Source organism: Dasypus novemcinctus, chromosome 13, assembly GCF_030445035.2.
Source record: "Dasypus novemcinctus isolate mDasNov1 chromosome 13, mDasNov1.1.hap2, whole genome shotgun sequence".
In the NCBI taxonomy this organism is placed as follows: Eukaryota; Metazoa; Chordata; class Mammalia; order Cingulata; family Dasypodidae; genus Dasypus; species Dasypus novemcinctus.
The window spans coordinates 88993997-89130697 of NC_080685.1; the positions used below are offsets into that span (position 1 = coordinate 88993997).

At 46.1% G+C, this 136701-nt stretch overlaps 2 protein-coding genes, 1 long non-coding RNA gene and 1 pseudogene across 9 annotated transcripts; 3 read left to right on the plus strand and 1 right to left on the minus strand.

Annotated features, from left to right (window-relative positions):
- The first annotated feature begins 1737 nt into the window (after positions 1-1737).
- Positions 1738-92013, plus strand: ATP2B4 (ATPase plasma membrane Ca2+ transporting 4). Of its 3 annotated transcripts, XM_004459052.5 has the most exons (22): positions 1738-2355; positions 42444-43115; positions 55639-55836; positions 56473-56727; positions 57223-57348; positions 59083-59205; positions 60379-60414; positions 61949-62110; positions 65016-65230; positions 65575-65817; positions 66370-66611; positions 67578-67809; positions 68715-68894; positions 69660-69747; positions 70360-70466; positions 74202-74393; positions 74855-75068; positions 75638-75849; positions 76775-76882; positions 78732-78908; positions 82294-82471; positions 87463-92013. In XM_004459052.5, the coding sequence occupies exons 2-22, from the start codon at positions 42923-42925 to the stop codon at positions 87486-87488; spliced, it is 3507 nt and encodes a 1168-aa protein (XP_004459109.1). In that variant the 5' UTR covers positions 1738-2355; positions 42444-42922; the 3' UTR covers positions 87489-92013. The 3 variants fall into 3 exon arrangements, with proteins under 3 accessions (XP_004459109.1, XP_004459107.1, XP_058130975.1); XM_004459050.5 differs by lacking the exon at positions 82294-82471 and having other exon boundaries at positions 1935-2355; XM_058274992.2 differs by lacking the exon at positions 87463-92013 and having other exon boundaries at positions 1935-2355; positions 82294-82479.
- Positions 92014-96581: 4568 nt separating this feature from the next.
- LOC131280815 (motile sperm domain-containing protein 1 pseudogene) lies at positions 96582-100299 on the plus strand (annotated as a pseudogene).
- Positions 100300-105668: 5369 nt separating this feature from the next.
- LAX1 (lymphocyte transmembrane adaptor 1) lies at positions 105669-113617 on the plus strand. 5 transcript variants are annotated; one of them, XM_004459053.2, is made up of 7 exons: positions 105694-105890; positions 106130-106352; positions 108627-108866; positions 109263-109390; positions 109797-109907; positions 110410-110495; positions 112294-113617. In XM_004459053.2, the coding sequence occupies exons 2-7, from the start codon at positions 106264-106266 to the stop codon at positions 113086-113088; spliced, it is 1449 nt and encodes a 482-aa protein (XP_004459110.2). In that variant the 5' UTR covers positions 105694-105890; positions 106130-106263; the 3' UTR covers positions 113089-113617. The 5 variants fall into 5 exon arrangements, with proteins under 5 accessions (XP_058130976.1, XP_004459110.2, XP_004459111.2 ...); XM_004459054.2 differs by having other exon boundaries at positions 106178-106352; XM_058274993.1 differs by lacking the exon at positions 108627-108866 and having other exon boundaries at positions 105669-105890; positions 106178-106352.
- On the minus strand, positions 107255-110434 carry LOC131273076 (uncharacterized). The gene is made up of 3 exons (XR_011645534.1): positions 110356-110434; positions 109229-109370; positions 107255-107364 (listed from the first exon to the last, which is right to left on the minus strand). It is a non-coding gene; the product is annotated as an uncharacterized lncRNA (long non-coding RNA).
- Positions 113618-136701: the final 23084 nt, after the last annotated feature.

Here is a 136701-nt window from a genome sequence, read left to right on the forward strand (position 1 = left end):
TTCCAGTGCCTTCCCCAACAATTGATTTTGGTTCCTGAAGCTGATATTTTGGTAGGACCTACGAAAATCTAGCAAGGTACCCTCTCTTTCTGGGTTGTCAGTGAGATGGGGACAACTCCCACGGCCAGTGCCCAAGATTTTTCACTAAAATGCCTGGGGGACAGGACCAAAGAATTTTAGAGGGGTGTGAGGCACAAATGAGAAAGAACCTCACCTTTCTTGTCTTCAAAGTGCCAGGGAGGTTGAGAACTTCAAACCCTAGGAAGAAAGGACTGCCTGGAGGACAATCTGTGGATAAATTCCCACCCCCACCTCCCCTTCCTCTGCTGGACTTGGTGGAGGAAGAGAGGTACAAGCCCAAGTAAGGGTTACCTTAGATTTGCTTCCCAAGGTAGATGGATTCAGACAATCTCCAGTACCACGCGGGAAACTCAGTTCTGAATCCAGCCCAATCAAGCTAATTTTTTTTTTCTTCTTTAGTTACTGAGATATAGGAGGATAGAAAAATGAAGAGAGGAAAGAAAGGGCTCCAATGTTACGAAATTAGGAAGGCTGCTAATGGGCATATACTGACAGCTCTTTCCCCAAGAGCAAAATGAAACTCCCAGAATGTTCCATGCTCTGGGGAAGGGAGGGCAGCAAAGGACAGGTGTGGTGTGAGGTGTTGCGTTAGGAGCAAAAAGGCTTTTACCCAAAGCCCTATTACAGAGGTTGGGAAAAAGTGGCTGGTCTCCTTCAGAATTTGCAGCTATAAGTTACAACATGCATGTCAACCTGCCTTCCATGTAAAGAAGAGCGGGTGTGTGCTGAGGTAGGTGTGGGAATATATCAGTCAATGAAGACGTGTTGTGTGAACCAGCTGATAGTGCATGTTTATGCTGGAAAGCTGTAAGGTTCTATGCAAAATCTATGGGTGGCACTGTTGCACAATGCTGGTGGGTGTGTGGGTGCGGGGTGTGATTAACAGCTAATAGGCTGTGTAGAAGTGTGTGCGGATGTCTGCAAATTAAAGTATATATACGTGTGCATGGAGTGTGTGCAAATTAAAAAAGAAGTGCGTGCCAGAGTACAAGTGCAAGAAAGCACACGGGCTTTGGAGGCAGCCCCGATTTGGCCTCGGATTCTGGCTCTGTAGATAACCAGATGTGTAACCTTGGGCAAGTCACTCGATCCTCAATTTCCTCACCTATGAATGAGGATAATAATAAGTACCTTTCAAGATCGCCATGAGGATTAGGAATAATACCTTTAATACAAAGCTTCTGGTGTCAGAGCCGAGCAGAGCCGGCACACAGCAGGATTCAAGAATAGGCAGCTATCGGTACTGTGGAAGCTTCTCTGCTAGTAGGTACAGAGGCAAGAGGGAGCAACATCACCCAGGAATGTGTGTGAAACCTCGGTGAGGAGGTGCATACCAAAAGTGGGCGTGGGCATACAAAGCTGTTATTTGTGTGTGCATCCAAAGCAATTCCTTCTCCTTTTCCAATGAGCCCCCTACCCTGACAGGGGCAGCAGAGTGGAAGGGGCTGGTACAAGTCTCCACAAACCCCTTGGTTTCTGAGTTTCTTGTGCTGGGTCTAAGCAAGTAAGAGGTTGAGAAGCCGGTAGGAGTAGCAGGAAGCCGACAGCCTGCAGAAGCTTCCTTTTCTCCCCTCCACCCAGCAACGGTTAAATACCGCCACCCACATCCACTCCCCTTCCCCATCCCCATCTCCCGCCCCCTGCTTTCCTTTCAACAATAAGAGCACGGGCGGGCGGGAGGACACCCTAGCGAGGAGAGGATTCTGCCCTTCCTTTCCCCGTTCCCCCTTAAGACAAACCAGGAAGCAGCCGCAGCTCGGAACCAGGCCACCTTAACAGTGGAGTAATGGTCTGGCCTCTCGCCAAGTCCCACCTCGGCTCCAGCTCCGGCTCCTCCCCTGAATTCTCCTCCCGCTCTGCTCCAGGAGAGCTGGTGAGCAAGAGTCTGGCCGGAGTTGGCAGGAGCTGTTGCCATGACAAGCATTTTCTTAAGAAAGCTCTGCTGTTGAGACCTTCCAAAGCTGGGGGTGGTAGGGGGGCACGAACTTCCTGGGGAGCCATCCCTCGAGGAGAGCAAGATCAGACACCCGCCCAGCTCCTCTGCACCCATTTTCTTCCAGGAATCTGAGAGGTCCTTCCCCTAGGAAGGGCCGGGGAAGGAGACCCAGCCCACTCCCCAGCTCTAATAGGAAAGGCCAGAAAGCAAAGCAGCATCTCTAGCGCGGTTGCCACATTGGGGAGGCCAGTGGGTGGTCACCCCCATCGTACCCCGTCCATGGAAACCTGGAGGGAGAGTCTCGCTTGGAGAAACCCGGATCCTTGCTAGAAAGAGAGGTAGGCTTGCAGAGAATGAATCGACTGGTGATTTGCAAACTTTGTTTCTTTCTTTCCTCTCAATCCTTCTAAAACTCCCTGAATTTCCTCTTCATAACGTATTTTACCTGACTGGGTTTGGAGGTCTCGTAGTATTTTTTTAATATGTGTGTGCCCAGATTTGCCAAATATTTGTTGACTAGACTCGATTCTGAGAAACCATATAATCAAACAAGTGATATCTTTTTCTAGTTCTCGTTATTCCTGGGCTGTGGGGGGAGGGAAATGGAGGGAACGTCTTTTCACACCCAAATTGAGCCCTTGGAAAAAGCATTTACACCCCCCCCCCCCTTCCATTCCTGCCTTCCCCCTCCCCCTTGGCTTGGGAATGAGACGCAGAATGGAAAACTGTTGCAAAAATATTTTCCGTGTCTGTTCCCTTTCTCGAAAGCCCCAAAGAGAGATGGAAAAAAAAAAAAAAAGCAAGAGATTTTCAGCAAGAAGGAGGAGCTGCAGTGGGGACAGGAGAAGGGGCATACTTGGGGGTGGGTGGTGGTAGGAGCTAGGAGAAGTTGGGGTGAGGGGAGTAGACAAGTTAAATTTCTTTGGCTTTGCAGAGAAACCTCAGCAGTTTCTCTCTGCCTCTTGAAAAACATCCTCAGACTTTCAGTCTATAATTAGCTGTGGAAAAAGCTGGGAGTTCCCTAGCACCGCTGTTGTCTGAGTGTGTGTGAGCTTCAAGAACCAACTGTATGAGTGTCTCGAAAGGGCACCACCCTACACATCTCTGATCCCAAAGGGGAACGAGGCGGAAGGGCCGGAGTTGGAAAGTTTGCAATTTCGAGGCGGGTGAATGTTCGGTGGTTGGGGGTTGGCAGCATCGTTCCCTGGGAGGGTCCGTGAAGGATCCTGGGTCACTGTGCTGTCTTGCTGAAGAGCTGGAAATGTAGACTGGCGTTCTTCTTACTGCTCTGCCTTCGCACACACGCACACGCACTCCCACACTCGGCTCACTCTCGCTGGGGGGCCGCTGGCGTGGTCCCCAAGGTGAGCGCCGCCTCCTGCAGAGGGACCCCCTAGGCGTGGAGGCCGCGGGAGGGGCTGCGGCCGAGTCCTAGCGGTGGAGAGGGCACTCTGCTCGCCGGGGACGCTGCCCTCCTGGGCATGCCTGAAGGACTTACAATAACTTGCAGACGTGATGCCGACGCCTGCTGGCCTGGGCCGGGGACTGTCGGATGAAGAAATTAGGCGGGCACTCAAGTGACGGTGCTGGGGTGGGGGTGGGGGGCACCGGGGGTGCGGGGCAAGGGGGAATAAAATCCCATTCCACAGGTCCTCTCCTCCTCAGGGTGGGGTGTCTGGCAGGGAGTCTCCAGATCCACCCCTCCCTCCTTGAGCCCCCCTCAAAGCTGCTCCTTCTCCTCGCCCTTCCTCACCTTCAGCCTCCTCACCCCCTAGCCCTGGTTCTGGGAAGGAAGGGAAGGTGTGAGGACGCATTCCAGCCTGGGGGTAAGGAGGGACTAGGTGGCGAGGCCTTCGGAGGAGGGGGCTGAAGGGGCTGCGGCTTGGCCGACGTGAGCCGGCGTCCCATCCTGGGCCGAAGGTGGTGGCATCAGGGAGCTGGCTGTGGTGGGGTGGGAGGCACGGTGGCGACGTGGTAAAAGGGTGCTTTGCGGCCTGGGTCCAGGACCTGAAGCAGGCAAATCTGTGGGAGGCAATGGAAGGGGTGGGGGATGGCGGGGTAGGAAACACCTGCCCTCAGCCCCAGCCAGAGAAACTGGGGAGGGAGGAAGCAAAAGACTTTGAGGCCTGGGAGAGCAACAGGAGCCAGTTTTCATTTTGAGGCGTTGGATGATTGATCTCCCTGCACCCCAGGGCTAATCAAAAAGGGAATGAGGCCTTCCTTTGGGGAGGGGGGGAGCCAAGACAGAATCAACGCCCTTCTTCTTAGGAAGTGGGTGCGGAATCCGTTCTTTGCTCCTCCTAGGGAGTCCCATCCTTCTGCCACCATCTTGCTAAGGCACAATCCTGAAGGCACGCTGTTTACCCACCCCTCCTTCCTGCCCTCCAGTCTTGGGGGTCCAGAATTCCCCCAGTCAGCGGCCGGCCTTCCTATTTTCAGTATTCTGTCTTGGGGGGTGGGGGCTTCTGCCTGAACCCAGCCCTGCAGAGCAGTCCCTGGGTTAGCTCGCTGAGGCTCCAGCTCCCGTGGCTTTTGTCCTGGGTGGGGGGCTGCGGCGGAGCCTGCTCTCTGCAGCCCCGGCCCTCCCCGCCGGTGTCTCCCGGGTCGGGATCGATACTGCAGCAGAGCCGCGTCCCCTCCGCTCTCCGCCGCCTCCCGGCCCCGCCCCCGCCCCGACGCCGGCTTCTCCCGCAGCTGGGCGCCACCCGCCCGCCTTCTGCCGGAATCTAGAGACTCGCGGGAGAAGACGCCGGGGCGCTGCGGGAGCTAAAATGTCCTGCCTCCCAGGTGGTGCTAAACCCACTCAGTTCCACTTCCATTTACCACCTCGGGCCCTGGATTCAAGGTCCAGCAGGAGGAAAACCAGGTGGTCTTAGTCCTTCTCAGGCTCCCAGCGCCTAGCGCAGGGCCCCAGAGGCGCCCCAGACGTTGCACTGGTCCGTGTTTGTTGAAAGAAGGAAGCGGCAGTTTGGAGGAGACAGTTTGGAGGAGACAGTCGGTAGACCTAGGGCCTCGTCCCTGCCGGTTCCTGACTTGCTCTCTTGTCTTCAGTTTCCCCTTTGCACAATGGGAAGCCTGTTGGTGGGAAGGAGTGGCTGAGTTAGATTTGTCACATTTCTAGTCTTTGATGATGGAAGAAAGTCAAAATGGGAGGGCTCAGCTAGCAGGCAGAGGAATTTGTCCAACGTGTGGGTGCTGGAAGAATTAAGGTGGTATGCGTGTGTGAGGTGAGGGCTGGCGAGTCAAGTGGAGGCTCCTGAGCCCGGATGTGGAGAAGCATCTTCCGCACTTGCACTGAGGACTGAGGGGGAAAGAGAGGATGGATGGCCTTTGGCTGCTCGGCTCAGCAGTGACCCAGCCATCACTTGCCCCGGAAGTCAGCTTTCCTTGGGAAACTGCCTCTATTCAAGAATTTAGCCTTTCTCAGCAACCCCCATCCTGGGCCCTTTTCCCTTTCTGCAGTGTTTCTGGCCTTGGACCCAACACCCAAAGACAAGGGTCAGCCCTGTCCATCCAGGGCAGAACCTTCCAGACCCGCCAAGCTATGGCGGGAGGAAGGAAGATGTCCATTCTTGCTCCCAAGGACCCTAAGAAGCATGTTTGACCTACCAGGTGTGTGGTTTGACTTTAAAGAGTTATGCCCACCCTGGACCTAACTCTCCTTCCCTGGAGGAATTCTTCAGACCATCCGAACTCTTCCCCAGCCTGCCCCTCAGACGGGGCTCTCTACCCAGCCCAGTTGCCTGCTCCTAGGACAAACGTTGATTCCCGCCATTCAGGCTTTTGGTGGAGAAGGTTGAGAAGGAGAGAGGGCTGAGAAAGGCAGTGTCTCTGGGAAACAAGGAAGCAGGACACCTGGGCCGGGGCAAACTGTGGTGACCCCCTTTCCCATGCATTTTTCCTTTCCTGCAGGACAAGCCATAGGACTAGAACAGGCCCCGGGGCTGATGTCCAAAAGGCCTATTGTGGAATGTTGTACTCAGCTTCCTCTTCCAGCATATCTCTTTGTCTCCTCTTTCCGCTTTCCCTCATAATGAACCATTCTTGTTCCACTGACTTATTTCCTCTGCACGTGTTTAACCAGTAATGACAGGGATTTTCTACTTCTGACTCCACCTGAAGCCAGTCTTCGGGAACCAGAGCCAGCTGCTCCTGCCAGGGAAGGAGCAGTTTGTTTGTGGGGTGGGGTGGGGGGTGGTGGCGAGGCCACAGGAGAGCAAAGGGGGATGGGAAATGGCACCAGGGGCCAGGCATCGTCCTCTCTTCCAGCTCTCCTTCTCTGTTCCTCTCTGGCTGGGGTCTTCAGCCTCAGCCCTTTCTCTCCACCTCAGCCCTTTCTTTCTGCTCGGTTTTGCCAGGTTTTGAACACAAATACCTTGGGCAGATCAGAGAAGGTAAACTGGAATGGAGACAAGCCCCCCCTGGACGGTGCCTTCCTGCCCGTTTCTGAGGGGAGTAGAGTTATTGGTGGGAGGGTAAGGCCTCTCAGCTAGCCTAGGGAAACTCTTGGCTCGGGACATTTCATAGTGAGGTTGCAAATGTAATGCCAGGAGTGTAAAACAGTGCAGACCGTGTGGAGGAAAGTTAGCAGTATCTAACGAAACTACACATGCATTTACTCAGCCATCCTACTTCTAGGAATTGATCCAGAAGGTACACATTTACAAATATGAAAAGATATTTGTACAAAGCTATTCTTTAAGGCATATTTGTAATAGAAAATCTTTGGAAACTACCCAAATGCCCATCCTTAAGAGTCTGGTTGAAGGAACAGTGATATAGTCACTCAATAGAGTATTATACAGTCAAAAAAAAAAAAAGAAAGAATAAGTAGGAGCCCTACAAACTGATATGAAGTTATTTCCAGGATATGCTTTTAAGTGAAAAAAGCACAATGTAAAAGAGGGTGTATGCCATCTTTGGGAGTGAGAAAGCAGAAGAAATAAAAATAGATTTTACAAACTTGTACATCCACAGGAAGGATAAGCCAGAAATTAATTAAATTGGTTACCTACATGGGATGAGTAGAAACAGAGTGAAGGAGACAGGGATGGGAATAAGACTTTTTTTATTGTACCTTTTCAGACAGTTTTAAACCATGTAAGTATTTTACACATTCAAAAATTAAATTAGATCCAAAAGAAAGAAAAAAGCAAACCCTAAAGCTGACCACAACAGTTCAATTAACCCAAGTAACAATTATTAACTCTACAAAGAAAATAACTAATTCACAAATTTTTTTAACTCAGTACTCTGACTATACATCCTTAGGGGAATATATATATTCTAAGGATAAAAAGAACTGTGAGAAAACCTTGAACTTTCCTCTGGAGGTTTGATATTGTCATGGTATTGGTTCCATCACTTGGAAACTATTTTTGTTTGTTGTAGGGTAGAACAAATGAGTAACTTTATTGATGTCTCTGGGAATCAAGGTTTCACTATGGAAGAAGAGAGCTATGAGTTTGGAATGGGTGGTCTTTAGATATCTCCTAGGTCTGTCCACTGAAAGAGCCTAGAAGCAATGCTACCCTAGTGGCACTAAACACACCTACTGCCCCAATGTTTATTTCTAAATACCACTAAAAGAAACCAGTGCTTCTTAGAGAAATGGCTGGTTCCAAGCCTGAGACTGGAAAAGTACAAAAAAGCTGGAATGTGGGGAGCGGGTATAGCCCAAGTGGTTGTTTCCCACATATGAAGTCCCGGGTTCAATCCCCAGTACCTCCTTTGAAAAAAAAGAAAGCTAGAGTGTGCTTATGTCAAAAGAATACCGTAGTCAGCTTAAAGGGGCTCCCACTGGGCAAATCTGGGACATATTGAGCATCAGAAAGAATAACAGGAATGGATTATAACACAATGAATAAAAAAGATCCCATGAGTCTATACTGATGGTTAAAGGGGGGACAGGGAGGTGCAGAGAGAGAAAAACTCTTCTTTATATAGAAATGCCAGCTAGTAAAATGTAGAGGTCATGACCAAACTTTAAATCCACCATTTTGCAGCCCCCAATGTAATAACTGATTCAGCCTAGGCTTACTAATGGATGCTAAAGCCATTGGGTGAAAAAGGTTGGTCTCAGGATATCACCCCATAGATTACTTACTCCTTATAAAAGGAAAAATCTGTGTCTGCAGTGGGCAGTGGAGCACTCAATGCCTTAATGAAGGAATCAAACACCAGCAGTAGTGGGGCCACCTGACAGTAGTGTTTCCTGATGAGCTGCAGTAAGAACCCCGTTACCTATGTTCTCATCAAAAAGTTCATCCTGAATCTAATAATTGGGGACGCAAAAGGCAAATCTAGACTGTGGGACCTAATACATGGAACCAACTGAAATTCTTCAAAAAGGTCAATGTCATAAAAAACATAAAAAGTATTTGTGCTGGGGGGGGGTGGAGGGGAGTGGAAACCAATATAGCTGAAAAGAAACTGAAGAGATATTAAAACCAAATGCAGTGCATAAGCCTTAATTGGATGCTGGAAACGAAAATTTTTAAAAAGACTGTAAAAACTATCTTGGGACCGATGAGAAATTTTTTTTTTTAAGGGAAGGAGGCAATTATTTATTTATTTATTTATTTAGGTACAGGAATTGAACCTGGCACCTCATATGTGAGAAGCTGGCACTCAACCACTGAGCCACATGGGCTTCCCTGAGTTGTTTTTGCTTTTTAAAGATTTATTTCTTTCTCTTCCCTTCCCTGCCCCAGTTGTCTGCTCTCTGTGTCCATTTGCTGTGTGTTCTTCTGTGACTGCTTCTATCCTTATCAGCAGCAACCGGAATCTGTGTCTCTTTTTGTTGCATCATCTTGTGTCAGCCTTCCGTGTGTACAGCGCCACTCCTGGGCAGTCTGAACTTTCCTTCGCTGGGCGGCTCTCCTTACAAGGTGTACTTCTTGCGCGTGGGGCTCCCCTACATGGGGGACACCCCTGTGAGGCAGGGCACTCCTTGCATGCATCAGCACTGTGTGTGGGCCAGCTCCACACGGGTCAAGGAGGCCTTGGGTTTGAACCTTGGACCCCCCATGTGGTAGGCGGACGCTCTAACCATTGAGCCAAGTCCACTTCTCCCTGAATTGGTTTTTATTGTTTGTTTTGCTTGTTTTTTATTTTGTTTTTTCAGGAGACACCAGGAACTGAACCTAGGACCTCCCGTGTGGGAAGCAGGTGCTCAACAGCTTGAGTCACATCTGCTCCTGAGAAATTCTTAATAAAATCTTTTTAGGTGTGATAATGGTGATAAGGTCTTATAAGCAAATGTCTTTATTCTTAGGAGATTCATGCTCGAGTATTTTGGGCAATGTCTCTGCAAGTTATTTTTGAATGGTTCAACAAAAAAGTGTGTGTGTATCCACGTAAATAGTTGGTGCACCTAAGGGCACTGTGTTTTTCAATGTTTTGGGTTTGAAATTTTTCAAAATAATAGGTTGGGGAGAAAAGCCAGTGTCAGGAGCTGCTGGATTCTTGCTCTGCACTCCTCACCCATCTCCCCACTGAGCCTGACCCATAGGAGCTCTTCATTCCAAGGAACCCATCGACCCCGAGCTCCAGGAGGCCCTGCCCTGAGTCCCCGTGGGGCACACAGAGGGGGCCTTCCTGACAAGTGATTTCCTTCCCACCCTACTGCTGCCAACACCAGTCTCTGCCTTCTGTGGAGGAACGGCTGGGGCACAAGGGGCCAGGAGACAGCAGTGCTGGGCAGCTGGGGAAGCCCAGGCACAAGAGGGCCTGCAGAATCACCCCTACCTTTCCAAGAGCGGCCCTAGATGGTCAGAGGGGGGATTGCCAATGGCCCAGACATGGCCAACCTTTCCTGTTCTGTTTGAATTCTATAATTAGGTGATTCTGAGGAAACCCGCCATGGCTGCCCTGAATCTCCATGCCCCCAACCCAGTCCCACACCCCACACCTTGTCAGGGGACGCCTGGCTGGCTGCACTGTCAGTGACCCAGGTGGCTGTGCTGTCCCCGCCCCCCTCCAGCCTCCCTGGTCCCAGCTCTGGAGGGGGATCTTCTCCCTCTCTTTTCTCCCTGGAAACCCTGGGGCTAAGCCAGGGTTCTTTTCTCATGTTTGATCCTCCAGTCAATCCCCCTTCTGTCTTGCTGGAAAACTTGAAAGAACTGGGAGCCAGGAGATAGGAAGGGGGTGGACCGGGAGGAGTTTTCCCCCAGGGTGCTGCCTGGCTGCCAGGAGAGCACGGGGCTGGGAGTCAGAAAACTGGTGATCTGGGCTCTTGCTTCTTGTGTGACCTTGACCAAGGCTAGTGATGTCTCTGGGCTTTCATCTCCCCTTCTGTAAAATAAAGCCAAATTGGGGAAAACCGGCTTTTAAAAAAAAAAAAAAAAAGCGGTTATACATTTATAGAAAAATCATGCCAAAAGTATAGGGTTCCCATATACCCTCCCACACACATAGAGTTTTCCCAATTATTGACATATTGCATAAGTGCAGTACATTTGTTATGCTTGATGAGACGTTATTATTATAATTATACTATTAACTACAGCCCATAGTTTACATAAGGGTTCACTTTATGTGTTGTACAGTTCTCTGGGTTTGTTGGTTTGTTTCTGATAACTTATATACAACCTAAAATTTCCCATTTTATCCACTTTCTTAAATATACAATTCACAAAATTGTGCCTCTGTCACCAAACAGGCATTTTTTCATTCCAGACCCTCTTCTGTGGAAGACTCATTGCCCAAACCAGACTCTTTATCTTGGAATCTAGCACAATGCAGCAACCCGTAGCAAAGCTCTCTCCTTCTGCCCAGAATGATCAGAGGGAAGGAGGGCAAAGAGGATTTGCCTTATGGACAGCCACCCTTGAAGTGTGGGAGTAGCACTGGTTCTAAGATTTCACACCTCTACCAGCCTAGAACTTCAGTTAAGAAGTATTCGCTCAACACCTCCACAGGTCATATTCTGCTGTCCTAAGCAGGAAACTATGAATGTAGGGAGTTGACTGTCTCATGGGGAACATGAGCTACCAAAGTTATTGGACTAAACCATAGGAAATTTAATATGCAACCACTTTTGACCTATCAGAAGGCAATTTCCAAGAATTCAACCTAATATTAATATTACTAAACCTTGGATATCAGAGGCTGTAGTCAATACCGTGGGCTGAAGAGATTAGGTTTTCATCTTTTTTTTTTCCTTTCCCTCCCCTGCCCCCCCCTCCACCCCTGTGCCCCTGCCCTACTGTTTTTGCAGTCTGTGTCCATTCGCTGTGGAACAGATCTTCTTTATCTATTTCTTCTTGTTTCTCTTCTTGTCTTTCTCCTCTAGAATTCACTGGGATTTGATCCTAGGGACCTCTGATGTGGAGAGAGATTCCCTGTCAATTGTGCCACCTCAGTCCCTGCTGCACTTCACCTTGACTCTTCCCTTCATCTCTCTTTTTGTTGCGTTGTCATCTTGCTGCATGACTCACTTGCACGGGTATTGGCTCTCCTGCGCGGGCTCTCGGCTCGCCGCGCAGGCACTGGCCTCACCACGTGGGCACTCACGTGGGCACTTTGCTCGCCATGCGGGCACTCAGTGTACCATGCAGGCACTCAGTTCGCCACGCAGGCACTGGCTCGCTACACAGGCACACTTTCTCTTCTTTTTCACCAGGAGTCCCCAGGGATCGAACCCAGGTCCTCCCATATGGAAGGCGGATGCCCTATTACTTGAGCCACATCTGCTTGCCTGAGTTTTCATCTTAACGATGGAGAGGGTTAGGAGAAATTCAGGTAAAACCACCAGCTACTGGTGGTCCTGGAGGTAGACTCACTGGCCAAACCCTTGTCCAGACTCTGGCTGAAATTCCAGCCTTATCCTTCTTGGTAATTGGGAGGCAGTGCCTGTGATTAGAGAGGAAAGGGCTGTCCACGTACAGTCTGTTATTCCTGTGTCCTGAGTGCCCTGCTCCCTATCTTGGGAGCTGAGGATAGAGGAAGCTTTAAGTAAGGGGGAGATACCTACCCTATTCTTATCCTCATTTAGAGGTGGACAAGAGCAGGACACACACTTGAAGCCTCATCTGGCATGGGGACAGACGACCTAGTGATGGTGGGTAGCTGTGAGATGGAATGGCAGAGAGCTGAAAAGGTGCTTGTGGGAATGGGGAGATCAGAACTTGGCAAGGTTCACCTGAAAATTACTCTGGGAGGGGATGCTTGCCTATCAAGATGTGAAGGAGGAAAGAGGGGAGATCTGATGGAGTAGAGGATGGGGAGATGGGGTTGGGAAGAAGGGCGATGCTGCTAATCCCGACCAAGGACGCTGAGCATCATGGAGTCAGCTGCTCGGGGTGGTGACGGGGCCGCCTGCCCCCGCTGGAATACCTCCGCCCTTTGTCTGAGCCAGCACTGATAGCGCGGGCACGGTGGCATCTGGCCTCAGCAGCGCCTGCTGCCTGCCTGCTCCCTTGGCACTCGTGGACCATGAGGGTCATTTTTCCTTGTTTCCCCCCTGCCGTCAATGCAACAGCATTCTTAGTGGGGAACACTCATAGGACATCTGTTAGGATGCTAGGACAGGCACAGGTGGCACCCAGACTTCCAGGAGATTCCTGACCTTGGTACAGAGGAGGTCGCCAAGCTTTGGGCAGGTGGGGGACAGCTCACTTCTTTGAGCCTTAGAGCATTTGAGATGGATAGAGTTAGACAAATGGTCTGATGTCCCCCCCTTCACAAGTGAGAAAACTGAAATCTAGAGACTTCTCCACGGACAGAGGACTCGTGTGAGGCAGACCCAGGCCTACTGCCCCTCCCAGTCTGTGCCTGGGCCCTCGGCCCCTCGCTGCATCACTGTGTGAGCCAGGGCAGCCCCAGCCTCCTCGTGGCCAATCTCTCTATCGACAGAACAGGGGGAGGAGCCAGTCCAGCCCCTCCTGGGATGGTGTGCCTGGTGAGATCACATTCCAGGAGCACACCGGAAGCAAGAGGCTGCGTATGGTGAAGGCGCAGTCCTGGGAGGTGATTGCTGTTGCTATTATTAACAATTAGGGTCATTAGTCCTAGGGAAATGCAAAGTAGCAGCTTCTTGGCACGGCCCTCATCACTCTGCAGCTCTTAACGGAGCTAGGCTTCTCTCTTTCCTTCCACAACTCCTCACCAGACAGGAGGCCGGTGCTGGGAGCAGCAGGGTAATGAGAGGGGACCCTGAGGTCTGGGAAAGGTGTGAGTAGAAACTTCCTCCTGCCTGGGTTTACCTGGCCGTGCCCTTTCCTCGGCCCGAAAGGTCAGAGGGAGTGCAGTGGAGAGAAGCTCGATCGTCTCCACCTCTTTCTCCTTAGCTGACAAAGTCAGGCCGGCTGCTGGGCTCTGATGTGGGGGCTAAAAGTCAGCAGAGGGGGCCACTGGAATGTGACAGTGCAGGCCATTTTTATTGCCAGAGCTCATCTTTCGTTTGCTTGTTCCTTTATTCATTCATGAGACATTAAGTGAGCACAGGCCATATGCCAGGCACTGTGTTAGGGTTTGAGTAGATGTGTCCAGGAGGTGGGGAGTTGTTAAGAATCGCTCAGGGACAAGCCTTCTAAACCTGAGAACCACATTCCAGAGAACTTGCTTTGTCCCCCTGGAGAGCCCCTTCACCCCTCGACTTGAGGAAGGGAAGGCCTAGATTCCATACAATTCTGAGCTGGGGGAGACCTTGGAGTCCATCGAAAGCAGCCCCTTGTGTCGCCAGTGGAGAGGTGAAGCAAGGCTCGATGAGAGCGCTTGTCCTTTGAAGGAGGCAGCTTTCTCCTGGTCCTGAAGCTGGGTGTTCACCCGGTCTACTGGCCTCCCAGTGTTGTCCGCTCACCTTCCAATCCCCTGCTTTAATTCTGCAGCCTCTGAGCCTGGCGGGGCAGAGGTGTCCCATGGTCAGGATGCCCAGGTGGGATCCAAATGGTATCCCACAAAAATAATCTTCCAGTGCAACCCCCAGTTTCTCCTCCAATCCTTACTTCTCATTTTTTTCCCCCTCTACCCTACTTGACAGAGGCAATGTGGTATAAAGAAGTGGATTTAGCTTTGGTGGGTACCAATGGCAGGCATTTTTACTGAACCTAGTTTTCCTGTCTAAAAAGTGTACGTAACACCACTTTTCATATCTGCCCTAAAGACTGTTGTGGCAGACAAATGAGATATTATAGATGAAAGCATTGCTTAAACAATAAAGTCTTCATTTTACCGGTTAATAAAGATGATCATAAAATAGGCTGAAATCCAACCCTAGTCTCTACGCCCATTTATGGATTTCCCCTTTCCATTGCTGAATGAGCGCTTGACAAGAACACTGAGAGGTTCGACGGCATTTATTGAATGTCGACAAAATGCCAGCCACTTTCATATTATGTCACAACAACCACCTTCTGAGACAGGTACAGGATTTGTCTTCACGATCATCTGGTTGCAAGAACAGAAACCCATTCAAAGAAGCAAAAGTAAAAGTGGGCTTGGTGAGAAGGTTGCAGGAACACCTCGCAGAACTTGGCTGCGGCCTGTGCTCTCTCCCCGGCTCCCCTCCGCAGAGGGGCTCCTTTGCTCCCTCGTCCACTGTCCAGGACACACTGCTGTTCACCAAGCAGTAGGCTCAGTCTCCAGGGTGATAGGACCTTCTGCTCAGCTCTCCAAAGTACATTAACAAACGCCAAGAGAGGCGGATTCCAGCTCAGGTCTGCTCCCCTGCTCCCATCCTCTGGGACCTCAGAGGGGGTGGGGTCTCACCGAACATGGCTACCCAGGCCTGTCTCTTCAACAGGGGCTATGGGTGGCAGCAGATGTTTCTAGAAGGGGAACTCCTTGCTCTTAGGTAGATTCAGACCCAGATGTGCTGGACTCGGACACTCGTGCTTTTCTCCACACTGAGCTGTCTCTAAGACAGGATGGAGATGGATGGTGCCCCTGTCGGAGCTCCTAAATAAGAGAGCATGGACGTCATCCCATTATCTGTGTGTTCAGGTGGGGCTGGAAAAATATCAGTATTTTTTAAACCTGCTATGTGACACGTTTTCACATAGATTATCTTTAATTCTTTATGGCATCCCTAAAACATGTTATTATCCCCATTTTACAGATAAGAAAGCTGATGTTCATGAGTCAAGTAGCTCGCTCAGAGGTCATCTGGCTGGTTAGGGTTGGGGCTGATATATGATACCAAGGCCCATGCCCTATATACTATGCCAAACTGTCTCCCTCCAAAAGATTGTTTTATGTCCAGTCTGTTAGAATGTATACTCCATGAGGGTAAGGATTGTGGTCTTTTTGTTCACTGATGTCTCCCACACACCTAGAATACCTGGCACGTAGTAAATGCTCAATAAAAAATTGTTAAATGGCTTTTGCTTTGGTACCTTCTGCAGTCCTGAGCTTCCCAAGGCTGGAGGAAACGGGTAATATTCTGAGCTTTGGAGGATAGGCTGGGGTATATCTATTCCAGTCTGGGTGAGCCTCCAGTCCCTGCTCAACCCCCACAGTCTACTCTGGTGGAGAATGAGAGGGGAAGTCCCTGATAGAGGCTTCTAAAGGGAATTATGCCCCAGGTCCCTTTGCATTTCCTGTCCTGTATCTCCTAGCTAAGATACTCGGCCCTGGCATGCGGATGTAGCTCAAGTGGTTGAATGCCTGCTTCCCATATATGAGGATCCGGGTTTGATCTCTGGTACCTCCAACAAACAAACTACAACAAAAAAAAACCAACTCTCATTGAGGAGTAGATGTAGCTCAGTGGTTGAGCGCCTGCCTGCCACATACAAGGTCCTGAGTTCAATCTCTAGTACCTCCTAAAAAAATTTTTTTTTAAAAAATACTCAGCCCTGGGAGGGAAGCAGGTGAAGGAAGAGTTCCCTAACTGGAAAATCCATTTACTGGGGCTAGGAAATAGGACACCAGATTCCCATGTTGCTAGAGAAAAGAATGCTAACTTTTTGGTCGAATTTTCAGCCCCAGAGTTAGAGGCTACCGAATCGTGGGTCCTTCCTGTGACTTTCTCTGCAGGGAGGCCCTGTGCCCTAATCACAAAATCGGCCGTTCCACTCCCAGCAGCCTGGTCTTCCGTAAGAACACAGGGTTGGGAAAGTCAGATGGAACTGGGTTCACATATCTGCCTGGCCCGTGGCATGACTGTGGGCAATTATTTAACCTCCCAGATTGTCCATTTTCCCTGGAAATATAAAAATAAAGAGTGCTGTGTATGTTCTAAGAGCCTGGCTCATAGTAGGTGCTAACTGAGTTTCAGTTTTTCCTTTTCCCTTCATTTCCCCCTTCTCCCCCCCGAGTCCTGGCAGCAGTCTGCCCACCCACTCCCTGCCAGCCTTTGGGCTCAGTGCATTTCTAAAGGGTCACAGCCCATCATCTCCCCAGGCTCCTGCAGCTCTCACCGGAGGACCTGTGGGGGCTGATCCAGCGCCTCCTCATTTCCACATGACAGGTTACCGTCTCAGTGCCAGTTCCAGGGGTTTGCTTGATGATTGAGCAATAAGAGTCCTGTCAAAATAAGGCAGCGGAGGGTGCAGCGCTGCAAGCACCTCACCTTGTTTGCTCTTGCTGTGCATTCCTCCCCAGGGAGTAGACTGTGAGAGCCAGCGCCCGATGCTGGGAAATCTCTTGGAGGGAGTCGAACCGGTTGGCAATGCTCTACTTACTTGTAGAAGCAGTGGCCCCAGGGTGCCATCACTATCTTGTCACCCAGACCAAATGCCAGCTGCCAGTGGAATTGAGCACTTGATAAACAGGCAGGAGACTCCCAGCCTGGGAACTCCACAACTCACCCCTCCACATAGAATGTAGCTGGCTCCAAGTGGCAGCTCAGCCAAGACAGTGCAGGAAACCAGATCAGCTCGTGCCCCACCCCCCACTGAACTGGAAGGGGGTGGTGTTTGGTGGCTGAGTTTGGTCCCAGTTTCTGCTCCGGCATCCTATGGATCACTTCAGTTCTCCAGGCTCTCTTGGGGTGGTGGAAATTCTCCAGTCCCTCCCAGTTTCTCTCACTGAAGAATGAATGGGAGATGCTCCCAGAGGAAGTGAGCTGAGCCTTATAAACCCAGGTGTGGGTATTAGAGAGTTCATGTGACCAGGCCTCTGGCAGCATGGTTTCTGGGATACAGTGACTTGTTTTTGGCTGCAGCCGTAGCGGAGCCCACACACCAGCCTGTGAACTCCTTGAAAGGAAGGGTGCCTTAGTCATCTCTGTATAACCAGCATTTAGTACAGACCTCGATTCATCGAAGGATGATCAGTAAAGATTGGATGAATAAATGAATAAACAAATAGAATTTTTCCTTTAAACTAGAGGCGAGACCACAGTAAAGTCTGCCTTCTCCCCTCCCACAGCCTCCACCCCTAGGTGGAGCATCTAATCATCCCATGCCTGAATAAAACTGCAAATAACAGGCGAGGTGGTCTAGAGGAATAAGCTCTAGCCTAGAGGGGAGACCTGGGATTTCAGCCGTTAAGTTGCTCTGTCACTTACGGGAAATCACAGAAACTTTCTGGGCTTCAGTTTGTTCATGTGTAAAATGAAGTTTGGACCAAATGTTCTTCAAGGACATTTCAAGTCTAAAATTCTCTGCCTCCTCCTACCCAAACAACTCTGCAGATTAATTATATTCGGTTGCCAAATTTTAAAAAGATTTAAAAGAAGATTCACATGGAAATCCACATTTCTTGCTTCTTTTGAAAAAAAAGCCAGAAGCTCTGACAATATTAGGCATACCCTTTTTCCATGGCAATGGTCTGCAGTAACTGCTGCCCCATTCAGACAGTGCGTGCTTTCTAGTTTGCCACAGTCTCCACCTCTCCCTGTCGCCTAATGCTCAATCTGTTTCACTCACATCTGTGACCTGGCCAAGCCCTATAGGCATTTGAATTTGTAAACCTAGAATGGGGAAAACAAAACTTCTGAAATCTGAAGAAAGGCACCCAGTATGGAATGACAGACCTGGAAAACAGCTGTCCTGCCCAGCAGGGCCTGGGTGGCAGGGCCTGGGGGAGTCTCCAGGGAAGTCAGGACTGGGTATGAGAAGAAACAATGAACAGTACCCCAGGACACCTGGCTTAGGGACTTGGCCTCCCAGAATTGTGCTGCCCCGGTCTGAGGGAGCTTCCCCCCTCCTTCACCTACCCTCCCTCCCCAGTTGTGGCCCCTATCCATGGCTGGGGCTGGATTTCAAAGGTGTGGCAATGGAGGTAGTTCCCTCTTCACTTCTTGCTGGTGTTCAACCTACAGGAGCGTCTTTGGCACAAAGCAGGCCAGTCGATAGGAAGGTCAAATTGCTAAGTAGAATTTGAGGAGAACCAGGATCCCAGCCATATTCAGATCCGTTAAAGAACATGTTGCTATTAACAAGTTGCATTTCAGAGCTCCCGGGGCTGGCCCCATTCCCAAACCCCAATCCCAAAGTCCCTTGACTAACTTGGGGATTGCTTTTGCCCCAGTGTAAGCCAGGACTGTTTCTCATTCAGCTCCTTAGTCACTGAGGAGGCAAAGGTCACCCTGTCTGCGCCCTGGGGCTACACTTTGTTGCGAGGTAGCCCTTCCTCTATTACTTCAACCGGTAGTCCCCTGCTTACCCACTCACAGAATCTTTCAGTTTGATCAATGACTCTGTGGTCTTATCTAACACCCACCCCCCCACCCCCTTAAAAAAAACATCTACATTTCCTCTCACCACCATGCATTGCTCACGCGGTCCTTTCTCCTAACCTGACACACTGCCCTCCTATCATTTCCCTTTTCCTGTGAACCATATGTCTAAATTCCACCTTTCATTATGATTAGTCTTGTACAGTCACTTTTAGAGACACCTACATTTTCAGGAGGGCTTGTGTTATTTTCCCAGTGTCTTATAATCCAAAAGGCACATTTTGGGCATGGAGTGTTTTTTAAAAAAATTTAGGGTATTTACAACTCCCCTCCCAATTATAAAGTAATACATAGAAATATCTAACATTATTGAGCACTTGGTATGTATCAGGCATGATGTCAAAAGCTGTAATTACTTGGCCTCGTTTCTTCTTCATGACATCCCTATAAGGAAGGTGCTATTACTAGTCTCCTTTTCCAAAGAGGAAACTGAGGCTCAGAGAGAGAATATTTTTATCCAAGAACCCACATATACTAACTTGTGGTTCTGGGATTCAACCCACGCATCTCCAACTCCTGAGTCTAAGCTCCGTACTGCTTCCATACAAGATCATTCTAGAATGATCTGAATTTGGAATTAATTCAGAAAAGCATAAAGAAAAAGAAAATTTTCCCTAAGTCCAGAGGTAACTTAGCATTTTGGCGTGTTTCCTTTTTTTTTTTTTTTAAAGATTTATTTTTATTTATTCCTCTCCCCTTCCCCCCTGTTGTCTGCTGTGTCCATTAGCTGTGTGTTCTTCTGTGTCCGCTTGCATTATCCTGTGGCACTGCATCTCTTTTTGTTGCATCATCTTGCTGCGTGAGCTCTCTGTGTGTGCGGTGCCACTCCTGGGTGGGCTGTGCTTTTTTCACGCAGGGCGCCCCTCCTTGCAGGGCACACTCCTTGCGCTTGGGGAACCCCTATGCGGGGGCACCCCTGCATGGCACAGCACTCCTTGCGTGCACAGCAGCACTGCAGGTAGGCCAGCTCCACACAGGTCAGGAGGCCCTGGGGATTGAACTCTAGACCCTCCATATGGTAGACAGACACTCTATCAATTGAGCCACGTCCACTTCCTAGCATGTTTTCTTTTATTCTTTCATATTTGTGAGGAAGTATTTGCATTTTTCAAAACAAATTTAGGGACACATTGCACATTGAGTTTTGGATTCTGTTTTTTCTACCCAGTACTATGTCATGAGCATTCAACTACATCATAAGGAGTTGGTCCAGTGGACTTTGTAGTAGTGAAAGGTAGGTGTGATTTTAGAAGGGAATAAAGATGCTGATGCCTTCAGCCTTTGAATTGCAAGTTGACAGTCTGGAGCCAGCCCAGGGCAGGGTGCTGAGGTCTAAACCCTGGACAAAGAGATCAAAGAGGAGAGAAAGCTTGGGACACTTGGGTTGCCTTTGAGAAGTGCCTTCCCTCCCTCTGTGTCTGGACCCACATGAAGGTGGGAGATGATGAGCAGGCCAGCTTGTGTTTGATGTGAGAGTTAAAACATGCAAAGTGACTTTTACACAGGCCAGCCAAAGGCCAGGCTTTCTGGAAGGAGACGTGGAACACCCTAAACAAAGCCCTCTATAAGGCTGTGTGTGGGCTTACTTGTTCACAGCAGAGACTGGATCCTCCTGCTGGGTTTGCGTTCACCACTGAACTGTGTGAGGCTTGCCTGCCTTAGTTCTCTTAAATGCCTATTATGAAAGAGAAGCTGAGTATATTTTGTCTGCAGCAATATATATATATTTTTAGGAGGTACCAGAGAATGAACCATACATGGGAAGCAGGTGCTCAACCACTTGAGCTGTATCTGCTCCCCAGCAATATTTTCAAAGAAAATAAATTTTTTTATTTTAAGTCATCCCAGAATAGAGCAAGGAGGGGCAGAGAGAAAGGAGCTAATGGGGGGAGGGGGGAGAAGAGGAGTTAGCAGTTGCAGGGCTGGAGCAAAGAAAATGGTGTGTGCGGATGGGGGACATGGTGTGTGCCGATGGGGGACAGAGAGCCTTTGCTCGGGGCAGATGACTCACCACCCCTCAGCAGTAAGGATGCTTTGGAATGACAGCCCGAGGTGCTCTTAAAGGTTGCTCAAATCAGCTGTTGTAAAATCGAGAGTGACAAAGAGTCCTCCACAACAGACACAGGCTTGTCCAAGGAATGTTGGCACATGTGCAGGGCCGAGGGCTGAGACATGAAGTCTTGGGTTCAACCAAGACCTGGTTTCACTTTGCTGTGTGGCTCTGGGGAAGCCTGTGACCACTTTGTGCCCATAGTCTGTCCACTAGCCCACAGGGAGATTTCACCCTCCACCATCGTCCTCCCCAGGCATCTTGGGGAGATATTTGAGAAAAATGGAGGGAGAGGCTTTGGGTTTCTATTATGACTATAGACGAGTCTTCATTTTACAGTGACTACCTCAAAGCCTCCTGTAACAACACAGCAAGAGAAGGTCACTTAACTGCTAACCTTCAGCCTTTTGCCCTCCTTAAAATATCAGATAATATAATCCTGAACACCTTACAGCGTTATTAGAATATTGTGTGATAATGGCTATGAAAGTGCTTTGTACACCATAGAGGACCTACAAATTTATAGGTGGTTATTTAGGAAGGTTCTTGAATGGGGATGCCCCTCCTCACACCCCTTACTCCCCTGAGGTTCAGAAGGCCATTTCTCCAGCTCATACAAAACTTGAGGCCTCTTTCTTAGGTGGGGTGGGTTCTCTCCGTGCTGTAAATTGGAGACGGATTCCCATCAAAGTATTAATAATTAGCTCAAGGTGGGGGAAAAAACTAGGAGTCCTGGTACTCTAAGAGTCCCTTAGTTGAGTTCCACTCTTGACCGTGCCACTAGCTATCAGCGGGAAGTTGATCAAGTCCCTTTATCTCTGAACCTCAGTTTCCTCATTTGTCACTTGTTTCCTAACCACAAATGCTTATTAAAATAATCTATAAAAAGAACTGCTTTCAGAAGTAGAAAGCGTGATACACGGGTAAAGGGATATTGTTAGAACGCAGAGATGTTCCGGAGGTCACTGAAAGGAGCCATTGTTCAAGACTAGAAGTCCTAGAATCCTTTTCTTTCAGAACTGGAAGGCACCATATCTCAAACCCCTCAATTTTACAGACCAGAAAAATTTAGGCACATGGTCCCCATTTGTACACAGACCAGGCAGGTCACAATCCATTTTGTGGCTCAGGTGCCCCATATGCCCAGGGGGGTGCTCTCTCCCCCTCAACCGGCTGGGTTGCTGAGTGAGTGCTGGTGAGCTCATCCAGTCCGTATCTACTGTCATATCCTGTGTGAAGCATCTCAGATTTACCACACGTTCCTCCCTGCCATCATGCTGTCTTCAGATCTTTCATGAACATCCTAGTGACCCGTTTTTGCCCCTCTCCTCCCCATCATTCGTCCACCGATGAATCAGCGTCCACCCAGCATGCACGCTGTGCAAGCAGCGGTCATGGAACCCCGGGGAGAGGGGCTCTCCAAAGGAAACGGCGCTCACAAGTGTGTGAGCCACTGAAACCACAGGTTCTTTCTCTTCACAAGTGTTGAAGGGAGGCCAGGTGTAGGGCGTGGTGAGAACGGGAAGGGTTTCCAGGGTGGCTTCCCCAGGCTTAAGGGTGGAGATTCCTCCCCGGGGTGTGGTGCGTAGAGGACGAGGGTCCCGGGGGCGGGCGAAGGGCTGCTTGGTTGGCTGGGCCGCGGTGAGTCACTGGCCCCCTCCGAGAGCAGTCGCGGGCTGCAGCGCCGCCTTCTTCGGGGCTTCCGCGCCGAGCCGGGCTCCCAAGGGCTAAGGCAGCTGTTTCCCCAGCTGCTCCCGCGGCCGGGGCCGGGGCCGGGGCCGGGGCGGCTGGCGGCGGAGCTGCGCGGGGCGCCGGCGGCCGAGGCGCGCCAAGGGCGGGGAGCAGCAGGTCAGAACCCGGCCGGCCCGGGGCGGGGGCGGGCGCGCGGGGAGCGGCGCCCAGGTGCGCTGGCGGCCGCCACCCCCGGAGCCCGGGACCCGCGGCCGGGCGCGGCTGGCGCGAGGCTGCGCGCGGGCGCACGGAGGCCACGGCCGGGGCGGCGGCGCGGGGGGGCGGCCGCTGCCAGGCCCCAGGCCGCCCCTGCCTCCCACGCGCGGAGCCGCGCTCGCTGTCCTCTGTCCGCAGGAGGCTGGTGTTGGCTTTGGGACTCAGAAGTCTGGTGCGGGCAGGGCCTCGGGGTCCCTCCCCGCGTGTTCTACTTTGGATCCAAGAGGCGCGCTTAGGCGTTAGCGCTCCGTGGCGACTCCTTTGTGACAGGAAGTCACTCACCTCGACCTCTCCCCACCCAAAGGGGGAGAATAGACCTTTGCCGGCTTCTCGCCACCTCCTGGCTCTCTGGTCCCTAGAGAAATAAGGTAGACCAGCACCGCCACCCTGCTTCCTTGTGTGTCCATCTCAAAAAAAAAAAAAAGAGCGAGCATGAACAGAAAAGAAAATCGAAATTTCTAAGTTGATGTTTTCTTACTGTCAAGTACTATGTTATTAAGTAACAGTATTAGACCATGAGACTGATAACAGAAGTTCTCATTTAAGAGAGAACCTTGCGACCTTTTTCAGGCTCCGTGGCTATCTCTGATCATGCAGGGTAAAAACATGTTCCTGGCAGTAGGGAAACCTATTTTTCTTTCTTTTGTTCTCTTTCTCATTCTCTCCTTTCTTCTTTATCTCTTTTTTCCTTTTTCTTTCTCTGTTTTTCCTTACTTCTCAAGTGTATAAAATTGGATAAACCAAAACCCCTGGATACGTTTTCTTCATTGGTTTATTAATGTATTTTAAAAATCTGGTGAACACACCTGAACCCACCATCCAAGCCAAATGCGCAGTCACCACTGATAGCTTGCATCCCCGTGTGCTCCCCTTTTATTCCCTTACCTTGCCCCCCCTCCAATCCACTATCCTGAATTTCACATTCACCCTTCTCTTGATAAACAAATGTATGTCTAAACAAATATATTATTTTGTTCTGCTTTATATTATCTATTTAAAAAGACGTCATACTGTGAACGGTCTTCTGGGTTTTGATTATTTCTCTTCCATATTGTAGTACCAAGATCCATCCATGTTAAGCACGGCTGTAGTTCATTCTTTTGCACCCTTTTTTCACCACTGTGAACAGTACTGCTACAAATGTTCTTGTCCCCCAGTGCACATGGGCAGGTTACTTCTGGGTATAGATGTTGGAGGGAAATGACCAGGTCCTGGTATGTGACTGTTCAGCTTTCTGTGATGATGACTGGTTCTTTCCCTGTGCATTTGTAATGGGGTTTTGCCCCTACCAGAGATAGGCCAGAGATTCAGTTGATCGATGCCCTCTTAAAACTTGGTATCCTTAAACTTCTTACTTTTTGCCAAAAGAATGGTTAAATAGTATCTTTTGTTGCTCTTGATTTGCATTTCCCTAGTTACCAGTGAAGTTGAGCAACAGAAATAACACTCCATACATCAGACCCACAAAAAGGTCAGGTATTGGAGTTATCAGAGACCACATATATATATTTAATATCTTAAAAAGAAATAAGAGGGTATTGAAAGAATGATGAAGGGACAGGAAACTCAAAATTGACCCAGAAGATATAACAAAGAACCGAAAAGAACTTCTAGAAATTAAAATATAGAGTAAAGGAAATCAAAGTCTTAGTGAACAGGTTAAACCAAATATTAGTAAATGAAGACATTTCAAAGAAATTGTACAGAAATTTATGAAGAAATTTTGAAGGCAGCTTAGAAATACAATGGAAAATATGGAAGAAACAAACAAGCATAGAGAATAGAGTAGAAATTGGCAATTTTTTTTTCTGTAAAGGGCCAGATAATATTTCAGATTTTGTGGGCCAAATGGTTTCTGCCACAACCAAACGAATCTGCTCTTTTAGTGCTAAAGCAGCTATAGGCAATCCATAAGCAAATGGTGTGGTATGCTCCAATAAAAGTTTATTTACAAAAACATACATTGGGCCAGATTTGGCCCACAGGCCAAATAGAATAAAATGATTTCAACATATATTTAATTAAATCTGGAAAGAGATATAGTGAGACTAGAAGTGTGACAATATTTGAAGAAGTAATGGTCAAGAATTGATATAATAAGATTATGTTATGAGGCCTAATGAATCTCAAGAGGAATTAAGAAAACTCACCCCTAGACACATCATAATGAATCTGCAAAACACCAAGGATAAATAATTTGAAAGTGAACCCAAAAGATAGATTACTTCAAGGGAATGACAGGCTGACAGCTTACTTCTCAATAGCAACAATAAAAGATAGTAGAATAATATCTTCAAAGTGCTGAGAAAATAACTGCTAACAAAATTCTATCATTAGGGAAAATCTTCCAAGAATCAGAGCCAAATAAAGCCCTTTGCAGACAAACAAACAAAAAGAAGAGATTTCTACCAAAGAATCCCCACTAAAGCAACTCTTGAAGACAGTAGTTCAAGGAGAAGAAAAATTACTTAAAAGGAAGAGCTAAGATTCGAGGAGGAATGATGAGCCAAGGAAATGGTAAACATGGAGTTAAAGTTAAATATTGATAGCAAAGAAAATAAAGGTAACAATGTAATTTATAAAGATAAAATGAAACTATTGCTAAAATCCTAGGTAACAATAGTATCTAAATTAGAATGTAAGTAATTAGCATTCAAGAATTGTAAGGTCCATGTATTGTTTGGGAATTGGTTAAAGAGTTTGATTATCAGACGTCTTTTAAGTCAGATATTCATGTTAAGATTTCTAACCTGATACAAAAAGACTAGACATAATGTAATTTTCAAACTAGTAGAAGGGAAGAAAATGGAATGAAAGAAAAAACACAAAAAGAATAGAATATAGGATAATTTAAAATTCTTTTTACGGCTGTGAGAAAAAAAAGTGAAATTGTTATCATTTTTTTAGTACCTGCTGAGTTAGTCACTTTGAGTCATTTATCCTCCTAATTTTACATAATATATATGAGAGTGTCAAACACACAAAGCAGCACCAAATATTATACTTTCTAATCTTACTCTATCACCATGACTAAAGCAAGGTCTGTCACACAGTAGCATTAATATTTATTAAAGACAGCATTAAATGGGGGTGAATAGTGATTCCAATCTAAAGATGAGCAAACTGAGATTTTGAGAGAGAGCATGGTAAAAGGAAAAGAGCCAGGCCGTCTTGAGTATGAAACTCACTTCTCCTTAGGAACTTTGTGGACTTAAGCATATGCCCCTCAGTTTTCTTACCAGTAAGAAGAAATCAAATGGTGCTTGGCACATAATGCTTATAAATGATAAATGTTACTGTCATTGTCATTATCACTGTTGCTACTTGACTATGCTTTGAGAGATGACTAGTCTCAGAGAAAAAGAGCCCCCATGTCTGGAAAGCACCTTAAAGACAATATTATGGGAAAATAACACAGCTTTTACCAATTTCAGGTTTGGATTCTGGCTCTGCTTCTCACTGTCTGATCCTAGTGATCCTAGACAAGGTGTTTAACCAGTTTCTTCTTTGTGAAATGGGGGTAGTAATAGCCATTTCCCAAGGTTCTTTGAAAGATAAATGAGATGATGTATGTAGGTGCTCAAAAAACACTAGAGACCCCGATCTTCATCTTGGGTCGAGAAGGACTTAGCTGTCCCTACTTTAAGCTGACACCTGTGTATTAGGAGCTGATGATGGCGTTTGGGAGAGTGGGTAGATGAAAGCTGATTTTCTTTTTGCCTCCTTGGAAAGATGATTTGCCCACCATCTGTCCATGACTCCCAACACATTTCCAACGCTCTACCCCACCCCCAACAGAGCCTGGCATTCAGAAAGCTGGCCCTGTCTCTCCTCCCCTTTGCCCTGTCGCTCAGCCTTGCCAGGGCACCTGTTGAGTTGCTCGGTACGGCGCCATGCCCTCTGTGGGCTCCCAGCCTGGGCATGTCAGAGGCCACCATCTGGGATAACTGGCCTCCCCTCATTACAAAATGGAGCTCCTGGTGACAGCTGCAGCGGGGCTTAACACATCCTGCTGCTTGGTTCTGCCCCTCCCTGCTGCACTCTTCTCCCCAGCCTGTCTCTTCCAGAAAGTCTCTTCCATTTGCTCTCCTTTCTTTAATCAAACTCTTTGGACATAACACTAATTTGCAGTTGCAGGGAGAGAATAGCTACTCTTACCTCTAAGAGGAAGCTGAGGAGGCTCTCTGTCCCTGTGTGCAGGAGGGTGTGCCCGACCCTGCTGTTTTTAAACTGCTCTGAGGCCTCTTCTAGGGTGTCCTCGTCTCAGCAGATATTTAATGCACATGACATCATCGCCTGACCCCAGAAATTCTAGTGGGAAAGGGGAGCTAAGATCCTCTGGGCTTGATGACCTTGCCTTGCCTGCCTTCCAGCTGAGAATCTGCTATTGCCCCAGGGATTATAGCCAAGGGCTTAGAGAAGTACTTTTTCCCCTCTGTTTATATTTTGGGTGGTTTTTTTTTGTTCGTGTGTTTTCGTTTTGTTTTGTTTTTTTTTTTTAAGGATGTTTTCATTATTTAAATCTCTTCCCGTCCTCAATCTTTGTCTCTTCTGGTCTCCTGTTTGACTCCTCTGCACTTAAATATTTCTGTATGCACTGTACAGTAGTGGCTGCCTTTCTCGATGTGTTGTGTCCCATCCCTTTATTTAGGTGTCTGTGGATGAGGGGTTCCCTAAGGGAACCTTCCTTGCTCTGAATCTTCCTCCCTGCTGTTTTGCCCTCCCTTTTCTGTTTCTCTCCCTTGTACACCCCCTCAACGCACCGGGAGCCTCCTCGCAGCCTCTATCTAGACCACAATCTGTACCCTAAAGGTGTTGACAGCCGAGGAGGATGACACACACTGACATCACACATCCAGCCAGTGTGTCTCACAGTCACTGCTGGGAGGAAGTAAGAGAACCTATGTTAGTCCTCTGAGCTCATCGGGACAGGAATCCCCCAGCTCCAGTGTCCTGGGCTGGGCCTAAAATGATTGGACTTTTTTTTAATCCAGGCCACTCCCTGGTTCTCTTATTATTGTTTCTTTCCACTCTTTTTATAGGACCTTGCAACCATGTTGTATATTTTAGTTTTTTTAGGCTCTTCCTGTGGTTGCATAGGCTAAACTGAGTCACTTCACTTTTAAGACCAAGTGTTATAAAATCCGTCAAAGGCATCGTCTCGTCAGTCCTAACTACCTTACGGGGTTGTCGCAAGGAGCAAACATCAGAGTGCTTAGAAAACTGAAGCAGTACCTAGATGCCGTCTCTCACCACAACCCTCTTTTACTCTCATGAGCTTTTTCTCTTTCTGCTAGTCTTGCTGACACCACTTAACAGGAAACCTCAGGCAGATTTCCCAGGCATAGCAGCAAAAGATGGAAAGATTCTGAGAAGCCTGTGAGGTGGGAGCACCAGACTCTTGCTGGTCCAGAGAGCCTGGGACTCAGGACTGGAATGTGTAGGAACGAGGTAGCCGGCGGCACCCGGAAGCCTCTGAGAGAGGGGCCGACGCTTTTGCCTGGTTGTTTAACAGCTGCTTAATGCAACTGATCTCTATCCGGGGACAACGGGCCTTTGTATACTGAAGAAGTAATCATCTTCTCAACCTTTATATGAGGCAGATCACTTTTATTATCTTCATTTTCAGACGAGGAAACTAAGGCTGGGGAAGAATGGATTTGGAGAGGGGTTGGTGCTGAGGAGAAGGCAAGCCTCGTGCTGTGCGGGGTCAGCTGTTATGGGAGAGCCTGCGAAGGATGGAGCCTGGCCAGGGAGAGGCAGCTCTGGCCTCCCAGACAGCTCTCAGAGGGTCTGGGCCCCCAGGGCTGGCTGGTGCATCCTGCAGTCAAACTGGACACTTCTGGTTTTCTTCCTTGGATCTTTCTTAGTCACCCAAAGAAAGGTATGTGCCGGGTTGAGATTCAAGGCAGCGGCTAGCCCATCAAGTACCTTTGTAAAGAGTTCAGAAGAGGCTCCTTTTAATTGAATGGAGTCCCCGGTGCATGGCTTAGTAAGCAAACCTATGACTGGGTTTCTCCACCAACCACTTCCTTACCTGCGCCGGCGTTCAGGACACATCCGCCCAGCTCTGGCTGGCCCTAGGAAAGCTCTCCTTGGCTTATGATGTGCGGCTGAGCCCATTAAAAGGAGGCCCATGCGTTGGTGAGCTCCCTCCAGCAGCCGCTTGGGGGCCACGAGTTGGCTTGTAGAGAGACCCCAGAGGTGTTGGATACACACATCAGAATGAGTACGGGAGAGATTTCTGCCCTTCCCTTGTCACCCAACACAGATTACTTTGCATCATTTGCTCTCCCTACATCCTACTTGCCCATCTAAATCATTTGCCCCTTTTGTTCCAGTGTCCAGCACAGGTGCTTATATATAAAAACAGAGCATTTGTGTCAGATGCTCCCCTCAGTCCCCTGCATGGCTGTGATTCTGGGACCCTTTGAGATGTTTGATGTATTGGTGGGAAAAAAAAGAAAAGGCCAGGAACTTATTGGCTTGAGCAGTTACTAGTGATGAAATTGTGATTAGGTCTGACCTATCTCCTAGTTGTGGTCAACTGACCCCTGGCCCCTCTCTGCTATGAGAAGGTGGCAGGGCATAAGCGGTCCTTAACTTACAAAGATGCTGCAGTCGCTGCTTCTGGGTGTAGCAGAGTCCTGAACAGCTCTGTCTCCTTCCCATCTCTCCAGGGAGAGCCAAGCTGGCACCAGCTCAGTAAGCAACATCCACGGGGGTTCTCTTAAACTGCAGAGAGCAGCCCATGAGTCTGAAAGGGAATTCCTTGGCCAGGTGGCCACATTCAGTTGACAGCTCCGGCGAGGAGGACCTGGTAGCATTTTGGCACTTGACAAAGTTCTGCCCCATCTGGCTCCTTTGGAAAGAGTGTAACTGAGTACTGATCAAGGGCCTGGGAAGGCGGTATGCTAATGGCAGTGTGTGGAGTGGCCAGCGGGGTGGGCCTCGGTTCTGAAGAGCTCCTCCACCCATCACTTCTGGGGATCGTCTTGTCACCTCCCTTCTTGCAGGCAAACCTCAGAGCCTTTGGAGGGCCTTGCTTTTCCCAAAGCAGCTCAGTTTTAGCCTCTGTTCTAGGTTTGGTTGGAAGAACACTTATTATGTTAGAGAGGTTGCACATTTCCTATTAACTTCCTAGGTTTATGTCAATCCCTGAAAAGGGCCTCGTCGTCCTGTAACTTGTCAAGCCCGTCCATTTTCCTTCCCCTGCACTTTAGCCTTCTCTTTGTTTTTCCCTACCCTGCCCCCCTCCTGTCTTGGCTATTATAACTCTTCTCATAGGAAGAGAATGGCAGTTCACCCTCCTACCCCTCTTTAGGCCCAAACTTCTGTTTGTTCTCTTTGAAACCATGGCAACCTGGCCTAAGAGGCCACTTCTACCGTCTTGAAAGTTAATGCTCCAAGCCTCATACTCACAGCTGTGAGCTCTCTAGCATTTTTGCTTTTTTCATTTTCCCGTTGTTGAAGAGGACAGTAGCCTTTGATTTTTCAGATCTGCTAAAAGGAGAAAGTTTCAAACAAACCAGCCCCTAGATAATCCTTGTTAATAGTTAGGACCGGGAGCGGTGTTCTCCGGAGAGTCTGGAATAGGGCATGGGCAACGTCAGCTGGGAACCCAGAAGAATATTCTGGAGTGTGTTCTGCGCTCACTTTTCTTATGCTCTTTTCTTTCTTCCCCTTCTCACAATTACTCGGAAGACTAGAGTTAGAGATGGTTATCTTTTCGCTTACACTAACTGTTTTTTCTTCTTTTCTTCTTCTTGACATGTTTGTCATTCTTGCTCTGGTGCTACCTTTTAAAGTCCCAAGCTGGGAATCCAGGGAGCTGGGATGATTAACTGCAGGAGCCCAGAAGAATTCCACAGCCTTAGACGGCAAAGTTTCCAGAGCCTTCCAGCCGTGGGACTTCCCCCATGAAGGAAAATCCTCTCTTGGACTGGCTATTGGAGGAGGGTGGGGTGAGAGCAGGCTGGCATATAGCCTCGGCTTCTCTTTACACTTGGCTGATCGCAGAGGGAGGGTTCAGTGGCTGAAACCCTGAAGGGAAGATACCGACCCTTCCCCCCACTCTAGAAAAGATTGTTCTGTGATGATGGAGATCTTGCTCATTTGGAACAGCTGGCCAGGGTGTAGGAGAAGCTGGGGGAAACTTGCTCTGGCAACCTTCTGCAGAAGCAAATGTGAAATGTGAGCTGCCTAGGAAAGGCTGGCTCTGCTGAGTTTGTATGCCTTTCACTGCGCCTCCTCTGGTCCCTTCTATGAATCCTTGCGTAGTGGCAGGGAAAGCAAGAAAGCAGCTCTAGTAACCAGGGCATTGGATTTTAGCTTCTGTTTGTCCATTTCCTACCCAAGTTTTGTAGCCTCAGAGTGGAACTAAGGTAGGATAGTGGAGCCATCTGGCAGCTTGTAGTTGGAGAGGACCAGTGTATCATGTTCAGCTCTCGAATTTTCATCTTTCTTGGGATCATTAAAAGGAGCTGGGGAGAGAGGATGTAGCTCAGTGATTGAGCATGTGCTTCCCACGTTCATGGTCCTGGGTTCAATCCTCATTGCCTCCTTAAAAAAAATTGGGGAATGGATATAGCTCAATGATTGAGCACCTGATTCCCATGTATGAGGTCCCAGGCTAAATCCCCAGTACCTTGGGGGCAGGGGGCAGGTTCAGATGGCAGCTCTGAATGCCTTTTACATCTAACTAGGTGACCAGTCCCTTCCACCACCAGGCCACTTCCCTATTTATGCTAGATTGGGAACTTGACTTAGTACATTAAATACTGACTTTTATTTTTAATCCATAGGAATATTCTCATATCCTTCCTCTTCCCTTGTCTGTTAGGCTTTCTCACTACTGAGTCCTCAGTGTCAGCAATTTGTCTCTGCTTCAAGCTAAGTTAAATGCTGCATATTTGACTTACGAAGCAAGCTCCAGATGGATTTGAGGGGTGAAGACTGGCCCATAGCGTGCAGTCCTGCATGACTTTGACCTACCATCTGTGACCCCAGGGACTTTGGCCCTGGGTTGGTTCTAGCTATCATGGGGTAGCCCTACAAGCACCTCACTTGCTTCTCACCACATCCCTACTCCTTCCACTTTCTCAACCAATGTGGATTAGGAAAGGGATGGTTGGTTTCAGAAATTACCCAGGAAAGAGAATGGAATTCTCTCTGAATAGGATATTCCTGCAGAGGTAGAAAGAGGCAGAGGGAAGGGAGAAAGAGAGGTGGAAAAGGGGATATACATAGATACAAAAGTATAAAGCAAGAAGATTGGGAATGAAGTAGAGAGAGAAAAATGAGGCGGTGAAGAATTTGGTAATGGTATTTTTCCCATGACTTCTGGCAGCTCTGTGCTTCAGAAATAAAATAATCCAGAAAACATCCTTTTTTGCCACTTCCTACAGACCTCCCCACCTACCACCATTACCATAGTTCTCCAGCTTTTCCTTGGAGCTACTGCAGTGGCGTTTAAAACGCAGTGTGTAGGAGTTTACGAATGGGTATTGGGAGAATTTAATCCTTTGTGTTTACCCCCTTTGCCTCTCTCTAGATAGTGGATAGTCTCTGCAATGATGGTTTGTCCCCTTTCTACCTGCACCAGAAAAGTCCCTTGACTCTGTGTCCTGAAGGACAAGGGAGATATGCTCCCAATCCATTCAGTCTACCAACTTCAGGGCCCCAGAGGAGTAGAGGAGATGGGGCGAGTGCTGAATGAGTGGTCCCCAGGACTTAGAGGGAACTGATTCTCTCTAGAGATTGGGTCCCCTTCTGGGGCTTCCATACTTATCCTTCCCTTGGAAATGGAAAACCCTGGAATGGAGAAGGTTGGTTCACTCATTATTCCACAGGTTGGGCCAGGCCCTGGGGCTGAGGTTTCTGCTCACTTGGAAAAAGAATACACAGTACCCTTCACTTTCTCTCCCTTGGGACACTTCCATCAACAATGACCAGCTGGAGCTGAGTCACCTCTTGACCTGCCCTTTGTCTCAACAATGGACCCTGTGTCTGCCACCCTGGATCTGAGCCCTTTTGAATAGGGGTTCTTTCTAACCTATGATTTTTAGAAACTTACTCTACCTTGGGGTTCTGCGGTATGCCTGCGGCTCTCTTTGTCTTTTTAAATATTTACAAGTAAGGCTCCGTTTGATTTAATACTCTTTGACTTAGGAACTGAAATGCCAGTTGTCTGGAACACTGGCTCATACTTGGTGCCTTTCTATTATCCCATTACCAACTGTCCAAGACAATGTCCCATGACCCTTATGGGCCTTTTCCTCACCTCCTTCCATCTCCCAGCCTACTCTGCAGGAATAAGGGGATGCTGCAGATCATTGGTTCCACAGGCTTAGATAAGATGCCTGTTCTGCTCTTTTGAGTTCAAGGTGCAGCCAAGACTGATTGCTGTCCCAAGTTCTCATCTTCCCAACAAGACTTTATCAGCCAACCCGGGCTGTCAGTCAGGACTTTGACGTCTCCTGAGGCAGCAGAGGGGGCTTCCCTTATGGAATCATCAGCATCTTCCAAGAATTCTCCTGCCCTCTCTCCTCCCTTTGGGGGTTGTTCCCATCTATGTCCTTTCTGAGCCATGGTGGCACCTGGGAGACATTCAGTTATAATATGAGCTGGAAGGAAGCAGAACCATTTATGGGCTTTTTCCTTTTTAACAACTGTCTTAACTTTATTTTTATCTGGTTAATATGCCTATCGGCAGGGGAGTTTTTTCCTCCTAATAAGTGTATACCAAACCAAAAGTAGCTGGAACAAGTGGGAAAAGAGGGCTGATAAAATCCTTGAGCATCTTTTATGTTCCCACCAGCTATTTCTGGAAGATAACTGTCTTTCGTCACTTGGATGTCATTCAGTGACTGGCAGCCTATAGCATATTTATCAAAGTCAAAACACTCTTTTAACTTAGTTGTGAGAGTATGTGTATGTATGAGTACCCTATGGGCTGGTTTTTTCCACTCTCTTGTCTCTCTAGAGCACCTATGACCCATAGCCCACTTCATTTTTCTTATTTTTACTTTCTTTCTGGTTGGGAAAATAGAGAAGGCAGTGGGCCATGGCACCCCCACCCAGGGGCTGGAGACTGACCTCTGATCACTCCTGACCTGCACTGCTAATAACCTTTCCCACATCCCTAGTGCCCTGGGAAAGGTGTGTCTGAAGAGGACTCGCCTTCACTTTTGATCCCCTTCAGCAGCTGAACCTCAAATGCTGGCTCCTGGGGGCTGACGAGGTGTCCTCACCACCCTGCCTAAGCTTGGTCTGCAGGAGTAGCACTTCACCCCAAATCTCCAAGCAGAGAGTTGGCTGGAAGTTCTCTCTGTAAAAGTGGAGGAAGCAGGTATCCCTTCAGAGGCTCTTCCCTGCAAACCATGGGCCAGGAGTAGCCAGGCTGTAGGCGAGGGTGGCACTGGAACCATGGAAGGAGTGGGTGTGTGAGGCTCTCTTCCCAGAACCTCTGGTAGAAGCAGAGGATGACGAGGATGGGGAGGAGAGGATGTGAGGGACGCTGCTGACTGGAGTCTGGCTTTGGCAGGAAGGAAGATGACCAAGTGGCTGTGTCTCCTTTAGTAATGTAAGTGGTACAGAGAGGAGCCCACCCTGGGTTTGGGGCTCTCTTCTCGAGTTGTTGAGGCAGGACTTCCGTTCCTAAGTGATCAGGTATGTTTGTGGCAGGAAGCCCTACATGTCCCCTACTTCAAAGGAACTTACCCGTATTCCTTACATCAATTTCCCCTCCCCGACTCAAGTCATCAGCTCTATTTTCTGGCTTTTCGTTCCTGAGAAAATTGTGGTGGCCTTTTCTTTTTCTTTAAACTGTTTTAGGGGGTTGGGAAAGGAAAACTTTAAAAGTAAAATAATAAAAAACAGACCACTCTGCCATTACAGGCACATAAATAGCTTCACCATAGCCAGGCTGCACACTCACTTTGCCATAGCAACCTAAAACGAATGTTTATAACAGCCTGTCAACCGGACTGGAAAACAGCAGCTGCTGCTGCTCCGCCAGCCACGCTGGTACCGGCCACTGTGGCCCTAGGAGCAGAGGGCAGCCACTCCCTGGGGGGCGTGCGGAGCCGGTGGGCCCCGTCCTGCAGCAGAAGGCAGCCTGGGTTCCAGATGTGACAGGGGGAGCAGTATCTTAGGAGCCGACGGGGTGATGGATGTCTTTTGATTGAGTGTAATGCCCCCATCCCTTTCTGTTCCCCTGGGAGGTAGAAAACAGGAGTGGGGAGGGAGCTTAGCTCCCTCTGCATCTGAAAGGGCTCCGGGTGTCCCTCTGAACCTCGTTTAACTTTCTGAATAAATCTTGGCTTCTATTGCAGCCTGTTGGGTGAAGTCTTCTCAAGTCTATTTTCTCGAGAACTCCAAGGAGAGGGGCTTTCCTCCGGGAAGATCAGAGGACTCTGAGAAAGGGGCCTACTCTAAGACAAATGGAGGCAGAGGCCAGCGTCCTGGAAGGGAAGGGACAAGGCAGGAGGAGATGTCGTGTGACGAGGCACAGTTGTGCCTTCCCCTCTCAACCTGCATCTGAGGACCCTGTTCTCACCGGGCCCCAGTTTAAGGCCCTCAGAGTGCTTTAATCTGGCATTGCAGGCGCTTCTGATGAGGTGGTTCACAGAAATGCTTGGTGACCTCTGTGTGGTTCTGGAAGTGTGGTCCCCAGACCAGCAGCCCCAGCATCACTTGTTAGGGAGCTCGTTAGAAATGCAAAATCTCAGGCTCCTCCCCGGGCTTCGGGGAGGGGCATCGGCACTGAGTTATTAATAGGCCCTCCAGGGTCTCTGGTGAGAACTAAAGCACCGCACAAGTGCCCGGCCATTCTCAGGCCCTGGGCCGGCTAGAGGCTCCTGTCTGTGCAGTGCGTGAGAGGGAAGGTGAAACGGGCGAAAGGGCAGATTCCTTAGGGAGTGCTGCCCCCTCTCCTTCCTAAGAAACTCCGTGAGAAGGGAGCCCTCACTCCTTTGCTGTCACTTCCCGGAAGCGGGCGGGCGGAGGGGAGGTCTGCATCGGCGAGGCAGGGCGCTGCTCTGCACTGTGTGGACAAGCCCACCGTGCAGCGGAGGGAGGTAATGAGGGTGTTGTCCAGTGTGTGGCGTGCCAACCAGCGTCCGAGGGGCATGGGAACGTTACTTTGCTTCCTCTTCTCTCGGGCCCCTGGGGACAATGCAGCTGCCTGGGCACCCCCGTTTGGCGGCTGAGGTGTGGCCTCTCAGTCTGCACGCCCCCAGCTTTCCCCTCATTCCGAGGGCTCCCCCAGAACCTGAGGCCTGGGAGCGGCCGCGTCCTGACTCCAGTAGCCAAGGGAGACCGACCCCCTGTCCCTCTCCATGACATGGCATGATTCTGATGAAATTTGCGTCTAAAAATAACCCAGGATCCAATCCAGCTGCTAAAAAGCCCCTTTGTTCCCTTGGAACCAAAACACAGAGAAACCACAGCAGTCCCAAGACAGGCAATCTGTATTGTCCAAGAGAGTGCACACATGCACACGCAGACTTTACTGCCCGAGGTCTCGGCCCCATCCGCTGGCCTCGGAGCTGCCGGCCCCAGTTCTGAGGAGCTGTATCCCTAGTATTTCCCACAATCAAGTGGTCGGCCTAGGGGCAGGCTGCCAGCACCCCTGTCATTGAACAATGGACCGTCTTTACAGGCCCTGCCACTCCCTGAAATTGGCCCCTGTCCTCCTTAAACAACCAAAGGAAATAGCAATCCTGTTTCATCCTCTAAGTGCTTGCTGTGACCTTCCCCCCATACCTGCCTTCGAGTCCCAGGAGGCCACAGAGGTGATCCCTGCTAGTAGGGCTCAGATTATTTGGAAGAGGGTGTCTTCCCCATGACTCTGCACCTGAGGGACTCACCTTTAACTTCTTGATAATTTTTGTGCTATTTTATGATGGAGCCAGGAGAGAGACATGGCCCCCTCTCTGGCACATTCCTGCTTCCTCTTCTGTGCTCAGTTTCCCTACCCATGCCAAGGAGCTGCCTGTCTTCATCTTGGTGGTTTCTGGGGTCTCTGATATTGGCTGGATTTCAAACGGCCAAATGAACAGAAGCGCTGTCAACCTTGGGTCAAGTTCTTGGTATCACTGTTTGCAGAAAGCTTGTGCTATCTATGGGCCCTACCTTCTCCCTGCCCTTGACGGCATCTGACCAGAACTGATAAGCTTTGCCATCATTGTCATGTCATATCCTGTACAATACAGCCACTCCAGGACTGGGAGGCTTCAGCATCACCATGAGCTTTGTTTTTATTTTGTGGGACCTCAGGTGCAGAGAGTTGAGTTGGTCATAATGTGGTTTCACGGTCCATTATTGTCATTGTTCACCCTTTCCCTATATCCCATTTCTATTCCCTTCCCTGCCCATGGGCAATATTTTTAATATGTTATAATCTATCATTTTATTTAAATATGTCCCTTAAAATGTATATTAGTGCTTTGGATGCATGTGCTTTCAATTTTTGTGAAAGGTTTTAAATCATCCTTTTTCCCCCACTAGGCATTGTGTTTTTCCTCCACTGAGCTACACTCACTCCTAGGCATTGTGTTGTTGTTGTTGTTGTTTTTAAGATTTATTTGTTTTACTTATTTCTCTTCCCCCCCCCCCCCCGTTGTCTGTTTTCTGTGTCTATTTGCTGCTTGTTCTTCTTTGTCTGCTACTGTTGTTGTCAGCGGGAATCTGTGTTTCTTTTTGTTGCGTCATCTTGTTGTGTCAGCTCTCTATGTATGTGGCGCCATTCCTGGGCAGGCTGCACTTTCTTTTGCGCTGGGCGGCTCTCCTTACGGGGCACACTCCTTGTGTGTGGGGCTCCCCTACGCGGGGACACCCCTGCGTGGCACGGCACTCCTTGCGCGCATCAGCACTGCGCATGGGCCAGCTCCACACGGGTCAAGGAGGCCCAGGGTGTGAACCGCGGACCTCCCATGTGGTAGATGGACACCCTAACCACTGGGCCAAATCCGCTTCCCGGCATTGTGTTTTTAAGGTTACCAATATTGTCTTGAGTAGCTCCAATCCATGTTTCTAACTGCTGCCTGATAGTCCTTGGTTTCGAGCTGGCATATTTTGCCTGTCTGTCACTGGGAGAATGGATCCCAGGTTGCCTCCAACTCCCTATCCCAGTCCCCAATATTGCTCCAGTACGTCCTTGTACATGTCACCTTCTGAAACCTGTGTGAGGATTTCTTTGGAAGATGCACCCAGGAGTAGATGACTGGGTTGCAAGATATGCAGATGCTGAATTTGACTATGAAGTACCAGAGAGCTTTTCAGAAGAGAGATGGCTCTGAGGAGGAAGGATGAATTCTCAATCCTTGAGACCCAGAGGTTAAGGATGACACATTTTCTCCAGACAGAGGCTTTGGTGCTAGCACTACATTTCTGCTGTTGCATTGAAGAAGATCCTTCAGGGACACAGACTTGAGAAGGGGGAGGGTAAGCGAGGGAACCACATGGATTCTGTCCCTGGGGAATGGAGGATCCTCCAGAACCAAGTTATGGGGCTGGCTGGGAATTGGTGCCAGGTTCCAGGACCAGGACAACAGGCTACTGATTGCCATCCTGTGGTCAGTATATAGGTCTGGTTTTGTACCCCAGCCCTCACTTGGCTTCCTGTCCTGGCATAGGATATAGTTAATTGTGAAAGAGAAAAAAATAAGCATTCCTTCTAAATGGAAAGGCTGTACCCTAGAGATGCTTACATTTTAAAGGAGTACTTAGATGTTCATCAGATAATGAGGAGGTCCAGACCGGAAAGGAGAAAGGTGTAATAAAAGAAACACCAGGGAGTCAAGGTCACTGACTCCAAAGACTATAGCAGTTCTTTCCTGGGGCCTCAGTCTCATCTGTAAGGTCACAGCTGTCTCATATAGAATTGATATGAAATGCTGTCACATGTCACCTACGAATGATAGAGCAGATGTTTCAAGATTTCAGGGGGGAAATTAAAATTATTTAATGCTCATGTGAAATAATATCATTTCTTGTCCCAGGAGGAAGGGATGAGAAAGTTTACTCTTCTCTCCTACCACCTGCAGGCTAACAAAATGCTAGAAATGGAGAGTAAGAGAATACCTTACCCAGAATGCCCCAAGCAGAATGACTAATCCTGACCTCACAAGGTGGTACCTCCCAGGCGTCTGAGCTCTGCCTCTGTGGCTGAGGTGGTGTGAGCACTTACAGACTGTTCTTTGGCAGTTGCCTAATAAGGTTAGGGGCCAAGCAAGCTCAGGAGTTGCAGAGAGCTCATTCCAGAGAGTGCGGAGTTAAGAGAGAAGTGTGGGCACCTGCTACTCTTTCTAATTACCGAAGCACCTTTATAAAGATTCCACCTTAAACCCAGGGCCCCACCTAAGCCCCGCCCCTATGCCTCTGTGCCAGCAGCTTAGTGATTAACCTACTCTGATGTGTCTGTGGATCCACCTGAGGCAGACAAACTTTTTCATTCTTTTCCACATGCCCCACGTATTCTAATATTTTTTACCGCATTATTGAGACATAATTCACATACCGTACAAGCTACCCATCTGAAGTGTACAACTCACTGGATTTTAGTATATTCACAGATAAATATTTAGTACATTTAGCATCTATCACCACAGCCAAATCTAGAACATTTCTGTCATCTCAAAAAGAACCCTGTAGCTATCACCCCCTCCCCATTATCCCGCATAACCCCCACCCCCACCCCCAGGCCTAAGCAACCACTAAATCTCCTTTCTGTCCCCATACAATTCTGGACATCTCATAAAAATGAAATCTTATCATATGTGGTCTTTTGTGACTTACTTCTTTTAGCATAATATTTTATGTGTGTTCTAACCTTACATGACCATTTCTCATCTGCTCCTATGTGAGTAGAAAAGTCTCTCCCCTCGTACTCTGAGGAGAGATTCAAAGTAAGGAATTCCAACTCATACCGTCCCCTCTCCCCAGGGAAGCTACTCTTTAGAGACCCAAGACTATACATTCTAGTGGTTATTGCTAATGAGGCTACCTTGGAATTTTCCATTCTTTTTGGGAGGAAGGGAGCTTCCTCTGGCAGAGAAAGATAGAAGGGCACATGGAGCAAATTACCTCTGCTTAAAGGGCTAGATAACAAAAGTCCATGAAGATCAAATTAAGCTTTCTCCCATCACTGCGTGTCCCATATTGGACTCTGAATACCTTTTCTCTAAGATTTCTAAGAGTCCACCTACAATCCCATTCCTTTACCATCTTAGGATGGTATGAAAAGGTAGGGCTGAGTCTTTTCCCAATTAAAAGTGAGAGGAACTGAGCCCTAAGAAGGTTGTGACTTGCCCAAAGGGTGCCTAGGAAGACAGCAAAACAGGATCTGAACCTGCCACTGGTAATTCAAGTTTTAAAATCTTACTTAAATAAAGCCCACTGCGTGCAGGTCCTCATTTAGACACTGGGATAAAGCAGTGAACAAAACAGATTTTAAAAACAAAAGCAAAAAACCTGCCTTTGTGTAGGGAACATTGTAGTGAGTGAAGACAGAAGTAAAATCTTCTGGTTCCTAGTTTCGCACTCTCTCAGCACCGTTCCCAACATGCTCTTGAAAGGTTAAGGAGTTCTACTTAAGGGTCAACATGGGCCTGTTGTTGCTGATAGATCCCTCCTGTTCCTCCCAGGCTGGGAGGAAAACCTGCACTGGACAGAAAACCCTCTGGTGCCGCCTATTCCCATGCCCGTCTGAAGGAAGGAAGTTTGACATACAGTCTCAGGTTCTTTACAGACCTCCTTCTTCCCCAGGATCCCCTAATGACATTTAAAACAAGGGAAGTATAATGTTAAACAAAAACAAAAAACAAAAATCTGAGTACTTAATCCTCCAGAAGTCAGAATCGTGCTAAAAATCTATGGTAAAAGGAGGCGGCAGAGGGTGTTTTGGAAGTGGGAGGGGTATAACCTCCATCACAGTGCAGGAAACAGGATTGATTGGCGACAGCAGCGACTTTGGGCACAGGTGACTTTTGGAAAAGTAATTGAGGAAAGAGTCCAAGCCCTTAATCTGATGGTTCTCGTGCTTCATTGTTCACCTTCCAGAAGTGAGTATGCCCTCTATTTACTAGAGAGGCTGAACCAGGGCTCCTTGGCACCCTGTGGCACCTGCACTCAAGTCAGTGGGGGCTCTTTAATTGGGGCTGGACCCCCCAAGTTCTGGTGCTGCGTCCAGGGAGAGCCCCTTCACATTTAAATGGCTGACGTGTGGCAGCAGCTCCTGTACGTTACACAGCAAGCCCAGCTCTGAAGCTGAGAACAGAGCTCGGGGTCAGTCTCCTTGCCACCTTCAGCCCTCTACACCCTCATCTACACCCAGTACCTCCACCACCAGCCCCACCTTAATCAGCATGTTGTGAGAAGTAACAGTACATACTTTTCTGAGGGGAGAAATGTTTGCCTCTCAGATGCATTTATTGAGCGGATTTAAGAGTCCTCTGGTGCTCACTCACACCCGACTTGCTTGTCCCTCCTGCTGACCTTTCTGTGTCCCTCTGTTGTGTCTGAATTGATAACCATCTTATTCCTACAGCCACAGAGAAACTTTAACACTCACAGGCTTCAAACTCATATCTTTCCTCCTCAGAGGTCCTCTGTCTCCTTCGTAAAAAAAAAAAAAGGTTCCACCCTGTATCTACAACTGCCAGAGCATTTTACTGTCTCCATCCCCCCAAAAGCCTTAGAAAGGTGTGGGGCTTTGCCCTAAGACTTGAACTTAGTGCCTCACTGGTTGACAACCGCAGCAGGCTGTAGACTTACCATGCAGCTGGAGGCTGAGTATTCTGGGCCTCTGGAGGATTTGGGCTTCTTTCAGGTTGCTCTCCTTGCTGTGGGTTTTAGGAGTAGAGGAGGGTGTTTGGGTGGGGGAGGGTGTGGGGAGCGGGGAGCAGTGGCCCACTCACAGGCCAGTCCCCAGCTCACTCGGGTCTGGACTCCTTTTCTGACCTCTTCTTTCCTCTTACAGGTGAGGTCAGACTCTAAGATCTTATATCACTTGCACCAGTTCCTCAAATAGGCAGATAGGGAGAGCTTTATTTGTCGTTAGATGTTGTTGCCTTTTATTTCCAAGTTTCCGAAATGGTGGGATTTACGTTGCTTGGTTTGTGAAGGGTGAGACGTGAAGACTGAGGTGTAGCCAAAATTACATCTCTACATTGGAGCTTTTTTTCTTTTAAAGGTTTATTTTATTTATTTCTCTCCCCTTCCCCCCTCCCATTGTCTGCTCTCTTGTGTCCATTCGCTGTGTGTTCTGTGTCCGCTTGCATTCTCGGCAGCACCGGGAATCTGTGTCTCTTTTTGTTGCATCATTTTGCCGCATCAGCTCTCTGTGTGCAGAGCCACTCCTGGGCGGGCTGCACTTTTTTCACATGGGGCAGCTCTCCTTGCGGGGTGTACTCCTTGCACGTGGGGCTCCCCTATGCGGGGAACACCTCGCGTGGCATGGCATTCCTTGTGTGCGGCAACACTGCCTGTGGGCCAGCTCACCACAAGGGCCAGGAGGCCCTGGGTTTGAACCCATGACCTCCTATATGGTAGGCGAACGCTCTACCAGTTGAGCCACATCCTCTTCCTTCTGCTTTAGAGTTTACAGGCTGCTGAGCTTTTGAGGGAAGAAAAAGCCTCTGCAAAGTCTGTACACTGAGCTCAGGCCCAAGCTACCAGTTCAGTTTAGGCATGAACTGTCAGCTAAACCCTTGTGCTAGGATGGGTGCCTCTTGCCCTAACACTCTGGGTCCCCATGGGCTGCTCTAATTATTTCTTTTTGTCTGTCTTTTAATCCTTAGCCAGAGATCCAGCTGTCATCGGTATCCAGGGAGCTTTCCTCTTCCTCCTCCTCTTCCTGCCGCCTCTCTACCACCGCAGTTGCTGGTTGTTGCTACGGTTGCCTCCATGGTAACATGCACATCCTGTTTATACTTCAATCTGGACAAGTTGGTCTGAGCTAGGAACCTACCTACCCTGGATAACCACATCCATTACCAGCTGGGGACGCCAATCATCGTGACACGTGGTCCGGCTTCCACTCGGTTCCCCCATCCTCTTCCTCCTCCTGCTGCCAGGCTCCATACACAAGAAGATCTTAGCTTGGGACTGCTACTCCAAAGGTTATTGCACAAGATATAGTCAATTTATTTCCTTACTGGGCCCCCAGAGAAGCAAGAAGTAGAAAGAAGTGGGGACAGAGAAGCAAGAGACCTTGATCAATTAAAGGGAAACTCCAGGATCTTCTCTAGTTGAGGGGCTTGGTAACAAAAGGGAAAAAATGACGAACCCAACAGAACATGTTTCCTCAACCAACTCGATGGTTGAGAGCCGTGAAGGGGACTTTGGCTGCACGGTAATGGACCTGCGGAAACTCATGGAACTGCGTTCAACTGATGCATTAAACCAGATCAATGACCACTATGGAGGTGTACTGAATCTCTGCAGTAGACTGAAAACCTCTCCCGTCGAAGGTAAAGGCCATGTGAGGGTTGGGGGCTTGGAGGAAGGTAACTAGTGTTTCAAAATGTTGTTTTCCTAGCTGCTAGAGGAGGCACATTTCTGGGGACCCTACTTGAACATTTGTGTCTAGTGGGAAAAGTATGACATCTGAAGCACTGAAAGGTGAGGCCATGTCTTTCCCAGAGATGATATTTAGGAACTCTGGTACTCTCTGAAGATCATTTTCTTCCTTTTTCTGTACCAATATACAGAAAGAAGGATATTTACCTAGTTTGCACATGTTTATGGCAGAAATGCTTTTATCAGTAAATAATCAAGTTCTTTATTCTGCACCACTCTTTCATTATAAAAGAATATGACATAACTCTTCCTAACAATGACCTTAGAGTATAATTGGGTGGGGAAGGAGATACAAAAAAAAAATGTGACTAAGTCTATCTAACCAATTTAGCATTTTGTTATTGTATACAGTTAGAATTGGAATGGAAAATCATATGGTATATAGTTGTACATACCACATCTTTGGATCACTCCCTCTGTTCTCTGTCACAGAATTATTGATGACCTTTTCAACTCTGCTGGTGCTGGTTTAATGTCATTAATAGTTTTTCTTAATCTAGTCCTAAAAGGAATGAAAAATGCAGCTTCATGCTTACCTGGCTTAGCCCAATTGACCAGTGAGCCATGGTAATATGAAATTTTGCCTTTCCAGAATGGGAAAAGAACAAAAGGAACCTAGCATTCTCACTCCACCTGGTTTCAGCATCTCTGTTACAGGTTCTCGCTTGGCCCTATAGATCAGGCAGTCCAGGGTTGAGTAGCATGAGATGAAGCAAAAATCCCATATTTTAGAGGCCTTTAGTCTCTTGAGATATCCTGTTCCTAAGCCTTTGTTGGAGGCTACATCACATTTCTTACCAATTCTAAGAGGTTTGACCCTTAGCCCATACTATATCAGGAATTAGTAAATGAGAGTCCAGACTCTTTAGAATAAAAAGAGAGAGAGGGAGATTTTGACATGGATATCTGTACATTGTCCATGTCTTGTTTTCTCTGCAGCCTAAGGGAGCTGCCCTACATGTCTGCTTTTACTTTTAGAATTCAGTTTCCTATCTCATGGGCGTTGAGTTCAAATACTGACTCTATTACTTACTATATGATAAACATGAACAGTTCACTCAATCTCCCTGAGCATGTTTCTTCTTTGAAAACAGTGTTGATAATTCCTAGCTCATAGGGTTATGGGGATTAAATAATATAATGTATATACAATGCCCAAACTCATAATAGGTGTTCAATAAATTAGTTGCCTCTGATTAAAACAGAGCCCATCTATGTGAGGGTATTTGCCAGAATCTGAGTGCCTATGGCATATGATGTGTTTTTATATGGGGAGAGGTTACTGCATGCATAACTGCAACCACTGTTCATTTCTCCCACTCACCTCTTGATCTCAAAAAGTTAAGATGACAAGGCTCAGTTAACTTACATGTAAATTTCAGGTAGCTCAGTCTTGGCCCTCTGACTAATGGCTGCTCTTTAGGCCCTGCTTACCTCTGACCAACTAGGTTTCTCTATTCTGCCATTTTCATCACAGTATTCATCTTAAAGAGAGATGATTTAATTATGTTTGTATTGAGATAATGCAGTACTTGAGAAACACCCATCAGAATTGAAGCAGGATCTATCTTTTTTGCTTTCTATGCCATTCTTGAGCTCTTTGGTCACTTGTTTCTCTCACAAAGTGAAACTCAAGATAAGCTGGAGCTTTGAGAGTACCTGACAGAAGATCCAGACTTTTCCCCCAAATCTACATCCTTCCCCATAGCTGCTACTGTTTCCTTTTTGATTCCCGGAGTGCTTCCATCCCCAAAAGCCAATGTATACTCTACTTTTCCCTCAACATTGGATATCAAATGTTTTAGACCTGAAATTATTTCCCAGTTCTGTTTTCAGACCTAAAGTTGAAAGCCACTCCTTGCCAGTAATGCTCCAGGCGTTGGCCTTGCCTATATCCCAGTACCACTGGCACAGTTGTCTACTGTCATTCCCCCACTTCCTTAGATCACAAATAGGTATCTTGGTTTCTTATAAAGTAAGACCACAGGGTTGGTCCTAGAGCTGAGGAAGCTAGGTCTTATAAAGCAACTTTTCCATTAGTAATTCTTAGCCCTCAATGCCAACAATGACCTCCTCGTGTGTGGGCGGAATAGGAAAAGGACACCCACAATAACTAAGAGGGAAGCTGATGTAGCTCATGTGGTTGAGTGTCTGCTTCCATGTACAAGGTCCTGGGTTCCATCCCCAATAACCCCTAAAAACAAAACAAACAAACAAGAAAACCGTCTTTCATTGGGGACCAGATGTAGCTCAGTGGCTGAGCACCCACTTCCCATGTATGAGGTGGGTTCAATCCCTGGTACCTCCTACAAAAAATAATAATAATAACTAAGAAAACAGGAGTCTCTACCCAGACAAGGGCGATGCTGAGCTGTTTAGTTTGGCAGTTAGAGTGAAGAGCATCAATATCCAGGTCCCCTGATGAGCTTATGCTATAAAAAGCCAGTATGACTGCAGAAGACCACACTGAGGTGCTTGACAGCCAGCAGAGTTTTGTCACCTGGGGTAGGTCCCTGAAGACTAATGATAAGAATTAAGAAATTTATCTGGTGCTTAAATTCTACAGTTGGAAGTAATGTTGGAGAGATTGGTCTTTAGCATGTGTAAATCTATTTTTCCCTCTTTCAGACTGAATCCCCATAGTAGAACCCCTCTGCATTATTTTCTGTGGATTGATGAACATCTTCGATATAGATTGACAGAATTTATTATTTTTCACAACAGTTGCCTAAGGGTTTATAACATTTATGACACAAACATTATTTTATTATCCTAGATTCACAAATTCCATGCATGGAGGACTCAATTGTAGTGTAGTCTATCTGTCCTGTCTGTCTCTCTCTTTCTCTTGATAGGTCAAAGGAGTTCAATGATTTGCCTGTGGTCTTACCACCAGGTAGAACACAATGGGATATGCCATGTTTTCTCACTCACAGTCCTTAAAGCTCTGCTGCCTCTTAATGCTAGAGCAGCAGTGTAGAGAATCTCAGAAGCATAGATCATTTAAAACTTTGTTTTGCCTTTGGAGTGCCTGATAAAATGTCCGTTGTGACTCAAAACTAGTGTTAGTATTGGCCTGTCCTCCTTGAGTATACATTGGCTAGCTGGAGTAAGAGGAGTTGTCTCAGTGGCTAAGAGTTTGTGAGACTCAAGAAGACTTGGAGGTGCTCAGCACTTGGCAACAGCCAGGAACAAGGCTGAGAGTGTGAGCAAAAAAATGAGAGGGAAAGGCAGGGGGGACTCAAAAGACAACACACGTTTAAATCTAAGTGAATAAAGATTTCAGCCTTTGTGACTGTGCAGAAACAAAAGCAAAGAAGCAGGGGTAAGGATCTAGCTTCTGAGTGAGCTGTGTTGCTTTGTGGTTTTTCACCAGTAGGGAAAATCTGAGCATTTTGCACCAGTAGAACCCAGTTAGTTTGCTTGCTTCTTCCCCCGCCCCCCCTTCCAATTTCTTCATCCTCTGCCTTTTATTGTCTCTCTTCTCTCCCTGCCCCATCCCCACCCTAAACAATTTCTCCATCCCCAAAGAGCAGAGCAGTTTGGATGACAGACTAGAGAACTGAGCCTTTTTTCTTCTAAGAGGTTTTCCATAGTATCTCATGGCCTCAGTGAACAGGGCAAACCTTAGGAGAATGTGGAATGAGGCTTACTTATAGCCTAAGAAGAAGAAAGAGAGGGATTTTCCTTAGTCTCAGTTGTGTATAGGAAGAAGGGATGATCCTAAATGAGAGCTTTATTGGTCTGGAGAGAAGGTTATATGTGTTCTTCCTTCCCCACCCAACTTTTCTACTTGATCCTTAGCTCTTTCTATGCTACCTTTTTAGGAGGAAGGAGGATATTTTCTGAAGAATTAGGCCAGCACCTCGGGGAAAGTTATGAAAGCACGGAGAAGGGGAGCCTTGAATACAGAGTAAATCATTAACTGTTGGGATTCTTTCAGAAGGCACAGACTATTTCTATTGAATTTGGATCTGGAAGAATGTTGGTGGGACTTTCTATTTCATATTCCCTCTTCCACTTATTTTCTCCTTTGGAGAGTTGAGGGTGTGACAGTGGGATACAGAGTGCTTCTGGGTTCTTTTCAACAATATTCGACATATAATTAATGCCTACCAGGTGCTGGGGACACAATGTTGAACATGACCAGCACTGTCCCACCTTCCAAAGAGCTTTCAGGCTAACAGGATGCACACAAATTAAGACAGCTTCAGCAATATTGCTTTAGAGCTATGAAGAAGAACTGGGTATCACGAGAGTACACAAACTAGGACCTAAATTGAAGGGACTGCAGGGGAGGGGAAGGAGGCTTAGAAATTGGAGACAGGACTCCTGTATCATCTGATTACCTAGGGAAGCTCCATCATGGCGTCATGGCGTGCTGTATGGTAATTGCTACCATTTACTGAATGTTCCTGGCATAAGATCCAAGTTTCTTTGCCTTCCATAATTACTGAGTAACTACTGGGCTTGAGGAGCTGAGATTCTTTAGGGAGTAAATGGCAGAAGGGAAAAGAATCTGTTTTAAGACAGGCAAACCCAAATTACGATTTTAGTTCATTAACTTCAGGATTTGGGGTAACATCTCCTGTCACCTTAAGACCTCCAGGGTTTAGCTGTGTTCCATTTTGCCCCAGGTTGGTATACACTGGGATTAGGTTCTTTCTCAATGTGGCAGATTGAAATTTCTAGTATCCTTGTCTATCTGGAAAAAGAAATTGAGTACATATCTCCAATACATGTTCACCTACGACACTACTGTGCAACTATTAATACTTGTAACACTAATATTATTTACATGAGAAGACATGCAGGCATAGAAATGGATGAGGTGATTAAAAGTTGTAATATTTTTCCTATACTTCAATAGATGCATGTTTGTCCTCCCACTGCTCTAGAGAACACTAGTGTTTGGAGGATGTGGAGGACTAAGTGAGTGAATATGTGATGGAACAGGTGCGGGAGAAGATGAGCATCTGACTTCTTGTGGATTTTTCTCCCTTTCTTTAGGGATTAAAATCTCTTTTTGGAATATCAATTTTTAAGAGCTCATCAATTTGAAGATAGAAACAGAGCCCAGCCACCTCTCTTTCCTCATGCCCTCTGCCCTGTAGCCATCACTTTGATCTCTTGCCCCAACTTCACTAAGGATTACTAATTAGTGATCCTAAAACAATTTAGAACAATTCTTCCTTTACCTCTGTTCTCCATTGCCAGTGATGGAGGAAGAGCAGTGATGAGCAGAGTGGACTTGGTTGCAGAAATTAACAATCTGTGGATGACTCTGTCTATCACACTTTGCTTAGATGTATTAGCCCAAAAGATGGGAGGGAGACTCAAAGCAAAATAATACTTGAGAGGAAGGGGAAAGGGTACAGGTGGACAGGTCAGCTCAAATAGAGCTAGAAAGAGGATATGCTGTGGTGTGTGGTAGAGGCAAATCCGGTAAGCCTGCAGCTTCATCAGAGAAATACTTAGTACTAGAGGCAGGGGTGGGAAAGGTTTTCACAGAACTTGGGGGAAGCAGCATTGGCAGCTGAATGGTAGATGATTGGGAAAGACAGATGAGTGAAAACGCCCTCCCCCCGCCCCTCCTCTCTCTGGAGGGAATTCCACATTGCATCCTGGGAGTTCCCTGTCTGGGTTGAGTTACATGCCCAGGGCTGAATTAGGCGGTCAGCAGCACCTGACAGCTGTGGGCCTTCTTTTCCCAGCCAAAATTCACAGGGAGTTTTTTTTCCTATCCAGTCCCCCCTTGCCCTTTGGGGTTAGCTGGTATGATGCTGCCTAGTATAAGCAAAGATCTTGGGGGGGAGAGCTGTAGTTAAGTCTTTTTGAACCTTCTCCCCTTTCACCAGGCCTGGAACCCTTTATGCTGCATTCCTTTGGTAGCTCAGCAGAAATCCTTACAAGTGTTTTGTTTTTTTGGTGGTGGTTTTTTTAACCTTCTTGTTGTTGCCTTGCATTTAACCATCAGTCGGGCGTGGGAGGAAAGATGGCATTCCCTCCTTGGCTGATGCAGGTAGTGCGTGTACCCTTGGAAGTAGGGCCTTCACTCTTTTTATTTAGCTCCGAGGTGTGAGCACTGGGGCATGTGACAGTGGAGCAAGAACATGCAGGCAGTGTCCGCGAAGGTGGCTGAGCAGAGGGCTGAGGGAGGTGTTCTGAGGAGCTCACTTGTCCATTCCCGAGTTTGAAGTTTCCAAAAAAAGGCATAGAGCAAGGGGCCAGATCAAGGGAGACATGCCCTCTGCGAGCTGCCCACCTTGGGCAGGGCCTTTTTGTGCAGAGAATGAGGAAAGGGGCATTCTTCTCTAAGTACGTCATCCTGTGGCTGTGACCTTGAGTAGATTGCTTTATCTCATGGGGCTGGAAGTCTAGCACATCTCCAAGCCGTGGGTGTTTGAAACTGGAGATCCTGAAGTAGGGAAATTGCATTAAGCTCCTTGGAGAAGTAGCATTTGGTTGACAGCAGGAGCTGTCTAAATCCTGTCGGTCTCTCTATTGATTTCAAGTAAGTCTTCTTCCTCAGCCCCCATCCAGGGTTTTTAAGGTGGGACTTGAAAGGTGTTCTGATGTCTCTTATTTCTCATGTACCAAACCCTACGTTCAAATTAACCCCAGGAAAACTTCTCCCTTGTACCATCTCTTTGGGAGGAGATTCTTCTGCCTTCTTTGGCAAGGTATCATAACTCGGATAGCTGGGAAGTCCCTTATAAAGTCTAACCTCACACCACCCTTTCTAGGGCTGAGCTGGTTCTGATAAGGGTGCCCCTGCTGACTGTCCTGGGCATCATAGGAAAGCTGGCTCTGGTCCTTCTTTGCTGGAGCCAGGCCACTGAGGCCTGGACTCCAACTTCTCCTTCCAGTCCCCGGGTCCTGCATAGGCTCGTAGCAGGCGCACATTTTCCACTGCTGCTCATTCCACCTCCCGCCCAGCCTGGGTAGGGGCCCTTCAACTCCCCAGCATTGGGTGGGGGTGGTGACTTCACAGCCTAAGATTCTTTTTGTCTCTCCCAGCTCGTGTGTTCAGTCTGCTTCTCAGAATCAGAAGTACTCCCATTTCATTGAGGGCCAGTGGAACCCTCTCTCCCAGGTTCTTGGGGACAAGGTGTCCTCTCATTTTCCTCCTGAATTTCCAGGGAAATCCCTTTTCCAGGGTTTCAGCATTCTCTTCCTGCCAATCTTTTTCTCCTCTCCAGTAGGCTGCATGAGCATTTAGGCTGTAACTATAGAGATCAGAGACTAAAATCTGTTCCTGGGCTGGGCAAGTATTTTTGTGAAATTACAGCTGCTGAGATCAGAGCCTGAAAGCCTTTCTGGGGCAAGAAGAGTTGGAATGGAAAGCCCCAAACTGGGGATTGGCTGAGCGCCCAGTCCCACATGGCTTTCCCTGCCACTGTATCAGAGCAAGGATTCCCTAGATTACTACAGCTAACAGCCCCCACCTGCTCCTCTTGCCTAAGGGCCTGCTGAGAGCAGGGATGGCTACCTGACTTCTTAAGGTGGCTATTGTACCAGCTTAGGGCAGTTTAAGGTGGAGCAGATAGATGAATCGAAAAATGGCAAAATGGCTATGGTGAATGAAGCGGGTTACCTACCGTCCTGGTTTGCCCAGGACTGAGGGTGGATCCTGGGAGGCAGGAACTTCAGTGCCAAAACCAGGGAAGTCTTAGGCAAAGCAGGGCAACTTAGTCACCCTAAAACAAAGTCTCACTGAGCACAGTCATCTCCACATCCCAGGCTCCTCTGTGGGTAGGTTGGCATCCAGCCGCCAGCATGGACCCTGGCATGGCTAGATTTCAGTGACAAGGGGAATGGTATAGGCTCTGCTGCTTATTAACTTGAAGAAGGTATACCGCCTCTGCAGGCCTCATTCACTTATAGGTAAAATGGAGTTAATACTGGCTACTGCATAGGGGTCTGTGATATCTGAAAATTTATTTTGTCTGGTGAAGCATCTGGCACCTAGCAATAGCTTCAGTGTTAGCAATCGTATTTATTACTCCTTCATTCCATTAATTCCATACATTTGTGTGTGTACTATGTGCCAGGCACTGTTAGAAGCCAGAAGAACAAACAAAAATCCTGCCCTTGTGAAAGGAGATAGACAAGTGTTACAAAGGACTAAATCACATAATATATTGGGCAGGAAGACCTAAGGAAGGAAACAAGTGAGCAGGGTAAGGAGGATTGAGAGTACCGGAGCCGAGAAGTTGGGATTTTAAATAAAGTGGTTAGGATAGACCTCACTAAGAAGGTAACGTTTGTACAGAGACTTGAAGGAGGTAAGGGAAGGGGCCCTCTCTGGTGAAGAGGAATCGGGCAGAGGGAGCCCCCTGTGCAGATGCCCTGAGGCAGATGTGAGTTCGGTGACCAGCAGGGGGGCTGCAGGGCTAGATCTCAGTGAACAAGGGGGAGGATGGTAGGAGATGAGATCAGGGAGGTAGGAGGCGTCTCTGGGGGGCAGTGGGGAGGGACGGTGCTCCTAAAAGGCCTTATCTACCATTATAAAAGGCCTTCAGTGCCCATCTTGCTCCAAGTAAAAGCCATGAGAGTTTTGAGCAGGTGAGCGATGTGTGCTGCCCAGCGCTTTAAAAAAGATCATTCTGGTTGCTTTGTTGAGACAGATTATAGTAGAAGCAGGGAAAGCAGTTAGAAGACTGCAGTAATCCAGGTGAGAGGTAAAGATGGCTTAGACTAGAGAGAGAGCAGTCGAAAATGAGAAGTAACTACATTCTGATATATTTTGAAGGAAGAGCTGACAGGATTTCCTGATTAAATGGATGTGGGGGATGAGAAAGGAGGAGTCAAAGGTGATTAGAGGATATTAGTAGGAGAGCAGGGAAGCGGACTTGGCCCAATGGATGGGGCGTCCACGTACCACGTGAGAAGTCCACGGTTCAAACCCCAGGCCTCCTTGACCTGTGTGGAGCTGGCCCATGTGCAGTGCTGATGCGTGCAAGGAGTGCCCTGCCACGCAGGGGTGTCCCCGCATGGGGGAGCTCCACACGTCCTGTAAGGAGAGCCATCCAACGCAAAAGAAAGTGCAGCCTGCCCAGGAATGGTGCCACTCACACGGAGAGCTGACACAGCAAGATGACGCAACAAAAAGAAACACAGATTCCTGGTGCTGCTGATAAGGATAGAAGCGGTCACAGAAGAGCATACAGCAAATGGCCATAGAGAGCAGACAACTGGGGGAGGGGGTTGGGGAGAGAAATAAATAAATAAATAAATCTTAAAAAAAAAAATAGGAGAGCAGTGAGGAAGAGTTGGTCCTATCTCCTGCTCCTCAGATGGGGTACAAAAGTAGACCTTTTTTGGGGGGGGGGGGGTTCTTTATTAGACTATTGGGATTCCCTTATGATGTTTTCTAATATCTGATGTCCTGGTTTGCTCTCATAATCATCACTAACCCTTGTTAAGGTGGGAGGAGCTCCTCCCTTTACCTGTGAATCCTGCTTCCTTGAGGAACATCCCAGGTAGATAAACAAATTACCAGAACTCCTCTTTCCTCCAGCTCAGCAGCCCCAAGTTGGCCCAGCCTTGCCATCATGGGTCACTGGGGAGAGAAAACCAGCCAGGCCCTGCCTCCTGGCAACTCTGCCTCTGCTTGCCTGGGGATCAAGATGCCCTGCCCCCAGGAGCACGCCTTTCCCAGGCCCCTGCTTTCCTGGGAACCTGACTTCTCGTGCTGATGGAGGCCAGGAGCCTCTGGGAACAACTCAGCTTGCCTGTAGTACTTTGGCCAAACCCCACTCCTCAGCTGTGCCACTCGGTGGGAGGCCAGGGTGGTGCACTCGGGCACTGGGAAGCAGGCGGCCCTGGAGAAGAGCCTCAGGCACGACCGGCTCGTTGTTTCTCTCTTCTAAGCAATGAACATCATCTCAAATAAGGGCCCTCAAACCCCCCGTTCCTCACAGATGTGAATTCCCGTACATCCACCCCCTTTATTTCGAGGTAGGGTCCTGCATCTTACCTTCTCAGCCAGACAACTCCACCACCTTTCCTGATGGCTTTTGTTTTTAGGGTGGGGAAGTGGGGGCCAAATCAGGCCCTGCAAATAATTCTCAAACTCTTTTGCTGTCCACATGTCTTTCTTGGGTGTAACCCAAATCTCTTGCCATGAGGATAACATTCTTGGGCTCTATTCAGAGGAGATGGAGAGTAGGTGTTCACCCTCCCACTGCACCCCTATTCTCCCCCAGGGGAATAGCGCTTCAGATTGACTTGAGGTGAAGTCCTTTGGCATCAGTGTCTTCCTTTTCCTGAAGCTTCCAGTTATCTGCTTTCCCTTGAGGCCTGTGCGAAGCTCATTGAGTGCCCCCTTCCTTCGATTCTGACCCTCCCCAGCTGCTGACCTGTTTTTAGGACAAAGTTACCCCACCCTGCCTATGGGGAACCCATCAAGCAACACAGCCAATAGCTTCAAGTACAAAAATCAAGTGCAAGGGCTAATTTACTGCAGTGTGTAAACAACTTAATGAATATCAACTGGTATTAATTGCCACGTTAGACTTTTCCCCCCTTCTCTTAAAGTATAACTTCCCTGGGGCCCAGCACAGGGCCTAAATGTGCGGAAGGCACTGGAAATCATTCTGCCTATCTCGTTTCCCTCTGGAACTGGGAACATGCTTAGGGTGTGTATGTGAGTGTGTTTGTGTGTATGTGCAGGGAGGATGATGGTAGTCAAAGACTGTGTACTATCTGAAGACTTTGTGACCTCAACTTCTTTTTTATTTTTTTAACCTGAATAGCTGTACTTTTTGGCCCTCTTGGTGTTTTGCTTATCTGCGTGTGTGTGTGTGTGTGTGTATGCATATAATAGAAAAGTAGGGTCAGGTGTGCTTAAAGGAGATGTCCAAAAGTCATAGTATTAAAGCCTCTGGGAGGCGGCGGACTTGGCCCAGTGGTTAGGGCGTCCGTCTACCACATGGGAGGTCCACAGTTCAAACCCCGGGCCTCCTTGACCCGTGTGGAGCTGGCCCACGCACAGTGCTGATGCGCGCAAGGAGTGCCATGCCACACAGGGGTGTCCCCCGCGTAGGGGAGCCCCATGCGCAAGGAGTGCATCCAGTAAGGAGAGCCGCCCAGCACAAAAGAAAGTGCATCCTGCCCAGGAATGGTGCCGCACACACAGAGAGCTAACACAGCAAGATGACACAACAAAAAGAAACAGATTCCCGTGCTGCTAACAACAACAGAAGCGGACAAAGAAGAAGATGCAGCAAATAGACACAGAGAACAGACAACTAGGGTGGAGGGTGAGGGGAGAGAAATAAATAAATAAGTCTTAAAAAAAAAAGCCTCTGCTCTGATGATCTCCTAAAGCTACTGGGGCTTGGAATCAGTACCCCTGGGTGGGTTCTGACTCGCCTGGTATGACCTTAGGAAGATAACTTCTTCTTTTGGCCTTTGTGTGTGAGCTGGTGGATGGACGTTAACTTTGTATACAACTCATCACCATCATTCACATATTAATATGAGAGAAAAGTTCTGTGTGAATCCCAGGAAACATTTTAATATTCTAGAGCTGTAGCCTTGAGCCTACCCATTAAGGAGTGGATGAAATTGTTAGGTTTGAGCTAGTTTACCTGTTTACTAAGAGGAGTGAGTGGCTCTTGTGACTAACTCATTCCTGTTTGCTCACTTTAGCACTCAAAGTCCTGCACCCCCTCAGTCTTGGGCAATTTGGGATGGTTGGTACCCTAACTGGATCTCGTATATGGGCAGATCAGGAGAGAAAAGTAAGGGGTCTTTAAAAAAAAAAATGTGTCTTTCAAAACTGCCTTAGGACGTGAATGTGGCTCAAGTGATTGGGCTCCCATCTACCATATGGGAGGACCTGGGTTCAAGTCCTGGGGCCTCCTGGTGAGGGCAAAAGCTGACCTGCACCATGGAGAGCTGGCGGCCCATGCTGCAGAGAGCTGGCGGTAGCTGATGACAACTGGCGCAGCAAGATGATGCAAGAAAGGGGGACACAGAGGAGAGACAGTGAGAAACGCAGCAGACCAGGGAGATGAGGTGGCTCAAGTAATTGAGTGCCTCTCTCCCACACCAGAGGTCCCAGGATCAGTTCCCAGTGCCTCCTAAAAGTAATTAAGTGCCTCTCTCCCACACCAGAGGTCCCAGGATCAGTTCCCAGTGCCTCCTAAAAGTAATTAAGTGCCTCTCTCCCACACCAGAGGTCCCAGGATCAGTTCCCAGTGCCTCCTAAAAAGAAAGATGAGAAGAAAAGACAAGCAGACCCAGAAAGAACACACAGCGAATGAACACAGAGAGCTGACAGCAAGTGCAAACAACAACTAGGGGAAAGAACTAAAACTAATAATAATAAAACTGCATTCATTTATCATTCATTTCTTCTCCTGTGCTTTCTCATTCATTCTCCTACTCCTATCTCCTTTTCAGGTCTATCTGGGAATCCCGCAGATCTGGAGAAACGTAGGCAAGTGTTTGGGCAGAACTTGATCCCCCCAAAAAGGTCCAAGACCTTCTTAGAATTAGTATGGGAAGCTCTTCAAGATGTCACACTCATCATCCTGGAGATCGCAGCCATCATCTCCCTGGTCCTGTCTTTCTATCGCCCCCCTGGTGGAGACCATGAACGTGAGTATCCTGAACAGCTCAGCATGAATCTGTTTTGAATTCTTCCCACAACCATCAAAAAGCACTTAGCATTAATGGTTGCTGAGATAGAGCCTAACACTTTTCTCCCATTTTCCAAGATGTGTTCTCTGAAGGAAACAAACTATTAATAGTAACTAGTACGCTATTCTTGCAACCCATCCTTTTCTCCCCTTTTCTCCCCTTTTCCCATCAAGTCCTCATTTAGAGTATTTCAAATCCTATCCCCCAACGCAACTAACAAAGCTCTGCTTGTCAAAGTGCCCCCCCCCCACCAATTGTCTGGCATTACAGGAAATAGCAGTGAAAGCCTGACCATGTTGGAAACATAAGTTCTTTTCATGTGACTTGCCTATAATTTGTATTGACATACTTTGTTCTATTTAATCATTTTGTTTCTTTTGCATGAACATAAATAGTTATTGGAGATGAGAAGATGCCCAACCCTGCTGGCCTGATGTCCTCAAAGGCTAGCTCTCTTACCCAAGAGTTTTATTTTCTATTGTTCTCTTTTGCTGACTTTCCATCCTCACGGGATGATGGAAACACTTTCCCCATTTCTTCCTATCAACAAAAATCCCCAAGTAATCCTTTATTTCTCTCCCTTCTCTGGGATAGAGTGTGGTCAAGTCGCAAGCTCAGATGATGAGGAGGAGGCAGAAACTGGCTGGATTGAGGGGGCAGCCATCCTCTTCTCAGTGATCATTGTGGTGCTGGTGACTGCCTTCAATGATTGGAGCAAAGAGAAGCAATTCCGGGGGCTGCAGAGCCGCATTGAACAGGAGCAGAAATTTTCCGTCATCCGAAACGGCCAGATTATCCAGCTCCCCGTGGCAGAGATCGTGGTGGGGGACATCGCCCAAATCAAATATGGTGAGAGTTCTGTGTTCTTGCACTTCTGCCACTCTCCGTGTTTTGGGGGTAGGTCTTTTGACATGAGGGGTTTGAGGGTTGCTTGCTGAGACTCCAAAAAGATAATGATCCAGGCGGTGTTAGCTTCTATGTTAGAGTTTAAGGAGGATGGGCGGGGGGAGGAATTTCTAAGAAAGAAGTAGCAAAACTCTCCCAGAAGGTTGTCAGACTTGGACCCTGTGTCTTACGGATAAAAGTATGTAATATTCAGGTCATGGGAAGGTGCCTGGGGATCAATAATAGCTTGAATTATAAAACCTGAGAGATATCTTGTCCCAGGTTATATAAAACTGCAGCTGTCCCCTAAAGGCTCTTCAGCTACTCCCTGGGCCAGTGTGCTATAGGCAGGGCCACCGGGGGCAGCCCTGAGATGGCACTGAAGAAGTTGGATATGTCCCTTCCCTCCACCAGGCTTTTACCCTCCTTCTCTGTCCTGCCTTCCCTTTTGCACACTAGGTGACCTGCTGCCTGCAGATGGGGTCCTGATCCAGGGGAATGACCTAAAGATTGATGAGAGCTCTCTGACCGGGGAGTCGGACCATGTCAAGAAGTCCTTGGACAAAGACCCCATGCTGCTCTCAGGTAGAGCCTCTGGCTACCCAAGTTCCCATTCTGCCTCTCTCCAGATAGCCAGACCACAGAGAACTGATCCAGACCCTGCCCTCCCTTCCAGCCCTGGCCTACACATCCCTCTGGGTTCAACTGGGACAAAACCTATTGTTGGGAGGTTGAATACAAGTATATCAAGCAACGTAAAAGAGACTTTCTGTGAAGCAGCTGCTATGGAGCCCTGGGAAGGGCTTTGGGTGGGCGTGGGGTCCTAACCCTCAGTTTGCTTGGACTATTGTAAATGGGCCCAACGCTTGACCTTCCCCTACTATCTGCCAAGTAAATCACTATCCGTGGGGAAGGAGGGAAGGAAGACCATTTTCTTTTTCTAATTTTGTATTTCATTCCAAAACATGACTAGGTATTTAAAAAATTTTAAAAGCTACTTGCAGAGTTTCTGTTTGAAGTGATAACGTTTGGATAATAGGTATTGGTGATGGTAGCACAATAATGTGAATGCCATTAATACCACTAAATTGTACGCTTGAAGGTGGTTAAAATGGAAATTTTTATTCTCCCTGATACTTATGGCCATTTTGTTTTGTGTTGTTTTGCTTCGTTTCTATTTTTTATTTTTTTCTCTAAAGATACTTAGATTATACAGATGTCACATTAAAAATATAGGGGATTTGGGAAGTGGCTGTGGCTCAATCAGTTGGGCTCCCATCTACCATATGGGAGGCCCTTGGTTTGCGTCGCAGGCCCTCTTTGTGAAGGCAGGCTCACCCGCACGCTGCGGAGAGCCACCAGCCTGCAAGTGCCGCGGAAAGCCGACTCAGCAAGGTAATGCAACAAAAAAAAGGGAGGGGGGGAGAGAAGCAAAAAATCCACAGAAGAGCACAGCGAATGTACACACAGAACAGACAGCAAGCAAGCCGCAAAAAGGGGAGGGGAAACAAATAAAAATAATAAATACAGACACAGAAGAACGCACAGCAAATGGACACAGAACAGACAGTGTGCAAAAAGCCACAAGGGAGGAGGGTAAAAAAAATATATATATATATAGGGGATTCCCATATGCCCCGCTCCCCACACCTCCTGCATTTTCCTATATCAACAACATCCTTAATTAGTGACATACATTCATTGCAATTGATGAACACATTTTGGTGCATTACCACCAAGCGTGGATTAAAGTTTACATTATAGTTTATACTCTCTCCCACCCAATTCTGTAGGTTATGGCAAGATATATAATGGCCTGCATTTGTCGTTGCAATGTTGTTTTCATTCAGGACAATCACCGAGTCCCGAAAATGCCCCGTATTACACCGCTTTTTCCCTCTCCCTGCCCTCAGAACCTCCAGTGGCCACTGCCTCCACATCAATGATAAAATTTCTTCCATTGCTAGAATCACAGTAAGTCTGTAGTAGAATACCACTAAGTCTACTTTAGTCCACAGTTCATTCCCCAATCCTGAGGATTCTGGGATGGTAATGCCAGTCCACCTCTATTTGAAAGGGAGCTGTGATTCCATAGGACTGATGGTTGGGACTGTCTTGGTTCCTTGGTATGGTAGTTGTCCATCATCACCTTGTTGGTTATCCTGGGTAAGAACAATGAACCTAAAGAGTAGGTATTGCAACTCTGTTGAGATTCAGAGTAAAATGGGAAATTTTTAGTTATTACAATATGTTACTTCAATAAAATGTTTTTAAAAAACAACAGCACTGCTCCTTCTCATCTTATCCCTTCCTATATAGGGACCCATGTCATGGAAGGATCTGGCCGGATGGTAGTGACTGCTGTGGGTATCAACTCCCAGACCGGAATCATCTTTACCCTCTTGGGGGCCAGTGAGGGAGATGAGGAGAAGAAGAAGAAAGGTAAGGGGCACTCACAATGAGATTCACTCTCCTCTCCTCCTCCTGGACAAACTAGGAAGCAAGGAAGCAGATCTGGATGAAATACCTGGTTGGAAGAATCTGCTGGAAGGAAGGAATCAGGTATCCAAACCCCTGGCCAAGACAAAGATGTGAACCCTGGCTCCCTAGGGTGCTCTGATGAAAACCAGATCCTTGCTCTAAGCTGGCAAATGAGGTTGCACTGGAGCCTTAATGGCTGTGTCTATCGATGGGTTGTAAAGGGTGAGTTATAAAGCCTGCCCAAAATGAGCTGCCTGGGTGCTCTGGCCCCATATGCCCTCTGGATCCTCCTCTTCCTCCTGCCACATTCTTCTTCAAGCATGGGGGATTAAAGGAAGCATCCAGGCCAAAGGAAAACTGGCCAGGAGAAGAAACTGGCTGCCTGCTTAAACTGCGGGCTGTCAGTGCCAGAGACAGCAGAGGTAACACCTACCCTGACGTTAGTCCTGATTTTGCCTTTACTTGTTCCCAAAGGAAGGAAAAACAGTGGGTGAAAGAGAAAAAGATACTTAAACCAAATGCACACCTTTCCCTAAACTGTCCTTCTTCCCTTGGGGGAGAGGAGGATTTCCACCAGTTGACTGGAGGATCTTCTTGGGCTATTACCAGGATTAGAGGAGGGCCATTTATGAAAAGGATACAAAAAGCACATGCTCTTGGGAACTAGACTGTTCGTTTCTATGGCTACTGCAGATGAACAGAGAGGAAGCTAATGTATGCCTGGTGCTGTAGAACCAGCACAGAGACACCTTTCAGGGCCTTTGTCATCAAGAGGAAAGGGTTCAGACCTCTTGCTCCCTACTCCCCACCCTATCATCACAAGTGATGTGCCTCGGGCCAGGAGCCACTCACCAGTAGCAACGAGCTCCAGAAGGAAGCAGCTCAGACGGGACTGTGCCCACCTGTGCAAGACCTGCATGCACATTTGGGTCCATGTCCCGAGGCCTCCTGAGTGCCCCTAGTAACACGGATGTATGCACAGGATGCGAGCATCCTCTACATTCCCCTTCCCTGCAATCCAAGTCCTTTGCTGCTGCCCTTCTGGGCTCTGAGCAGGACCAGCAAATTGGATATCTGATCTCTTAGGAGTCACTTTGGGTCTCCACCCCATTTTTTTCTTTCTTGTTCAAACAGGTAAAAAACAAGGAGTCCCTGAAAATCGCAACAAAGGTAACCTGTCCACCCACTCCTTCACCATCTCTACCTGCCTACCCTCAAACCAGACCTTTCCAGGCCATCTGCCTTCTCCCCTTTCCTCTCCATAAATCTGTTATCTGCTGCTGTGGCCCAGATGCCTCATCCCGAGGAAGGTGCAGAGATTTGGGGGTGGGCTCAAGGTGCCAATCCCTATCTAGCATGGGATGCAAACACCCTCTGCTGGTGGCTCACAGAACCTCATGTCTAGGCTTCTCTTGGGGTGTGTATAGGATTGATCTACTCTTCCCTTTGCTTCACTGGCCCTCGGCTGGGTTTAAAGGCCAGTGGTCCAGAACCTGACCCCATCAGTTTCTGGGTTGGAAGACCTTAGGGTCCCTCTGGTGGAGGGAGCTGGGTTGGGCAGTCCCTGCACCCTCCTCTTGCTAGCTTCCTCATCGGTGTCCTCTTCTGGTCTGGTTCCTTCTCCGCCAGTCTTCTCAGGGGTGCTTGGAGAGAGCCCTTTCTCTGTACCTCTCTCCCCACCTCTTTCGTTGTTCTCTTCACACTCTGTTTTCTTCCTCCTGATCTGGTGTGTGTTTCTTTTTTGGTGGCTGTGCTTACATCCCGTCTCTGTCTTGTTTGTGAGTCTGACAGCAGAGACAGTATCTCAGGAAGGGCATCCGAAGCATAGGGATGAGCTCTGCAGGGGTAAAATCGGAGGGATGCTGGGGACCAACAAGAATTGCTCTCTTGAGACAGTTCCTAGAGAGGTGTTTTCACTTTCTAACCCACATCTTGGTAGTCTTTAGAAATCAAGTCATCACATCGGAGAACCAGGAATAAACAGAATTCTTTAATTTTAGGTCTCTTTATCTTTTCTTTTAAAAAGCAAAATGGACTTATATGTCTGTCTTTATCCTTGCTTTCTCTTATTCCAGGGTGTTCCTCACACTAGCTTCTTCCCTTTCCCTCAAAAAGACTTAACCCCAGGTCCCACTGGGTACTTCCCCACCTTGGTCAGGCAGGGGGAAAGGGGATTTCCTTCCCTATCCTTCAACTACTATAAGAAGGAGCTGGAAAATACCCTGTGTCTGAGGATCTGGGCTCTTCCTAACAGTCTATAATATGGAGAGAGATGAATCTTTTAACAAAGCAGACTAGGACCCTTATGCTCTTGGAACATTGCCCCTTTCTGCAGTGAAGATTCACTGTCTTAAGCACTGATGGTTATTGGTAATATTGCTTAGTAGCATGAGTAATTCCCTTGCCGGAATAAACCTGGCTTGGGGCTCTCAGGTGGTACCAGGAAGCTGCCACTGAAGAGAAAATCCACACCCTAAAAGCACCCTGTTCCATCTCCAATCGTTAGAACACCATTTAAGGGGTCCTAATCAGGTTGAAGGCAAGTTCCATGTCTGGCATGGAGTGGGGAGTTCAGAACGGATGTCAGGGGCCCAGTGTGTGTTCCAGGAAGAAGACAGAAGCGTTTTTTTTGGTTTCCACCTGCCTGGCACTCAGTGCTACCACCCTGCCTGCTCACCTCTTCTTATTTGTGTGCACACCCTAGCAAAGACCCAGGATGGAGTGGCCCTGGAGATCCAACCACTGAACAGCCAAGAGGGGCTCGAAGGTGAGGAAAAGGAGAAGAAGGCAGTCAAGCTACCCAAGAAGGAGAAGTCGGTGCTGCAGGGCAAGCTGACACGTTTGGCTGTACAGATTGGGAAAGCTGGTGAGTAGGGTAGAGCTGCCTTGTTGAGTTCTCAAGGGTATTCTGGATCCTCACCACCTTGACTCCCTTCTTTCTACACCATCCAGGACCGGCAGGGCAAGGAGGCTGAAGCATCTGAATGGCTAATGGGGCGTAGGCAGCTGTGTCCCTATCTATGCTACCCTTTGGCCACTCCCTAGACTTTTCACCTTCTCCCCTTTCAGTTGGCAGTCCTTTACAGAGAGAAATGTTTTCTAAACCCTCTACTGGAAAATGATACCTATATATGTATCAGTTGAACGCCCTGAGGTCTCTTTCATCCAAACAAGACTGTATCACAGCAGGGGTGAATTACCCTAGTAAGAAGGAAGACTTTAGTTACCTTTCTCCTCTGGCCTTGTAAATTCCTGAAGGAAAGAGAGGTTTGCAGTTTTCTGGAGCAGTTTCCTAGCACAATCGTAGCATCTAGCCAAGCACAGGGCAGTAAGTTTTTGTAAAGAAATGTGAAACTTTTATTTTTAATAATGCCTTCATTTCAAAATTAAAAATCAGGGAATCTCCTTTTCCCCCCACCTGAATTTATAAACATGGTCTCAGAGCAAATTCACTTAAAGCTATTATTTAAAAGATAAAAAGATATCTAAAGGCATTAGTCCAACTTCTAAGAGATGGAGGAAAAAGGAAAAGGTGGTTGGAGAGGCTCTTTCTAGATGACAGTTATTAAATGCACTCTTGTGTAGTGTGAGGAAGTGGCTTCTCCATCACTTACCTCCACATTTTCTTCTCCTACCACCCTCAGCCAATGGTGGTGCAGGAAACAAAAGAAAGCTTGCTCCTTCAGTGCAGTGACCCCTAAATATACAATCTTATACCACTTCTTAATTATTATTATTTTTGAGGTACTGGGGGCCAGGGATTGAACCCGAGGCCTTGTATGTGGAAAGCTGGTGTTCAATCACTGAGCCATATTGGCTCCTCTGAGTTGGTTTTTTCATTTATTTTTGCTTGTTGTTTTTGTTTTTTTTCAGGAGGCACCGGAAACCAAACCCAGGACCTCCCATGTGGGAGGCAGGCACTTAACTGCTTGAGCCACATTCACTTCCTTTCTAATTATTTTTTTAACCCAACCCTCTGTTTATCACAATCATGATCTGGCCCTGTGTGTACAAGTCACCAGGGCATCTCCTTAAAGTGCAGATTCAGATTCAGGAGGCCGGGGATGGGGCCTGAGAGTCTGCATTTCTAACCAGCTCCAGGTGATGCCAATGTTGTGTTGGGTCTGTGCCTGCCACTACCCTAGCCATTAGCCACATGTGGCTATTTAAATTTAAATTAATTAAATAAATTCAGATTTAAAATTCAGTTCCTCTGTCACATTAGCCACATTTAAAATGCTCAATAGCCACATGTACCTGGTCACTGTCACCGGAGAACACTTCCAGGCTGGCAGAAAATTCTATTGGCCAGCATTGGTCTAGCCTACTCATTCAGTTCTAGTACCCAGCTAATTTTGACTACAATGAAATCACCTGTGTATTAACAATGCAAGGATGCAATAAATAGCAGGTGCAAAATCAAGGTATTGAGTCAGGCACACAGGTTTGAAACATTAAACAAACCACCCAACCCTGCCATTATTCCCCTAATCCCTGCCTTGTTCTCTGTAGAGGGTGCTGCCTACCTGAAGGTTGGCCACTAGTCTCCTTTTTGTTTCATTTTAAATATTGAGCTAGGCCCAGGACTAGGGTGAAGCCAGCAAGGCACCTTGCACAACCCTGAGAGTGAGTCCATCCTTCTACTTGCACCCCCAGAGCCCTGCTTGCCTCACCTTAGCCCTGGCCCCATCAAGCAAAGCCCAAAAGAGTATGCCTTCCTTGATGTCATAGCCTTTAGCCTTCCTCTGATCCCCCTGAATCATCAGAACTTCAGCGACAACAAAGACCAAGACCCGATTATGATTTTGCGCTTCCCAAATATTTGCTATACACAGTTTACAGGTGTGTCCAGATAGCAATCCCTTCAGCCCCCAGAGTGGCCAGGCAGCATGAGGAGCTGTTTGGCCAGTTGATATTTTTCACTTAAAGCAGATTTTTCCATTTACATCAGTGTGAAGAGTAACTAACTGTCCCAGTTTGCCCGGGACTTTCTCGGTTAACACTGAAAGTCCCTCATCCCAGAAAACCTTTTAGGTCCAGGCAAACCACAGTGGTTGACTGCCCTACCAAAACGCCATAATCAAAACCTCACTGTGCCTTCGTTTCCTCGTCTTTCAAACAGAGACGACAATAGTAGCCTATCTCAGGGTTGTGTGGATTAAATGAGTTAGTATATACGAAGTGCTTGTCTGGTAGTAGGCACTGTAGAGTGCTTGCTATTATTGTCATCTACTAGGTGTGCCATGACAGGAGAAAGGTTCGGAAGCACTGTTCTGAATGTTAGTCGCATAGGTTGTGTGCTCGCACCTTAGGGGCTTCGCTCTTAACAAGTTGAGACTTGCCAGACATTCACAGACTAGCAGAGGAGAAGTCCAAATTAATAAACTCCTAGGACATAGACCAATACAGTCACTACAAATAGGCACTGTGGGTAGGTGTGGGATAGAATCCTAGAATGTTCTTTCAGAAAACTAGACCAACCCCAATATTTGTAAATCAGGAATTTAGTCCAGGCAACAGACCCAGAGAGTCCACAACTAGTCTGAAGTCAGGATTAAGTTAGGGCTCCGCTGAGGGTAGCTGTAGCTTCAGAAAATGAAACCAGTGCCCTTCCCCCTACACAATAATGTCGATTTAAGAGAGAATGGGTAGGGTGACTTTATGATGACTTCCTGGAGATGGTGGTTTTAGAAGTTGGTAGCAAAGGCTACTTTGTGGCCCACCTAGGAATGCCCTCTAGCCTGGGTTCATGGACTTGTTTCCCTGAACAGGTCTGATCATGTCTGCTTTCACCGTTTTGATCCTGATTCTGTACTTTGTGATTGACAACTTCGTGATACAGCGCAGACCATGGCTCACCGAGTGTACGCCCATCTACATCCAGTACCTTGTCAAGTTCTTCATCATCGGCGTCACTGTGCTGGTGGTGGCTGTGCCAGAGGGTCTGCCACTGGCCGTCACCATCTCATTGGCCTACTCTGTGAAGGTGACACTGGAACCACATTGTCTCTTCCTTTCAGACAGACATGGGAGGAGAGGGTGCCATGTAGCCTTTGGTGAAAGGAAAGGCCCTTCTGTCCTCTGTAAACCCTGGATGGCATCTCAGGTGCAGGAGCCCCTGACACTATGGAGGGATCGTTTTCATCCGTTGCATTGATGTTTAAATAACCCAGTAGAATCTTAGGAGTCACAAAAATAGCATCTTACATTTTGGCCTGGAACAGAAGAATGAGATGTGGAGAGGTGTTGGTTAGGAAACGCCTTTAGCTTACATTTGGGAGAGTCCAGTTGGCCCCCCTCTAGTCAAGTCTTTTCTCTTTTCCTTTGTAGAAAATGATGAAAGACAATAACCTGGTGCGGCATTTGGATGCTTGTGAAACAATGGGCAACGCCACCGCCATTTGCTCTGATAAGACAGGCACATTGACAATGAACCGCATGACTGTGGTCCAGGCCTATATTGGGGACACCCATTACCGTGAGATCCCAAGCCCTGACGTCCTGGCGCCCAAGGTCCTGGACCTTATTGTCAATGGCATTTCTATCAACAGTGCCTATACCTCCAAGATTCTGGTAAGCTCTTCCTTGGCCTAGATGCTTAGAGTGGGTGGTTGGAGGAAAACATTACTGTTCTCTGAGAAAAACCCCTGTTGTTGATTCTCACTGATTTTCTATCCCACATCCCATTCCTCACTCCTGAGTGAACACTTTCAGGGATTTGGGGGAAGGAAGAGGAGTCTATGGTCAAGCAGCGCCCTCCAAACCATGCAAAGGCAGGGTCTCCAAGGAGGATCCTCGCACTGGTAGCAGAGTTGGGCTTATTAGATGGAAAGTCTCACCTTCCAGAAATTAAAAGAGGTTGTTAAAATAAAGTCCACATAGACTGGGATACCACCACTGAGATAAACAAAACAAAACAAAAAAAAGCTATAGGTCCTGGATGGCTCAGGAACCAAGGTCACCTCTGATCACTCTCTTTCTACCCTTGAGAAAACAAATGCCACCCCCCCCCCCCCCCAGGGGCTCTGGGGGCATGTGTGAAAGTTTTGTAAGGGGGCCCTGTTCTCCCTGTCCTCTCCCTGGCTGAGGTATCTCATTCGATCTTGCCATGTGTGTTTCCCTCAGCCTCCCGAGAAGGAGGGGGGCCTGCCTCGGCAGGTGGGCAACAAGACCGAGTGCGCTCTGCTGGGCTTCGTCACGGACCTGAAACAGGATTACCAGGCGGTGCGCAGCGAGGTGCCCGAGGAGAAGCTCTACAAGGTGTACACCTTCAACTCGGTGCGCAAGTCCATGAGCACGGTCATCAGGGGGCCCGATGGCGGCTTCCGCATGTACAGCAAGGGCGCCTCTGAGATAATGTTGCGCAAGTGAGCAGCCCCTTCCTTCCTCCTCTCCTCCCCTTGAAGACCCTCCTGGGAAGGTCCGGGTGGCACGTCGCATGCTGAACCCATCTGAATGATAAGTGTGCCTTCCCTGCCAAGTGCCACCACAGCAACTAATATTTGAGCAGTTTCTCAGGCCAAGCGTTGTTCTTAAGTGCTTTATATGGCTTACTCTATTTCATCCTCCCAACAACTCGGGGATGTAGGTACTGTTGTTATGGCTCTTTACAGATGAGAAAACAGAGCTACAGGGAAGGTAAATAAGTTGCTCGAGGTTATACAGCTCATTGTGGCACAGCCAGGATCTAGACCCAGGCAATCCAAGCCTCTGTTTCCTAATCTGCAAGCAGAACTAGCAACACCCATCTATCTCACAGAGTTACTGTAATGATTAAATGGTTCCATGTACATGGTAAGTACTAGAAATGTTAGTTTTGCATTCCCTTCTCCCTCCCATTCTCAATTCTCATATCAGAGAAATTGCATAACTTAAAATGACCAGACAACCCACAGGTCATTAAAAGCTGACCCTACTTGCCTGTAGGGCCAGTCTGGCTGAATTCACCAGTGGCCCAGCTTGGCTTCAGCCACCTTCTCTCCATCAACACATCTCTGTTGAGCACTTCCAGTGCACTGACCACTATTCTAGGCACTAGGGATAAAACAAGTTGCTCTACCTTTGAGAAGTTCAAAAGAGTAGGCGATTCACAAATGACTCTTGGCATTGCATTCATGTATGGGTAGGAGTAGATGGCGTGGGAGAAGCACAAGCTCCATCTCCGGGCCTCCCCTCCATGGACAGAGGAGCTCAGCTGGGTGGTGAAGAGGGGAGAGAGCTGGCCCTGGAGCAGTATCTCTAGAAGTAATGCGAAGTGGGCCAAAGGCCTGTCGAGGGCTATGGAGCCATCCTGAATGGGAGGGGTGCTGCTTTCTGAGTCTGTGCCTCCCCAGGTGTAATCGAATCCTGGACAAGAAAGGCGAAGCAGTGCCATTCAGGAGTAAGGACCGAGACGAGATGGTGCGCACTGTCATTGAGCCCATGGCCTGTGAGGGACTCCGGACAATTTGCATCGCATACCGGGAATTCAGTGACGCAGAGCCCGTGTGGGACAATGAGGCTGAAATCCTCACCGAATTGACCTGCATCGCGGTGGTGGGCATTGAGGACCCCGTGCGCCCAGAGGTGAGGCTCTGGCTTGGAGACAGGCTGGAAGGGCTTTCCCTAGCCCAGGCCCAGGTCCAGTGGGGCCTAATGGAAAGCCTCCCAGGAATCATAGACCAGATTCCTGTGCCGTTTCCAGCTGTGACCCCAGGCAATTATGCAACTGCTTCTCCCCTACAGGGATAGGTGTTTCTGTGCTCCCATCTTCACAGATCTGCTGTGGAGTACTGAACTAATAGAAGGTGGTATTCCTAGGGTTAATGCTGTCTGAATGGTGAAAAGCATAGCTTTTATTGGGCTTTTTATTTGGTGTTTTGGAAGAGTCAGGAAGCTGGATTAACCAGCACATCAACTTCATCTTCGGCCATTTTCTTTTGATCAATTTGTTTTGGGCACCTCCTGTGAAATGAGCACTATTCTAGACATGAGGGGGTTGAAAAAGTCCATGCCTCCAAGAAGTTCAGATGGATAGACTTTCAACTGTCAATGCCAAGAGGCATGAGAGGGTGCCTTGCACTTGGGAAACTACAAATAAGTGATACAGTTGGAGCATGAACTGGGTAGGTGGAGAATAGCTAAAGCTTGTGCTAGAAAGGAAGGCAATGGCTACATCTCAAAAGGCCATGCATGGCTTAGTGAGGAGTTGGGATAGTAAGTGGGAAAGGAAGCTTCCATACCTGGATCCCAAAGTAAATATCCTCTTCAACTCATGGTACAATAAGGCAAATTCAAATGTGAGTATTGTGGGATGGACAGAAGTGAGGTGGCACTAAGCAGTAGGAAAATGACCAGACTTACCCCTTCCCATGGCACTGCCTCTAGGATGCCTGTCTCCTGTGCACAGTGAACGGACAGCTGAACAGGGACAGTTCACCAGGCACCAACACCCCCACCTCCTTCCTCCCTCTTTCTTTCCCTGTCCACAGGTACCAGATGCTATTGCCAAATGCAAAAGAGCTGGCATTACTGTCAGAATGGTGACAGGTGACAACATAAACACCGCCCGGGCCATCGCCACCAAATGTGGCATCCTGACCCCTGGGGATGACTTCCTGTGCTTAGAAGGCAAAGAATTTAACCGACTCATCCGCAACGAGAAGGGCGAGGTGGGTCCTGGGGGAAGGGGTAACCAGGACCCCCTTTTTTGTTTTCTGTTTGTTTGTTTTTCTCACCAAGGCCCCTTTTGACCAGGGAAGGACAGGTTCTGGTGAGAGGCATCTGGGGCATGTGGGAGAAGGTGGGTGGGTGGTTTATAAACTAAAAGCTATTTATGGTGCAACTTTCCTTTCTACCTTTCTATCAAAGCTACTCGGGTGGTAAAATTGGAGTATTTTCTCTCTTCTCATTATCTTCATTCACAAGGCATCCTTTGAGACAGTGACACTAAGTTTTCACATTTTTCCTGTTTTTCAGTCACAGTATGATATTGTACCTATTTCCTTCTACCTCGCCCCCTCCTTATGTCACTGCCCTTGTGACTGACAGTGGCACAGGTTTGTAATATATCATGGACTGTGTGTGGAATAGAGCAAAGCTTCATGATCTCCTTAGAAATCAAAGGCACCATTTGAGCTATCTGAACCAACAATCAACCCCAGCCTGCCTCCTGCCAAGGGTCTGAGAAATGGGGTTGATTGCCAGAGAGGGGATTGGGAGGAAAAGAAGACAAACAAGGCCTGTATGGTCACCATCAATGAATCCACCCTTGGAGATTGAGGCTGCATTTCCTGTGCACTGGAGACCAGGAAAATGCTTCCCCATGGACTGTGGAGTACCACATCTCCCAGGAGCTTGGAGTGTGTGCAGAAGTAAGATTTTCCTGGATGGCTGTTCTGAGCTTGACTGATCCAGGTGTGGTCTGGTGTTGGCAGGTAGAGCAAGAAAAACTGGACAAGGTCTGGCCCAAGCTTCGAGTCCTGGCGCGATCTTCCCCTACCGACAAGCACACACTGGTGAAAGGTGAGGTCAGCTCCTGAGCAGGTGCCTGGGATAGATGAAGGCAGACGGGTGAGGACACCGAAGGGCCATCAGCCAAAGGAGCTCTCCTGTGCTGAATAGGGAGGCTCTGGGAGAGCTCCCCGGCTCCAGGGGAGATCATAGACACTTTAGTATACATCTGAGTTCTCCTGAGTGTAAGACATGATAAAGTTGTTGCTTTTTAAAAATATTACCATATTTTGTTTGCCAATAGTTCTGTGAACTAGGCAGGGCAGGTGAAACTATTCCTATTTCATAAACAAAGAAGCTCCAGGCTGCGAAGATAAGTAACTTACCAAATTGCCCAACCGGCAAGTGGAAGGAGTACAGTTAGAACCCCAGGTCTCTCTGCCGTCAGATGCATCTAACGTTTTCCACTCCATAGTAGCTGCCTTATGGCACCAGCCTGGGTATCTGACAAGGACAAACTATCTTAGCCCAGAGCACTATCTATAAAACCATTTACAGGGGGTAGATTACAGGGGTGGGGGAGAGGGACCTAAAAAGCCCTTTTGGTGGGGAGCATAGTGCTTGCCCAATGACCTCAGGTGGCACATGTGGGCTTACTGTGGTGTGTGTGTCTGTATTTCCCAGGAATCATTGACAGCACTGTGGGGGAACAGCGGCAGGTAGTGGCTGTCACTGGTGATGGTACAAATGATGGACCAGCTCTGAAGAAAGCGGACGTTGGTTTTGCCATGGTAAGCAGCTCAGCACAGTGACTCTCTCTGAGAGTCTCCTCCTGCACCTTCCCATTCCACCTTGTGTTCTCTTCTCTAATCGCCTCTTCTACTTACCTTGCCAGTAATATATTTGCATAACGGGGGACATATCAAATCTGAAGAATTGATGACATAGGCAGGGAAATCATTAAGTGAAGGAAGCAAGGCCCAATTAAACTTGGCCAAGAACGTGACAAAATTGGCTGCTTAGGCAAACTATAGGCAAATTCATGTTCCATATGGACTGTGACTGTGTGGCCAGCACTGTTCAACATTCTGCTTCTCACTTGTGAGGCCATGAGTATCAGAATCACTTGGTGAGCTCATTTAAAATCATATTCCCAGGGAGTGCATGTAGCTCAAGTGATTGAACGCCTGCTTCCCATGTATGAGATCCTGGGTTCAATCCCTGGTACCTCCTTTTAAAAAAAAAAAAAAAGCACATATTCCAAGGCTTGACATTTGGTCATTGGGATACCTTGATTCAGTAGGTCTGGGATGTATTGCAGGAATCTTTTTTTTCCCTCAGATGATCCCATCAGAGAACAAGCCCTTTCCAGTGGGTGTGTGTGTGTGACCCTGATGGCCCAGCCAGCATCCATGTTTTCAAAATTTAGGGCCCCACAGACCAGGGCCGTAAAGCTACCAGTCCCTGAGTCTGAGTTCTGCTCACTAAACCTGTGTCTGCTTTCAGTTCACACAGCACATAGCTTGGCACTGTGTGAATATATTACGGAAATTTTGCTCTTCTTTTCCTCTTTTTAGCCAGCATGGCAAATAAGCCAGGGCTGGATCCATCGTTTTCAAATTTTATGGCTAACTTCTACCTCTCACCACAGACAGCAGCTCAGCTACTGTTTCATACCGTGGGTAATTCCATAGTGAGCCAGGCACCAGGACCACATGATCCCTACCCCTCTTTTTCCCAAATAGCACTGTTGCCAGGCCTCAGTGAGTTGGGATTGTTCTAGCAAATCCCACCCCTGTCGCCACTGTGTTGGAGGTCCCAACTTGAAGGACTCAGGACTAAGCATAGATTACAACTAAGATTTATTACAGTCACCTGGTCATCATACAGAGTCAGCTCACTAGGGAAGAAGACCCAGGCAGAGTGTGGAAGAGTCCATGTGAGGCTCCCTTATGCTCTGTCCTTCCCCTGAGAGCTCACACTCTTCCTCCAGCAAAAGAAGAAGAAAAAAAGGCAGCAACATGTGTGTGAGTGTGATATTTCTGTCCAAGCAAACCCACTAGAAACTTGGCACCCAAAGGTTTTATTGGGCTGGTCTACATAGGCACAGACCAAAATTCCAGACTCCCAGAAGGAAGGCAGGAGTTCTGCATAAACCATGTTGCTTGCAGAAATAGCCACGGCAGCGTGAACTCCCCTTATCAGCTAGCAGTTGTCCGGGAGCACTCTGAGAGGCACGTGTTCAAGTGCCAGCCACAGGCCCAGCCCACAAGCAGGCCTTTCTAAGGATAGCAGTCTCAGGCCTGCTACGATAACTCCTTTCCGCAAAATCCCTCTTAGATTTCCTTTCCTGTTGCGATTACATTTTGAAGAAATTGGGTTGTTTGTTGTATAGTGTATCCCACAGTATGGATTTTGCTGATTGCATCCTTGCAGTGTCCTTGAGCATATTCTTGTGTCTTGGATTTCCTATAAACTTGCAGTTATTTCTAAAAGCCAAAAGATTCTAGATCCCTTATTTCATCAGGAGCTGCAAAATGATGATATTCTAATTATTTACTAACTTGAGCATAAATATCATTGCCAACGTATGGATTTAAGTATTATACAGGATGTGTTTCAAACCATTGCACTTACTGTTTTGGTGCTCAGACTGTCCTATCTTCAGCCAGTAGAGGCCTCTTCAAGACTGCAGAGCCCTTTGACACAGCCCTGCGTGTCTAATAGCTTTCTTCATTTCTTGCATGATGAAATGTCTAGAGTCATCACATATACTTTTTGTCATAGATCTGGAATCACCCATTTCTCAAAGGAGTCCTCCTCCATTTTAGTGAGAACACAAGTTGAGCACTAGGGCATTCCTTGCTCTACAGAGTACATTGTTTCTAGGCCTTTTCAGAGGACAAAACTAGGAATTATGTCTCTTTTTTGTTGGTTATAAAGATGAACTACGTTGTGAACTTATTTCGATTTTTCCAATTCAATTTAGAATTAAGTTTTTTTCCAGTAGTTTTTCTAGTCTGTGTATATTCTACCAAGAGTGTACCATCAAATTACTATGTTGTAAAATCATTTGAAACATTTTTTCTTCATGTGGTTATGTCACCAACTGGATATACCAGTTCATTTGTACCATGTTGCTTTTAATTTTAGGGATTGCTTTTTAATTTAATTATATTTTATATTCACATAAAATAGTTACATGACTCTAAACTAAAATATACAAAACAAGGGCTATTCATAAAAATCCAGTTTCTATCGCTGTTGTCTCCACCCTATTGCCTCCCTCTTAATCCCACAGGTGGCTTTTTTCCTTAGTTTTTGGCTTATCCTTCAATCTGCTTCCTTAAAACATAATCAAATGTGTTATATCGCTCTCCCTTAGATAAGTGATACCATACTATACACTCTTTTTTTCCACCTTGCTTTTTCACTTGACAACATAACCTGGAGATTATTCCATGATTTAGTATAGAGAGAGAGAGTCCCATGTCCAATTTTCTTTTTACCGTACGTGGTATGGCATTGTGTGGATGAATTAGGGAACTTTTTGGTAGGGAAACTAAATTTATAGTCTAACTGATATTCGTTTATTGCAATCTGGATAGGAAAATAATACTACTAGGTAAAGGTAATCTACTGGTTCAAGCCAAATTAAAAAATAAGTTCCTCTGCAGAAGTCTGACGATGTGGAAGGCAAGTATGGGTTGGGGGTGTCAGGGCCGACTGTGCAGAATAAGTAGTGGTTAATGGGATGGGACCTCAAAGATCAGTAGCATTTAAAGAAATGAGAAAAGCAAATGTTCCAGGCTTGGGAAAATGGTGTGAGTAGAACTCTAGATTCTCCAAGTAAGTAAGAGATTCAGGGGTTTGTGAATAAACCAGGAAGTTTAAGTAGAAAGGTTATATAAAAGCAAGTTGGAAAATAATCAGGATTCACTTGTTGAGGGCACTGCCTGCCAGGCTAAAGCCTTTCAACCGTTAACATCTGTTTTGAAACCTTTAGTGGCTCCCCAGTGACAGGATATTGAACAAGAATAAGACACCTGAACTGTGCTGCCAGACTATCCTTCCTAGAACAAAAGTTACTTAAAGAGTATGGAAGAGACAAGTACTTACATGAGACACTGAGAGTGATAAAAGAAATTTAAGAATTTGGAGACAGAATAGACAGTATTAGTGCCCTACCTTTCAGTTGGTTTCCAAGGTAGCAGGAGTAGCAGAGGAGGGTGGAGGGATATCAAAGATGACTGGGTTCAGGAGTAAGGGGGTGGGAGCAGGCCCCCGCCTTCTTTTCCATAGCCTGACAGTGACTCATTTTCCCCTCATCTTTGGGGTGGGGAAAGAAGAGAACTCAATACAGTAGGTTTGTCTTAGAGTATGCGTGTGGCTAGGGTGCCCTCTAGTGGTTATGCCTGGTGCGGAAGCTTCCTGGCGGTCAGGAAATGGGAGTCTGGGCTCAGAACTGTGGATCAACACTGCTCTATCCAGTTCCTCACTGTTTTTCTACTCCCTTCTTACCTCAGGGAATTGCCGGCACAGATGTTGCCAAGGAGGCATCAGACATCATCCTAACAGATGACAACTTCACGAGCATTGTAAAGGCAGTGATGTGGGGACGAAACGTCTATGACAGCATCTCTAAGTTCCTGCAGTTCCAGCTCACTGTCAATGTGGTGGCTGTGATTGTGGCCTTCACTGGAGCCTGTATCACTCAGGTGAAGGGGGCAAACGGTAGGCTGAGATGGGAGGGATGAGGCAGAGGCTGAAGAACATGGCTATGGAGGACAGTGCCTGTTGAGAAGCAAGGGCAAAGGATTTCCCCACTTGTGTTGGTGCAGGAGTTAGCTGTAACGTCCACTGTCTCCATCTGCTTGTATGATAATTTATGATCATTTATTTAGCATTTCTATATCAGCCACTATGATGAGCACTTATTCTCCATTCTTCAAAAACAACCTTGCAAGGTAGGTATTATCCCCATTTACAGCTGAGGAACCTGAGGCTCAAAGAGATCTAGGAACTTTCTCAAAGTTATCAGCTAGTAAGTGGCAGGGCCAGATTCAAAGTCTAGGTGGGTTGCAGGAGCGAGGACATCTCCAGGATAAAGGTGGGGCTGGTAAGTGAGATGGGGGTATTATCTGAGCAAAGCTAAAGAACAGGTTCTCCTTCCTACCAGGATTCTCCACTGAAAGCCGTGCAGATGTTGTGGGTTAATCTAATCATGGACACCTTTGCCTCATTGGCCCTGGCCACCGAGCCCCCCACAGATTCTCTGTTGAACCGTCGCCCTTACGGTCGAAATAAGCCTCTGATCTCACGTACCATGATGAAGAACATCTTGGGCCATGGAGTCTATCAACTCACTATCATCTTTTTGCTTGTCTTTGCCGGTGAGCCAGAGGAGGGGGTGGTAGCAGGGTGGGGTGCTAGATGAAGGTGGGACAGAAGGTGACAACCCAGGGAAAGGTGGCATCATGGGAGCAAGCAGAGCACAAAGCTAGGGGTAATAGCAGCTTCAATTACAGAGTGTTTCCTCTGTTCCAAGCACATGGTACAATATGTTACTTCATATACTTCTCACAATGAGGTACACTAAAGCTAAGAATCTCACAGCCTTAGCTTTGGTGTACCTTATTGATAGATGGAAAACTGAAGCGTCAGTCCCATAGTGAGGAAATCTTTAAATAAGATTTAAACCTATGCCCGCCTAACCCTAGTGCACATAATCTTACCACACACTGCCACAAGGTAAATAGCAGTGGGGCAAACTGAGAGGGAGTTGGATCATTTGAGAACAAAGGTAAATTATAAAATACTTGACAACCAGTATAGCTCAGAGACTGACTAATTAGAATGGACACTATTCATAAGCAACAATATGGCCATACCGTGTTCTGGCTCAACCTGCGCCCTAGTTCAAACCATACTTATCCTCTAACCCTTCCCTTCTGCCCACTAGGTGAGAAATTCTTTGACATTGATAGTGGGAGGAAAGCACCTCTGCACTCACCACCCAGCCAGCACTACACCATTGTTTTCAACGCCTTTGTGCTGATGCAGCTCTTCAATGAAATCAACGCCCGCAAGATCCACGGAGAGAGGAATGTTTTTTCAGGCATCTTCCGCAATGTCATCTTCTGCACTGTGGTCCTGGGCACATTCATCTGCCAGGTGCGATTCTAGCTGGGGTTGGGATAGTGGATTGGGGGTGATAAAGGCCAGAAGCTGGGAGCCAGGATTCCCTACCCAGGAGGAGGAGGGAGGGAGCAATGGGGCCTGAGGCTGGGGGTCAAACACGTTTGGGGTTTCCACTTTGCTTCCATTTGCACATTGTTTCAGAATTGGAGCCCACTTGCGTCAACTGTTCCAGTGTAAGGCAGAATGTTGATAGCAAATGAAAAGTGAAAGGACTTGTAGAAATCCTTTCATTATATTTCTAAAACACAGAAATGACGCAAAGTGACCAAGAGGTGGGTCACTCTCTTCTAGCCCTTTTCCATAGCCCCTGCCCCTCCCCCTTTGTTCTAAAATGGCTCATCTTAGAAAATGTGTGAAATTCCCAAGAGAGAAGAGTGATGGACTGGCTCACTGTAGTTGACAGGCTCCTCCTGTGAGCCCTGGGATAAAGGTCACAGCAGCCCTGTGGTAAAAGGATCCCTTCCCTCTTACACTTGGGGTGGTATGCTAAAACAGCAGTGAATACAGAGCTTAGAGGCTCACCTGTCACAAAAGAGTGCCTGCCTCCTCCTGAGCAGGAACCTCTCTCTCGTTTGCCCCACCCTCACTCTTCTCCATCACTATGACTTCTCTTGGCTTTAGTCCCAAGAAGCCTCCAACTCCCCCAGCTCTTGTGTTAATAATGGTCATTTAACTGCATCTTCTCCCCTACTAGAGTGTTGAAAAAAGACTGTCCATGTCTGTCAACCCTTCCTCCCTTCTAGAGATCTCCTCTCCCCTTCCCTGAGAAGCAACTCAGGACTGGCACCCCAGGAATCCCTGGGGCAAAGAGTCGCTGTGGTGTGGCCATGCCTGGGCTGGAGGCTACCTACCTAGTACTCACCTCCCTGATGGTGGGCCGCCCCTTTCTCTGTTACAGATTCTCATTGTGGAATTTGGAGGTAAACCCTTCAGCTGTACAAAGCTTACCCTGTCCCAGTGGTTTTGGTGTCTCTTCATCGGGATCGGAGAGCTGCTGTGGGGCCAGGTGAGTGCTGACACCCCCCTCTCCATGGCTTCACACAGCCACACACCTCCTCTCTAGATGAGGTAAACAAGCAACCGTGGAGGCTCCCAACTCCTCACCTTCATCCTCTCCTCCTGGCTCCACCCCTGCAAGTTTTAAGTTCTTTGCATCTCACAGGATCCCAAGGTGAAATGATCGATGCCTGCCACTTAACACGCTTTGGATCTCTTCTCAACCATGCCTGGAGGCAGGCCAGTCTCTCGGCTTCTCTCAAATGGAGAATTTTGCTGAGAAATTAAGGAGACTTACAAGTAGAAGAGTTTACAACGCGTATGTCTTTATTCTAATGGGTTGGACACCTGACTCTGCAACTTGAGAAAAATCTGTACTTAACAAGCTCTATAGAGAAGCAATAGAGTATATAGTTTAGAGAGAGGCCTCGGGGGCCAACCAACTGCCTTGGTTTAAGTCCCTGCTCTCCTTTATACATGTCTAATTACTTTGGGTAAGCATTCTGTGTCTTAGTTTCCTCAACTGAGAATAGCAAGGTCATTGTTGATCACGAAATAAGTTACTATGTGGAAAGACTTAAAATAGTGTCTAGTACTTTGTAAGCACTCAGTAAATGTTAGCTATTCATAAGATTATAATATCACCTGGAGCCTCATTCGTTCCCTAATACCACTTTGCAAGCCCTCTTTGTCCTCAGCTCTGCCATGGGCTATGCTTCTACCTTGCAGACGCCAAGTCTCAGCCGATCATCCATTGGTACCCGTCTGGGTAACCAAGGCTTTGTTCTAACTGGACCCAAAGATCCCTACTTGGGGCTGCAGGCCTTCCCCCGTAGATCTGCTAGTTGATTCTTTCACACCTCCTCAAGGCTTCCCTGATTAATTTCTATCCCAACTCTTGACCTGAATCCCTCCACCCTATTTCCGTTTTATTTACAGTGAGTCTGTAAGGCAATTCTATACTTGATTGAAGCTTGGCTGTCTCACCTATTCTCTGGAAGTGCCACTTGGGTCTAATCTCTCACATGTGGCCATGTGGCCTTGATGCCAGATGACAGCCTTCCTTCTGTATTGCAGCAGCTCCTTCCAACATCCAAAATCAGAACTTTGACACTCTTCTTATTTCAAAACACTTGACTCTACTGGACTGGCCATACAGTCCTTCTTACCCACCTGAGCCCTGTCTGATCCTTGTTTGTAAAGAAATACTGATGACAGATACTGAGCTCAAGGGGTGATGTATTTTGAATTGCAAGCCCAACCTGCTGCCCCATGACTTCTGATAACGTGCATGTGGCCCCTTCCTCTATAACTCTGTCCCACCCAACTTCTTCATCCCAACCCAAGAACTTTTACTATCCTTTCACTATAATTTCATAACACAGAAGTTACTTTGCATATGGTAACTAAGAGAGTCATTCTCTTCCAGCACCCTACTCGACCCCTTGCCTATACACGTGCATTGTGACTATCCTCTCCCCAGACTTGTTTTCCCTGTCCTGGTCTCTGTCCCTTCTTACTGTGTACCATGAATTACAGTACAGTACAGTCCTTCAAAAGAGCAAAATGGAAAGGAAAAACTGAAGCAGAAGGAGGGGAATGAAGTATGTAACTAGGCAGATGGCTAGTTGGTTACTAGACTATAAACTGTCCTATGTCCACATATACAGACAGCCTTCCTTGGGACCCGATGCCTAGTTGGCACTTGTTGAAGGTTTGCCTGAATGGATCAGTGCCTTCTTCCCATTGCTTCCCCAGTGGGAATGTTGTTAGGACCAAGAATGACCTGTCCAAGGGCCCGACCCACGTATATTGATACAGCTCTTCTCTCCCTGATTCTGGTGTCTCCCCTTTCTCAGGTAATCACTGCAATACCTACCAAATCCCTGAAGTTCCTGAAGGAGGCTGGGCATGGTACTGCCAAAGAGGAAATCACCAAGGAGGCTGAGGGACTAGATGAGATCGACCATGGAGAGATGGAGCTGCGGCGAGGCCAGATCCTCTGGTTCCGGGGCCTGAACCGTATCCAGACTCAGGTATCCTGATAATGGCCTGTCCTCATCCTGGGAGAACAAACCTCCCATCTTGGGAGGTGGTGGGAGGGAGGACAGCAGTTCTTGGTGGCCAACCTCTCTCCCCTTCCTAAGGTTCAATACTAATGGCCAGCCCTAGCTCCCTAGCTTAAGGACAAACAGGGGCAGAATTATCTTGAGTGGGCTTCTATGAGAGAAGAATAGTCAGAGGACTCAAGAGATGGGACGTTAACTGTCAGCATGGTCCTTTAACTTGGGGAGGACTCTGAGCCCCCATCCCCACCCCCCACTGGGTGGCCTACGGAAGGGCACTTGCAAGCACTAGCCCTAATCCCAGGGTGGGAAATGTTCAGAGTCTCTCCCCACAATTCTGAAAGAAGGAATGAGACACTATCTCTATATCAATACTTAATGTATCAGCACACCCTTAAACTGCTGTTGTGGTAATGCAGACATTATCTGGAATAATCTTTTTATAAAAAAACAAAAGCAAAAAACTCCACCCTTTCTTTTCTTCCCCATTTGAACTTTAAGGCCTTGGTGGGGAATCTGATTAAGTTGTATAAATGACAATAGTCTCTTGTTGCCTGAGGATTTTTTTTACAGCGCCCAGACTTGCTTCCCAAAAAGGAAAAAGCTATCATTTCTTAAAACATTACCCTTCTTGTGATCTCTAAAATGGGATAGAAGCTATTCCTGCTGCTCTAAGTCCTCTGCCTGTAGCCCTACAGTAACTTTGTTTTTTTCACTTTTCATGCAGCAGTTGTAAGTAGCTTTTCCTGGGCAAATGGGCTGCTCCAGGCATTGATAATTCTATCATCTTCCCTCCTATTGCCCCACATACCTTTATTGTGTTAGCCCTGAGATTCCTCATCTCAAGAAACTGTAAACCCAAGATCTCAAGGGTACTTTCCAGAGAGCCAGCCTATTTCTCTCTGCTGATTGGCTGGAGATCCCAGAAATAAGTTTTCTCTAAAATTGACCTTCCATATAGTTTAGAAAGTTCCCTAGTCAACCCCACCTCCTTAGTACATAGGAAAAATAGGTGAAATGACTTTTCTAAACTAAATACCTGATAGGAACTTGTCTGCCCATGGGCAAGACAACTGATAGAAAAGTGGAAAAAGTTGACGTTCACGTAGGGAAACACTGGGGCGCCCCTTTCCCTTTTCTCTAGTTCCTCCTCCCAGAGAGAGAAATTCCAGCAGGACCTGCACAAACTGCCTTGTGGCATCCAGGGTTCCCACCCCCAAACCCACACCTCCTCTAGGCAGTTGAGTCCATCAAGAGCAAGGGTTCAAGTACCCGTAGAACCTGATGCCTTTAGCTCCTGTCTTGAAGGCACCCAGTGCTTGCCTTTAAGTCTGCTCTTTTCAAAATAACCTGTCTTTGCTTTTCTTCCCTTCAGGATCGCCTGCCTCCTCTTCTACTATGTGATTTTTTTCCTAGACAGGATTTCCTCGTTCCAGTGCCTCCTCGCTCCTTGCCCATCTTCTCTCCTGGGGTTCTGAGCTTCCTCCACTACCAATTTCCTCTTCACTACCAATTTCCATTCCCTTGACTGTGTACCTCTCTGTCTGGTGTAACTGCCTCATAGCTGTAGGTAAAGGTAGTTTCCTTGTTGGAGCATGAGGCATTTGGGCCAGAACAGCATGAGAGCCCAAGCTTGGGCTCTAAAGGCCACCTGCTAAAGATGCCAGGATGGTCAATTCTCTGCATTCCACTGGGCACAGGCTCTGTAAGAAGATGAGGCTGATTCCTTGTCATTCTCCTTGCAACATTTGGTTGGATAATTGCCAGGCTGTAGTCCAGTCCTGGTTGGGATTTCTCCTTTCCATTGTCCTCCCCTCTCCCTCTCCCTTTTGGAGAGCTAAAATAACTAGATGGCAGATGTTTGAAAAACTTAAAAGCTAGAATCCTGGGAAGGTGAACCTGTGGTGCCATTTCATTATGGGGGATGAGACCTTATAAACCTCATAAGGAATGTAGAAAATTATCTATCTTTTCAGCCCCTTCTTCCACGTACTGGAACCCTCCTCGGGTTTACAGCAGGATCAGGCTCCCCAGTGTCCTCTGCCAGTATACTATATACTAAAAACTACATAATGTGATGAAGAGGTGGTATTTCCCCTCAAATTTCCTTCTGAATCCAGAAACTAAGCCTAAATATTTTAAGACTTCTCAGGAAGTTTTATAAGTAAGAACTCTGACTCACAAGGTACCTGCTCTCACACCCCTTTGCTCCTGGGGAAATGAAGGAAGATGAATAAAATCAGCAATTCCTATATTCCTGGTCGATTGCCCTTGGTATTAGGGCATATGGGTATTTCTAAGACTATTTACCAGCTCCATGAAGGACAAAGAAGTTCTTTTTTATCTATTCCTTGTTACTTAGAGGTCAGGGATAAATAAGGATGGTAGGTTTGATCCAGGCCCCAGATCAAGGCCAGTGTTAGAAAACAAATGGCATTAATTTGTTACTCAGAGACGACACTGAAGACCAGAGACCTCCTGTGCAGGTCTAGACCAGCAGCTGCTTCCCCACCACCACCACCACCCAACAACTCTTCCTCCCCCTTCTTCAATGTAACTGCTGAGTTATTGTCAGCATTTCTGCCAGACGTTTGAGAACCTATAAAGTATTAATGCAGCTACTGGCATTCTCTCTGATGGGCCTGGCCACTGGATTCCTGAGCCCATTCTCCGGGGCCCTGTCCACTTAGCCCAGGGAAAAGGTGTCTCACAGAAGAAACTCAGAAGCAAGTGGGCCCAGCAAGGCATGATGCAGGAGCCTTTTCACCATAGCCACCGAAGTGTGGGCTACTACACTCACAGCCTCTGTTTTTTCATTAAATACAGGAGTTACTTTCCTGGAAATCTGTAAAAATGAATAGTTAAGTTCATTTACAGGCTTCTGAGCCTCAAAATTCAGTAAGATGTGCCTTACCATCAGGATTTTAAATTGCATGCCTTAGTTTTAAGGGTTCAGGTCAAAGAAATAATAAGCCGGCACTCTCTATCTGACTGTCAGAACTTGTGTGTGGGGAAGGAAGGTGTTCTCTTTAAATTTTAGACACACGTGGACAGTGCACACCAAAAATGTGTCCACTATAGGCTAAAAAGGAAGAGAAGACTGGATTCTGACTGAGAGGACTCCATGGCAAATTGTTCTTCAAATGAATGTGATATGCAACTAACGTTTTCCCCCCTTCTCCTCACGGTTGCTTTGTGTTGGGGGGAGGGGGCCTCTCTCTCGCTTTCCATTTCCAGTCCCCCTTTCCCAGCTCCTCCCATACCCCTTCCCTAACCCTCCACACCCTTGCCTTCCTCTTTCCTCACTTCTCTCTAACTTTGGGGCAAAGCTGTCTCACTCTGTGGTTCTTTGCAGATCGGCGTAATTAACACATTCCAGACGGGAGCCTCTTTTCAGGGAGTCATAAGGAGACAGACCATGGGTCAACACCTTGATGTAAAACTTGTTCCTAGCACGTCCCATGTAACAGTGGCACCAATCAATTCCTCCCCCACCGCTTCTGTTGCTGCTGCTGTTTCATCTTCTGTGGGCAGTGAGTGATAGTCTATTATGATGCATGATTTGTTCAAGTGACCACAAGAGAGCACGTGGCAGCCACTTTAACCAGCCATGGTTAGATTTTTCTTTTAGTTTTTTCTATTGACTTAAAGGAATAAAAGACAAAAATCCCACTCTAAAACCAGGCTGTATGCCCTTGTATTATTTTACTTTGAAAATCTCTTAAACCTTAACTATTTTAAAGACAAGCATCCTGTTTTCTGATTATTCCTCTGCATTGCTTGTTTCTTCCTTTCCTTGTGTTTTGTTTTGTCTTTATTTCTTTGGCTTTGTATATGTTGTTGTTCCCCTCCTCTCTTCCTGCTCCTTTGACCTCCCCTCAAGAATCTGAACTCTATCTCCTAAGCTTAGACAGAAAGTTAGGCTGAATGAAAACCCAGGGCTTCTCTTCAACCTGGGGCAAACTTGAGATCTCCTGGCTGGGCCGCTGAGAAAGGACTTGAAGAGAGGTGTGAAGGGAGATACTGTGTCATTGAGTTTCTTTTTTACCAGTACATCTGCCATAATTGAGCCAGTATTGAACTTGGCCAGTTACAGTAGGCTACCGCTCTATTCGTAGCTGGCAATATTGCCATAAAAATTGTAGCTGGATGTGGAGAAAAGCAGATGATTTGGTTCAAATGTATCAGGCTAAGCATTCCCATTGTTTAACTTTTCAGGAACTTTAAACCAAACTTGGGTATAAAACTCAGTTAATTCACACCTGGGCAGGAGAAATATATGAAAAGATCAAAATCACTTGTTTTTTCTTTCTTTATTAATTTTTTTAGGAGTTTCTGAAGAGTAGCTTTTTTTTTTTTTTTTTTTTTGGCTTCTCCTTTAGTCTATTGTTTTACCTATAGTTAGTCCTTCTTGTTTTATTTGGCACATAAAACTTTAGGAACCCCTTTCTCAGCATGCCTGTAATTGGAATGCTGTCAGCACTCAACCTAAGATCTGTTGTTCCTACTGGTAGATTGTTGGATTCCTGCTAATGCTTGGGCCTTCTTTTTCCTGATGATTTCACCTTCACCAAGTGGAACACAGAGAGTAGAGAGAATGCAGCCAGCCTTTGCTGGTGGGGCTATTAAAGTATTTAGTGGGGAAGGAGTTTCTCTGTATTAAATATTTTGGATTATCTGTGGACTTGAGGAACTGAGTGTTCTGGCTATCCCTTCCTCCCCAACTCCCACCCCCGGCCCTGGGACAGGAGGAGAAGAAACAGAAGTTACGTTGTCTGCGGTTCACGAGTTTGTGAACTCTGCAAGTTGAATAGATGTAGGCTTTTTTGTTTTTGTTTTTTCTTTGAAGCCAACTATATAAAGTATTCTGATGTGAGGTATAAGGGGTAGAGGGAAGAAAAGGAGTGTTGGTATAGATACACACTATTTCTTTAAGCCCAAAATCTGGCAAGAAAGAACAAAATAAGCCTGACCCTGAAAATATACCAGATGTTCTAGCCTGGTCCTTCTATATTCCTCTTTTATTTCCTTCTTTCATTCTAGATTTGCCATCCCCTTCTAACTAGCTTCTGTCCTTTTTAATCATCCCTCTCTGGTGGGCTAGCATCAGATGTCCCAATGGTTTGAGGGTAGAAAGAGACTAGGCAGAAGACAGAACCCACTGGGCTGTTGTAGAGGAGCTGAGAGAAGAGTATGCTCCAAATCCTCAAGGGTTAGAAGATGTGAACTATGACCAGAGAGAAAGACCACACCTCTCTCTCCAGCTGTACTTTCTTACTTGGAGGTCTTAAAGGAAAAGCCATGCATTTTTAAAAACCCCTCTCCCATTCCAGATTGCCAAACGAACTCAAGTATTTATCCAGGCTTCAGTAGCTAGATCTCTAGGACATCCCTCTATAGGGAGGCCCTAATCCTTTCTCTTCTCCTGCATTCTGAAAAGGGAGCAGAAAACAGCAGAATACAAGCTGAGGAAAAGGAGTCTTCACCTGCCCATTCACTGAGCACTAGGGATTGGCCCTTAAGCACTCAGACCAAATCTAAGGTCCAGCCTGGGAAGGGCTCCTATCAGGAGTCATGAGAAAGAGTTGCCCTTCAGTCAGCCTCTTTCACCTGTAGGGCAGGGTCCATGGAAGAAACGATTCTCTTGTGTCCACCCACCTACAGATTTTGAGAGCTGATGACCAAGGGAGGAACAGTTGGTTGGCCGAGTGGAGGGTACCTGAGGCTTTCACAGCACCGCTGCACTAGCCGTCTCTTGTCCCACACATACTGTTCACGCACCAGGCACTGTGCACTAGGAGAGGAAGATGCCCCCATTTAGGGTGGAATGATGATGATGTATCTATCTGTTTGTTCATCTGCATCTGTTAAAGAGTCCCTGAAGCCAGTGTAGTATAGGAGTTGGGAGCATTCTGGGGCTGCCCCATGCCCTCTGCCTCCTCACCATTCTCTTCACGGCAGGCTAGGTGGTGCTCCCTAGCTCTCTGACTCCTCTTCACTTGAGCTTCCCTTACACGTGGCTGGGTTCCCCTCAGATTCCAGAAGTCCTGCAGTCTAGCTGGATGACTATTCCTTGCTCCCCCAAAGAAGGTTTCCCTGATTTTTTCCATCTGCCCATCCCCAGTTCACTTTTTTCTCTGTCATTGTCTGTGTGTAAGAGTGTTATTATTGGTCACCTCAATAGGTGAGAGGAAAAGCCAGCAAACAGGGCTCCAGACCCTCATTCCAACCCCAATGGAAAAAAAAAAAAAGTGTTTTCTATATTGGACTTCATATATAATTTTTTAATTGCTTTAAAAAAATAGAAGCAGGAAGTTAGAAAATCACTGCTATTGAAGATGATGGATGGTGGTATAAAATTACCTGCTCTCCTGTGACACTCATTAGGAGTTTTGAGCTCTCAAGAGCAGGTGAAAAAATGTGGGCTATGTTCTCACTCTTGCAGAGTGTGACATGGCTGTGAAGCAGTCCCTTGGCCAGTGTGTTTGTACCAGGGCCAAGGGAAAGGGCTGTTGGGTTTGGGATCACTTAATCCAAGTAGCCCTACTCTTAAGATTGGATGTAGTCAATTAAAATGTGGGTCTTCCTGAAGACCAGATGGAGCTTCCATGCCATCTGATCTCACTTAGATCTGGAGCAAAAGGAACATGACAGGTAAAATACAATCATCAAATGGTCAGTGGGAATCAGCAGGATGGAGAAACAGTTCTCTAACTGTTCAACATGAGGAGTGTGTGTAGGTACCTTGATTCTTGGCTAAGGTGCTGAGCTGATTCTATGGAATGGCAAGGAATCTTTTGCCTTCTAAGCTTTGAATACTCTCAGTCACAACTCCAGTCTCTTGTGGCATGAGATAGGATAAGGAAAGCCTTAGCAACAGAGATACAATCCTCTCCAGAGAAGAGGGGCTAATGGTACTGGTGGTGAGCCTTCTTTGCATAGGATTTGCAAAAGAAATTTTGTAGGCTCTATAAAGTGATAGGAAGCATTGGGACAGGTAGTCCAACCAATCTACTTGCCTGACTCTTTGTGTGCTCTGCTATCTCCGCATTCTTCTCTAGGAACATATTTTTTGCTTAAACAACAGAGGAATGAAAGAGGTGGCCTGACCCCATATTCATCACTCATCCCTATCTTCTTCCTCACTTCAACAATTTCTCCTGCATTATTTCCATTTCTTTTCTGAGGGAACATTTTTGGACAAGACTTTCCAACACTTAGAACTGTCCCACAACAGCTTTCTTTTCCTCTGGCCTCCCTCTCCAAATTCTCAGGGACCCAACCTTCTCCTCCACCCCGAATCTACCAACCCACATTCTAAGCTGTACCTCAGAGAGGCCCACAGTTCAGAAAAGGAGAACTAGTAAAAGAGCCAGAGATTCTGTGATAAGGCAAAAGCTGATTACGGAAATCAGTTATTATTCATTTCTTCTTGATTTGAATTGACTGAATCCCTTCCTTTTGTGCAATAGAACTTTGACACTCACAGGAGAATGCATTTCCCTTTGCCCCTTAAAATTGCAAATTGTTTCCCCCATCCTCTCTATCCATCCCTTTAGAAAAGTCATTTATTTGTAGCACTTCCTTCTGGATTAGGTAGTCCCTTCCTTTCCCTTCTCCACATAAGGTCATGTTCCTTCTTTTCCCAATTTGGAAACAGCTGGAAAAGGCTCCTAACTGGGCACAGTTGCTATGTATCAGAGACGTGGACATGCATTTGGGTTGTAAGAGCCAGGGGGTTCTTTTGGGGGTCAGGAGGAAGGCATCTTTCAACACCCATATTTCATTTACATCTTCCAGCAGAGGGACTGAAAGAGTGGAGTTCTGTTTTCTTTTGGGGACAGATATGGAGGAGGTTGTGGGATGTCAATACATGCATGTCTGCTGACTGAAAGAGCAAATTATTAAATTGGAGGATATAAGAGTTTTAATTGCTTGCATGCCGCTGACACAAATGAAGGTTGTTTTGTCTGTCTTGCTTCACAGTCTCCACGGTCACTTATCACCCAAGCAGTATTACGTGCAGATTGGCATATGCTGGCTCGGTGACAGTTGTAAACAGATAACTCAGCTTCAATGTGTAATTTCTCCATTCTATAGTCACAAATGTTTGGCCTCAACACAGAAGTCCACATGTCTGAATCATCTTTTAAGTTTGTGTTGCACCTAGCTCCAACTTCCTTGTCCTCCATCCAAAAGAACTAATGAATCTTTTTGTTTTCTGTTTCATTTTAAGAGTGGATTGTTTGGGAATGTGAACTTTGCTTTGGGATTTCTACTTTTTTTATGCAGCTTTTGAAGCATCCTAGTTGTTTGCCATCACTCACCCACCCCCCAATGCTTGAAATTTGAGCCATGTTATGTTTCTAGTGCTCCATGATCTCCTCTTACATGTTTGGTTTTTGTTGTTAAGCAGTAGTGTTTCGTGGTTTGGGTTTTGTTTCTTTTCTCAAACCACCTGTTCCTCGTCACTGGCCAATTCTCATCTTATTTTCTCATCCCCCTTTTCCTTCCTCTGGTGTAGATCAAGGTGGTCAAAGCATTCCATAGTTCCCTCCACGAAAGCATTAAGAAACCCACGAACCAAAACTCCATCCACAACTTCATGACCCACCCTGAGTTCGCCATAGATGAGGAGGGGCCACGAACACCACTCCTGGATGAACAAGAGGAAGAAATTCCCGAAAAGGTTTCAAAGTCCGGGCCTAGGGTGCTCTCGTCGGATGGTGAGGTCACTCCATATGCCAACAAAAACAACAATGCGGTGGATTGCAACCAAGTGCAAATTGTTGCCTCCCATTCGGACAGCCCTCTACACAGCCTGGAGACATCAGTTTGAACTTTTGTTCTCTGACTTCCATCCCTGCTTTCCCTATTTCCTTTTTCATTTATCCTATCTACAAGGTGATGATGGGACTTTTCACTGTCGTGTTATCTGCTCCCAAGTATGCGTGAACCCCCACCTGGCCATGAAGAAGCAAGAGCAGAGACCTGCAAGGATCTCATTTCATTAAGTTTGAGTTGGGGTTTGTAGCAGGACCCAGCCAAACCCCAGGCAGGTAATAGTAGAATCTACTCTTCCGTGTATCAGTTGTCATTTTTATAGAAATGATGACAATCCTCTTGGCATCATACCAACCCAAATTTTCCTCTGGTGTTCATACAAATGTTGCCATCTCCTGACTTCTGGAGCGTACCCTGAGTCTGTGCCACTTGTAAGCTACGTTGAGGGGTCAAGGAGAGATAAATGTCCCGAAATGGAATGTGTTGAGGTAGGAATGGAATGTATAAAATCAGCCTGTAGAGTGATTGCTTTTTAAAAAATTATCCCATTTTGAAAACTTAAACCTAAAGCCCCCTAGCTCTTTCTGTCCTTCTGGTCACACCACTCCACATCTTTCATGACCTTTGTCTTTCTTCCCGTCTTTTTTTTTTTTTTTTTTTTTTAAGTTGTCATGATTAAGAAAGTAGAAAGGACATGAATGAGTTGAGTAAATGTTGACCAATCTCCTTCCTGGCCCCAGTGGAAATCTTCATTTAGTTCTAGAGACAGACAGGTTACTTTGTTGGTAGAGCCCCTTTGAAGCAATTGAGAGCTGGTAAGAATGTTTCCCTGTTGTTGCCAGGTTGCCTTCTGTTTCTAAACTGCCATCTTGTCAGGTGTGTGTGATTTTTAAGTGCCGGGGGAGCAGCTTTGACCATGAGCTTGCATATATGTGGTATGGAGTGTTTTTACCCTAGACCTGAGCTTTCTTCTGTTCTAAAAGTGGTAGCAAAAGAATAAATTGGGTATGACCCTGCCTCCGGGATGGACTTGGATATTGAGGACCAGAAGCTGGCAGGTCTTGAACAAGACAGACTGTCAAAGCAGACTTTTGCAAGGTCCTCCTTGAAGTGAGCACTTCTGCTTGCAAAGCCATTTTCCAAGTCCCTTACAGGGCAGGATCTGATTGTCGGTGGAGTGAATATTGAGAAGCCTTTCTTGGAAGAGGCAATTCTAGCAGGATCTGAGAAAACCTTCCTACAGGGACAAGAAACCTTGAGCTTTGGTGCCTGGGCACCGGCTTTGACATTCTCTTCAGTTTTCTAATTCTGTTCTTTGCCACATCCCCTTACTTGTCCAGTCTCTGAGAAGATCCCAGCTTTCTTGAATATTCTGATTTTGAAAATATATACCCAAAATAGATGCTCCAATGCCATTTTACTCACTTAAAGGAGCAAAAGACCCACTCTGAAAATCTCCCCTCTTCCTCTCTTCTTTTTCTCACGTGCGCCCCTCCAGCCCCTCTCCAGCAACATGCTCCAACTGCTGCCCAGTAAAGCCCCGTGCCTTTTCCCCCTGAACGCTGCCCAGAGAATCCCCTTCCCCACTGCCTCTCAGGAGCTGGGACCTTTGCCAGGAGATTTTTAAAAGTGTTCCTTCATGGGTCAAGGTGGAGCCATATTCGCAGGAGCTCCATTTCTATCCCTGCTGACGTTGGTTACGCTCCCGGGCAGGGTCGGCTCACTCCCCTTAGAGTCAGGAAGCCTCCTCTTTCTAGAGGAAGGGGGGAAGGGACGGGGGCTCTTACGGACTGCCAAATTTCCACCTGTGAGAGAAGGGTGACCTGGACCTAGCCACTCCAGCCTTTCCACCTGGAGCCCTCTTCACCCTTTCACATGAGCTGTTCAAGGTAGGAGAAGTAAAGAGATAACGCCCCCTCCACACCCCTAGGGCTCCATAATCCACGTAGGAAACAGGAAAAACAAATGTGATTTTGGTTTCGTGGAGGTTTCATTACTCAGCGATCTTTTCTCTGTCTTAAATACTTGTGGGGTGGAAAAACCAACTCACTCAAGATATTAGGTGTTCACATATGTATTTATTAAGTACATTGGAAGATTTAGTTCTGTCAAGTCTTTTATTACCTCAGATCACTTTTAAAAAAACAAGCCAATAACAAACTTTGGAGACTATTTTACCATCCCTGCCTGCTCCCAAAAGACTCTCATGGTGCCTGACAGGCTATTCTTGAGGGCTTGTGTCTACTTTTTAAAAGTCAATGGTTTGTGTGTGTGTGTGTGTTCTAGTTTCCACAGTAGGAGAGAAAAATATAGAAATATTATGCAAAAATGTATAGTTTTCTTTAGATCAGAAACTGATATTTTTGAGTCAGCCATATGTATTTTGTTTAAAGGTTTTAAAATAAAGTGCTGTCATGTGACCCTGTGGAAGGGAGCACATAACCAGCTGTTTGACATGACAGGTGACTTAGTATATTTGTAATTGGTTTAAAAACCAATATACCATACTTCCTTTCTCCAAACAGCCATCTTTATACTTAGGGGAAAAAAATTGTTGGGTTCTAGGCTTTTTTAATATAAATTTTGTTGATGTGGAATTGAGTAAGTTTAAGTGTTTATGTGCATATGTTTTTTATATAAGTTTTTTCTATTCAGTTTCAGTGATCCAACTGGCAATGAGTAAATATGGTATAAGTTAATAAAGCTTTCCCCCAAAATGGTGCTTTGGATTTGAAAAGAGTTTGATGGGGAGAAAGAGAAAAATATCATCCTAGATGCTCCTCTTGATAAACCTAGAAAAACTGGTGTAAAACTGCTGATGGAAAGGAAAACATCCAGCAAGAAGACACACAGGCAGCAGGAAATGCATGCTCACGAGAAGCTGGGGTGCCAGCTCTTTCATAACTAGTGAGCACGATCAGGGGCTTTTGCTGGGTTTTGGGTTGGGTTATTGTGTTTCCTGAAGACCAGCTGGCAGAATGGTACCAAAGACATTTGTATCTCCTGGTCTGCAAGGATAATGTGATTTGGGGTTTGCCATTTTTATGGTTCTTTTACTTCCTGTCCTCCCTGGAGTTCTCCATGAGTGAGTTGTTATGCAAGGATCTGACTTGTGACTTTCCCCCCTCCCCTAGAAAGGCTTTCTGCAGTCTCTTAGATGGGTGATGGAGCTCTAAATGGAAAAAGGAAAAACTAGTTCCAGCCGTGGGTGGCAGGCAGTCTTGGAGCTAGGTCCTTCCCAGAGGTGCCCTCTACCCTCAAGAGGGACTCTCCCAGCCCTGAAGGTGTGAAGAGGTCTCCTAGAAATCCCTCTGGGAACTTGGGGATTCTTTGAGGTTTGGGTTTCTTCTTCCCCTTGAACTTCAGAGGGCAGAGTTTGCACAGTTAAGTCTGAATAATTTCCTCACTGCCAAAAACCAAGAGGGTATGGCAAGCCCGCCTGTGCTGTGAAACCTCTAAATGCATCCCTACCTTTCTTTCCTGCTTCCCTGGCCTTAGGATTGAAGTAGTCTACAATCGCGTCACAAGATGCACACTTCCTGGCCTTTCGTATCTAGGGACCACCCCACCGTGATGGCGGGGTCAGGGGGGGGCACTTACAAATGCCTGCTACTCTTAAGCCATTCCAGCCTTTCTTCCTCAGAATAGACTATTCCTTTTGCCTTCTCCTGCCCTGTTGTTAGGCCTGCTGTCCTCTGTCGTCTTGATTTGGAGAGATGGAAGGAGATGAGCTCCCACGATTGAATTGGCCTTTGGTTCATGTTTCCTCCCCATATGTATATATGCCATATGTGAATATGCCATATATATGTGCCAACAAATCTATCCAAGTTTTCTTTTCAAATCAGCACGTAGATAGGAATTTTGAGTTTCTTCATTTTTTTTTCAGTAACTAGTATAACAAGCACTGGTATTTTTGTACAAAAAGAAAAAAAACAAAACAAAAGATTGATTACTGTGGGTCTGCATGACAAAAACAAGCAAATGGTGAAATCAGAGAAATGTGTACCCCAGTGTGTTACCATAATTTGCAGTTCAGCTTAACAGTGCACCCAATCTGTATTTGCATTTTGGTATTATTTAAGCTCTATGTACAATGTTTTGCATGTATTTATATGGTTCTTAGAAAAAAATCTGAAATTCATGTGTTTCTCCACTGAGATGGGAAGAATAGAAGAGTTTTAAAAGAAGGATAAAAGGGATCATTTTTTGGAACTAATAAAGCTTTTTGCTGATGAGCAGAACCCAATACTGCTGTGCACTGAGAATAAAAACCCATGCCCACTTGTAACTGTGCCATCCTCAATGTGTCTCCACTTTCGGTTATGCTGTTGAGAAGGGAGCTCAGCCGTGTCGAGAACTCCCTCTGAGCAAGCCCAGAACTCGTCTTGTCACCTGACCCTGCCATGCTCTACCAAAGCTTCCAACTGGTGGCTAGAGGCCCAGGTTGCCAGTTTCGTACCCTTACAGTGCAAGCTTTGCTCTGCCTGCCTTGTTTAGAATCTACAGTCGAGGAGCTGTGAAGTTGGAGCTTTTGGAAAAGAATGAATTTGGAAGGATAGCAAGAAATCAGGTTTGGCAGTCCTCTTTTTTTCTCTCCCTTAAAAAAAATGAAATGCTTTTTGGGAGAATTAGTTTCCCTTGTTCTAGCTTCTCTTGCCTACCTCCCCTGGGTTTTCTCTCCCATACCATGCCCCATAGCTTTTTTTTTTCTCTCTCTCTCTCTCTCCATTCCTTGAGTCTTTGGCATGATTGAGCTTAGGCCCCAGTTTCAGGTCAATACAACTTCCTGGCATGTCATTTATTTCGGTTCTGAGCTTTCATGTATCAAACAGCTCCTTCCTGCAAATCTCATGCAGGTGCACAATCAAGTTCCCTGCTCACTTTTAAAACAAAGGAAGGAAAGGACCTTGCCAGCTCCCCCACCATCCATTAGGAAAAGTATGATGCTGAAGAACAATCCAAACTCTCTTGAAGAAGGAACCAGCCCTGACAGAAAAGGTTCGCTAGTAAGAGGTCTTGTCCCCACTTCCCTTGCCTGTCCCAGCTTGCTCTCCACAGACACAGACATGCTGCCCACTTCGTTTCTTTAAAGCAGGAGCCAGAGCTTAGTTGATAAGAAGAGTCATGAAACAGTGTCATAAAGCAGCACTAAAGTCTTCTTTTCCATTGTAGATTCTCTCCTAAATACCCTTGCTAAAAAGGGATATACCACACAGGCGAACACCCAAACACATGCACACATACCAGTAGAATCTTCTTAAAGCCAGGGCTTATTAGCCCCTTCTCACACCCACCTCATCTTTGTGAGGCCCTAGATCTGTGCTGATCTGCTATGCAGGACAGGTTCAAGTTACAGATACTTCCCAAGGATCCACACCTAATTGTAGTGTGTGCAAGGGATGGTGATGAAGGGGCCTCAAAGTAACTTTCTGGAAGAGACAAGTATATACTAAGGCATTATTTCAATAGGGTATAAATGCCAGCTTGGCTTCTTGGGTCTGGTTTACCATAAGGAAAAGAGCATGTACTTTTCCTCCATCATTTCCCCCACCCCGACTTCCAGGAAAGAAGAAGAATTGCATTGCCCTCCATTTTTAGCAATGAGTTGTGGGTCTTGCTTGAGCCGAGCTCCTGACAGGCAAATACCCAGGTGCTGCCTCCCTTCTCAGCCTCCATACCTTCTCCTTTGTAGTCACTGGGTTTGTTTGAGGCTCCCCACTAAGCTCAACTGGTTCTCTCGAGTACACTGATGACCAGGCACCTCCCTGCCTTACTCTGGCAAACCAAGACAAGATGACTCACTGGGTGCCAGTGAGATGGTTACAGCCCCTGTTAGAGTGTGGCTTTCATGTCACAGCAAGCGGGAAGGAGGACAAGAATGGTATGTCTTTCACCAGCAAATATTGTTAATCTCTGTTGTAAATAAAACATGTGAACAGCCTACTCTTTCTCTGGGTGCTGTTGTTGACATCCAGTTTTCTTCCTCATGACCCTAAGCCACAAGACGGGACCTGCTAAATTTATAGACAGGAGCAACTTTAGCCTTAAAAGGTAGTTGTTGGGAAGCGGCTGTGGCTCAAGTAATTGAACTCCTCTTTACCATATGAGGACTAGTTTCGATCCCCAGGACATCCTGGTGAAAAAAGAAAAAAGGTGACCCAGACCTGAACACAGTGCGAAGAGGAGCAGGCCCCCGGACGGTAAAGCGACGCACCAGAAAGATGATAATGCAACCAGATAGGAAGGAAAAAAAAGGTAGTTGCTTCTTGCCTGTATCCCAATGTGAAACCAATCACAAACAGGTCTTTACTTTCCTGAAACTTTTTTTCAAAGTCCACCCTGTCTTCAGAGGACACACATCTGGAAGGGAGCAGTCTCTTTGGAATGACTTCCCACTGCCATCTCCTAGAGGCTGATGTTGAAACCAGAATGCCATGTCACACTTATTGACATGAAATTTAAATGATCCTCATATTTTCTGCCAAAGAGAAAAATCTGTTCGGAAAGCCAAATTACAATCAGAAAGTTAACTTCTGCTCATGAAATCTGAGCAGGGGGAATTACTTGGAAGAGTCTCAGCAGAGATGCTTCTGTCTCTCCTTAGCATAGACCCAGTCCCTGTGCCACACTCCAGCACCACCTGTTTTCTCAAATGTCCCCTGTGAGAGAAACCATGTAGACCATTCTCACTGTAGCACGTCCTTTTCCCCCAATACAGCACAATTGATTAGGTTAAGCTTCCTTGCAGTATTAAAATAGGAAGATGTTGATTTGTGTTTTGTAACCCCAGATTTCCATGTCTTGGTCTTAAGTAAAGCAAGTCCATATGAAAACATTTAAAAGAAGTGAGACTGAGAAGTAGCAATTGGCTTCAGCCATGTGTAAAGAAAGCAAAAACAGCCACAGTAATCAAAAACCCTTCCTTTGAGTCAAGAATTCCTATGTCTTGCAAGCCTTTGAACTGAACTGCTGCTGCTAAGGTAGGAAGGTGAAGGGGTTTTAACATTTTTCTCCTCACCCTTGGGTAAAGGAGCTAAAACAGAATTAGAGAGGCAGACTAGCAGGGTCGGAGACTGGAGACGCGCGTCCTGGTTCCCTCTCTTTTCTTACGGGCTTGATTTTCCATCTTTACAAAGAGATGATTGAACTACATCGATGATTTTCAAATTATGCTTTGAATATCTGAAAGGGGTTCCTTAGAGATAATTCAGGGCCTACAAGTGTTCAACGAACAGGCAAGACTTAAAAATATATATTTGGCTTCCATGTCAGCTTTAAGAATGACTTTAAAACACTATGCACTAGCTATTTCTAAGATTCCTGCGGGCTCGGAAATGCTACTCTTCTCATTAACAAACCAAATAATCAGTGCTAAAATGATCCAAATTTGGGTGACAATGTAATGATAAGTTGTGTGTTTTTAAATACAAGCAAGCCTAATTCCTATCCTGTCTCAACTGATTCCCATTATAAAGATCAATTATGCACAAATTAAAATCAAGTGGAACTCAGTGATTGTAGCCCAGCCTGCTGAGCCTATCCAGCTGATTTGGCAGCAGAGTAAGTGTCTTCTTTTTGGAATTTGTTGTGGAAAGAGGAGTCATTTGGGAATCCAGAGATCGTACCCAATGGAATGGTATAACATTAGAAAAGAGAAGCAAGATATCTCATTTGAGCTTGGGTGAAAAAGCCGGGCCAGGGAATGTGTAAGTTTGTTACAGCCCTGACCCTGTGTGATCTAAGGCTCTTTTCAACTCTGAAACTCTGAGTTGTTGCCCTAGTGTCTAAAATTGCCATTAATAACCACCGAAGAATGTTTACATGGAATTTTTCTTTCATTGCTTTATCTCCCATGGAATCTAGCATCATTCTGTGTATACTGAACACTGCATTCCAGAACATGTGCAGGCAGGCTTCACTTAAGGCTCAGCTACTCATATCTGCAATCAAAGACAAATTGCTCCACAACCCTTTAAGTGCAAGAAATATCATGTTCCTTTTTTTTTTAATCTATATGAGATCCTTTCACTAAAAAACCTAGCACTAAACTAGCTAGTGTCTACCAAGACTCTGAGATGTTTTCTCAGTCAAATTTTAGGATCTCATCTCCTCCCCTTGGGTTGGTTCATTCATTCATTTAACAAATATTTGTGTCAGGGACTGTTGCATACACTGGCCTGGTTGAACATACATTCTAGAGGAGAAAAGACAAAAGAAACATATATCAATGGCGATAAGGACTGAAGAGTAAAGTAAGGTGGGGTGAAGGGAGGAGGGAGTGCGGTGGTCAGGGCCTCTCTGACATTTGTGAAGAAACCCGAGGGAAGCAAGAGAGGGAGCTCTAACGATGTGGAAGGCAGGCATTCCAGCAGAGGACGCAGCAAGTGAAAAGGCCCTGAGCCAGGAGACCTTGATTTGTTTGGAATTGAGTGACAAAGTGGGTAAGGGAAGGAGATAAATTCGGAGCAGAAGCTGTAGGCCATTGTAGGTTGGCTTTCATGAAATGGCGATTCACTAGAGGGTTTTAGCAGAGGACTGCAATCATCAATCTTTCCGTGGCTGCAATCCAAGGACAAATAAAAGTAGGCAGCTTTAGCTAGCACACATGCCCCAGGGACTGAGTCTACTGCTAAGCAATATGGGTAAATCCAAGCCCCACTGTCATGCTGTCATTCCACAAAATAGCAGCAATAACAAAATTGTTCAAAATATTGGGTTAAATGAAGGTATGTGCTTGCTACACAAGCCTATTCAGGAAGCCCTGGTGAATGAAGTGATGTTCTACTCACTCACGTAAGACGAGAACACACTCGGTCTCTTCCTGTCCAGGCCCTCTGCCCTCCGTGCCTGCCCGAAATGCACCACACCCTCATCGGATTCCTGGGTGACTGTCCACCTGCCCCCTTGGCTGAGGTGTCAGACCTCGGAGCTCAGGACCTCTCAGCCTGTGGGTCTGGGGAGAGACGCCCGCTCCCACACGGCTCTGGGGAAGAGGGACGACTTGGGGGTGTCGGCGGATAGTTGGTCTTCTGGACAGGCCTTGCAGACGTCTCTGCTCTGTGGCTCTCCTGTGAGTGTGACTCGAGGGGCTCTGGAGAGGCTGCCAAACGCAGAACTCCAGAAGGACCGAGGAGGCAGAGAACCACGCTGCTCTGTGGCCTGGACTCCAGGGAAGGGTTCTCCTCCACGGGCGCTTAGCCTAAGGGCCTGCTGGGGGCAGGGCCCCAGAACAGCTTTCCCCTCGCTGGCCCCATTCCATGATTCCAAATTATCACTCTTCCTGAGGGTCCGGGAAGGAAGGGTGGGTAGGGGCAGAGAAGTGACAGATAAATTACTCTGACACATCCAGAATACTTTCTAACTCCCACCTAACCCTCAGCTTTACCTTAAAGGTATCCGCTGCCTTTATTCTCAGCTTCAGACTTGTCTGGACAGGAGAAGACCTCCAGCACACAGGCAGATGAACCAGGAGTGGGGGATTGCCACCACCAAGGCCTTGCCTGTGCTCCTGCCTGTTCACTCAGGCAGCCCGCACACCCACAAACACAAAGCCTCGTGGACGGCATCTTCCACAACGGGGAATTACTACCTTCTGAGGATGAAGGAGCTCAAGCACACAAGCTCAGGCTGCCCTTCCTCTGACGGGCAAGGAGGGCAACACAAGAAGTGCCTTTGACCTCTTCAGCTGTTGAGTGCACAGCAGAAAAAAATACTAGACACTGATTTAGTTCCCCATATACACACTTAGGTCACAAATTCACAACAGCAAGAACACCTAAGAACTTCTCAGAGGGTGCAGTTAACCCTTATGGTCAGGCATTGTGCTGAATGCAGGAAATGGATAAATGAAAGAGTCTCTGCCCTGGAGGGTTCAAAGTCCACTTAGGGAGACAGACTTTTAAAGCAGTAACCCTGGCAACTTTTTTTTTTTATAAGATTTTTTTTTAGGTCTCTCCCCTTCCTCACAGTTCCCTTCCCCCCCGCCCCCCACCACCACCAGTTGTCTGCTTTCTATGTCCATTTGCTGTATGTTCTCCTGTGTCCACTTGCATTCTTGTCAGTGGCACCGGGGATGTGTGTCTCTTTCTGTTGTGTCATCTTGCTGCATCGCCTCTCCGTGTGTGTGGTGCCATTCCTGGGCAGACTGCGCTTTTGTCGCACAACTCTCATAGGACGCACTCCTTGCGCCCATGTGGTAGACGGACGCCCTATTCGCTGGGTCAAATCTACCTCCCAACCCCAGCTACTTGAGAGACACCAGAACCAAGGCACCTCAGTGGTGCCACCAAAGCACAGACGAGGAGGAGCCTGGGGCTCAGCACGGGAAGACTCCCCAGAGGTACAGACTTGAGTTGTATCTTTTTTTTTTTTTTTAATGACAATTTTGTTTTTTATAAAAGTCACACTTGATCCTGTAATAATTTCAAGTAATAAAAACCAGTGCAGGTGGCAGACTTGGCCCAGTGGTTAGGGCATCCGTCTACCACATGGGAGGTCCGCGGTTCAAACCCCGGGCCTCCTTGACCCGTGTGGAGCTGGCCCATGCGCAGTGCTGATGCGAGCAAAGAGTGCCCTGCCATGCAGGGGTGTCCCCTGCGTAGGGGAGCCCCACGTGCAGGGAGTGCACCCTATAGGGAGAGCCGCCAGCACGAAGGAAGGTTCAGCCTGCCCAGGAATGGTGCGGCACACACAGAGAGTTGACTCAGCAGGATAACACAACAAAAAGAAACAGATTCCCATGCCGCTGACAACAGAAGCAGACAAAGAAGATGCAGCAAATAGACACAGAGAACAGACAACCGGGGGGGGGGGGTGGGGGGGAAGGGGAGAGACATAAATAAATAAATAAATCTTTTTTTAAAAAATCAACTATTAAAAAAAAAAAAGTGCAAAAAAGAAAGTAATAAAATTGCCACATGGCCCCACTACCCAGAAATAACTCGGATACATTTTTTTTTCAATAGACTCTATTTTAGGAGGAGTTTTAGATTTACAGAACTACCCTGCCCCCCTTCACACACGTGCAAGTTCCCCCTATTATTAGCATCTTGCATTAGTGTGGGAACTTTGTTACAATTGATTAACCAATACTGGTACATTATTAACAACTCAGGTCCACAGTTTACATCAGGGTTCACTCTTTGTGTTTGACCAGAGCTTAATATCATGTATCCACCATTACAGTATTTTACAGAACAGTTTCACTGCCCCAAAATGCTCTGTGATCCACCCAGTCATCCCTCTAAACCCCTAGAATAATTTTTAAAAAGATGATTTTACTGAAATTTAACAAGAGAAAAAGAAACTGCTGTTAAAATAAGTGAACTAGTGCAAAGGCACAGGGTGCAAATGTGACAACGGCTGGGCCTGCCGGGAATGTGCCATGCCTGGAAGGGGGTGGCGAGCTCAGACAAGCCACTCAAGGGCAGGGACCACCACTGTTTTTCTTATTTATGCAGGTCCAGTGCCTGCGGTAGGGGACTGCCCATAAATAAGTTTAAAGAATAAGGTGGCAGATAGAAGGAAGAAATCCCCAGATGCCAGGGGGCCATAACGAGGCCCCGCCCCCGTCTGCAGCCGGGCAGGCCCAGCTCCACGTGGGCTCCCTCTTCCCAGCACCGGGCAGCCCAGACGCAGCTCTTCCTCGAGGGCGGAGAGAGGTGGCCTTTGAGTCCTCCAGTATCCCAGCAGGCAGTGCAGCCTAGAGACACTGACAAAGGTCCGGGGGAGACGTCGCAGCTGCTTTTCAAGGAGCCAGTGTTGCCAGGGACTTTTACATTAACTCCAATTTCTGAAGACATAAATTCAAGAAAAGCAACCCCATCCCCCAATAGCCCAATAAAATTGCCAAAATGCTTTGGAGTTTTTAACTGAATGTAAGAAAAGTCCAGAATAGACAAGACCATAAACACAGAAGCTGCAGCTTGGGCGGATTAGTGCCAACTCAGCAACAAAAAAGACAACCAGAATTAGTGGAAGGAAACGTTCCTGTTTTTGTGTTTGCCACAGAGCTTATATTTAATGCAGATGATCAGTCAGCGCATAAGCAAGTGTTGACTGTATAATCCCTATGAGTTTGTCTGAAAGTTCAAGTTTTTACTACTCCGATTAAGCTTGCTCACTGCTGCCACAGGTACGGTAAAGCCTCAGTGTTGTGTGGATATTGTGATTCGTCATAGGGTTGTCCCATCCTGTCCCTACTGTGCAATAGGCAAATTCTGCCTCCAAGGGTCTGAACAAAGCCAGGGGAAGGCTTTAAGAAGGAAAGAAGTTTTTGCTATTCTTCCTCCATCTGCAAAAGAACAACAAAAGGGAAAAGAGGAAAAAAGACTAAAGGAACATTTAACAGAAAGTTTATTTTTTGAGCAGTCATTTCATCCAGCAAACAAAACTGTCTCCTCAGGGCCTGGTTTATTAAGTGTCTTCCTGGGAACGGTGTGCGTTGCAGCCCTCATGCTTACACTGGGGGATGTGGCATCGCTGGTACCTCTCTACCTCCACGTTAAATGTGAGCCAAAAATTAGTGGCCACTTACATTTTAGGTCTCATCACAATGGCTCTACTTAGAATATGAGCAAGGATTTCAGCTGACCTCTGAAATCATTTTATCTTCAAAACATCATGAATGTGGACTCCCTTTATCTCACTCCATTAACATGCTATAAATGCATTGAACGATTTAAAATAATTGCAAATATAAAATACATGTTTTAAATTACTATATTATCTGAATGATTCTAGCACATTATGTTACAGACAGCAAGGATGCTTCTAAGTGACACCTATGAAATTCTTTGAAGAAATTCTTTTTATATCTATGCCTGTTGCACAAAAGACTTTAATTATAACAAGATTTGTTATTTTGTCATTTTTCTAGTTGGCTTTGATCGTAAGGTCATGTGTCCTTCAAAGTTAAAAGCCTAAAAGCAGCCTAAAAATAAAAATTATTGGAGCAGAAGTAGCTCAGTGGTTGAGCACCTGCCTTCCTCATACGAGGTCCAGGGTTCAATCCCTGGTACCGCAATAAAATAAATAAATTACGTTTATTTCTTGACTACAAGCATCAACATTACTATGTAAATTATACCTTCTCCTCTAGCACCATAAACAGTTGCCATGGTGTTTCTAAAATAAGAGATTTATAGTTAATGGGTAGAGGTTAAAAAAAGCATAATGTAATGAGGATCACCCTTATCCTAGGGTCTTATTGAAGATATAGGACATATTTTTTTTTCTTTTTTCTTTGATTTGATTAATCTGGTGGGCTACAAAATAGGTTGGGTCCAGACACCACTAGAAATAGGGCAATCTCTCTTTGGTCTAAGAGTGCTAAAGGAAGGAAGGCATTTGTTTAGGAAGTAGTTCACCCTGGCTTTAACCATGGAAGACATTTTATGTTAACTGGTGGAAAAACAATTTTATCTTTTCTCGAAATCCCCTTTGCTTAACAGATTGTAATGATAATTTGCCCAAACTGCCATTACTAGATATAGAGTCAGTCACATGCAGATTATTTTCTCCTCTAAACTCTAAACCAAGTATAGGAAATCCTTGATATCTGTGCCAATTTTGTATCAGTCACTAAGACTTTTTAACATTTTGTTTATTTTTAAAACAACTTTACAAAAAAAGGTCCCCTAAGCACTATTTACATTTCTTTATAGTCTCTTCTGATATCTGACATAAATATGCAGTTTTCACTGTTATGATCTTTTGACTTAGGATTTTTATCTGAGTGCAATGCAGTATGAAGAGTCTCTTAAAAACTATCTTTCAGATCTTTTTACAGAATGAATTTATGCACTGCTACTGTAATATTCTCAAGGACTATATATAAGCACAAAACGTATGCCTGAAGTTGGTTTTTTCAGAAAAGAACTTTGCTCCTAAAAAGCTTTTATGTATACCTGCTAATAGAAAATCCTCACTGTTTATACCATTTGGATAGCAAAAATCATTGCCTTACAATATGTAATGACTGAAAAGCACATAAATGCAATCTACTTGGATTTTATAAAACAAAATAAAACAAAACAAAAAAATAAGGTGACAAATAGAAGGCAGGCAGAGTGAGCAGAAGAGATGAAAAGGGCCAAAGGAGGCAGCTTTTTCAGTATAAAAAAATGACTAATGTCATAATGCTATAAAAGCAGCACCCATGTAATAGCTCTGGCATATGGTGGGTTGAAGTGTGTCCCCCAGTTTGGACACATTCTTGGTCTTGGTGTGCATTCTGGTGGGAGCGGCCCCATTATAAATAAGATCTCCTCAAGATGTGACGTCTGTTAAGGTGCAGCCCAGCTGAATCGGGTAGAGCTTTAATTCGGGTCACTGGAGTCCTTTATAAGCAGACTGGAAGTCAGACGCAGAGAGAAAAGCCACAGAGAAAAGTCAGAAACTACAAGGCAACAGAACCTGGAAGAGAAAGGAGAGGACACTGCCACGTGCATTGTCGTGTGACAGAAGATGTGACGGAAAATGCCGTGTGACAGAACCCCACAGACTACCGACCAGCCAGGAGATACCAGACCCAGGAGGAGGCAAGCCTTCTAGCCTCTGAAATAGTGAGCCAGTAAATTCCTGCTGTTAAGCCAGTCTTTTGTATGGCATTTATTTTAGCAGTCAGGAAACCAATACACCAACCCCTAAGCCAAGCATTTTTTCTTAATTTTTACAAACACCAAAACTTTTTCATTGTTCGTTCTATTAGTTCTCACACAGCATTAGGCAAGTACTATTATTATTGTCACTTGACATCTAAGAAAATACCCCAAAGTTTAAATGACCTGCCCAAGATCACCCAGACAGTAGTAATTCAGGATTTGAACTCAGGTTGAAACTCTTACCTCACTGCTTCTGTCTTCTCAAAAAGGACTTCTGAAAGGTTTTTGATCTTAGCAACATCATTGAATTAGTGTCAAGTCCCTCTCCGGCACTTTTAGAACTTTATAATCATACCTCATATTCAACCTTAAAATTGTTAAAAAGTGGCTAAATCACCATGGTGCTGCAAAATCGCAGAGCCCTAACTAAACACGCTGGCAGCGGCATGGGTAGAACCTCCTGGCCCCTCAGAGAGAAGTGCTGTTTCTATGTAAACTGCTCTGGAGCAGTCCTAGACAGCATCCAAAACCGACAAGACCCAGCGCCTCAACTTTGGGAGGTGTAGCCTCTGGAGGCACCTGGCCTTTCTCACCCCTGTGCTCTGGCACATTGTGGCAGGCCTGGGGGCTGCTTACCACCATCTTCTTTATGCTTTTAGTGGGACCACTTATCTTCAAAATTTTAACTAAGTTTATTTCTCCCAAAAACAATGCCTTCCAGATTAGTCAGGTGGAGATTTCATCCAGTTCCAACCACAGGGCCAGACCTGCCTTCCCTCAACTTGGATAGAATAGCCAGAGAGTTTCACACCCCAGCAGGCAGGGACTATTGCCCCTAACCAGCGGGAAGCAGCTACAGAAGAATGACCACCACCCTTCAGCTCCCCTTAAATATAAGGGTATGAACTCTCTGAGGGGGGAGTTGAGGACGTTGGTATAGGAAACAGGGAAGGCGGCTGCTCAGAACAGAGCCGTGAGACCCCACCCGGAAACCCCCCGAGGAGAGGCAGCTACTTGAGAACAAAGCTGTAACCACTGCAGCCGAAAAGGGTGCCAAGACCATGGTCGCAAGGTCCCATTTGAAACTCCACGGCTCAAAAGAAGCCCCAGATAACTCCAAACAGAAAGCCCTCCCTATTGGCTCTCTGAGAGCTGGCAGGTGAAGGTAGAAAGGCAACCAATCAGGGCAGCAGAGAGCTGGGGTCTCTCCTTAACGTGGGGAGGGGGCAGGAGGAAAGACTTAAAAGAGCTATCCTGGGGCTCCACATGCACATGTCTCCCTGTACCATGCCTGCACCCATGTCTTGGGTGTATACTATGTCTTTTCTTGTTTCTTAATAAGCTAATGAACTCTTTTTCACTGGCCATATTAAAAAAAAAAAAAAGGAAGTAGCTAAAGAGAAACATTAGGACAATCAGATTTAAAACATACACTCTATTTCCCAGGAATGAGTAGTTTTCTTCCACTATTATGATTAAAAATTTCAGACACCTACTTTGCATTTTAATTTGTTTGTTTGTTTGGGCTTTGCCCCACTGGGAGGGAACAGAGAGTAGGATGGGGAAAGATCAGGCAGTTCTGCGGCCTGGAAGCAGGGGGCTTGAGTAGCCTCCTTTTTCTTTTTTTTTTTTAAGATTTATTATTTTTTTATTTCTCTCCCCTTCCCCCCTCGCCCCCAGTTGTCTGCTCTCTTTGTCCATTCACTGTGTGCTCTTCCGTGACCGCTTCTATCTTTATCAGCAGCACCGGGAATCTGTGTTTCTTTTTGTTGCGTCATCTTGCTGTGTCAGCTCTCTGTGTGGGCGGCACCATTCCTGGGCAGGCTGCACTTCTCTCATGCTGAGCTGCTCTCCTTACAGGGCACACTCCTTGCGCGTGAGGCTCACCTATGCGGGGGGAACCCCTGTGTGGCGCACATCAGCACTGCACATGGCCAGCTGCACACGGGTCAAGGAGGCCCGGGGTTTGAACCACAGACCTCCCATGTGATAGATGGATGCCCTAACCACTGGGCCAAGTCCGCTTCCCTCGGGTAGCCTCCTTTGAGGAGGGAGTTTGGATGCAGGAGAGAGCAGGAGACTGGAAGAAATATTTTTCCTACCAGAGCAGGCTGGGCAGACAAGAGAAGTGAGGTCCTGAAATGGTCACACACAGAGGAAAGTTGTTTTTGTTTGTTTAATTTTTTTAAGGTAACAATCTGGCTTCCTAAGTGGAAAGGGATGCAGTTCTGGTTTGGTTCTACCTCCCCCTCCCCTGTACTACCACGTTCCAGGTCACATGAGTCCCTTACCAGGCCTGGTTCGGTGTTCCAAGACGGCCCTGGGGGACCTCTCTGTCCACCAGTCCCAGCCACAGTATGATGGAACCATGGCTCTTGTCCCCAGGAGAAGCCCTAGTTCTTCCTCATGCCCAATCCACAGAAGTCGACAGAGACCCAGGTTCCAGCACTAGAACCAGCCACCTCTGAATCTTCCTTGCTCCCTGCCAGTTAAGGCTCTCAGAAGAAGGCAGGAGACCCTGGAGTAGCAGAGCTCCTCAGGAAAACGTGCCAGAGCCGATCCGTAGCCCCTAGGGGGCCGGCAGGAGCTGGGAGCCCGGATGCAGGGCAGGGGCTGGCGGACCTAACCCTGGCCTTGATGTCTACTGGGAACGGCAAGGCTCTTCTTCACACCGGCACACCAGCCGTAGGGTCCCTTCTCTTGGAGCTCTCCCAAGATGAAGGAGGAGATTGGCAGAGGGAAGAAGGAGAGAGAGAAACAAATTTTGAACAATCTTTGAAATTGAGATACTTTGGGTAGACACCTGGGATGAACGTTACAGCTTCTGACAGGTGTCCAATAAGTGGACCGTGATGGATTTTCTTCAAGGCCCCTGAGAACAGGAGTTAACCAGTAGGTGGGAGCTCCTGAGGGCTTCAGGGAGCAGGGAGCATGATATCCAGAGCACATTTCTCAAAATGCGAAAAACGAACCAGCTCCATCAAAATCACCTGGAAGGTGTCTACTGAAAAAAACATTTAGGAAAAAAAACACAAAAAAACAAATCCTCTGCATCCTCCACCCACTGAATCAGAAAGGAGGTGCCAGAGATCTGCACTTGTTTCTAAAATCACCCTCCTGTGCTCCTTAGAGCAACTAAAAAAAAAAAAAAAAATTAACCAGGAGCAAAAACCCAGGGTGAACGAACAATCAAATCCCCGACTCCCCGATCCTGTTTTAATCACCTCCTCACAGACCTCAGGGAGCGTGGGGTGAAGCCATGTTTTTGGCTGTGGTCTTAAGAGTTCAGCAGCATTTCCTGTGCCCCGTGCTTATTAGCACATTGGCGGTGTCGCTTCCTGTGACTGACTCTCTGTTTCCATTCGGCGAAGTGGTTTAGTCTTTTCTCTCTGCTTAGGCCCGGGGGGTGAGCTGCTCACGGAGCCTCTCCTGGGGCTCTCGGCAGTCTCCCCATCGGTGGCCAGAGGGCAGAGACCATCACTAGCCCTGAGCCTCCTGCCTCAGGAGCCCGTCTCGGGGATGAGGCCTCACCTCCTGCAGTGGTCGTCGTAGCCACTTCCAGGTAGAGCCAACCTGTTGTTTTTTATTAATACATGTGGGGTCAACTAAGCCTGACATTTCAGGGGCAGGGACTGGGAGGGGAGATGATTGGGGGAAAAAAGTTCTAGAAAGACAGATTGTGCCCTCTGGAAAGAAATATAAACCAAAAGACTTTTTTTTTTTTTGAGGGACTTCAGTGAATATGGGGAGAATTTCTATCATTTTTACGTTATCTTCTAACAAAGTGGTTATACCCCACAGGACTATATGCAAAAGCCAAACCAATTTGCCTTTTCTCTTGGGAATCAGCAACTTAGGAAGAGCCAGGAAAAATGACAGACCTGTTGGCTAGCTGATTTTGACCAAGAGAAGGCTTAGGAGAAGAACCTGTGACAATGGATGTCTTCGCCCCAACCCTTCCAGCAGTCACAGGGAGGACCTTGGAGTCCAGCACTCTGCAGGTACCTTTTGGCAGCCAGGACAGGTGAGTGACTCAGGGAGGTCAGCTCCACCATTCCTGATGTAGACACAGGGCCCTGATCTGCCCTGGAGGGCTTGTGACACATCTGTGCTGCCATCCCTGACAACCAGGCTCAGGTCCACGGAGACCACCAAACTCCAGTTTCAGAGAAGTTTTCTCAGGCCTGCTGGGAGTGAAGGAATAGGTGTTGAAGAGAGAAGGGAGTTGTTGGGGGAGAGTAAAAGCTGTGCTAACAGGATTTTCTTGGAGCTTGCTGCCTAGCCCAGCTGGACTTTTTTACTTCCTAGAGACCATTTCCTATCTTAGGTCCCACCAATCACTCCTCAAAAAAACTAGGTCCCACCATGATGGAAACAAAAGGTCCACTTTCCCCAAAGATATGTTGTTAAGTCCTAGAGACTTGCCATGAACGAAAAATATTATAACAGGGGTACTAAAGACATGTCTTTAGACATAAAATTTCACAGAACTAATTTCTGATGTAAACACTGCTAAAGCTTTCAATCCCATACAAATGAAAAATTTTAAAATCCATCAGTACTTGAAATTCTAGTAACACTGAAATGTATATACATTTCTAATAATTTCTAAGTATACATCTAATAATGAATCCAATGAGAAACATTTTTTTAAAGATTTATTTTTATTTACTTATCCCTCCTGCCTTGTTGTTTGTGCTTACTGTTTGCTCTCTGTGTTCATTTGCTGTATGCTCTCTGTATCAGCTCATCCTCTCCTCAGAAGGCACCGGGAACCAAACCTGGGACCTCCTATGTGGGAGAGAGATGCTCAATCACTTGAGCCACCTCCACTCCCTGTTTTGTTGTGTCTCTCATTGTGTTTTCTCTTTGTGTCTCCTTGTTGCGTCATCTTGTTGCGTCAGTTCACTGTGCCAGTCCGTCACACCAGCCCATCATGCCAGCTCTCTGTCTTCCTCGTCTTCTCTAGGAAGCACCAGGAACCAAACCCAAGACCTCCTGTGTGGTAGGTGGGAGCTCAATCACTTCATCCATATCTGCTTCCCAAGAATAAGTTTTTAAATTGTCATAGTTTTGGGAAATAACTGATATTACTATGACAAACACAATCCACTCACAGGTGGACATAAGCATTGATAGGGAATGAATTCATAAAATTTGTCAAACCCTGCAAACCCCCCCAAACTATTTCTATATTAATTCATTTATTTATTAATTCACTCATTCATTTAACAGATATTCAGCAGACCCCTGCTTAGTAAGCATCAGGCACTCTTCCAGGTACCAGGTAAACAGGATAGACCAGTCTCTAATCTCCAGAAGCTGGCAGTCAAGTGAAGGAGGCAAATGATAAACAGATAAGCAAATGAATGTATAAATGTACAAATATAATATTAATCAGTCTTAAATGCTATGAAGAAAAAACAGAGCAGGACAAGGAGACTGGGAGTAATAAGGTGGTATCAGGGAAGACATGCCTGAAGAGACCCGTATGAGTAGATGGACTGAGCCACACTGTCAGCTGGGAGAGGAGGGCTCCTGGGAGAGGGAACAGCTGATCTGAGACAAGACTGTGCTTGGCGTGGGCAAGGAAGAGCAAGGTATCCTGAGGGTTGAAGTGCAGGGATCAGAGGGCAAGCGGCAGGAAATGAGGCTGGAAGACAGACAGAGGCCCGATCATACGGCACCTTAAGTCCTCACTAGGTCGGGACCGTGGGTTTTATTCCAAAGGCCATAGGAAGCCACAGAGGGTCACCAGGAGAGGAGATACACAATCTGATTTACTGTTTAGAAGGATCGCGCTAGCTCATGTGTGACTATAGTAGGTTGGGAGGGAGAATGAAAGCAAGGAGAACAGCCGGGGAGGTGATTGCAAAGGTCCATATGCACCTCATGGTGGCTTGGACCAAGATGGAAGCAGAGGAGAAGGCAAGAAGTGATAGAGACCCAGGGTAGGGCAGACAGAATTAGCTGATTCCCTGAAAGTGAGGCATGAAATACAAAGAGCCGGCAAGGATGGCTCCAAAGTTTTGAGCCTCCAGATGCGGGGTGACACTGGGGAGGAACAGGATCATGGGGAGAACAGGAGTTCTGTTTTGAACATATTCGACTTGGGATGTCAGTTAGGCAGCCTAGTGGAAATGTCCAGGAGAAAGTTGGATAAATAATCCTAGAATTTAAGAGAACAAAAACTTCCACAGAAGTTCCCTGGCAGATGACCTGATTTCTGATATTTTGTGGGTAGCAAGACTGCTACTGAATTCCTGCTTCTAACTCACTTGGCTGCTTCCTGTTACAGTAGGCACAGCCGCCTAGGATTGCACTCATCTGGATGCATTTCAACACCAAGCAAAACAGAGCAGTATCTCCAGCCTTGGAGGAGAATTGCAAAATGCCACAGAACTTGTTCGGTACATTTGTACTGGTTACATTTCACACAGCAGCAGAGTGTTGCTTGGAGACCAGCTCCACATGTTGGTGCCATGGGGTTACTCAAGTTCATGCACACTGGACTCTGTCTCAGAGCCACTCCCTTACTGTGAGTCGGGGAATCCTCTCCTCTGTGCAAGCCCAGGAGTGGGGAACGCGGGGGCAGCACAGGCAGCTGGCTTGACTTTCTAAGATTGTAGGACTGTGGGGGAGAGGGCTGATCATTGAACCCAAAGAGCTCTGGAGTCCTAGTCCATCTGTCGCTTGTTAGTTATATGATCTTTGTTAAGTTACTTTACCTCTCTGAGTCTAAATCTCAGGTTCCTTGACCACAAAGGGAGACAGGATTGTTGTAAAAACTAAATAAGCTTCACACGCAAACCCCTGGCACACAGCAGCATTCGAAGGGGATAGTTCCCTTTCTCCCTCATCTAGTTGTGGCCCTGTCCTGCTTGGCGTTCCTTCACTCACCCCGTGGTGGCGTGGCGCTTGGTTTTCCTCCCAGAGCTCACGACCGCAGCAGCAGCAGCAGCAGCAGCAGCAGCACCTTTTCCGTGTTGGCCGGCCTCCTCGCCGTCCTCCTGGTCATCGCGGTTTTCTGCATCCTGTGGAGCTGGAATAAATGGAAGAAGCGTGAGTCCTGGCGTGTCAGTCGAGGCCTCTAAGACTGATAACCCGACTTGGCATTTAAGCCCGTTTGGGCTCTCTAATCTCCCTCCCCCGGTGGTTTTCCAGGAATACTCTAACGCCCTGGGTGGTCCTCCACTTCATCTGTTCTCACCCGTCTGTCTCACTTGAGGTCCTGAACCGTGGCTCCAAACTGCCCAGTGCTGGCTTGAGTTCCATTCTGAAAGTGACTGGCCTCTTATCCTTATGCCCCAGTTTTACCTCTGGCTTCTGTCCACCGAGTCCCCTATTCTTCTTTATCAGATAGGACTGGTCAAATGTGAAAGAGTCCTTTCTATGATTTATGGAGAGTGGGGACTGCTTTCATTCTGTGCAGCTGACCCCTGCCCCCTTCTCACTCATTGCCTCGCAGAGCCAGTTCCTTACCTCCGAGTTACCCTCATGCCCTTGCTGAGCCTGCCTCGACCCAGACAACGAGCCAAAAATATTTATGATCTCTTGCCTCGGAGGCAAGAGGAGCTGGGTAAGTTCTTCCCTTGTCGTGAGGGCTCACTGAACTGCAACTTTCTCTAAGGTTTGCCTTTCAGAGAGCACCGAGGAGAATGGGGCAGACTGTAAGATGCCGCTCCAGCGGAGGTCCTAGAGAGCTCTAAAAGCAGAGCGGAGACTCACCCGGGCGGGGGGTCGTGTTTTCACTTGGCATAAGGTAGCCGAGGAAAGATGGGAGTGTCTGGGTAAGGGGAAACCATGCAGATGCAGAGCACAGCTACTGGGATTAGAGGCCAGGAGGACCCTCCACCGAAGCTTCCTTCCTTCACAGCAGCCCTAGTCCCTGTGCTGCTGTCCTCCAGGCCCACAGAAGCTGAGGCGCAGGCCAGGTCTCAGGTCACTGGAAGACAGGCTCTCTCTCCAGGGAACCCCAGATCACAGGCGGGAAATGCCAGGCTCCCCACGCACCCAGTTTCACTCACAATGCAGGGACTGCTTGGGCCGAAGTTCTCAGGACGTGTTCTCTGTCCTTTCAGGGAGACATCAGTCAAGGAATATCCGTATTTTCAGTACTGAGAGCCTCCTCTCCAGATATTCTGACAGCCCTTCCTCAGAGCATGCGGTAAGAGCTAAATGAAAAGACAAACCCCTTGGGAGAAACGACATGTCTCTGGCAGAAGAACTGAGGTGAAAGCATTCTAGGGCTGGGATCTCCTTTTACCACATACAAACAGCATGTCCCTTGGCACTCACCCTGCAGCCCTATTAATAAATTGGAAAGAACAGCCTCAGGACCTCCCTCCTGCCCAAGGACAAAAGTTAAGAAAGACAGGAGCAAGTGCTTGGGCTTCTAAGAAAGGCACCAGGACACACGAATTCAAGGACAGGATTTTAGGAGTAAAATGGATTGCTTTAACAAAGACATTATAACTTGCTTATCCAGATGAACACATCCCTTTCAAAGTAATCACCTCGGGAGGGTACATAAATAGCCCCACAATGCTGTCTGTCCTCAAAACACGATTAAAACCCTGCTTTGGAATTACTTCTAGGTCCTATATTATATTGTTTCAGATATCCTCAATCATAGAAATATCCATCCATGATTCAGCACTGTTGCTGATGGATAAGGTGCTTGATCAAACTAGAGATACCCTTTGAGGTTACAAAGGGAATATAATGATTAATGACAATAAGCCCATGTGTCTTATAATCTTGGCCTGAAGGCAACTTCCAAGGAAGAGACCAACAAGAGTTTTGTGGAGAAGCACCATGTAAAGTAAGAGGATGACCCTGGAGTTCAGGTGCTCATTTTTTTAGATAAGTTCTTGTTTGTTTGTTGAAGGATCAATCTCTAGTGTTTTCCGGTCATCCCCCGGTAAGGACAGTGATGCTGCTGCTGCTGATTTGTTACCCAGCCAGCCTCTCATTACCTAGACGCTTAGGTCCAATGGCTACACAGCCACCTCCACCGTTGCTTCCTCCTCCTCCTCTTCCTTTACTTCCTCCATCTCCTTTCCCTCCTGCCTCTTCAGACTTCCTGGAGCAGCAGGTCCAAGCAGCTGGTGAAGGGCAGGGAAGAGGAAACTCCACTGCCAAAGCTACTTCCAGGGTTTCAGTGGGATCTACAGGGATTTTGCATTTAGAGTTTAGGTCCAAAAGTGACCAAAGGCCCATAATATGTTTGGTTTAGACTCCATGTAGTTTTTTAAGAACTTTTTGAACTAGTTGCCAACCATTTAAAATCTAAGAGATTCCACATTGAAGGTCCAGATTTTCAGCTTTTCTTGAAAATTCAGAAGTTCTGGAAACATCAGACCAGCATCTCTAAATGGCAATATTTACTGTTTAATAATAAAAAATAAAAAAGCATTTTTTAAAGTATTTACTATTTGTCAGGATCTAAATACTTTTGTATGTAGTAATCTGTTTACTCCTCATAAAAATCTTATGATGTAGATATGATTATCCCTATTTCATAAATTAGGCAACTAAGGCACAGAGCAATTAGGTAACTTGTCTGAACTCACTCAGCAGGTAAGTGGTGAAGCTGGGACTTGAACTCCTCGGCCTTACCTTAAGCCTCTACCTTTAGCCGCTATTCTATATTGTCTGTTAATGCCCTCTGAAAAGACACATTCATCCCTGAGCTCCCCATTGAACTTGCACACTGTGGCCAAAAACCAGCTGCGATTTATCATCACATTGACATTGTTGCTTTTCTTAAACTCAACCCACTTTGCTGGCACCTATCTGGCATCTAAAGCCTTGCATTTTGTGAGCCCTGATTTAGAGCTTTTCTCCAAGATGGAGAACTGAGTGAGGGAATTATAAAGACAGCAGTACAGGGCAGGGAAGAAGAAAGGCTTTGCCCATATTGCTGTCTTCCACCTGACATTGCTTTCTCTTCTTCCCCACAGTCATCACAAGCAGGCAGTGCCAGTCAGGTGCACAGAGCCCCTATCTGTGCCATGGGATACACAGTGGGCATCTATGACAATGCCATGGTGCCCCAGATGTGGCGGGACCTCACTCCCTCAGCACACTATGTCAATGTCGGAGCTTCCAGAGACTGCCCAAGCATTTCTTCAGAGGATTCAAGAGATTATGTCAATGTTCCCACAACAGAAGAGATTGCTGAGAACCTAACTTCTACCAACAGCTCCCCTGGGAATCTCTTTGTTCTCCCAAGAACACAGAAGCTGGACTTTGGTGGGGAAAGAGATGAGGAATGTGGGGATGCCAGTGATTGTACCAGTTTTTGGTGTCCAGGAACTGAGGACAGTGACCAACTCAGTGATGGGGAAGGTTCTTCCCAGATCTCAAACGATTATGTCAACATGTCAGAATTGGATCTCAGAGCCTTCCAGGGGAAACAGCCCTGGGTGGACTTTCAGGATTGTGGCGATTATGAAAATGTCCCACCAGCAGATCCCAAAGGAAGCCAGCACCAGGAAGTAGAAGAGGTGACATTCTCAAACACAGACCATGTAGACAGTAGGACTGATGGTCTGGGGACCCATGTCCAACCTGTCATGCAATCAGGGAGGTTCCTGGGTTTAAGGGATAACATGGTCTTTCAGCCATTAGCACAGAGTGGAAACGTTCAGATGAAACATGGAGAAGAGACATCAAATGAGGACTCTAATGACTATGAGAATGTGCCAGCTGCCAAGGTAATAGGCAGGGACTCTGAAGAGGGGCTTGGCACATAGCCTCTCAGGGAACAGAGCTAGCACAGAATGAGGGCATGCATATATGTATTTATCTATTCACATATGTATTAAAATAAACTGTATCTCCAACTCTAATCCAATACCACAGTTTCATTCTAGCTGTTTCCACTTGCTTACTGTAACCTCTTTCTGCGACAGTAAGAAACCTGGCTCTCATTATCTATAATATATTTACTTATTTTTTAGACCCTACTATTCATGCAAAGTAGTTTCAGGATTGTTAAGTCATGCTCCAGTGAGACAGAAATTTACTACTTGGAGTACAATGTTTGTGTACAGTTCTTTGTGTCTTTAGCCTTATATAATAGTATTCAGTCAAAACACTGTTTTCAAAAGTCACTTAGGTCAGTTCCTTTTTTCTGCATCCCCCTTAGTGAGATTATGTCACATGTTTGAAATACAATTGGACTCGTTTCTCACTACCTGCTTCCCATTCTGGGTTTGCCTGTCATTCTTGTTAAATTTGAAACTTTTTTCTTGCAATAAAAGTCTCTTTTGGTGGTGTACAGTTTTTTGTTTTGACATATGCAGCCATATATCTACCACCACAGAACCATATAGAACAAGCCCTGAGGGGGCCTGAGTGCTAACACCCCAGTAAGAATGAGCATACCTAGAACTTAGATCATGGTTTCTAAATACCACTCTCCAATAAAAGGAACCAGGGCTCCTTAGAAAAATGACTGGTTCCCTGGGCAGGGAAAGTACAAGATGGGCTTGTAATGCCAAAAGTAAAGAAGTGGAGAGAGAGAGAGAACAAAAGAGAGAGTCTAAGAAAAGAGCTCCCAATGGCAAAGCTAGAACTTGAGCAATAAAAATAAGCAATTGTAATATTGATTGAATAAATAAATTGGAGGAAAGGGATAAATCTTCCTTACAGATGATGTTCCAAATAATAAATGTAGAAGGAATGAGGGAAATAGAAAATCACTATTATGACACCACAGTAATAATTCCTGTGAGTGAGTCCAGTGAATGCTAAAATATTGACACATAAGGAGAAACAAGATGATTGCACAGCCTCAAAATAATCTCCCCCCAAATATTATCCATTTTTGTAGTGGTTTTAACACATGTCCACAAATTCTTTGATACTTCTACCTTCAGGAGGTGGAGCTTAATTGCCCTCTCCTTCAGGGCAGGCTGGATATACTTACTTGGATCTAAGAGAAGAGTATAGTGAAGGAACTTGGCAGACATCACCTTAACTGAGTCACCCAGGTTGACATCATATGCCCTCTGATGTGATAAATGAGACTTTGCCTCTGTCATGTTCTTCCCCTAAATCCATAACCCCAGCCTAATCACAAGAAAACAAGAGAAAACCCAAATTGAATAACATTCTACAAAACACCTGACCAGAACGCTTCAAAAATCAAGGTCATGAAAGACAAAGAAAGACTGAGAAACTGTCACACATTGGAGGAGACTGAGGGGACATGATGACTAAATGCAATGTGGAATCTTGGATTAGATCCCGGAACAGAAAAAGAATAGTGGGAAAACTGATGTAATTCAAATAATATCCATATTTTAGTTAATAGTATTGTACTGATGATAATTCCTTAATATAACCGTACCATAGTTATGTCAGATGTTAATGCTAGGGGAAGCTAGGGTGTACAGAAAATGTACTCGCCATGCAACTCTTCTGTCAATTTGTAAATTTTTTAAAAAGTTAAGCGTGGACAAAGCTGGGAGTGACAAAATCTGGGTTCATTCCACTTTAATAAATATAAGCCCTTCTATCCTTTGTTCCTTCTTCTGCAAAATGGATATAACATAAAGCACATGGTAGTGTAATTGTTCTGGGTATCTGTATGTTTTCTGTTTCAGTTGGTTAACATACATGCCCAGTCTCCCCTATCAATCTGCAATCACTTTGCCAGCTGGAAAAAATATATTTTAGTCCTTTGTATTCACCCTGGCTCTTAGTACAAGGCCCAAGCCAAAGGCAGATTTTTGATAATTAATGATTGACGATGTGGTATGAGTGCATATACTTATACCATTAGATGCTGAGTGAGGTTTCTTCCGTGTTGCAGAATCGAGGCTTAGGCCTAAAGCTGAGCACTAAAAGTGTAAGATGCCCCACAATCTGAGTTCAGAGCACTGCTAGCTGTAAAGGCCAGCCAGCATCCCCATCCCACGTAGGGATTACTGAGAGGGCTTACCGAGTGCCAGAAAACTAGTCCTACCATGACTGCTTGCTCTCCACGTAAGAGGACTGAGAGGCAAGAGGCTGAGGAAGTATGCAGGTTGGAAAGAAAGACTCTTTCCTCCCCCACCCAGCCCACTAGGGGATGGTTATCATCTCGTGCTGCAGAGAGCTTCATGGCCAAGGATAAGGAAAAAGAAGAGGGTGTTGGAACCGATGTAGCTTAAGCAGTTGAGTTCCTGCTTCCCACACGAGAGGTCCCAGGTTTGGTTCCCAGTGCCTTCTAAAACAAATAAACAAACAACAACAACAAAAGGGCAACAAGTAAAACAAAACAGAAAACAATGCAGGAGGGCCAATATGTCTCAGTGGCTGAGCACCAGCTTCCCACATACAAGGAACTAGGTTCATTCCCAGGTCCCCAGTACCTGAAAAAAAAAAGAAGAAGAAGAGGGTGTTGCCAGAACCTGGAGCAGGATGGCTGTGAAACAGCGGACACCCACTGTTGAATGAGGCAAAGACATGTGATGAATGGGCTTGAGGCCTCTTGGTGTCTGCTTAACAGGGGGCCTAGGCAAAGGGGCACCTCACATGAATCTGAGAGGCCCTGGCTACAAGGTGGACTCTCCAAGCCTGCTAACTCTGGTGCTGCAGGTTGGGCCTCTGCAGGCCCTTCAGAGCCACTCCATGGGTGGCAACGTGCTGATCTGTGCCAGTGGTCAGTCAGGGTCAGCAAGGGAAGCAGTGACAAGCACAGAGAGACGATGGCAACCTCACCTGGCCGGGTAAGGAGAGATTAGTGTCAAGTGTGAGAATGAACTTTAAATGGGCAGAACTGAATCTTAAAAATTGGAGTGGGAGCGTTTTCATAACCAAGAGGGGATGAAAAATTATGGGATCTGAAGAAGTTGTTAAGGGAGCTACAACCATGGGAAAGGCAGGGTCAACATACCACAGTTGGGGACAGGTCTTAAAAAAATAAAACCAGGGAAGTGGATGTGCCTCAAGGGATAGAGCTGCCACCTACAATATGGGAGGACCTAGGTTCAATCCCTGGGACCTCCTGTGAAAAAGAAGAGAACGCATGTCCACCTGGCAAGCCAGTGCCCGTGTGAGTGCCCTCATGATAAGCCAGTGCCCACATGATGAGCCAGTGCCCACACAAGTGAGTTACACAGCAAGATGATGACACATCAAAATAGAGACAAGGGGAGAGTCAAGGTGAGGCACAGCAGAAACCAGGAATTGAGGTGATGCAATTGACAGGGAACCTCTCTCCCCATCAGAGGTCTCCAGGATTGAATCCTGGTGAATACTAGAGGAAAGAAAATGAGAAGAGAAGACAACACAGATAGCAAAAACAGCAGGGTGGGAGGAGGGGAAGGGGGAAAATAAATAAATAAATATATCTTTTAAAAAAATAAATATAGACACCTCAATAGCCAAGTACACTTATATACAGTCTCCTAAACTGCGAATGATTAATACATTGTAGATTGTTTCATATTAGATGGTAACCTTTCAATTTCTCTTTCTGAGAAATTTTACAAATGAATCCATAAAAGACCTTTATTAAATTACCATTCTTCTTTTCCTCTTATGGCTTTATTTTCACACCTTAGTTTGAGGAAATTTTTTGCTGAATTGAGTTGCAGTAATTGCCTTATCCTAGATGCCTGATAATGTTAAATATGAGGTAATTTTTTTCCAAAATCAGGAGGGGAAAGTAGGTATAAAAATAACTAATTCATTGTGATTCCTTAAGTAGGCAAATACAATGAATTGATTATTCAAACTTGTATTATATTGGTCTGTCTTCATTCAGAATAGTGTTTAGTGTGTGTATTAGTCAGGGTTCTCAAGGCAAACAGAATCAAAAGAGATATCTGTCAATATTATACAGTTCTACAAGAGTCTCTCACACAGTCGTGGGGATGCACGAGTTCAGGTTCTGCAGCCGGGCTACAACCAGGGGTGCAATGAAAGTCCAGTGAAGGTTCTTTTAAAAAATAAAAATTAAAAATTAAAGATTTATTCATTTATTTATTTATTTATTTCTCTCCCCTCCCCCCCCCCACCCGGGTTGTCTGTTCTGTGTGTCTGTTTTGCTGTGTCGCCTTTGTCCACTTCTGTTGTTGTCAGCGGCACGGGAATCTGTGTTTCTTTTTGTTGCGTCATCTTGTTGTGTCAGCTCTCCGTGTGTGCGGCACCATTCCTGGGCAGGCTGCACTTTCTTTTGCGCTGGGCGGCTCTCCTTACGGGGCGCACTCCTTGCCCGTTGGGCTCCCCTACGCGGGGCACACCCCTGCATGGCAGGGCACTCCTTGAGCTCATCAGCACTGCACATGGGCCAGCTCCACACAGGTCAAGGAGGCCAGGGGTTTGAACAGCAGACCTCCCATGTGGTAGGCGGACACCCTAACTACTGGGCCAAGTCCACCGCCCCAATGAAGGTTCTTGATGAGTTCTGGGAGATGTTGGCTGTCCAAAGACAAGCTGGGAAATTCTCTCTCAATGCTGGAATCACTTCCCCTTTTATGCATTCAACTGATTGGGTTAAGCATCACTCATTGCTGATGGCAATCTCCCTGACTGATGTAATTATAACTTGTTATCTAGATTTACCACTACACTAAAATCAATGGTGACTAAAGTCCATAAATGCCCTTGTATTACAGTTAGCCCAGTGCTTGCCTAACAACTGGGCACAATTACCTGGCTAAGCTGACACAACAGCCTGACCATCACAGTATGAAACACAGAGGTTTGCCAGGTCTTCATTCTCTTTCTAAAAGACCCTGCCCTCTAATGGTGGCAGTAGATGCAACCTTGCTGGCCCTCTTGCAGTTGTCCTCTCTGAGCACTCCCAGTATCATGGGGCTTCATGGCTTTATGGTGATGGCTCATGGTTTCCCTGTGGGCAGAGGGACCGTACTGACTTGCAAATACTTTCAGAAATTCTGAGTGTTATGCCAGTTGTAGCAGTTTGAGATTATTTCATGAATCCCAAAAAAAGAAATATTATGTTTGTAAACTAATCTATTCCTCTGGGAGTGTTACCCTTCGATTGCATTAAATTCAGCTGATAGGCCTTTGATTAGATTACCTAAGGTTGCTGTAGGGCTTTTTATTGGACTATGTCGATGAGAAGGGATTCAGGTTGGGTCCCTGCCCCCCTTGCTAGATCTGACATAAAAGGACACTCAGACAGACACAGGAAGAAAGACACTCTGCCATTTTTGATCCTACCGTGTGATGAGACTCAAACAGCCAAGGCCCCAGGGAGAGATGAGCCACTTGCCTGGTAATTTACAGCTGAACTTGGGAAGAGAGCAGTACAGCTGAGACTAATATAGGAAGCCCTAAGAGACAAGCCCTTTGCCAGCTTTTGAGAAGAAAGCAGAGCAGCTGAGCCTAAGAGAAGATGACTGGAGGGGAAGGAGAGACCAGGCATGATGGCCCGCCATCTTGCTTCAACACATGGCAGCTGACTTTGGTGAGATGGCACCTCTTACGGTGTCTTGAGTTGGAATTTTCACAGCCTTGGAACTGTAAGCTTTTACCCCAAATAAATCCCCATTATAAAAGCCAACAGATTTCTGGTACTTTGCATTGGCAGCCCTTTGGCAAACTAGGACACCAGTCAATAAGCTGGGACCTGCTCTGGAGTTAAGGGAAAATAGAAATAGACAGCCTTCCCTTTCCTCTTGCCAACTTTTCCTTCCATATTTCCAACTCCAGACTGGGAAGATAGATGTACATGTCTACCCTCAAGGGTTACGATCATTTCAGAAGAATATGACAGCATAGCTAAAACTTGAAACTTATCCTCCTATCTCAGAAATGGATTTGACTCTCCATGCAAAAGGGAAGGCACCTGAGGCCCTTTCTAAGAGAGCAGCTTCCCATGTGGGGCCAGACTCATGGACAGGCCACTTTTGTTGTGTCCCAGGGCCCCACACTCAGAAGGCTCTGCTGTCACCATCTCGAAATTCCTTTTTTTTTTTTAATATTTGTTTTATTTATTTTTCTCCCCTTCCTGCCCACCCCCCCCACTGTCTGCTCTCTGTGTCCTTTCACTGTGTGTGCTTCTGCGTCCACTTGCATTATCTGGCAGCACTGGAAAACTGCGTCTCTATTTTGTTGCATCATCTTGCTGTGTTAGCTCTCCATGTGTGTGGTGCCACTCCTGGGCAGGCTGTACTTTTTTTCATGCACAGCAGCTCTCTTTGCGGGGCGTACTCCTTGAGCATGGAGCACCCCTACACGGGGGTGCCCTGCATGGCACGTCACTTGTGTGTGGCAGCGCTGTGTGTGGGCCAACTTACCACATGGCTCAGGAGGCCCTGGGGATCGAACCCTGGGCCCTCCATATGGTAGGCAGACACTCTATCAGTTGAGCCACATCCGCTTCCCTCAAAATTCTTAACTTTGAAAAATTCTTACCTTTAAATGTGTGTTTTGTGAATGAAGTCTGTTGGGACAATGGCATGGGCAGAAGAGATTCACACATTCCTTGCTACCCATTTACATATAGAGTTCCCAGCACCCACAAGTACAGTATGCTGGTGGACCCACCACCCAGGGAAGTTCAGCAAGTGCAAGGGACGTGTATTACATCTACAGCTGAGTGAGCAGCACACTGATGGCCCTGAGAGGTCACATTTTCTGTTCACACCAGAACTTGCTTTGAACACTGAAAGACGGCAATAGCATCCTAAGAAACACAATCAAGTCAAGAGACTTTACTACTCTTCTTACTTCCCTATACCAGTCACCCCCTTAGGCAGAAAATAATGACATAGAAGGAAAGAGAAATATAGGGCAAATCATAGTTCCTTTTCCTTTCAGTCTTTCCTAACTTTATTAGTAAATGGAAGGTAGAGTGCAGTAATAGGAATGTGTATCAAGAACTAAAATAAGAAGTCAAGTTAGTTTTGTGCAAAGTTTCCACTGCTGTGATAAGAAAATGCATTTGAATGCATATGAATGAAATAAAAATTGCAAAATTTTAGTGATTCTGGATACAAGCTAAATGATCTTATGTCTGCATTTAAAACTAACATTGCACAAGATGCAGGTGCACGGTAAGTCATGCCAACTCCATGGAACAACACTACACAAACAGTGACCCCTAAGTTAAACCAGGGACTTTAATTAATAGTAGAGTTATACAAAGGTGCTATCATCAATTGTAGCAAATGTTCCACGCCACGCAAGGTGTTGGTGGTGAGGTAGTGTATGGGAATCCTGGATTTTATGCAGTTTGTTCTGTAAACCCACAATTTCTCTAATAAAGATCTAATTTAAAAATCATGCTAACAATTTAAATTGTTCCATTTTCTTTGTTTAGAATCACCTTAAATAGTAGACAAAAAACACCACGACAAGAGACAGAGACTATAGAAGAAAAGAAAAAGCTTTGTATTTTAGCACCTTTAACAGCACTTTATCCCAATTTTTGAATGAGGGGCCTTACATTTGCCTTGTGCACTGGGCACTGCAAATTATGTAGCTGGCCCTGCTCCCATTTGGTCTGCTTTCTCTGCCCTCAGGTTTATGTGCTTGTCCAAGTCTCTCCTTGGGAATATGGGATATTCCAACTCCCCCCTCCAACCTGAGGAAAATACCACTTCACAAAAAAGGAGCTTGTGCTGACTCAGTCTTTCACTCTTCCCTAGCATCCTGTGCCCCAAGTTTAAATTTTACAGTCTCACGTGTCAGCTGGAGAGACAGTAAAGGCCATGCCCAGCTGTCGTCATCTGCCAAAGGGGTGCTGATGCAAAGCACTAGAAATCTGTTGGCTTTTATGGAGGGTATTTATTTGGGATAAAAGCTTACAATTACAATGCCCTAAAGAGTCCAACTCAAGGCTGCTTTCTCACCAAAGTCTGTTGCCTCGTGTTGAAGCAAGATGGTTGCTGATCTCTGCGAGGTTCAGCCTTCCCCTCTGGGCTTCCTCTCTCAGCTGCAGGCTGGCATTGGGCTTGTTTCTCAGGGCTTCCTCTCTCTCTTGGCCTAGGACTCATTTCGTTCTGGGCTTTTTCCGGGCTTTTTTTAAAATCAGTCTCAGCTGTTCTGTTCTCCTCCCAAGGTCAGCCACAAACTATCAGGTGAATGCCTCATCTCTCACTGGGGCCCTAGGATCAAAAATGACAGAGCCAGTCCAACAAGAGGGCGGGGCCTCGACCTGAGTCATGCCTTACTGACATAGTCAAATCAAAGCCTTATTCATAAGAGGTAACTGAATCAAGGGCCCCTCAACTGAATCCAATATAATCAAAGGGTATCACACCCAGAAGAATAGATTAGTTTACAAACATAATCTTTCTCTTTTGGGGATTCACCAAAATAATCTCAAACTGTCACACCACCTATGCTGCCAGATGCCTGTAGGGAAAGACAGGCCCTAGTCCAAGGGTCAAATGGACAAGGATTCTTCGATCCAAGTCACCTTTTTGCTGTCCCGCCAGTGTGAGATATGGACCTCTGGATGTTTCCTTGAATTAGTAATCTATTATAGTAATAAAATCTAAAACCACGCAAGTTCCAAAAAGAGACATGGGAAAAGTTTTATAATCTCAGCAAAAAAATAGGTCTTTCTAAACATGAATCCAAACATAGAAAGCTATAAAAAATTTTTTCAATAAATTCAGCTAGTATCAATTAGATACTGTATTGTTTCAAATTACTACAAATTTAGTGGCTTAACACAACACTGATTTATTATCTTATAGTCCTAGTGGTCAAAAGCCTGAAATGAGTCTTAGAGGACTAAAACTAGGTGTCAGCAGGCTGCTTTCTTCTGCCACTAAAGTGCAGCTCCACAGTTAGGGCCCATCTTCAGAGAAAAACTGAGAAGAAAAACAAAACGATTGCACACACACATACACACATACTCTCTTTCTCTCTTCAGTCCCCTTTCCGGTTATTCTTTCCAGAAGATGGGGTTTCTAGTACACTTTCAGCTTCTTGTTCCCCCGACTGACTGTTCTGCCAATGGGGCCTGCCCTCGGATCAAAATTGTGAAAGAAAAGAGGAAAACCCACAAAGACTCACCTCTGAGTAGGTTGCTTCTCCAAGTTTTGACTCACTTCAACAAATGGGCCTTCTTTTGTTTACTTTTCAAGGTCCCCATGTATTTGCCTTTTGTATTTTGTATTTTGTCCAGATTTCTTAATTGTATTCCTCAGAGAGAGAAGCAATAGTGGAGTTATTCCATCTTGGCATTTACTGTCTCTCCAGCTGAAATATTTGATTAAAATGAAAAACGTTCTTGCCTATTCTGCCTGATACAGAGTCCATTTTGGAATCTCTAATATCTTCTGTTAGGTACAAATTCTGATAGACCAGATTGAGTAAGATTCTTGAAAATGTGATGCTTGGAATGTTACATTGAAAAGTTACATAGGAAGGTTGAGAACCATTTATATGGCAAGACATGATTCATCTTCAGTTAATTCTGGCTACTCTGAGCCTTGGTCTGTTAGACAAAGGGACAGTGGAAACACATTCAGCTGACCACCTCCCTGGGATTTAGGCCAGTGTTGATTTTAATGCTCTTCTCAATAGGCTTAGCCTCTTAATTAATTAGTTTCTGCTTTCTCCTTTTTTCTGCATCACAAGACCTAATAGATTGTATTGTCTGTGTGCCTGGGGATCCTAAGAAATTCTTAAAACCAGAAAACTAAATTAATCCTTAATTCCCGGGAAATGAATTTGGCTCGACCAACTGGACTCCCATCTACCATATAGGAAGTCCAGGATCTGATGCCCAGGGCCTCCTGGTGAGGGCAAGCTGGCCCACATGGTGAGCTGGCCCACGCGGAGTGCGGGCCCACACAGGAATGTTGCCCCACGCAGGAGTGCTGCCCTGCATGGGAATGCTGTCCAGAGTGGGAAAGCTGCCCCACGCAGGAGTGCTAGCCGAAATGGAGAGCTGGTGCAGCAAGATGATGCAACAAGAGACACAGAGGAGAGAATATAATAGGACATAGCAGAACAGGGAGTTGAGGTGGCACAAGAGAGTAATCGCCTCTCTCCCACACCAGAAGGTTCCAGGATGAGTTCCTGGAGCCACCTAATCAGAATACAAGCAGACACAGAAGAACACACAGTGAACGGACACAGAGAGCAGACAAGGGGGGGGGGGAATAGGGGGAACAGGAGAAATGGGGGGTGGGGGGCAATAAATAAAAAATACATCTTAAAAAAAAATCCTTAATTGCCTCCCAGAAGCCCATGTAAGGAAGAGAATCTATTTTATACCTTTGGACAGTTACTTGTAGCATATGGCCAGGCCTGGATTCTTCACCTACTTAGAGGCAAGAAAGAAAGACAGACGGCGGAAAAAGAGAAGTCTCTCAGTGGATCAGTTGATCAATCAAATTCAGTCAGCAGACCTCATCAACACTGGATAAGGCATCCAGGGCTCACTCTCACATGTCACACATTGGTCATATATGGACCCTCCTGAAGGCTTGGGGTATGGCTGAACAAGCTTGAGCCTCCTCTGTGCAGTTTTTACTGTCACACTTCCCCCAAGCACTGTGGTAGGCACCTTCACAAATATTTCGTTTCATGGGAAAAGACTTAGCTGAATGGCCCTGGACCACCTCTCACTTGAAAAATCTGCTTGGCCTATCTAAATGACAGTCAACTGTAGAGTGGTCTGGGAGCATTGCTTTACCACTCTTTTCACCAAGAATCCTCAAGTTCCTTCCTTGTGGGAAAAGGCTCTACCCTCAGCTTAAGGTTCTCCAGGAAAGCCAGCCTTCGGCAGAGTCCATATTCTCCAGGGCCTTTCCAGCATTCTGATATGCCACCTACACAAGGAAGGACCTAAAATCCAAAGTCCGTAATGAAGAGGATTTCTGTATCTATGCCAGATTGTTATTAAGGCCAATCTTTTATTCCTCAAAATAAGAACCTCCCATTACAGATATCAATAGAAATTTATTTTCTCACAGTTCAGGATGCTAGAAGTCCAAAATCAAAGTGTTAGCAAGGCTGGTTTCTTCTGAAGTTTCTGAGGAAGGATCGGTTTCAGTGCTCTCACATAGCTTCTGGTGGTTGCCGGCAGCCCTTAACTTTCCTTGATTTGTAGCTGCATCATTCCAATAGCTGCCTCTATGGTCACGTGGCTTTCTTCTCTGTGTGTCTGGATCTCTGCATGCCCTTTCCTCTTCTAAGAACACCAGTCATTGGGAAACGGACTTTGGCCCAGTGGTTAGGGCGTCCGTCTACCACATGGGAGGTCCGCGGTTCAAGCCCCGGGCCTCCTTGACCCGTGTGGAGCTGGCCCATGCGCAGTGCTGATGCACGCAAGGAGTGCAGTGCCACACAGGGGTGTCCCCCGCGTAGGGGAGCCCCACGCGCAAGGAGTGCACCCATAAGGAGAGCCGCCCAGCCCGAAGGAGGGAGCAGCCTGCCGAGGAATGGTGCCGCCCACACTTCCCGAGCCGCTGATGACAACAGAAGCGGACAAAGAAACAAGACGCAGCAAAAAGACACAGAAAACAGACAACTGGGGGAGGGGAGGGGAATTAAATAAATAAAAATAAATCTTTAAAAAAAAAAAAAGAACACCAGTCATTGAATTTAGGACTCATCTTAATCGGTACCCGGCCTCATCTTAATTTAATTAATTAAGGCAAAGACCCTATTTCCTGAGAAGTTCACATTCTGAGGTTCCGAGTGGACATGAGTTTTGGGAGGACACTATCCAATCCACTACAAGGTTTTTTGTGGTTTTGTTTTTGGCATTTTTTTTAGTAGCAGAAGAATTTAACGTAAAGCATAAGTACACACTCAAGATGGAAGTGTGGTGAGCACATACGAGTTGCATGAGTTGTGCCTGCTGAGGCTGAGGGTACTGTTTTATTAAGGCCGGGCTCCCCCTTCCATGTATATTAGGACTTGTAAGTCCCAACATTCTCATTGTCTGCGTAATGCCCAAGAGACTGACAATATGATAGCCAGGCCCTGAGCCTCAACAGACTCTAGCTCCTACAATTGGATTTATTGGACTCACCTCACTCAGCTAAGATGGGGTTGAAGAAGGACAACCACGACACCATGGAGCCTATAGAGCCTACAACTGAAAGCAGGAGGATTGCATCCAGTATCCATGTGGAATCTGAGCCTCCTCTTGACATAGAGGTGCAACGGACACAACCAATCCAAGGTCCACAGAGAAAAGGTGGCATTGGAGTGGAGTGGGAAAAGTGAACATGGTGGCTGATGGGTATGGGGAATGGCAGGAAGAGATGAGATGTGGAGGTGCCTTTGGGACTTGGAGTTGCCCTGGACGGTGCTTCAGGGGCAATCACCGGACATTGTAAATCCACCCAGGGCCCACTGGATGGAATGGGGAAGAGTATGGGCCATGATGTGGACCATTGACCATGAGGTGCAGAGATGCCCAGAGATGTACTTACCAAATGCAATGGATGTGTCATGATGATGGGAGTGAATGTTGCTGGGGGGTGGGGGGGGTGGGGAGTGGTGGGGTGGGGGGGGGAGGTTGAATAGGACCTCATATATATTTTTTTAATGTAATATTTTTACAAAATCAATTTAAAAAAAAATGCCCAAGAGGGATTGAAAATTACAGCTCTGGGAGTGGATGTAGCTCAGTGGCTCAGTGGTTGACCACCTGCTTCCCATGTATGATGTTCTAGGTTCAATGCCTGGTACCTCCAAAAAAACCCACAAAACTACAGCTTTTATTGGCTCCGTGTTCCTCAGAGAGGGAACTGTTCAGGGAAGAGGTCAGTGAAGCATGTGATGCTCAGGGTGGGCCTTTTGTCATCTGATATCTTTCAGAATTAGGCCTTGGGCAGGTGATTTTCCACTGCAGTTAGCTATTATCTGATGATGATTTTCCATTGGTCCTTCTCCTTTGCCAAGTTATCTCCCTTCTCCTATCTTTCCTTACCTCACTCTCCCCTCAGAGAATTCCATCTCTTATTCTTAAGGGGTGATCTGTCTTCTGTAACTACTTCATGCTGTCAACGCCCCTGCCTACCATGGGAGTGGAATTCTCTGGCTACTAAATCTAAAGATCCCAAGGGAGGATCGACTGGGAGATTTGCGGTTGGGACTGGAGAAAACCCTTGCTTGACCATCGTCTTAAAGTGGATCTATTGAAGTCTGGAAGACATAAATTCTAAAAGCAAACTCAATTGTTTTCCCAGTGTTCTTTGCCTTTGCTACAAAAATATTACAATATTATTGTTAACTATTGTCTGTAAGCTACATTAGTTACATTTTCCCCATGTATCACCATATTCTTAATACTTTGTAATAGAGGAACATTCTTATATTTGTATTAACCATAATCCTCATGTATCACCAAAATCACTATACATAACGCTCTTTAATGACAGCATAGAACTACGTTTCATAGATTTATTATTTTGTATTTAGCCATCATAATATTGATGCCCATTTAGGTTACTCCAGATCTTTGTACGTATGTCATTTTTGCTCATGTTTGAATACAAGTATAGGAGAAACTTCTTGATGTGGAATTTCTGGGTCAAAGAGAAGAGATGATTTTTAAAACTGGCTTTTATATAAGAAAAGTAACACATATCTATAGTAAAATGAAAATTGAACTGGTACAAAAGAATATACATTAAAAAGTAAGTCTCAAAAAAAGAGAGAAGATGCAAATACATAAAATAAGAAATGAGAAAGGAGATATCACCACTGACCCCACAGAAATAAAGACTATCATAAGAGGATACTTTGAAAAACTATATTCCAACAAAAATGACAATTCAGAGGAAATGGACAAATTCCTAGAAACACATAAGCAGCCCATACTGACGAAAGAAGAAATTGATGATCTCAACAAACCAATCACAAGTAAAGAGATAGAATCAGTCATTAAAAACCTCCCAACTAAGAAGAGCCCAGGGCCAGACGGCTTCACAGGTGAATTCTACAAAACATTCCAGAAAGAGCTAACACCAATCCTGCTGAAACTATTACAAAGAATCGAAACAGAAGGAACATTGCCTAACTCCTTCTATGATGCCAACATTACCCTAGTACCAAAGCCAAACAAAGACACCACAAGAAAGGAAAATTACAGACCAATTTCTCTAATGAACCTAGACGCAAAAATACTTAACAAAATACTTGCTAATCATATTCAACAACACATTAAACGAATTATACATCACGACCAAGTGGGATTTATCCCAGGTATGCAAGGATGGTTCAACATAAGAAAATCAATCAATGTAATACACCATATAAACAGATTGAAGGAAAAAAATCACATGATTATATCTATAGATGCAGAAAAAGCATTTGACAAAATACAGCACCCTTTCTTGATAAAAACACTCCAAAAGATTGGAATACATGGAATTTTTTGAACATGATAAAGAGTATATATGAAAAACCTACAGCCAACATTGTTTACAATGGAGAAATCCTAAAATCCTTCCCTCTAAAATCAGGAACAAGACAAGGATGCCCACTGTCTCCCCTTCTATTTAACACTGTCTTAGAAGTACTTGTTCGAGCACTGAGGCAAGAACCAGATATAAAAGGCATTCAAATTGGAAAGGAAGAAGTCAAAATTTCATTATTTGCAGATGACATGATCCTATACATAGAAAACCCTGAGAGATCTACAACAAAGCTTCTAGAACTCATAAATGAGTTTAGTAAAGTCGCAGGTTATAAAATCAATGCGCAAAAATCAGTAGCATTTCTGTACACCAATAATGAGCAAGATCAGGAGAAAATCAAGAAACAAATACCATTTACAATAGTAAATAAAAAAATCAAATATTTAGGAATAAATTTAACTAAAGATGTAAAAAACTTATACACTGAGAACTATACAAGACTGTTCAAGGAAATGAAAGAAGACCTAAATAAATGGAAGAATATTCCCTGTTCATGGATAGGAAGACTAAATATTATTAAGATGTCTATCCTACCAAAACTGATCTACACATTCAATGCAATCCCAATAAAAATCAACATAGCCTTCTTTAAGGAACTAGAAAAACTAACTATGAAATTTATTTGGAAAGGAAAGAGGCCCCAAATAGCCAAAGACATATTGAAAAAGAAAAACGAAATTGGAGGAATCACACTACCGGACTTCAAAACATACTACAAAGCTACAGTAGTGAAAACAGCATGGTATTGGCATAAGGAGAGACACACAGACCAATGGAATCGAATTGAAAGTTCTGATACCTCATATATATAGCCATATAATATTCGATAAAGCCACCAAACCCTCTCAACTGGGAGAGAATGGCCTATTCAACAAATAGTGCCTGGAGAACTGGATATCCATATGTAGAAGAATGAAAGAGGATTACCATCTCACACCTTATACAAAGATCAACTCAAGATGGATCAAAGACCTAAATATAAGAGCCAAACCATAAAGACCTTGGAAAGAAGTGTAGGGAAACATCTACAGGGCCTTGTAATAGGAAATGGCTTCATGAATATCACACCAAAAGCACGAGCAGCGAAAGAACAAATAGATAAATGGAACTTCCTCAAAATTAAAGCCTTCTGCACCTCAAAGGAGTTTGTCAAGAAAGTAAAAAGGGAACCCACACAATGGGAGAAAGTATTTGGCAACCATAATCTGATAAGAGACTTATAACTTGCATATATAAAGAACTCATGTATCTTGAAAATAAAAAGATAAACAACCCATTTAAAAAATGGGAAAAAGATTTAAACAGACACTTCTTCAAAGAAGAAATACAAATGGCTAAAAAGCACACACAGAAAAATGCTCCAAATCTCTAGCTATCAGGGAAATGCAAATCAAAACTACAATGAGATACCATCTTACTCCCATAAGACTGGCAGCTATGAAAAAAACAGAATAATACAAATGCTGAAGAGGATGTGAAGAAATGGGAACACTCATCCACTGCTGGTGGGAATGCAGAAGGATCCAACCATTCTGGAGGACAGTTTGGCAGTTTCTCAAAAAACTAACCATAGACTTGCCATATGACCCAGCAATACCTCTGCTCGGTATATACCCAGCAGAACTGAAAACAAGGACACAAACTGATATATGTACACCAATGTTCATAGCAGCATTGTTCACTATCACCAAAAGTTGGAATCAACCCAAATGCCCATCAACAGATGAGTGGATCAATAAAACGTGGTATATACATACAATGGAATACTACTCAGCTTTAAGAACAAATACACTACAAACACATGTGATAACATGGATGAATCTTGAGAACCTTATGTTGAGTGAAGCAACCCAGGCATTGAAGGACAAATACTACATGACCTCAATGATATGAAATAAGCAAGCTGCCTCAGAGAGCTAGAGACTGGAAGATAGGCTTACAGGAAATTGGGGGGTGGAGGAAGGATGTGAGCTGACGTCTGCAGGGGTGGAATCTATAATGAGCTGGTGGTAAGTATGAGCACAAAGAAGAGATAAAATGGGGGCAAGGGGTTGCCTTTGGGTGGGGCTTTGCGGGTTTGAGGGGGACTGGGGATGGGCAGAGGGGTAATATTGCCCAAAAAATTGGGGGGAGGGAGGGGCAACATAGGAACATAGGAGAGTGTCAGGTGTTGGTTGAGAGTAAAATGCTGAGAAAATCGTATCAAAATATAATTAGGAGGGTTACCTGTTTAGGATGCTCGGAGGGGATGGTCTGACGCAGGACGGACTCCTGGGGAATGTCTGAATGCTCATTTTGCCAGGGTGGGTTGTACCATTGGGTAGAGACCCAAGTAGTGAGAGTGGGGATGGACCCACATCCTGGGGAGGACTAATGCCATCAAATAGAGGGAACTGTATCTCTCGAGAGAAAGGGTGGCTCCCAGGGCATTAGGGCAGTTGAGCAAGTCAGGCCCTGAACACTGTTGCAAGTATCTCTGGACGTGGCTCCTCAGGAAATGGAGATTGGCTGTCGCTGTGGGCCCCAAGGGGAGGGGAAAATGGATGTTGAATGGATGGAACCAAGGTAAATGTGGGGGCAAGAGAGGAGTTTCGCGAGAGTACACAAGGATGAATATAAAACATGTAATATTACACCAAAAACATATAGGGGACCACAGACTAATAATGTAAACCATAATGTCAAACATAGGATAACTAAAAAATTTAGAGAACTGTATATCCTAAAGTATGGACCACAATGTAAGCACAGATGTCACCTTGTTTGAAATCTATTGTCTTGGAGTCTGTACATCAGTTTCAGTAAATATGATATGAATAAGTTAAAAGATAATTGCTGTGGAAGGGAAAAGGTTTTATGGTGGATGTGTGAGAGTACTGTATATTGTATATATGAATTACTGTGATCTAGGGCTCCTGTGAAGAGAAGCTCAATAATTAGGAAAAAAGAAAAGAAAAGATAGGATGTAGAATTTTTCCAAATCAATATGTATTCTATACCTAAACTTTAAACTCATCACTATATTCCATTTTACTAGTAAGGGAACCTGACATTATATTGGGCTTCACTTTTCGGAAGTTTTGGATCACAGAGTGGTACAACAATGGCAGCGGAGGAATACTGGTATTGGATGTTATGGACAGGCGATATATGGTTGACAGGGAGTTATACAGGGCATATGTCCAGGGGGCATAGAAATGTTTGGATATACTCATAGTGGAAACAATTAAAAACAACAGCTGGTAGGGTACTGGGTTACTGGCCGGGGGGGGGGGGGGCTCTGTCATGGTCCCTAGGGGAGCAGCGGCAGTCCCCCAGGTGCAACGGTAAGGCTCAGGAAGGAATGAGGGTCCAACAGTGAGCCCTGATACTAATGACTATGCTTGTGAGCCTATACACCTGAATTAAGAACAAGGCCTAGAGCAGCACTGTGCCTAGGAGTTCCCTCCTGAGAGCCTCCGTGTTACTCAAATGTGGCCAGTCTCAAAGCCAAACTCAGCATGTAAATGCAATGCCTTCCCCCCAGCGTGGGACATGACACCCAGGGATGAGCCTTCCTGGCACCAAGGGATCACTACCAAGTACCAGCTGATGATGCAACTAAAGGTTCAACGCGGACCAGCAGAATATCCCTGTCTACATATAATAACAGGAGTTAAAAATGCTGTTTGACCTAAATTAAGGGGGAAATGGAAAGGACAAATGAGTTTATATGGCTGTGAGTCTCTAAAAAAGAGTCTGGAGGTTGTCAGAAGGATTGCCCTTATGCACACCTGAGCAGAGTCTCAGAGACTGATAAAGTAGATACAACCCCTGGTATTGGTCCTTTTGAGGCTAAAGAGACCCACAGGTTCTATGGTCATGGCAGATGGGGTTCAGTGCCATGTCAGTTGACCCTTCTTTGGAGTTGGTGTTTCTGCGTGATGGAGCTGGACTCAGATGTGATCTCTTTTCACAAGTCTTTCATGCTACTTTACTGTAATTGTAGTTGGTGCTGGGGCTTAAGATATATCTAGGGGATTTGAATCTCTGGACTGACAATAAGATAACCAGGTCCTGACCTCAACAGACTTCAGCTCTTACATTCTGATTTATTGGACTTACTCCACTCAGCTAACATGGAGTTGAAGAATGTCAACCACCACACCATGGAGCCTAGAGTGCCTACAACTGAAAGCAGGAGGATTGCATCCAATATCCATGTGGAATCTAAGCCCCCTCTTGACATAGATGTGGAATGGACACAACCAAGCCAAGGTCCATAGGAAGAAGGAACACAGTAAGGATCAGAGTGGACTTAATGATATTCTATTCATGAACTATTGTGGTTAATAATTGAGAAAATGTGGCATTGATGTGGAAAAAGAGGCCATGGTGGCTGCTGGGTTCGGGGAAGGGAGGAAGAGAAGAGATGTGGAGGCATTCTCGGGACTTGGAGTTGTCCTGGGTGGTGCCCCAGGGACAGTTGCCAGATGTTGTATGTCCTCCCATGGCCCACTGGATGGAACGTGGGAAAGTGTGGGCTATGGTGTGGAACACGGGACATGGGGTGCAGCGATGCCCAGAGATGTACTCACCAGATGCAACGGATGTGACATGATGATGGGGGAGAGTGTTATTGCGGGGGGAGTGGTGGGGTGGGGGCGGTGGGGGCAAATGGGGACCTCATATTTTTTTATGTAATATCTTTTTAAAAAATGAATAAATTGAGTAGAATTTGAAAAAAAAAAAGTAAGTCTCCTTCCCACCTCAGACATTCAGCCCCACACTCCAGAGGTAATTAACCACTGCTGATGGATTCTTCCAGAACAATTTTCTATACATAAACAAGCATGTGTATGTGTGTGTTTTTATATTATACTTGAGTTTTAGAAAAAGGAATTCTGGGAAGTGGATGTGGCACAACTGATAGAGCATCCACCTACCATATGGAGGGTCCAGGGTTCGATACCCAGGGCCTCCTGGCCTGGGTGATAAGCTGGCCCACACACAGTGGTGATGTGCGCAAGGAGTGGCATGACACGCAGGGGTGTCCCTTATGCAGGGGTATCCCCCATGTAGGGGAGCCCCACACGCAAGGAGTGCACCCTGCAAGGAGAGTCACCCTGCATGACAAAAGTGCAGCCTACCTAGGAGTGGCACCGTACACATGGAGAGCTGACGTAGCAAGATGACGCAACAACAAAAAAAGAGACACAGATTCCTGGTGCCGCTGACAAGAATGCAAGTGGACACAGAAGAACACACAGCGAATGGACACAGAAGGCAGACAACTGGGGGGGAGGGGGAGTGGGAGAGAAAAAATTAAAATAAATCTTGAAAAAAAATAGAAAAAGGAATTCTGTGGCTAATTGGAAGAGAGATTAAAGGGAGGGAAAGGTAGAGGAAGCAGCAGAGCCAATTAAGGGACTTTGGCACTAATCTGGAAAATCAGCAACAAGTGATAAAGACCTAAGTAGGCAAGAACAATGGGTAGGGCAAAGAAAAAGGTAAGATTCAAGTGATATGTAGGAAGTAAATCAATAGGATTTCATAACTATTTGGGTTGGGAGGTGCGGAATAGAGGAGTCCCAGATAAAATCTTCCCTCCATCCCTCCACCCCTGATTCTGGCCTCAGTAAGTGGATGGACCATAGCACCAGTCACCCCGACAAAGACTTCAGGAGGAGAAAGAGATGTTGAGGATAAGGTGTTGATTTCAGCTTTTGGCATTTTGACTTCAAAGTGCTTCTGAAACATCCAAGTGGTGATTTCCATAGGTAGTTGGACAGAGATCTGGGTCAGAGTTACAGATCTGAGAGTCCCCACCTATACTTAATTGATAGATAGCTGAACCCATGTGTTTTAGTTTCCTAACTGCTAAAACAAATATCATACAATGGGTTGACTTGAAACACTGGTATTTATTGGGATGGTTTTGGGCTAGAAGTCCACAGCTGAGGCATCAGCAAGGCAGCGTTTTCTCCCTGAAGCCTGGTGTCCGGTACTGGTCGCTAGCGATCCTTGGTCCTTGGCTTTTCTGTCCCATGGCAATGCACATGGCAGCATCTTCTCCTTTCTCCTCTGGGTTCCACTGACTTCCTGCTCACTTCTCCCCATAGCCTTCTCTCCCTGGCCTTCTCTAAAAGTCCTCCAGTAATAGCATTAAGACCCATTGTGATTCAGTTGGACACACCATACCTAAAAATAACATCCTTTTTAAAATGGTTTCACACCCCCAGGAACAGATTCAGATTAATAGCACCACACCATCAAAATGGATGAGATAACCCAGGGAGAAAATGTGGAGAAAAGATGAGAATTGAGGACTGAATCCTGGGAAACATCAACAAATGAGTGGGTGATAAAGAAAGAGGAACTTGCAAAGGAACTGGAGAATAGGCAGTCAGAGAATGTGGAAGGAAACCAAGATAGACATTTTGTCCTGTAGGCCTTAAAGAAAGCAAATGGTGAATAAGGTCACCATTATGTTTTCGAGTCAGACAGATTAGGGTTTGAATCCTGGCTTTGCCACTTACCAGCAGTGATACCTTGGACAAGACACTAGAACTTTTTAAGTATGTGAAAAAGGGGTTAGTAACAGTACTCATCTTATGGGGCTATTCTTAGAATTAAATTGGATAATATACATAAAGCTGTTAGCACAGTGCTTGGCATGCAATAAACTATCAATAATTCTGATGAAGCAGCAGCAGCAGCACTGAAAAGGATCCATTCAATTTAACAATTTAATAATTAATGACTCTTCCACAGCACATTCAGAAAAACAGGGAGACATAAATTCAAATGCAGTTGATTAAAGAGTGTAGGAGAAACGAAAAAGTAGCCAAGGAACCTGGCAATAAAGATAAGGTAAGAAATTAGGTGTGTGCCTCCTAGAGAAGACGAGCAAGACAGCTGACGGGCTGGCTTGGTGAGCTGTTGCAACGAGGTGATGCAATGAAGAGACACAAGGAGGAAAACACAGTGAGAGACGCAACAAGCAGGGAGCGGAGGTGGTTCAAGTGATTGGGCACCTCCCTCCCACATGGGAGGTCCCAGGTTCAGTTCCCCACACCTCCTAAAAAAAAGACGAGCACATAATGAACAGACACAGAGAGCATACAGCAAGCACAAACAAGGGGGGGGGGGCGGAGAAATAAATAAAATCTAAGACTATGTATATCATTTTTTTTTTAAAAAAGGAAGAAGGGACCACATAGTTTAGAGGAAGAGCTCATCTTGGACAAGATGATGGCTACTCTCCCACTTCCCCACCACCACACTGATGCTTCCATTAACTCTTCACGGTGGTCAATCCTGCCAAACATCACCACTAGTTCAGCCTTTCTGATACTTTGCAAAATGTCACATCTATCTGCTTTTCCTTACTCCCAAGCCTTCAAGGAATCACCATTATCAGTGGAATATGATATAAATGGCTTCCTAACATTCAAAGCATTCTCTCTCTCTCTAAGGGAAGTCAGTTGCCCATGTCCTGAGCAGCCCTATGGTGAAGAGCCCCACATGGTAAGAATCTATGGTCTCCTGTCCACAGCTATATGAGCAAGCATGGAAATGAACCTTCTAGCCTCAGTCAAGTCTTCAGGTGACTGCAACCTCATGAGAGACTTTGAGCTAGAGCCACTCAGCTGAACTGCTCCTGAACTTCTGAACCACAAAAAGTATGAAATAATAAATTTTCTTTTAAGCCACTAACTTTTGGGATAGTTTGTTATATAGCAATAGTCAACTAATATACCTAGTAAAAATGGTAGTTCTCTCCTAGTTGAGAATACATTTAGTAATTTAATAATAATTCAGTAATGTCTCAGGATTATAAATGTAAGGAATTTAATAGCGATTTTCCCAAATTTGACAACAATCCCATAATTTTCATGATATTACAAATAATAAGTTGTGAGGCTGGAATAAACTTTTCTAAACTGTCATTAATAAAACTATTTTTATTAAAGATGCTATAAGAAAGATTGATCTTTTTATTCTCTTTTTAGAAAATACTGCAAAATTGTAAGAGTATGCAGTCAAATGTATCTTTTTACAAGTATTATACCAAAGAAAATAATAACAAAAAAGTGTTATAGAGGATTATGGAGATATGGCAGTTAATTGGTCAAATAAATTACGACTTTTTTTTAGTTTGTAATTTGTGTGGCACAAAGCTTTTAAGAATGTGCACATTGTAATTTCCTTTCTTAGTCTAAAATATTCACTTTTGTACTGAATTTTGTCTCACTAATTGTTCATACTATTTTATAGGGCTCCACACAGCCTTTGCTCTCAAAGCGAAAACACATTGGCTATCCTAAAAGGTTTGGGAAGCTATTTACTGGAGAGATCTAGAAACTATGAAATTTGTTTGGAATTCTGGGTGGCACATGGGTGGGAAATTTGGCATTGTGCCCTTGGTTTAGACATTTCAGTCCCTATAACATAACAAGGAACAACCCCTTCTTCCTGTCAAGAACTCTGTGAGTGTACATGAAGGGGGGATCCCATGTAGACTCTCCCCTCATACTCATGTTTCCCCAACTAGATCTCCTTTTCCACTGCCCCAGCTTTTTAACTTCTACCCTCTTCTACCCATCACCCTATTATTTTCACCCCCTTGGGAGAGACTTATAGAAACTGAGAATAATTATTTCCACCAAAAGGAACCGAACTGGTGAAATAAATTGCAAAACAGCTTCACAACAGGATGAGAGCTGTTAAAAAGAATGTCGTAGAACCTCTAAGCACTCAGGACATTAAGTTATTCAAAATATAAAGTGGGGGGAAAAAGCAAAATGGTATGCATGGTTTTAGCCTGCTCTTTTTTTTTTTTTCTATTTGGTTGCATCATCCTCTTTTTTGGTGCGTCACTTTGCCACAGTGGCAGAAGGGCCTTGTGCCTCTCCACTCAGGTCTGGGACACCTATTTTTTTCTTTTTTACCAGGAGGTCTCAAGGATCGAAACTGGGTCCTCCATATGGTAAATGGGAGCTCAACGGCTTGAGCCATAGC

Excerpts from the sequence above, each read along its gene's own strand:
- LAX1 (XM_004459053.2), top strand. The coding sequence starts at position 106,264 with ATGGATGTCTTCGCCCCAACCCTTCCAGCAGTCACAGGGAGGACCTTG. Across the intron at positions 108,867-109,262 it reads CTCAGAGCCACTCCCTTACT|AGCTCACGACCGCAGCAGCA; the intron begins GTGAGTCGGGGA and ends TTTTCCTCCCAG. Across the intron at positions 109,391-109,796 it reads CTGGAATAAATGGAAGAAGC|AGCCAGTTCCTTACCTCCGA; the intron begins GTGAGTCCTGGC and ends ATTGCCTCGCAG.
- ATP2B4 (XM_004459050.5), top strand. The coding sequence starts at position 42,923 with ATGACGAACCCAACAGAACATGTTTCCTCAACCAACTCGATGGTTGAG. Across the intron at positions 66,612-67,577 it reads TCTGAGATAATGTTGCGCAA|GTGTAATCGAATCCTGGACA; the intron begins GTGAGCAGCCCC and ends GTGCCTCCCCAG. Across the intron at positions 78,909-87,462 it reads TGAACCGTATCCAGACTCAG|ATCAAGGTGGTCAAAGCATT; the intron begins GTATCCTGATAA and ends CCTCTGGTGTAG.